The sequence below is a fragment of the Ursus arctos genome, unplaced genomic scaffold, assembly GCF_023065955.2.
Source record: "Ursus arctos isolate Adak ecotype North America unplaced genomic scaffold, UrsArc2.0 scaffold_19, whole genome shotgun sequence".
NCBI lineage: Eukaryota > Metazoa > Chordata > Mammalia > Carnivora > Ursidae > Ursus > Ursus arctos.
In genome coordinates, this window is record NW_026622863.1 from 52,014,584 (window position 1) to 52,156,716 (window position 142,133).

Consider the following 142,133-nt stretch of genomic DNA (forward strand, 5'->3'; position numbering starts at 1 on the left):
GCGTGGACATATCTTGAGACTCAAAGACGCTATGGAATGATGTGTTTATTTGGTTCGTAGCCCTTAGGAATATAAACAATATTATTGGCATTCTGGAGTATGCTTAGCTTCACTGAGTCTGAAATAAGTCTTGGGTGATGAGCTTCAGAGAGCACTAGACAGAAATATGGTAACATTCTCTCAAAAACGAAGCGAAGTCCACCAGCATCGGCCTTTACCCTTCGCCCTTTCCAGCGGAAGATGGACATTACCTGAATGAAGTCCCTAACTCAGGGCTTCATAACTGTGGGGACTACGTTACCCAGAATGCAAAGAGTCGAGGGGCAGCGTTGCTCTCCAATGAAAACTTCAAAAGAGGCTCTTCCGCTTGTGGGCAGTCCCACGCGGGCGGGACTTCCGCCTGACTCCTCACCAAGGCGAAGATACCTGCTCCGGGCTTTGCTCATCCGGGAAGAGGTTTCGGAGTTCTGCGTCCATACCGACTTCACGAGACCTAGAAGAGGCGAGAGGAGGCGCCGACCCTGCTGCACGGTTGCGGACCCGCCGCTCGGCGACGCCGCCCGTGCTGCCCGCGCCGGGCCCGGGACCCGGACCACCGGCCCGGGTGTCCGCTCCGCCCACCAAGTCCGATGGCGGCGGCCGCGCCCAGGGACCCAGCTCAGGTAAACGCTCGTCCCCGGGGCCCTCCTCGCCCTCCCCCCACCCAGACCCGAAAGCCCCGAAAGGCGCGGGGCACCTGCTCGAGTCCCTGCGGCCCGGGCCCCGGTATCCCGGACAGGGAGGCGGGAATGGGCGGGGGCCCGGTGTGTGAGCGCCGGCGTACTGCCTGGGGGAGCGGGCTCCGGGTGGGGGCCGCACCCTAAGGGGCGATACTGAGCACTGAGGCACAGACCTTGAACTGCCAGCCAGCCGAGTTCTGGTCTTCAGGGCCGGGCAAGGGTCCAGAGGGCTTTGAGTCCGTCGCATCCACCGTGGTCTTGTGGGTCTAAGGCTACATTCTCTCCAGTTCCCGAGGCTGCAGAAGCGCTTACAGAACCAACACGAACAAGAGGAAGTTGGCCCAGTCCCTCGCTGGCCCTGACCTGACCCCCACCTGCTTGTCTTATGCATTGTTGTGTCCCGCGACTCTTAGGTGCCACTCCCCCAAGTTTGGGCTCTGGAGACTCTGGGGAAACCCCAGGACCGTGCCAGGAGTTCTATGAAGGGGTTTCCGTTTCTGGCAACCAGTGTGTGCACGGTTATTCCGGGAACTGGTAGCAGGGTGTGCACATGCCTGAGTTAACACTCATCTGGAACTGCTGGGGAAACCACCGTTTTCTTTTCTTGCGGGTAGGAGCAAAGAACAGGGGGACAGCAGTCAGGAGTGGAATGACTGCAAGAGACGTGGGGTGAGTCTTCTGGTGGTGATGGGAGGCTTAGATAGGAGCAGCCACGTGATATTACCACAGTCCTGATAGGGTCCATCCCGCTATAGCATGCAGTACCCGCTATGGGCCGAGGGAGGAGGCAGGAAGATCAGGGTGGAGGCTACCCTCGTAGTCTAGGTGAGGGTTATTGGACGGGAGTGCTGGCCTGGATGTCACTGGATTCTGGATATGTGTTTTTTTAAAAAGTGAGCACTGATTTTCTAATGTGCACCGAGGCAGGGTGAAGGGGAGGATTCAGGGTTATCTCTAGGGTTTTTGTTCTTAGCAGCTTTAGGAATGGAAACTCCATCGACTGAGATGAGGGGGTTGGTAGTATGGGTGATGTTGGTGGGAGATGTGCTGGGGAGCCCTGAGTGGATGCATTAAGTGAGCAGCCAAACACACAGGTCTGGAAATCTGGGGGGGGGGGGGGTTCAAAAGGGAGATATCTAAAGACATCATGGCTACTGTGTGGGCCCAGGTGAGTGAGCTGTGGGTCACAGTCATGAGGAGCAGTCTCCTGGTTATGGTGGTAGAGCTGTTACGGTGCTAGGAAGTTGGGGAGGAGGGGGGACCAGGACTGGATACTTAGGTGATGGTATGACTTCAGAGATGAGGGATGTGAGTGGCCATGACGGGAGAGTGTGTCGGGGACAGGATACTCGGGCAAGTGGCCAAGGTTTCCAGCAGAAGAGTAGACATGAGAGGGATACAGCAGCTTAGGAGTACTTAAGGCGAGACGATGACACTCGGGCCTGTGCTGGTGGTGCTTCTCCACTCTCAACTCCACCAGGGTTTTGTGAGGACTTTGGTAGGGCCTGGGGTGTTTCATCCTGGAGGAATAAGGTCATGTGTGAAGTGCGGATGTGATCACCCGTGAGCGTCACTAGGCCTGGGGTAGGCCACCGAGGAGCCTTGCTCTGAATGAGGGTCAGGTGGACAGAGGAAGATTGTGATTGCTGAGGGGGCAAGTACAGCACAGGGGGAGGGAGGAGGACCTTGTCTGGTACAAGATGGAGGAACTCATGGCTTGAACGTAAGATCTCCTCCCCAATCTTCTGCTGTTGGGAAGGTCTCCTAATCAAACAGCCTTTTCATCAAAGGTGCATTTCCTGCTTCTCCCTCTGTATGGGTTTCAGTGCCCTACCAGCCCACGGAGTTCCTCAGACAAGCCCATCACATCCTCTTACAGGAACCAGGAGGCACCTCACCCTCTTGATCCTACAGCTCCTGGTTGTTCACTCTGTGTCAGAGTGCCATCCGCATGTGGGCCTGTGTGGGGCGTGGTGTCCTCCTCTCCAGGCTGCGAATATCTGTGATTACTAAAGTGCTATCCATCTCCTCTGTCCGTGGTCAGGTGTCATGTGTTTGGCCATCCCCATAACCCTAAGACGGGACTCCTGCCCTCACCAGTGGGGTGAAGAGGAGGTGGTAAAAACAGCAGTGATGTGTGGGGAGGCCAGCGAGATTTCCGTAGTGTGGGACAATGAGGTGTGGTGGCCAGAGGCATGTGGCTGTGGCATCCAGTCTCAAGAATGATGTGTACTTGGAGAGGGAGTATGCCTGACCGATGCCAGGGCCCTGGTTTTCAGTAGAATAACCTGGATGGCCGGGAGGATACCTCTATGCCAGGTCCACAACGTAGATGTATACTTGTCCACCTGCCTCTTCTTCTGTCGGCAGGACCCTGCCATCATGGGCCCACGAGGAGACAGTGGCGCCATGGCACCAAGGCCTGGTTTCTCCTCTGGGATGGGGAGATCAGGGGAGGATGGGCATAGGGTAGATCGATGTGGGTGGGAAAATGGGTATGGTTCTTGGGAGAGGGTGTTTTTGTGATTTCCTCTGTCCCCCTCCTGCCAGGGCAGGGTGACCTTTGAAGACGTGGCCGTGTACTTCTCCTGGGAAGAATGGGGTCTCCTTGATGAGGCTCAGAGATGTCTGTACCAGGATGTGATGCTGGAGAACTTGGCACTTATAAACTCCTTGGGTAAGACCCTCGACCCCACGCCTGTGCCCTGAGCTAGTCTCTGCCCTCCCTTGGTCCCCGAGAGCAGTCTGTCTTTACATAGGGACCGTGAGCACTGCTTCCTTCCCCACTTCCGGGGGTGGGTGCTGTGGTTGGTAAGGCTGAGGTCAGTGTACCGCCCTCCTTCCTGGAGCAACCCCAACACCAGCTTTCCTGCTGACTTTCAGGGAAGGAATGAGGGTCAGGAGCCTTGCAGTGAACGTAATGGATATCCCCTTACATGCCTTCTCCCTGACTGGGTGACTTTGTCTCGATGCAAGATATCTGCCCGCTCCACGTCTGCTTCCTTTCTCTGTGAGGCTTCCTCATGCCTGCCTCTACCAGGACTTCCTGTCTCTGACAAAGTTACCACGTCTGTGGACCATGGGCTGTTTCATGAGACCCTCCTCCAGACTTCTCTGGGGACTGTGTAGTTCTCTTTGCCATGGGCCGTCGTGTGGTGAGTCGTTCTGTGATACTGATGGCTACTCAGCTGTCCTGTCTTTTCCTTAGCACTTGTATCAGGAAGTGGTCATGCACTTGCTGATTGTGGGAGTGGGGTTGGACTGGAGAGCCCCGGGTAGTTCACGGTAGGTATACTGACCCACACAGAACACGACAGCTCATAGGAAGCAAGCCCTGCAGAGTGGTATCTGGAGGAGACGATGTCAGTGCTGTGTTCACATCAGACCAGAAGCCTGTTCTGTTTGACTAGTATTTTGACCCCAGGGGCCACATTTCACTTCTGTCTCTTCTTCCCCTTTCTTGGCACTTTGCCGCGTTATCGACTCTGTTACTTGTCGCCTCTACTCGTCCTTCTGGCCCGGGGTTAACCTCACATTTCTGGGATCCATATCTCACTCTTTTTTCTCACCACTCCATCTACAGCGCTTTGCACGCTAACTGCTGTATGTTACATCATGAGTTGTGCCTACGTTCTTAAGCAGTCCTGGAACACCACCTGCCAGTTTACAGTCCTATTTCCTTGGGTCTTGACACACCCTCCTGCACGGGACAGGTGTGTCAATAGGAGACAGGTTCCTTTGGAAAGTTGTTGGCAGGGGTATGAATCACAGCCCACTTCTCTCCTCCGTGTCACACCAAGTGCTTGCATCCTTCACCTCACGAGGCCTCTCCCATTCTCTGCTCCTTGTAGCCCGCTCCTGCTAAGCAGCCCCATCCTCCACCTGAACCGTCTCCCTGGTCCTGCAGACAATCCCAAGCACTGGTTCCTGGGTTTCTTAGACACACATTTGTAGCTTGTATGGTAGCTGCCCCCTCCCACCAAAGGCAGCATGTGCTTTACCGGCATTTCTTGCTTTCAGGTCGTAGGCATGGAACAGAGGATGAGGAGGCGCCTGAGCACAGGGTTTCTGTACAAGGAGCGTCACAGGTCGGGACTCGCAAGGCAGTTGTGTCTCCCCAGAAGGCCCATCCTCGTGAGGTGTGTGGCCAGGACTTGAGAGACATTTTGCTCTCCACCGAGCACCAGGCGACACTTTGTGGACAGAATCTCTACAAGACGGGGGCATGTGAGAGACAGTTGTATTTCGACGTCAACCTTCCGCATCTGAAGCAGCACACTGGAGAGAAATGCTTCAGAAGCAATATGGACCGAGCCTCTTTTGTGAAGGACTACAAATTCTGTGTGTCAGGGAAACCCTTTTCCTGTGGGGAGGTTGTGAGGGACATCTTGGCCACCTCGAGATTCCTCCAGCATCAGGCCACACACAGCAGGGGGAAGTCGTACAGGAGGACTGGGTATAGGGCATCCTCCCCTGGATGGAGAGCGCAACGCAACTGGGCCGAAGGCACGAACGACTTCACTTGCAAACACACACTTGTTCATCCCCAGAGAGACCTCGCTAGAGAAAGATGCTTCCTGTGCAGTGAATGTGGGAAATCTTTTAGCAAAAGCTACAGCCTCAATGACCACTGGAGAGTGCACACTGGGGAAAAGCCTTATGAGTGTGGGGAATGCGGGAAGTCCTTTAGGCAGAGCTCTAGCCTCATTCAGCACCGGAGAGTTCACACTGGAGCAAGGCCTCACGAGTGTGACGAATGTGGCAAGTTATTCAGCAACAAGTCCAACCTCATTAAACATCGGAGAATTCACACTGGAGAACGGCCGTATGAGTGTCGTGAGTGTGGGAAATCCTTCAGCGAAAGCTCTGCGCTCCTTCAGCACCGCAGTGTTCACACTGGAGAGAGGCCGTATGAGTGCAGTGAATGTGGGAAGTTCTTTACCTACCACTCCAGTCTCATAAAACACCAGAGAGTTCACTCGGGATCGAGGCCCTATGAGTGCAGTGAATGTGGAAAATCCTTTACTCAAAACTCTAGCCTCACTGAACACCGTAGAGTTCATAGTGGAGAAAGGCCTTTTAAGTGCAGTGAATGTGAGAAGTCTTTTAGCCAAAGCTCCGCGCTGCTTCAGCATCGGAGGGTTCACACTGGAGAAAGGCCTTACGAGTGCAGCGAATGTGGGAAATTCTTTACCTACAGTTCCAGTCTCCTCAAACACCAGAGAGTACACACTGGATCAAGGCCTTATGAGTGCAGTGAATGTGGGAAGTCCTTTACTCAAAATTCCAGTCTCATTAAACACAGGAGAATTCACACCGGAGAAAGACCTTACGAGTGCAGTGAATGTGGGAAATCCTTTAGCCACAGTTCTAGCCTCATTAAGCACCGAAAAGTGCACGCTGGAGAAAGGCTTTAAGGAGTAGTGACTTTGGCAAACGTTCACGTGTGGTTTCCATTTCAGTGACCATTGAGATAGTCACACCGAAAACGGCTTTATGAGTATTTATCCGTGGGATATTCTTTACCTAGGAGTCCAAGCTCCTAAAACACCACGGTGTCTCCTAGATGAAGGCCTGTGAATATGGAGAATGTGGGAAATGGCTAACCAAAGGCTAGCCTCGTTGCACTCCAGAGAACTCAAGGTAGTGAAAAGCCTTACAAACGCAGTGAATATGAGAAAGCCTTCATCTGAAGGACTTAACCTCATAGGATTTCACAAATCTCAAATGGGAGAACTGCCTTAAATGTGCAGGCATTTATTCGGTGAATGTTAACAACACTGGAGGAGATCCCTTATGAAGCTGCCATTTACCATCTCCATAAATCCCAGGTATGTAGCAGCTGCATTGCATCTTTTGAACCCGCCCAGGGCCCATACCCCAGTGTCAGGGCAATTGCTGGATGACTAACGAGTCACCTGAGCACTAAATCCTTCCCCATTTTTCCTCTCTGAGGAGAGGGCATGGATCTCACCCAGTTTTGTCCTAGAGGACGTTGGAGATTTGAAAAGGTGGATGACATCTTCAGGGATGTTACTGTCCTCTTGAAACTCTGTGATGGCACTTCCCAGCCTCCAAGTCACCAACCCAGGAACAGTCTGCCTCCCATTGCTCTTGCCGTACGAGAATAAAGATGTTGCTGTTTAAGCCCCCATTAATCTTGGGGATTCCGTTCACTGTGTGTTTGTATGTTGAAATTACCTGTGTTTGCGAGCGTGAAGGGGTGAACAGAGTTGTGTGCCGCAGAAGGGACCGTATGATGGCAGAAGATAGCTCTCCAGTTTCGGCCTGGTTTGCCTGGCTGCTCAAAGCCTTTAAGGAAAGACGGTAGGGCTCCGTGGTCCTAATTTATAGTTGGATGCCGGGATACTTGTGGGGTCAGAGTTTCAACCCGAAGAGGAGGCAGTTGTTGGTTGTTGTTAGACACCGTCCGGTGCTTCTGAGCGACATGGTCTTGTTCTCTTGTTCACAGGGGATGTTGATGGCATGCTGCTCAGTGCTGGTGAACAGCAGCAGCTCCAGGGGCCTCGATGTCCTGAATTCTGTAGGGTGACATCACTGGTTTTAAGAGTGGAAGGGCCAGGGGAATGATCATTGGTACAGAAACACAGGATTAATGGTGCAGGAGACCAATAAACTGGTCGTAATGTACCTCTTTGAAAAGGGCATGCATCGTGTTTAGACACCAGGACTGTGAAGGATGAACCGGTACAGAGAGTCTCAGGACCTCCAGAAGGATGTATCTTGTGTAGCTGTGGGCCTGCCAGAAAAAAACACTCCACAGGTTTTGTGGATTCCTCGGCCCCTCTGGGCTGTTCACCAAAGGCCGTGGTTGTGCGTGGCAGCCAAACAAGGACAGAGACAGGAGAGACCTCTTAGTGCAGCCATGAGGCCTTTGTGACTCAGCTGGTACCCCTGCTGAATGAAATGGCAACACTCATCGCTCATCTGTTTTTGCTGCCACTGAGGCAAGTGCCTTCTGATGAGGAGAGAAGTGGTGGTCAGTATGGTGGCCAAGCTTGATCTAAAGCGTATGGAGTCCAGACTTAATTTGAGCCATATATCTTTAGGTTTCAGTAAGGTATAAATGACGTGTGGTGTCCATCACTCAGTTGTGCCATTTGACTGTTTGACATTCAGAGAAACCCACGAAGCCGTCAATTACGATGATAAACCTTTCCGTCACCCCCACATTTACTTTGTGTCCTAATAATCTCTCCCCAAGGCAGCCATTGACTTGCTTTTCATTATAGATGAGTCAGCACTTTCTAGAATTTATGATCAAAGTCTTCAAGTGTTTTCTCCTCCTTTTCCTTGGGTCCCCTCATGGGACGTATTTAGTTTCAAATTCATCAGTGGTGTTTATATGAACAGACCATTCTTTGTATCTTTGAGAAGTATGTTCTATGGATACAGCACTACTTATTTATGTATTCATCTGTGCATGGCTATTGTAACTGTTTCCAGTTTGGCGGGCTGCAAGTAAAACTGCTGCAGAGAAGGCGCCTGGGTGTCTCAGTCAGTTAAGAGTTCCAGCTTTTGATTCTGGCTCGGGTCATGATCTGATGGTTGTGAGATCCAGCCCGGTGAGCCTCGGCGTTGGGCTCCTCTCTGTGTGTGGAGCCTGCTTAAGATTCTCTCTCCCTCTCTCTACGCCCCAGCCTCCCTCCCCTCCACCAACGGCCCCCCACTGCCCTGCTTTCCCACGCACAGTGGCACTCTTTGGGTCAATAATTAATTAAATTAATTAAAAATATGACAAAATGTTATTAATGCTCCTTTTTCTCAGTTTGACTCAAAAATGTTTCACGAGCCGTGTGTGTTGCAATTAGGATCCTGAATGTATCCTGAGGCCCTACAGTAGCCGTCTCAAATGTCTGTGAACCCACAGGTCTCACTTGCCTTGCTGTTAGTTATTGAAGTTCTGAAGCCTTTGTTCATTAGAGCTTGCCACGTCCTGGGTGCTGCTTATTGCGTCTCTGATACTGTGCATCTGATCACCCTCGCCCATAATCCTGCACACGAGCTAGTGAGGAGACGGGTGATGAGGTTTGTCCCTGCAGACGTGTGTGGCGGTGACTGTTGGGGATGGAAAACAGAATCTTCCTCCATCCACGGAGCCTCTCCACATGCCATTATTTGGTCTGTGTGTTCACCAACACCACCATGCAGTTAATGCTGCCTCTGTCCACCTGGATATAGCACGAGGTCGCACAGGTTAAGGGCTCGGTCCCACAGGATGACTGTCCTCTTCAACGCCCATCACAGATCCAGGTTGTCACCTGTGCTTCATACTGACTGGCTGTAAATCAGAGGCTCCCCTGACCCCTCCTCTCACTCAATTATCTTGCTGGGGTGCCTCACAGAACTCTGGGAAGGACATTTACAGGCAGATGAAGAAGTACATGGGGGTCAGGTGCAGAAGGGTCTGCAGTGCAGGAGCTTGTGTCCTCATGGAACCTCGGTGTACCACCAACCCCCCAGGCATGTTTACAGATCTGGAGGCTCCTCTAGTGTTCTTGTTCAGGAGTTTGTACGGACCTTTAATCTCCAGCTCCAGCCTCCTCCTGGAGGTCAGCGGGTGGGGCTGCAAGTCCCAAGCCTCTGATCCCGATCTTTCTGATGACCACTCCCCATCCTGATTCTATTTAGGACTCCCACCCTAACACAGCTCTTTAGCGTAAATTCAGGTGTGCTCAAAAGGGGGCTCCTTATGAATGACGCAAGATACTCCTATCACTCAGGAAAGAACAAGGGTTGTAGGCGCTCTGTGCCAGGAACAGGGCACGGGGGACCAAGACAAATATATTTTTTCTTGTGCCACATTACTGAATAAATATTAAGCTGGAATGTGATGTGAAATAGATATCAGCTAAGAAATTACAAAGAATTGCAGGACAAAGTCTCACCCTGTTATACAGAAAGCAGATAGAGCCCATTACATACATATTTTGGAGATAAATAGAACCTGTTCTCAAGTAAAGTCACTTGAAAGCATCATTTGGCACAGAGTTTATCCTAACTTACGTTTGTAATTGGGGTGACCATGTGTAGTGTTTTACTGACCTTATCCAGAGGAAAAGGAGACTTACTTGCAGGACAGTAAGTACTTTTTGGAATTAAACAACATAGTCACGAATGCAGGAGAAAGGGAACCCTAGTGGCCAACGGTCTGTGTAGTCTTCACAGGGATTAGGAGGTGCTCACAGATTCTCTAAGCTAAATGTGAAAAAAGGGGAGCGGGAGAGCCTCTCCCCTTTATCAACAGGGAGAATTAAACTTTATTTGTAATCTGTATTTCGCATAACTGAAGAGAGTATAGCTGACATTCTAGCAACTGATGATCTACCTAAGATACCCTACCTAAATAATGTTTCAGGTAGGCAACTTAGAGTCTAAATTCCATTAGGAAGCCTGTTTGTAACAAGAATAGAAAGAGGGCCAATGATTAACCAGAATTTTATTTTCTTTTTGTCCTGTATAAACTGTATTTGCAGGGTCCATTTAGCAACTGTGGCATTAGGTACTTTACCATAAGCTTAAAACTTCCTCCCTGGTATTTCCTATTCAACTCTGTCTCTCTTTACCATATTTGCAGGCCTCCTTTCCTTTAGTTTTTCTTCCATCTGCAGAATTCTGAGCTGGCTAAAATTCTTAAGTGTCACTTCAGTATATACCTTTGTGCAGCAGACACATATGTGGAGAATGGACATTTGGTTTTGTTGAAATCTGTGGCATTGTGAAAGACTTCTTAAATCCCACACTGGAAAAGAAAAATTTATTAAATCATTCATTCTTGTCCTTTGCACACACATACAGGAATCAATCTCTCCGTCTTTGAACCAAGAGATGCAAAAACATGATTGGAATAAGTCTAAACATGTGATCTGAAAAAGATTTGAAAGTTAATGAAAATTTAAGGCTTAGGATGAAATGAAAAATAAAACTCATTTCGAGTCTGCTTATTGATTGATAGTATAACATAAAAAAGAAAGGAGTGTCTTAACATAGCATAAAAGAAAGTTAACTACTAATTTTCTAATGCTTTACAATGGATGAGCTCTTTACACTGCCTAAGAGAATCAGGTTCACAGTTGTTTTACAAGAAAAAATTGTTAGGCTGTGATTCTGAATCGTCGCCTGACTTCTAGATCCTCAGATAAGTACCACCCGTTCTCGAGCACTTTCTCTTTGGAATCCTCTTCCCAACACTCTACACTTAGTGCATTACTGTAAATATTCATTCCAGACATAAGAAAATATATTCTCAAGAATGTTTTCTTCACCCTCAGACTAGTTCTTCTAGTACTTTATCATATTTTCCTAATTAACCATCCAGCATTTATAGTAATTTAAATTTTGTAATAATTTGTATAGATGTAGGCTTATAGACTGTGTACTGGATAGTACACAGATTTAGCTTTTGAAAAAAAATTGTGCCAAAGCTATGAGGCATACAGGAAAGATTTTTAAAAGGTGAGCACATTAAACAGAATCAAGAAATTCAATCAGCCAACTTAGAGGATGTGGCAAGTACTAATGGACAAAATGCTTTTAAAGTTTATCCAATAAATAATGAAAGAGTAAGTGGCTTCCTTATTGCCCATAGTAGCCATGGTGGCCATGAGTTTATTGCAGTGGGCTTCAGGTGTTCTGCACCTGTGGCTTTGTGAAGATGCAGCTCCTGTGTGACACAGTGGAGACCATGACAAAGGCTATTTATCATCACACCTTCTGGATTCTAGGATACATGCTTTTTGAATGTAATGAAATTCTGCATTTTTGTGAGTGGGATTCCAGTAGCAACCAATACAACTTCAGTAACTGTATGACTGGTGAAGCTGAGTTAGCTGGAAATCCAGGCGGCTATATTAGAACACTGGCAATATTTCAATCCATCGAGATGGACTGCCTACTTTCTCTGATGGTCCTGAAAATACCTATGAAAAAACAATGGCTATCCTACAAATTAAAGCCCAAAGGGCTGGATTATAGTTAAAAGAACTGGTAATATTAATGTGTGCCAGATGCTTGGTCCCTGGTAGCAATATCTGACCCTTGATAAGGCACTTACTGATCAATCTTCCAAAGCAAGTCCTAACAAGTAATCTTTTATTTCTCCAAAGACAAAGTGTATTGTCTTCAGAGGAAAATAAATTAATAAACATATTCTGTAGTTTTGCTCTGTGTGATAAATGAAAAGATCCTCTTCCATTGCTATTTCTCAATGTTAGTTCAGATTAAGGCTTTTGCATGATTTCAGTCTTTTATTTTTCCTTTACCTGTATTGAAATATAATTGGCAAATGACACTGTAATATATTTAAAGTGATGATTTCATATATGTATACACTGACGAGGGAAGATTAAGAGTTTTGATTTGGGGATTTCAGCTTCATATTATGAAAGTTCACAGATTTTTAAAATGCAGAGAAATTGGGATTTGTAAACTTCTGAAGCAGTAAGTTTGAAACATTAATGTTTTATTTGACAAATGGAAGGTAGAGAAGTCTAACTGTGTTAAGTATCAGGAGGTATAGTTGATACATATGTTTGTACTGTAGGTAAAACACCTGCATTATTCAGGGTAACTCAGGATTTTAAACTACCGAAGAAATACTAAACCATATAAAAATATTAACACCTTAAGTTTTCAGCCAACAAAATAAAAGAGGTAAGGTGAATACTCAAAAGACACATGTATTAAAAGCCATACAACTGGCATCATGATTGCATTCAATCTGCCTTCAGTAGCTAATTCGATCAATAAAATTTAGCACTAATATTTATATTTAAAAATATTTTTTGTGTATTCAAGTTATCAGAGTTATGAGGGTCCTGACATTTTGGAAATTCTTAAGAGGTTATGCATTGACATATCTAGGGTTACACATAAAATAAGCCACCAGGATGCATGGGGACACAAGAACAACCACGACAATGATAATGATGGAAGATTGTGATAGGGTTAATGGGACTTCTTAACAGTCTTATTCACAGATACATATGTAAATAGCCATTACAAAAGTTAGAATATCTCCTTATATCAGTAATTTTATATGTTGAAAAAGATGAATTGAAAAGGGGAGGAGGAACTTAGCTTCAGGGATGCAAGCATGTATGAAAACATCAAAATGTATATTTAAAATACGTGCAGTTTAAGTCAAGCATACTTAAATCAAACTCTTTTTACAAAACAAATATTTAGGGGCACCTGGATGGCTCAGTCGGTTAAGCATCCAACTCTTGACCTCAGCTCAGGTCTTGATCTCAGGGTCACTGAGTTCAAGCCCTGTGCTGGGCTCCACACTGGGCATGGAGCCTACTTAAATAAAAAACAAAAACAAGACGGGGGGGGGGAGGGGGCCTGGGTAGCTCAGTCTGTTTAGTGTCCAATTCTTGGTTTCGGCTCAGGTTGTGATCTCAGGGTCTTGGGATTGAGCCCGTTGGGTTCCATACTCAGCAAGGAGTCTGCTTCCCCACCCCCTCCGTTAGCCCCTCCCCCTCCCCGCTCGTGCGCACTCTCTAATAAATCTTAAAAAAAAAAATAAAAACTAAACAAAAACACCCACAAATATTTAAAACTTGCCACTTACTGGTCATTTTACAGTTTTATTACCTATGTTCTTAAAGTTATTTGTGGCTACTGTATCAGTACTTTGGGAACAGAATATAATGAGGTACTACTGGAATATTTTACCAACGCCAGGTTCAGTGACATCACCTTGGCAACTTTTTTTTTTAAAGATTTTATTTATTTATTTGACAGAGATAGAGACAGCCAGCGAGAGAGGGAACACAAGCAGGGGGAGTGGGAGAGAAAGAAGCAGGCTCATAGCGGAGGAGCCTGATGTGGGGCTCGATCCCGGAATGCCGGGATCACGCCCTGAGCCGAAGGCAGACGCTTAACCGCTGTGCCACCCAGGCGCCCCCACCTTGGCAATTTGGCATTTACCATGAGGGGAGTGTTTATACCAGGGGTTGCCAAAGATTAAAACCTAGGCTTGATTTAATGTGTTACTGAGTTTAGAAAGCAGAGGAGAATATGTTGATGCAGATTAAATTCATAAGTCTGGTGCATGTAGGCTTTCAATTGTGAGACGGACAAAAAGTTGAGGGAGAAAAATCTTCTAGTACTCAGAAACAGTTGTTCCATATAATAAATATGTAAGTACATAAAAAGAAAATAGGCAAAAGATTACGAGCACACGTTTTACCAAACAAGCTAAATACAGAGCAAATAAATGACAGATGCTCAACATCATGAACACTTTGGGAAATGGAATTAAAACCAAAGTGACTTACCACGACACACTTATTTCAAGGATGTCACGGAACTTGAATTTTCATGTGCTACTGATGGGACGGCAAAAGAGAATAACCATTATAGTTCAGTTTCCCATTTCTTAATGTGAAACATTCACCTCCACTCTAACAGTTTCAGTTATCACAACAAGAGAAATAAAACATATAACCACATAAAGAAGTAAATGTAAATATTCATAGCAGCTTTATTTGTAAATACTCCAAACCTGGAAATAACCTGTATGTCCAGAACAGATGCACAGATAAAGCCATTATCCATAGAATAGAATGCTATTTGGCAATACTACACAGAATTCTTTTTTTTTTTTTTTTAAAGATTTTATTTATTTTATTTGACAGAGATAGAGACAGCCAGCGAGAGAGGGAACACAAGCAGGGGGAGTGGGAGAGGAAGAAGCAGGCTCATAGTGGAGGAGCCTGATGTGGGGCTCGATCCCATAACGCCGGGATCACGCCCTGAGCCGAAGGCAGATGCTTAACCGCTGTGCCACCCAGGCGCCCCACTACACAAAATTCTAACATTCCTCCCATTTAAGGGTTTTCTCCAGTGTGAACTCTCCTATGTCTAAGGAGGTTAGATTTGCGGCTAAAAGATTTCCCACATTTGCTGCATTCATAAGGTCTTTCTCCAGTGTGAACTCTCTGGTGTTGAACGAGGTCAGATTTGTGGGTAAAGGGCTTCCTACATTCGTTGCACTCATAAGGCCTTTCACCAGTGTGACCTCTCTGGTGCTGAATAAGGCTAGAGCTTTGGCTAAAGGTTTTCCCACATTCACTACACTCATAAGGCCTTTCTCCAGTGTGAACTCTCTGGTGTTGAATAAGGCTGGCACTTTGGCTAAAGGATTTCCCACATTCCCCACACTCATATGGCTTTTCTCCAGAATGAACTCTCCGGTGTTGAATAAGACCAGAGCGTTGCCTAAAAGATTTCTCACATTCGCTGCACTCATAAGGTCTTGTGCCAGTATGAATCCTCTGATGTTGAATGAGGTCAGATTTTCGGGTAAAGGATTTTCCACATTCACTGCACTCATAAGGTCTTTCTCCAGTGTGAACTCTCTGATGTTGAATAAGGATAAATTTGCGGCTAAAGGATTTCCCACAAACACTGCACCCATAAGGCCTTTCTCCAGTATGAACACTCCGGTGTCGAATGAGGTTAGAGAACTGTCTAAAGGACTTCCCACATTCACTGCACTCATAAGGCCTTTCTCCACTGTGAATTCTCTGATGTTGAATGAGTTCAGATTTGCAGCTAAAAGATTTCCCACAATCACTACACTCATAAGGCATTTCTCCAGTGTGAATTCTCCCATGTCGAATGAGGTTAAAGATTTGTCTAAAGGATTTCCCACATTCGCTGCAGTTATATGGCCTTTCTCCAGTGTGAACTCTCTGATGCCTGAAAAGGCTAGAGGTTTGTCTGAAGGATTTCCCACATTCAATACACTCATAAGGCCTTTCTCTAGTGTGAACTCTACGGTGTTCATTGAGGTTGGATTTGTAGCTAAAAGATTTCCCACATTCACCACACCCATAATGCATTCCTCTACTGTGTAGTCTCTGGTGGTGAATGAGTTTAGATCTGTGAATAAAGACTTTTCCACATTCACTGCATTCAAAAGTTCTTTCTCTAGTGTGAATTCTCCAGTGTTTTATGAAACTGAAGTTATGGGTAAGAGATTGTCCACATTCTCCACATCCATAAGGCTCTTTATCACTGAGAATTCTCCAGTCTTTAATAAGGCCAGAGATTTGGCTAAAGAATTTCCCACATTCACCACACTCATATGGCCTTTGTCCACTGCGAATTTGTTGGTGCTGCACAAGTCTGTAGTTGCAGCCAAAGGCTTTCCCACATTTGCCACACTCATAAAGCCCTTCTCCAGAGCAGACACTCTGATGTTGATCAAGTGCATGGCTGCGGCTGGCAGCTTTTTCACATTCACCCCCGTTGTACTGACTTTTTCCACTGTGAAAAGCCTCCCCACTCTGGCTGCCACTGTGTGGCTCCTCACTGTTGGGATTGGTCTGGAGCCGAAGATGTCCCGAGGTGGCTAGGAAGTCCTCTCCAACCTTCCTACATGTGAAAGGCTGCCCTGACACACAGAAGTTGCAGCTTGTCACACATGAGACCCTGTCCACATCTCTTTTCCAGGGCTTCTCCCCACTGCCATGCCTCTGTTGCTGATGAAGGTCTGCATGGAAAGAGAAGCATCTCATACATGTGGTACCCAAGTATGGTTTCTGCCAAGGGGATATTGTCTGGTGCTCAGCATGGTGCAAAATATCTTTCAAGGCTGGGATACACGTCTCACAGGGGTGGATCTTCTGTTGGGACAGACCTGCCTGAGAAGCCCTGGCCTGGGACTCTCCTATAGGTACAGTCTGCTCAGAAGGGGCCATCCCATGCCTACAACCTGAAAGCAGAGAAATGCTGAAGAAATGCACATTGACTCTGGTGGGAGGGGGAAGCCCCACTTCAAAGGTGTGTCTGACACAACAAGTTGCGTCCATGTGATTGTTCTGAGCACAAGGCAGCTGGGGGCAGGTTGAGGTAGGGGCTGCTTAACGGTATTGGGCCTCTGAAGAGACCCGATTAGGAGAGACCTCAACAGACAAGACACAAGCATAGGGTGCACCACATGGAGGAGAGGCCCCTGCCTCCTCACTCCTCCTTCAGTAGGACCTTATCTGCTGGCAACATGGGCATGCTGTGTGAGAGGCTGGTTGTGGCCTGTCCAATAAAATTCAACTGGACCTGAGTAGCTGGTTCAAGGACTACATAAGGATATGTGCACACCTCATGACACCACGTGCCGTTCAGTGTTGGAGGATATCATAAAGGGAGCAGTACAGAGGAACTGGTGGCCTGGGAAAGCCACAATGGTGGAAGGAGCCACGAGCCAGAAGTCTTGGATGAAATAACAAGTCAGCAAAGTGTTAAGTATGCAGAAGAAAAGGTAGAAACAATACGTGGCTAGTGGTATCTGCACCAAAACACTACCTAACACATGGCAAGCTCCTGGTACCATCTCAACACAGCCCTGATGTCATGCCCTCCACAGTTGCCACTCATGAGGGCCAGACCTCCTCTGAGACCATCTTTGCCATATCTACCCTGTAAAACCAGTGTTTTCCCTGTACTCTCCACTGTATAACTCCTCGGAACTGAATGATTCAAGTCTTAATGAAAGACACACGGTGAGTGGCCACCACCACTGGCCCTGTGCAACTTGTCATGCAATAACATTCAGGAAAGAAAATATAAAATACAATCAAAGGAGGGTCTTACAAGAACAGCCCATGGTTCATGTGAATAATGACCATGACCTGGCAGAGGCAGTCACAAAGAACTGTGAGCTAGAGGAAGGAGGCAAAACTGGAAGCCAGGGATCCGGACAGAGTCACCCTGCCAGGGAGAAGGCAAGCAAGGAGGGATCCATTAGTTAACTTCAAGACTCCTGACTCCCAGACCCTCCCCTGCACTGTTTGAGGTAACAGGTGTCAGGGATGCTTGGGGAGTCCGTTGCTCAGGGCACTATACACAGTTCAGCACTGGCATCCTCACCACACCTAACAAGAAAGTGGTGGAAATTAGCAGAGCCCATGCTCCAGCTGTGGGAAAGAAAGAGCGAACTCTGGGGGAAAAAGGAAAGGCAGGATGTCACCTCAGGACACGAGGAGCAATGTGACAATCTTACCCAGTGATGCTACAAGTGCAAAGTTCTCCAGCATCACATCGCAGTACAGGAGTCTCTGAGTTTCATCAAGGAGCCCCCATTCCTCCTGGGAGAAGTCAATGGCCACATCTTCAAAGTTCATACCCTGTCATAATGTGGACAGTTCATTCCATGATCAACATCTCTCCTAGGAGTCCAAGTTCATTATACCCCCTACCCTCCACATCCACCCTCAGCTCAGTCTACTCCATACCCCAGAGGAGATACCAGGCCTGGGTGTCCTTGGAGCCACTCTCTCCTCATATTCCTACTGATACTGTGTCATCCCACAACAACAGGCAGATGGGCAGAAAGAGGATATCTGAACTGTAGACCTGGCACGGTAGTCACACTGCCTCTTGTCAGTGTAGTCAGTGTCACAAACACAGATTAGGGAGAGAAGCTGGCTATAGGGAGGGTGTGCACTATCTGATTCTGGTCTTATCAGGCAATACCATCAAAGTCCCCTGGATCATCCCTCCAAGATGCAAAAAAATGTGGCATTATCCTTCATCCTTATGACCCCAATTCTAGGGTCCTGTGGTTATGTGTTCACACTCACTCTCTTTCTGTCACACTTCTCACAACTGCACTCCCACAGCAACAGCCCCCTCCTACCCTACACCACAGTCATCTCCTTGGCCTTTCTACATGTTACGCAGTATCCGTGGCATAGAAAATGCCTGGCAGTTTCAAACAGGATCAAATACTACTCCAGACTGATGGTTCCCACTGACAGAGGCAGCCTTGAGTGCTACTATGAAGGCCTCCCTCCCTGTTCCTTGCTTCAACCTCACTACCAAGAATAAAATCAGATTTCACTTACCCATGGCCTTCCTCCACCTGTGTGCCGCAAGCACTTGATGTCCCCTCTCCAGTCACAGCTGTCCTCTCTCCATCTAACCCTCATTCAACACTCAGCTCCAGTGGTCTTGTACCCGACCCCCAATTAGTCTCATAAATGACCACTTGTGCCCCTAAGCTAATCCACCAGCCTAACTTGAATACTTAGGCCCCACCATGGGACACAATGCAATCCTAGTAAGTCTATAGAACAGAGAATAAGCACCAGCCGATCTCAGCATCATCTCATTTGAATTACTCCTATGTCTCCACATCCATCTCCAAGTCCACTTTTCCCCTGGAGCCCTTGGCCACATACCAAACCATACACTCTCCCCTACCTTCTCTATGATCACTTCTCTCCCTGATCCATGTTGTGACACATCCCACAACCAGGGAGCCAAGCAGGAAACCTAGTCCTTAGATGCACCCTCTTCTTCCTGGGCTACTATTACCATTATCCTGACCAGGATTCCCCATATTAAGTGATCTACAGCTCCTCCCTGGTCTACACACTCTCCACCACCTTTTGGAGAAGTCTACATCCTGAACGCCGCCTCAGAGTTCCAGAGGCACACAAACTGTTCTCTGAAACATCTCCCACCCTTAACAGACCCAAAAGAACTCTTCTGATATCCCTAATAAGAACTACTCTTACTATAAACTTCCCCATCTCAACTGATGGAGCTTCCATCCTTCCAACTGCTAAAGCCAAACCTTCAAGTTATCCCTGACTCCCACCTCTCTCTACCTCAAACTTAGAAAACCAGGAAGCCACACCTAAAACACTAATGCAGAATCCAGCCACTTCTCCATGACCACCACCCTGCTCCAGCTACCATCACACCCACCCAGACTACTGCGGTAGCCTCTTCCCTTCTCTTCCTACCACCAGCTTCACACCTTTACTCTTCTCCATGCTGCAGCCCCAGGGAGCCTTATGAGACCTCGGTCAGATCACCGGCCTTTACTACTCCAAACCTTCCATAACACCCATTACCAGGGTGTCCAAACCTGACTCCTGCCCGACTCTTCCCAGTTCCCATGAAAAGAAAGGAGACCTGCAGGTCCCTGATCCCTCCAAGCCTTTGCACATTCTGTTACCTCTGCCTGGGACCACCTTCCACATTTCATGCGCTAAGTACCTAGCGCAGCCAGGATCTGGTGACCTCAAGAGGGCTGCCTTACTTCTGGGCTTCAGTCCTCAGTGCACTCCCGCTAGTGAGGTGCTCTTTACAGAACTCAACTTTCCTGTGCCTGTTATTACCCCTCTTCCCGTCTGTTCATTCTGTGAGCAGCTTCAGGAAACGTGTGAGAACCCGATTTCAGACACTGTCCCTCTTTTGTTCCCAAATCTCCCTCGCTCCCAGCGTTCTGAGAATGAAGGTAAAATTCCTGAGGCACAACTTTGCCTCACACTCTGTTGCCTGTAGACACAAGAGCCTGGGTTTCCCCAATGCTCCTGGCTCGGCTGCACTCCAAGTCTTTGCACGAACCTGTCCCCTCGGCCCGGAGCCCGCTCCCGTAGCCACCACGCCGGCGCTCACTCACGGGGCCCCCGCCCACCCCCGCCTCCCTGTCCCGGACACCGGAGCCTGGGCCGCAGGGACGTGAACAGACGCCCCGAGCTCGGGCCTTTCGGGTCTGGGTGGGGAGACGGCGGGGAGGACTCGGGGGACGAACGCTTACCTGAGCCGGGTCCCTGGGCGCGGCCGCCGCCATCGGACTCAGTGGACGGAGCAGGGCTGTGGCGCAGGGAAATCTTGATCCCAGCCTGCTGCGGGTCACCCCGGGGTGCGCCGCCTCCAAGCCTTAGAGCCGCCTCTTTGTAACGGGGTGAACGCTTTCGCGTCCTATCCGTCGCCGACCCGGGGCTCCGAAGCCTCAGTGTGACCAAACTCCAGAAAACCCAAAATGACCGCCACGAGGAGGACGCCGGAAGTCCCGCCCTGACTTGGTGCGTCCGCTCGGAAATGCTCTTGTCCTGGGATTTCATTGGGTCAACTCCACCACCGTTAGGCACATTGCCGTCTGGGTAATGTAGTCTCCTCAGCCGCACAGGTGGTTGGAGTGTCCTAGTCCTTGACCACCACGAATAAAGGTTTCGTGGTGCCACGAGTGTCTGAGAAATAAGAGGCATCTAGCCTTCAGGGAAAGGAAGCTGTTTACCTTTTTTTTTTTTTTTTTAAGATTTTATTTATTTATTTATTTGACAGAGAGAAAGACAGCCAGCGAGAGAGGGAACACAAGCAGGGGGAGAAGGAAAGGAAGAAGCAGGCTCCCAGCGGAGGAGCCTGATGCGGGGCTCGATTCCAGGGACCCCAGGGATCCGGGATCACGCCCTGAGCGGAAGGCAGGCGTTAACGACTGAGCCACCCAGGCGCCCCAATGTTTACCCCTTTTCAAAGCGGCAGCTCGCAGACTTCTGGGGAGTGTTGTCTGCAACTGATCTTTGTTAGAGACATTTCAGACTCCTTGAAGCTTAGAATTCTCCCTTAGCCTAAAAATACTTCAATTATTCTAAAACGCTACAAATTTAAATGGACACAGTTTCTTTCAGACTCAAAATGCATCCCCTCTTAGCTAGAATGTAATAAACATTTTCTTGCTATTCAAATGCATGTAGTCAGAGGCTTTAGTCAATTTTGTAACTCTGTATCTTTGGTCAGAGCCATGAATTGGAAGAAACAGTGATGTTCAGGCCACCCTGAAGTAGGAGGACAAGGAGTTATCTCTGCATCTGGTTTCCAAAGAGAAACTCTTTCCTGCCTGTATATTCAGTGATCATGTCCAAATCACAAAGCAACACTATTTATTTATTTAATATTCTTAAGATACATTCAAATCCTTTAGAAATCTGACATCTAAAACAGAGAACAATTTATTAAATTCTATTTTGTTATGTGATAGTGGCTACAGCGTTCTCAGGCAGAGTGCATGTACAAAAGAGTCATCTAAACACCATTGTCTCATCTCCTTGCTGAGGAAGGATTATCGTTCCTTCAAGTGATTGTTGGGACTTTTGTGCATGAAGAATCGATATATCAGGGGAAAAAAAAGTTGTGAAATGCAAATTGCAGAGAGCTATTAATAATGATTATGTAATTATTCAAAGATAGTGGCATAATAGCTCTGGGGAAATGTCAGTGGAGGGTGAAAAAAGTAAGACCTCAGGTAATTTTTATCAGGACACAAGTCTGAGAAGAAACAAGAGTTAAGCTGGAGTGCCTGGATGACTCAGTTAGTAGAGCATGTGGCTCTTGATTTTGAGTTGTGAGTTTGAGCCCCATGTTGGATCTAGAGTTTACTGGAAAAAAAAAAAAAGTTAAGCTGAGCCCAATCTTGGCATTGTGATTCTTTTTAATCAGTTTCATCCTAGTGGATTTGTAGTCCTTCTCATTGTAATTTTAACTTATAATTTCATAATGACAAGTGTTCTATAACTTTTCTAAGCCTAATGACCATTAAAAATGTTCTTTAATGAAGATTTTGCTCAAATATGTTGCCTATTTTACCTTTTGTCTTTTTCTCATTGATTTCTATTTCTTTTTTTTTTTTTTAAGATTTTATTTATTTATTTGATAGAGACAGCCAGCGAGAGAGGGAACACAAGCAGGGGGAGTGGGAGAGGAAGAAGCAGGCTCCTAGTGGAGGAGCCTGATGTGGGGCTCGATCCCGGAACGCCGGGATCACGCCCTGAGCCGAAGGCAGACGCTTAACGACTACGCCACCCAGGCGCCCCTATTTCTTTTTTTTTTTTTAAGATTTTTTTTATTTATTCATTTGAGAGAGAGACGGAGAGAGCACAAGCAGAGGGAGAGGCAGACGGACAGGGAGAAGCAGGCTCAATCCCAGGACCTGGAGATCATGACCTGAGCCTAAGGCAGACGCGTAAACATCTGAGCCACCCAGGCGCCCTATGATTTCTTTTATATACAGTCCTTCAGTTAGATGTTCACAAATTTGTTTCTACCATTCTGTGTTGCAATTTTTAATAAGCATCTTTTGAGTTATTCCAATGTTTTTACAGTCGTCTTTACTTTCACTAGCAATTCTTCAGTATTCCAATACTGAAGTTAATTAATACCCCTTTTATTAAATTTTCCCTATTCAATTTAATGTGGAGGTTCTTTCTCCTGATTGAATCCTAACTAATAACGAATTAGCTCTGGCAGTAGTCCTAGCAGATAAACCTATATGGACGAGATTTGGGAATTGGTTTGACCAAGCCCTTGGGCTTGAATGAAGTGCTGAACACCTAGCCAATAGGAAATGGGATGCTTATGACCCATGATATGCAGTGGCATCATAATGAATCCATTACCTAGTGTCAATTATGATGAAGTGGCAACTGCAGCACATGCCTGAGACCAACTGGGTGCTGCAATGAATATTAAGGCAGTGATGGTGACTACAAGGAGTTCGGTCTGGGAAGGATTCGAATTCACATTATTGCTTACAAAGTGAAAATGGTAAGCTCAAGGTCATTCTCTCTCAGCTGAAGTCCCCATATGAAAAGAGAGATTCTTGATAGCCCTAAAAGAAACTCTGATTTCTGTAGCTGCAGGATTCCTATTGCTGCAAATCAAACCATTAAATCTATAACTTGCTGAGTTATAGATTGCTGAATACACAGTCTCACAATGTTTCTCATGTGAAAGTTGGGGTGTTGGTTGATAAAGTGGGATTCTAAATGCTGGAATGGGGACATCTGGTTGGATGCAAAGAAACTGAGAATCTGGATTCTAAGTTAACCTGAGTCTCTTTTACCAGGTGTCTGAAGAGACTAGTCTTCCTCTGCTAACACTGCCTGGGGCAGATGGTCTGTAAAAGACTGCTAATTCTCTACAAGACTCATCACAACAACCTAAAACTAGTATCAACTCAGCATGACCCAGGGAAATAGGAGGAAATAATGGCTTCATAAAAAGAAACTCCTCACAGACCCCAAACCTGCAACCTTTCTGACCTGGCTGCCCATTATGCTTAGGGACATGAAAAGGGCACCCCCACAAGCTTGGCAAAGCTACCAAGTTCTCCTTAAGATAGGATAAAGCTAAACCTGAGCCCTCTGGTGTCTACCTGCGGGGCGGGGGGGGGGGGGGGTTCTCTGTCCTCAGTCCCTTGCCAGATGCCATGGTGCTGGAGAAGGTCACCTCTCTTCCAGATACCTTGGCCATCCAGAGAGCCCCTTTGGATTAACTGAGCAAAGAATAATGGGAGTTTGTAGATGTAAGAAAGGCACTGCCAGCCATCATATATGGTGGAGCTCAGTGAAATGCTGCTGCTTTCCACCCCTAAGCTAGGATGTTCCCGAGTAAGAACGGGACCAACAAAACAACAAACCTGGCCAAATGTCAGGCAATCATCTTAGGACTGGATACCCTGATCAACAACTGATGCTACCTCACATAGATTGTAAACAACTGGGCCATTACCTAAAAATTGTCCATATCAGGGTAAAGAACTTTGGGACCTTCTTACCTCAAGACACCCAAAATAAAAAAATCACCACATTACAAGGCCCTCCAAGGACACTCCTTATTCCCTTGGGAGCTACAGACATGACTGATAGTAACAAATGCCACAGGTTTTTTGGTTTCTGGGTTTTTTTTTTAAATTATATTATGTTAGTCACCATACAGTACATCCCTGGTTTCTGATGTAAAGTCCGATGATTCATTAGTTGCGTCTAACACCCAGTGCACCATGCAATACGTGCCCTCCTTACTACCCATCACCGGTCTATCCCATTCCCCCACCCCCCCTCCCCTCTGAAGCCCTCAGTTTGTTTCTCAGAGTCCATAGTCTCTCATGCTTCATTCCCCCTTCTGATTACCCTCTCTTTCTTTATCCCTTTCTTCCCCTACTGATCTTCCTAGTTCTTACGTTCCATAGATGAGAGAAATCATATAATTGTCTTTCTCTGCTTGACTTAATTCACTTAGCATTATCTCCTCCAGTGCCGTCCATGTTGCAGCAAATGTTGAGAACTCGTTCTTTCTGATAGCTGAGTAATATTCCACATGGACCACATGGACCACAACTTCTTAATCCAGTCATCTGTCGAAGGGCATCTCTGTTCCTTCCACGATTTAGCTATTGTGGACATTGCTGCTATAAACATTGGGGTACAAATGCCACAGGTTTTAACATAACCAGGTTGAATGTCCATTTCCCAGGAATATGTCTCCTCTACAAAAAGTTACACTCAAGGGACAATGAGGTATTTCAGCCAACTCAGAGTACCAAAGGTATTCTGGAAAAGGAAAAGAAAGGAAAGGAAGGCTACAAATAGGATAATGAGGGACAGGATTTAGCAAGGTTCACTGAGGAAATATTAAGCTTATCATAAATTACCTAATGTCAGAGTTCCTAAGTGGACCCTGCAAATACTGTTTATACACAGGACAAAAGGGAAATAAAATTTTGGTTAACCAATGGCCCTCATTCTATACTTGTTACAAACAGGCTTCCTAATGCAATTTAGACTCCAAGTTGCCTACCTGATAGATTATTTAGGCAGGGTATCTTAGGTAGATCAATCAGTTACTAGCATGTCAGCTATACTCTGTGTTTTCAAGTATGTGAAATACAAATTAAAAATAAGAGGCTTAATTCTCCCTGTTGAAAATGGGGAGAGACACTCCCCCTCCGTTTTGTCACAGCATTTAGCTTAGAGAACTTGCAAACATTTCCTTACCTCTTTAAAGCGTCTCTTTAAAGACTAGACAGGCCTTTTGCCAGTTGGGCTTCTTTTCCCCCCAGATTCAGGACTCAGGATTGTCTTTCATCAACAAATGGGAGCCAATTTCTTTAAGATGGGAAGATCTTGGGGGTGCCTAGCTGGCTCAGTGGGTAGAGTGTACAACACTTGATCTTAAGGTCATGAATTTGTGTCCAACGTTGGGTATGGAGCCTACCTTTAAAAAAATGGAAAGATCCTGAGAGCCATCATTTTGAAATGCAGACATCAAGGGAGACAGCAAGTCTATCTTTCAGTACATGTGGGAGGATAGGAACCTAACTTTGGTGAGTGCCTTGTTTATTTTCAAAAACTACTTCCTGTCACACAGATGAAAGAAGTTTGTTTTTCCCCTGGATAAACTCAATAACTGTCAGACATGATCACCCCAAACAACGTAAAGTTAGGAAAAATTATGTGTGAGAAATGATGCTGTCAAATGACCTTACTTGAAGATTAGTTCTATTGATGTGAAAACATGTATGTCATGGGTTCTATCTGCTTGTCTGTATAACGGTGATTTTTTTCCATGTCTTTGCAATTTCTTAGGTAATTCTCTTAAGATTTTATTTATTTATTTATTTATTTATTTATTTATTTATTTATTTAATTTGCAAGCACTCCAGTGGAGGGAGGTAGAGAATCTCAAACAGACTCCATACTGAGCACTGAGCCCGACTTGTGGATCAATCTAAAACCCTGAGATCATTACCTGACCTGAAATCAAGAGTTGGATGCTTAACTGACTGAGCCACCAGGCTCCCCTCTTTTTTTTTTTTTTTTTTTTTAAGATTTTATTTATTTATTTGACACAGAGAGAGATAACCAACAAGAGAGGGAACACAAGCAGTGGGAGTGGAGGAGGAAGAAGCAGGCTCCCAGCAGAGGAGCCTGATGCGGGGCTCGATGCCAGGGATCTGGGATCACGTCCTGAGCTGAAGGCAGACGCATAATGACTGAGCCATCCAGGCGCCCCTAACAGGCTCCCCTCTTAGCTAATTTCTTGTGGTGCACATCCACAGTCCATCTTAATACTTACTCAATAATGTGGTATAAGAAGAAATATATTTGTCTTGGTCCCCCGTGCCCTATTCCTGGCACAGAGCGCCTACAACCCTTGTTCTTTCCTGAGTGATAGGAGTATCTTGCGTCATTCATAAGGAGCCCCCTTTTGAGCACACCTGAATTTACGCTAAAGAGCTGTGTTAGGGTGGGGGTCCTAAATAGAATCAGGATGGGGAGTGGTCATCAGAAAGATCGGGATCAGAGGCTTGGGACTTGCAGCCCCACCCGCTGACCTCCAGGAGGAGGCTGGAGCTGGAGATTAAAGGTCCGTACAAACTCCTGAACAAGAACACTAGAGGAGCCTCCAGATCTGTAAACATGCCTGGGGGGTTGGTGGTACACCGAGGTTCCATGAGGACACAAGCTCCTGCACTGCAGACCCTTCTGCACCTGACCCCCATGTACTTCTTCATCTGCCTGTAAATGTCCTTCCCAGAGTTCTGTGAGGCACCCCAGCAAGATAATTGAGTGAGAGGAGGGGTCAGGGGAGCCTCTGATTTACAGCCAGTCAGTATGAAGCACAGGTGACAACCTGGATCTGTGATGGGCGTTGAAGAGGACAGTCATCCTGTGGGACCGAGCCCTTAACCTGTGCGACCTCGTGCTATATCCAGGTGGACAGAGGCAGCATTAACTGCATGGTGGTGTTGGTGAACACACAGACCAAATAATGGCATGTGGAGAGGCTCCGTGGGTGGAGGAAGATTCTGTTTTCCATCCCCAACAGTCACCGCCACACACGTCTGCAGGGACAAACCTCATCACCCGTCTCCTCACTAGCTCGTGTGCAGGATTATGGGCGAGGGTGATCAGATGCACAGTATCAGAGACGCAATAAGCAGCACCCAGGACGTGGCAAGCTCTAATGAACAAAGGCTTCAGAACTTCAATAACTAACAGCAAGGCAAGTGAGACCTGTGGGTTCACAGACATTTGAGACGGCTACTGTAGGGCCTCAGGATACATTCAGGATCCTAATTGCAACACACACGGCTCGTGAAACATTTTTGAGTCAAACTGAGAAAAAGGAGCATTAATAACATTTTGTCATATTTTTAATTAATTTAATTAATTATTGACCCAAAGAGTGCCACTGTGCGTGGGAAAGCAGGGCAGTGGGGGGCCGTTGGTGGGGGGGAGGGAGGCTGGGGCGTAGAGAGAGGGAGAGAGAATCTTAAGCAGGCTCCACACACAGAGAGGAGCCCAACGCCGAGGCTCACCGGGCTGGATCTCACAACCATCAGATCATGACCCGAGCCAGAATCAAAAGCTGGAACTCTTAACTGACTGAGACACCCAGGCGCCTTCTCTGCAGCAGTTTTACTTGCAGCCCGCCAAACTGGAAACAGTTACAATAGCCATGCACAGATGAATACATAAATAAGTAGTGCTGTATCCATAGAACATACTTCTCAAAGATACAAAGAATGGTCTGTTCATATAAACACCACTGATGAATTTGAAACTAAATACGTCCCATGAGGGGACCCAAGGAAAAGGAGGAGAAAACACTTGAAGACTTTGATCATAAATTCTAGAAAGTGCTGACTCATCTATAATGAAAAGCAAGTCAATGGCTGCCTTGGGGAGAGATTATTAGGACACAAAGTAAATGTGGGGGTGACGGAAAGGTTTATCATCGTAATTGACGGCTTCGTGGGTTTCTCTGAATGTCAAACAGTCAAATGGCACAACTGAGTGATGGACACCACACGTCATTTATACCTTACTGAAACCTAAAGATATATGGCTCAAATTAAGTCTGGACTCCATACGCTTTAGATCAAGCTTGGCCACCATACTGACCACCACTTCTCTCCTCATCAGAAGGCACTTGCCTCAGTGGCAGCAAAAACAGATGAGCGATGAGTGTTGCCATTTCATTCAGCAGGGGTACCAGCTGAGTCACAAAGGCCTCATGGCTGCACTAAGAGGTCTCTCCTGTCTCTGTCCTTGTTTGGCTGCCACGCACAACCACGGCCTTTGGTGAACAGCCCAGAGGGGCCGAGGAATCCACAAAACCTGTGGAGTGTTTTTTTCTGGCAGGCCCACAGCTACACAAGATACATCCTTCTGGAGGTCCTGAGACTCTCTGTACCGGTTCATCCTTCACAGTCCTGGTGTCTAAACACGATGCATGCCCTTTTCAAAGAGGTACATTACGACCAGTTTATTGGTCTCCTGCACCATTAATCCTGTGTTTCTGTACCAATGATCATTCCCCTGGCCCTTCCACTCTTAAAACCAGTGATGTCACCCTACAGAATTCAGGACATCGAGGCCCCTGGAGCTGCTGCTGTTCACCAGCACTGAGCAGCATGCCATCAACATCCCCTGTGAACAAGAGAACAAGACCATGTCGCTCAGAAGCACCGGACGGTGTCTAACAACAACCAACAACTGCCTCCTCTTCGGGTTGAAACTCTGACCCCACAAGTATCCCGGCATCCAACTATAAATTAGGACCACGGAGCCCTACCGTCTTTCCTTAAAGGCTTTGAGCAGCCAGGCAAACCAGGCCGAAACTGGAGAGCTATCTTCTGCCATCATACGGTCCCTTCTGCGGCACACAACTCTGTTCACCCCTTCACGCTCGCAAACACAGGTAATTTCAACATACAAACACACAGTGAACGGAATCCCCAAGATTAATGGGGGCTTAAACAGCAACATCTTTATTCTCGTACGGCAAGAGCAATGGGAGGCAGACTGTTCCTGGGTTGGTGACTTGGAGGCTGGGAAGTGCCATCACAGAGTTTCAAGAGGACAGTAACATCCCTGAAGATGTCATCCACCTTTTCAAATCTCCAACGTCCTCTAGGACAAAACTGGGTGAGATCCATGCCCTCTCCTCAGAGAGGAAAAATGGGGAAGGATTTAGTGCTCAGGTGACTCGTTAGTCATCCAGCAATTGCCCTGACACTGGGGTATGGGCCCTGGGCGGGTTCAAAAGATGCAATGCAGCTGCTACATACCTGGGATTTATGGAGATGGTAAATGGCAGCTTCATAAGGGATCTCCTCCAGTGTTGTTAACATTCACCGAATAAATGCCTGCACATTTAAGGCAGTTCTCCCATTTGAGATTTGTGAAATCCTATGAGGTTAAGTCCTTCAGATGAAGGCTTTCTCATATTCACTGCGTTTGTAAGGCTTTTCACTACCTTGAGTTCTCTGGAGTGCAACGAGGCTAGCCTTTGGTTAGCCATTTCCCACGTTCTCCATATTCACAGGCCTTCATCTAGGAGACACCGTGGTGTTTTAGGAGCTTGGACTCCTAGGTAAAGAATATCCCACGGATAAATACTCATAAAGCCGTTTTCGGTGTGACTATCTCAATGGTCACTGAAATGGAAGCCACACGTGAACGTTTGCCAAAGTCACTGTACTCCTCAAAGCCTTTCTCCAGCGTGTACTTTTCGGTGCTTAATGAGGCTAGAACTGTGGCTAAAAGATTTCCCACATTCACTGCACTCGTAAGGTCTTTCTCCGGTGTGAATTCTCCTGTGTTTAATGAGACTGGATTTTTGAGTAAAGGACTTCCCACATTCACTGCACTCATAAGGCCTTGATCCAGTGTGTACTCTCTGGTGTTTGAGGAGACTGGAACTGTAGGTAAAGGATTTTCCACATTCATTGCACTCATAGGGCCTCGATCCCGAGTGAACTCTCTGGTGTTTTATGAGACTGGAACTGTAGGTAAAGAACTTCCCACATTCACTGCACTCATACGGCCTCTCTCCAGTGTGAACACTGCGGTGCTGAAAGAGCGCAGAGCTTTCGCTGAAGGATTTCCCACACTCACCACACTCATACGGCCGTTCGCCAGTGTGAATTCTCCGATGTTTAATGAGGTTGGACTTGTTGCTGAATAACTTGCCACATTCGTCACACTTGTGAGGCCTTGCTCCAGTGTGAACTCTCCGGTGCTGAATGAGGCTAGAGCTCTGCCTAAAGGACTTCCCGCATTCCCCACACTCATAAGGCTTTTCCCCAGTGTGCACTCTCCAGTGGTCATTGAGGCTGTAGCTTTTGCTAAAAGATTTCCCACATTCACTGCACAGGAAGCATCTTTCTCTAGCGAGGTCTCTCTGGGGATGAACAAGTGTGTGTTTGTAAGTGAAGTCGTTCGTGCCTTCGGCACAGTTGCGCTGCGCTCTCCATCCAGGGGAGGATGCCCTATACCCAGTCCTCCTGTACGACTTCCCCCTGCTGTGTGTGGCCTGATGCTGGAGGAATCTCGAGGTGGCCAAGATGTCCCTCACAACCTCCCCACAGGAAAAGGGTTTCCCTGACACACAGAATTTGTAGTCCTTCACAAAAGAGGCTCGGTCCATATTGCTTCTGAAGCATTTCTCTCCAGTGTGCTGCTTCAGATGCGGAAGGTTGACGTCGAAATACAACTGTCTCTCACATGCCCCCGTCTTGTGGAGATTCTGTCCACAAAGTGTCGCCTGGTGCTCAGTGGAAAGCAAAATGTCTCTCAAGTCCTGGCCACACACCTCACGAGGATGGGCCCTCTGGGGAGACACAACTGCCTTGCGAGTCCCGACCTGTGACGCTGCTTGTACAGAAACCCTGTGCTCAGGCGCGTCCTCATCCTCTGCTCCATGCCTAAGACCTGAAAGCAAGAAATGCCGGTAAAGCGCATGCTGCCTTTGGTGGGAGGGGGCAGCTACCATACAAGCTACAAATGTGTGTCTAAGAAACCCAGGAACCAGTGCTTGGGATTGTCTGCAGGACCAGGGAGACGGTTCAGGTGGAGGATGGGGCTGCTTAGCAGGAGCGGGCTACAAGGAGCAGAGAATGGGAGAGGCCTCGTGAGGTGAAGGATGCAAGCACTTGGTGTGACACGGAGGAGAGAAGTGGGCTGCGATTCATACCCCTGCCAACAACTTTCCAAAGGAACCGGTCTCCTATTGACACACCTGTCCCGTGCAGGAGGTTGTGTCAAGACCCAAGAAAATAGGACTGTAAACTGGCAGGTGGTGTTCCAGGACTGCTTAAGAACATAGGCACACCCCATGACGTAACATACAGCAGTTAGCGTGCAAAGCGCTGTAGATGGAGTGGTGAGAAAAAAGAGTGAGATATGGATCCCAGAAATGTGAGGTTAACCCCGGGCCAGAAGGAAGAGTAGAGGTGACGAGTAACAGAGTCGATAACGCGGCAAAGTGCCAAGAAAGGGGAAGAAGAGACAGAAGTGAAATGTGGCCCCTGGGGTCAAAATACTAGTCAAACAGAACAGGCTTCTGGTCTGATGTGAACACAGCACTGACATCGTCTCCTCCAGGTACCACTCTGCAGGGCTGGCTTCTTCTGAGCCGTCGTGTTCTGTGTGGGTCAGTATACCTACCGTGAACTACCCGGGGCTCTCCAGTCCAACCCCACTCCCACAATCAGCAAGTGCATGACCACTTCCTGATACAAGTGCTAAGGAAAAGACAGGACAGCTGAGTAGCCATCAGTATCACAGAACGACTCAGCACACGACGGCTCATGGCAAAGAGAACTACACAGTCCCCAGAGAAGTCTGGAGGAGGGTCTCATGAAACAGCCCATGGTCCACAGACGTGGTAACTTTGTCAGAGACAGCAAGTCCTGGTAGAGGCAGGCATGAGGAAGCCTCACAGAGAAAGGAAGCAGACGTGGAGCGGGCAGATATCTTGCATCGAGACAAAGTCACCCAGTCAGGGAGAAGGCATGTAAGGGGATATCCATTACGTTCACTGCAAGGCTCCTGACCCTCATTCCTTCCCTGAAAGTCAGCAGGAAAGCTGGTGTTGGGGTTGCTCCAGGAAGGAGGGCGGTACACTGACCTCAGCCTTACCAACCACAGCACCCACCCCCGGAAGTGGGGAAGGAAGCAGTGCTCACGGTCCCTATGTAAAGACAGACTGCTCTCGGGGACCAAGGGAGGGCAGAGACTAGCTCAGGGCACAGGCGTGGGGTCGAGGGTCTTACCCAAGGAGTTTATAAGTGCCAAGTTCTCCAGCATCACATCCTGGTACAGACATCTCTGAGCCTCATCAAGGAGACCCCATTCTTCCCAGGAGAAGTACACGGCCACGTCTTCAAAGGTCACCCTGCCCTGGCAGGAGGGGGACAGAGGAAATCACAAAAACACCCTCTCCCAAGAACCATACCCATTTTCCCACCCACATCGATCTACCCTATGCCCATCCTCCCCTGATCTCCCCATCCCAGAGGAGAAACCAGGCCTTGGTGCCACGGCGCCACTGTCTCCTCGTGGGCCCATGATGGCAGGGTCCTGCCGACAGAAGAAGAGGCAGGTGGACAAGTATACATCTACGTTGTGGACCTGGCATAGAGGTATCCTCCCGGCCATCCAGGTTATTCTACTGAAAACCAGGGCCCTGGCATCGGTCAGGCATACTCCCTCTCCAAGTACACATCATTCTTGAGACTGGATGCCACAGCCACATGCCTCTGGCCACCACACCTCATTGTCCCACACTACGGAAATCTCGCTGGCCTCCCCACACATCACTGCTGTTTTTACCACCTCCTCTTCACCCCACTGGTGAGGGCAGGAGTCCCGTCTTAGGGTTATGGGGATGGCCAAACACATGACACCTGACCACGGACAGAGGAGATGGATAGCACTTTAGTAATCACAGATATTCGCAGCCTGGAGAGGAGGACACCACGCCCCACACAGGCCCACATGCGGATGGCACTCTGACACAGAGTGAACAACCAGGAGCTGTAGGATCAAGAGGGTGAGGTGCCTCCTGGTTCCTGTAAGAGGATGTGATGGGCTTGTCTGAGGAACTCCGTGGGCTGGTAGGGCACTGAAACCCATACAGAGGGAGAAGCAGGAAATGCACCTTTGATGAAAAGGCTGTTTGATTAGGAGACCTTCCCAACAGCAGAAGATTGGGGAGGAGATCTTACGTTCAAGCCATGAGTTCCTCCATCTTGTACCAGACAAGGTCCTCCTCCCTCCCCCTGTGCTGTACTTGCCCCCTCAGCAATCACAATCTTCCTCTGTCCACCTGACCCTCATTCAGAGCAAGGCTCCTCGGTGGCCTACCCCAGGCCTAGTGACGCTCACGGGTGATCACATCCGCACTTCACACATGACCTTATTCCTCCAGGATGAAACACCCCAGGCCCTACCAAAGTCCTCACAAAACCCTGGTGGAGTTGAGAGTGGAGAAGCACCACCAGCACAGGCCCGAGTGTCATCGTCTCGCCTTAAGTACTCCTAAGCTGCTGTATCCCTCTCATGTCTACTCTTCTGCTGGAAACCTTGGCCACTTGCCCGAGTATCCTGTCCCCGACACACTCTCCCGTCATGGCCACTCACATCCCTCATCTCTGAAGTCATACCATCACCTAAGTATCCAGTCCTGGTCCCCCCTCCTCCCCAACTTCCTAGCACCGTAACAGCTCTACCACCATAACCAGGAGACTGCTCCTCATGACTGTGACCCACAGCTCACTCACCTGGGCCCACACAGTAGCCATGATGTCTTTAGATATCTCCCTTTTGAACCCCCCCCCCCCCCAGATTTCCAGACCTGTGTGTTTGGCTGCTCACTTAATGCATCCACTCAGGGCTCCCCAGCACATCTCCCACCAACATCACTCATACTACCAACCCCCTCATCTCAGTCGATGGAGTTTCCATTCCTAAAGCTGCTAAGAACAAAAACCCTAGAGATAACCCTGAATCCTCCCCTTCACCCTGCCTCGGTGCACATTAGAAAATCAGTGCTCACTTTTTAAAAAAACACATATCCAGAATCCAGTGACATCCAGGCCAGCACTCCCGTCCAATAACCCTCACCTAGACTACGAGGGTAGCCTCCACCCTGATCTTCCTGCCTCCTCCCTCGGCCCATAGCGGGTACTGCATGCTATAGCGGGATGGACCCTATCAGGACTGTGGTAATATCACGTGGCTGCTCCTATCTAAGCCTCCCATCACCACCAGAAGACTCACCCCACGTCTCTTGCAGTCATTCCACTCCTGACTGCTGTCCCCCTGTTCTTTGCTCCTACCCGCAAGAAAAGAAAACGGTGGTTTCCCCAGCAGTTCCAGATGAGTGTTAACTCAGGCATGTGCACACCCTGCTACCAGTTCCCGGAATTACCGTGCACACACTGGTTGCCAGAAACGGAAACCCCTTCATAGAACTCCTGGCACGGTCCTGGGGTTTCCCCAGGGTCTCCAGAGCCCAAACTTGGGGGAATGGCACCTAAGAGTCGCGGGACACAACAATGCATAAGACAAGCGGGTGGGGGTCAGGTCAGGGCCAGCGAGGGACTGGGCCAACTTCCTCTTGTTCGTGTTGGTTCTGTAAGCGCTTCTGCAGCCTCGGGAACTGGAGAGAATGTAGCCTTAGACCCACAAGACCACGGTGGATGCGACGGACTCAAAGCCCTCTGGACCCTTGCCCGGCCCTGAAGACCAGAACTCGGCTGGCTGGCAGTTCAAGGTCTGTGCCTCAGTGCTCAGTATCGCCCCTTAGGTGCGGCCCCCACCCGGAGCCCGCTCCCCCAGGCAGTACGCCGGCGCTCACACACCGGGCCCCCGCCCATTCCCGCCTCCCTGTCCGGGACACCGGGGCCCGGGCCGCAGGGACTCGAGCAGGTGCCCCGCGCCTTTCGGGGCTTTCGGGTCTGGGTGGGGGGAGGGCGAGGAGGGCCCCGGGGACGAGCGTTTACCTGAGCTGGGTCCCTGGGCGCGGCCGCCGCCATCGGACTCGGTGGGCGGAGCGGACACCCGGGCCGGTGGTCCGGGTCCCGGGCCCGGCGCGGGCAGCACCGGCGGCGTCGCCGAGCTGCGGGCCCGCAACCGTGCAGCAGGGTTGGCGCTCCTCTCGCCTCTTCTAGGTCGCGTGAAGTCGGTATGGGCGCAGAACTCCGAAACCTCTTCCGGGATGAACAAAGCCGCGAGCAGGTATCTTGGCCTCGGTGAGGAGACAGGCGGAAGTCCCGCCCGCGTGGGACTGGTCACAAGCGGAAGAGCCTCTTTTGAAGCTTTCCTTGGAGAGCAACGCTGCCCCTCGACTCTTTGCATTCTGGGTAACGTAGTCCCCACAGTTCCAAGGCCGGGAGCCAGGGACTTCTTGCAGAGGTGGTCTAAGGTCTGGTGGGAATGGCGTAGGGAAAAGCAGATGGTGCGGGCGTCGCTTCCACTTCGAGAGTATATAATCGTATTTCTGCGCAGTGCTCTCTGCAGCTGATCACCCAAGTGTTTGGAGACACTTCATACCCAGCAAAGTCAGCATACTCCCGGAGGCTAAAAATATTGTTCTGGATGCTCCCAAAGGCTACAAATCAAATGAACACATCATTCCATAGAGTCTTTCAGACACTGATGTGTCCACGCCTAGTGGAAGCTAATAAACATTATCTTTTTTCAATCTGTGTCTCATCGTGGTCCCATTGACAATAGGCAGGTGGACAAACAGATGGCACTTAACCTCGGCCACTATACCCCCTCTTTCCAGGCAATGCTGCTGGGGTTCCCCAGATCGTCTTTCCCAGACACCGCCATACATGGACTCACCCTCACTGTTACGCCACTATGAGGGCCCTCCGTAGTCATGAGTTCACACTCCCTCTCCATGTGCACATCACTCTTTCTGCCACACCTCTCACAGCTGCACTCCCACAGCCACAGCCCCTTTCTGTCCTACATCATAATCATCTCCTCAGTCTCTTTGTTACTCAGCATAATTGCCCAGAAAATGCATGGTAGATTCAAACCGGATCAAGTACTATCCTAGACTCTGACTTCCCCAATGACAAAAGCAGCTTTGAGTCCTACAGAGGTCACTCTACAGTCACATGCACCCTTCCTCTTTGCTGAGGGTCGCCATTCATCTTCTCATGGGAACCTAATGCTGATGGGCTTTCTTGAGGATTATCTCATTTAACAGCCCAAAAACCATACAGTATGGAGGGACTATTATTCTATTTTTCAAAGGAGGGATCTATCTCTTAGAGAGGGCAAGGGACTTCCACAAAGCTCCTCAGCTGTTACACTGCTGAGCTGGGGTGGGTTAGGTTACACTGCACTGGACCCACTCGCCTTGTTCCCTTCTGTTCTTCTCCGGCAGAAATTGCCCAGGACTCAGGCCAGGACACCCAGACACCTCACCTGACAGACTGTCTGTGGAGCCTGGGACCACCAAGTAACCCCACCTGACATCTCCACCTGAGGCTCTCCACATCATCAGCGTCACCTTAGACCATCCTGCCCCCCACCACTATTAGCAATAATTCATCCCCATGAAGGGAGGAAGCCTGAATATGGCTTCTGGGTGCCCCCTTCACTCTGTGCCCCCATACTAAGCTGTCACCCAGTTATCAGTGTCACTATTACAATGTGAGGCTCTGAAGGACTGAGAGTAGCCACTGAGACCCTTACATATCCCTGCCTGTAGCTCTTGCAGGAGACCTTAGTGCTTACAGCTCTTCCTCACCATTGTTGGTAAATTGCAAATTGTTCAAACAATGGCTGCCAACCTGTTAGAAATTTTCCATCTGTCCTGTAAAGCCCATAAACCTTCCACCTTCCTATTCAAACCAGACTGAGGCTTCTCGGCCCTGGGGGCAAGCATTTCTGTGTAAAGACTTCTAGGCTCCAGCTGGTCTTCCCCCAGCACCTGTCAGTCTTCAAACCTGTGTGAGCCTCCAGGCTGTACCAATGCGTGCGCCCAGTTTTCTGTTCTGACTCCCACCAGTGCATCATCAAATATGCAGAGATGGGATAGGTTGTTTTCTCCAAGACAGACTATCTCCACAACCATCCCCCTCATCACACTTGGTCCTTGGGGACTGTGCAATTCTGTGTGTTGTTTGGGCGTGTGTGTCATAGGGACCTATGACATACCTGTCTCATGAGTCTGTATTTGCGCATTTGTGTTGCCAGGCTGTGGTGAGGTCTGGACGGGTCTCCAGTGCAGAAGCTTCCATCCCCATGGAGTTGCGGGTATGTCATCATCCTGGCATGTGGGTGTTCACCAAGTTCTCCAAATTCATTTGATCATTAACTCAATCTCTACCTCCTTTCCACTTTGTGGAGGATAGGGCTGAAAGTTCCAAACTTGTACTCATGATTTGGTCTTTCTGGCGACCAGTCCCCATCCTGAAGCTATCCAGGAGTTGCTTCATTGTAATGAAATACATTCCTATCACCCAGGAAATTCCAAATGACTTAGGGGTTCTGTATCAGGAACCAGGGTCAAAGGCCAAGTATTAGAACAAAAGATGTTTCTAGTGCTCTCATCACTTAAGAAATTACAAGGGTTTTAGGAGCTCTGTGCCTAGAACTAGGGACAGAGATGAACATATATATTTTCTATTATTTCACAATCCGCCTCACAAAGGTCTTTCCAAACAAAAGCTTTTCCACGTACCAAGAGGTATGTGCAAAAATATTCACAATAGCACACACCTGGAGACAGCCCAGGAAAGAGGACAGATAAATGGGCTTCTGCACACAGTGAAGCGTTATCTGCAGCCCCATAGTCCTCTGTACTATGGATGCGGTGAGAAAAATGTCACAATTTACCCCCCCACACACACACACAGAATAGCCCCTTCCATGATTCAAGCCATTTCCACATGGTACCTTCTAGTTTCTCAATGTAACTGAGCCCTAATTTCCTAGTGGAAACCAGCTCACAAATGTATTCCAAGTAACCAGCATAAATGCTTTTGCCTCAGCTGTGCACAGAATCTTTTCATTTCCTCCAAACTACCCTTTCAAACTAGTTCTGCAAATAAGCTCCTCATCCCCCCATACCTGCCATCTCTAGAAGAAATTAATTGAAAGCTTTTGAACTTTTTTGGCATTTATTTATCAATAGAATAGCATTCTGAAACTTTCAGTCACCAATCATATTAGGTACAGTTTAGCTATTAATATTTCCAGTGAATTACAGAAATATATCATTTGAATATAAAGGTTTTCTTTTATAGGCTAAGGCCTACTTCTGGGTTTCTGCCTCTGCTCTCCACCTTTTTAAGTGCATGTGGCCCAGTAAAGATAAAGTGTGTGGACAGAGGACAGGGGAGCAGGAAGGAAAGCATCACTTGACCACCACGAGCTACTATTTGTGTTCTGGGGTTGAACATTCCTGGATTTTAAGTAATAAGCACCAACATTACATATCTGTTCAACAGATATTCATTGTTTATATGAAATTTGTCAGCCACTTTTCTAGGCACCCGAAGATACTCTAGGGAACAAACTACGAAATTCCTCCTTAAACTTACATTTTAGTGAAGACAATAAATGGAAAATATAATCAGGAAATTATATGTTCTAAATTGGGAAGTACTATGGAAATATACATACTTACAGACATATTCACATATCATTCCAGTGGGGCTGCACCCGAGGAAGCTTCTGGTGTGGAAGAGACACCTCTGAAGGCACTTTTCTGGTGAGTCCTCAGGTGGCGGTGGTAGGTAGATGACTGCCGGTAGCTTCTATGGCAGAGGGAACATTCAAAGGGCTTCTCTCCCGTGTGGATTCTCTCATGTGCCAGAAGGTTGCTTTTGTGGCTGAAGGATTTTTCACACGTGCTGCACGTGAAAGGCTTCTCTTCTGCATGAATCTTCTGATGCACGTGCAGGTCTGATGCTTGGAAGAAGCCTCTGTTACACTCAGCACAAGTAAATGTCCTCTCGTTATTGTGTCTTCTCTGATGGGCTTTTAGCTGAGAGAAATACCTAAAGATCTTGGGACACTTTTCACATCGGTATGAGTTTTGGGCTTCACGGCATCTTTCTTGGTGTCCCCCACGTGTGGAGTTCCCCTCAGCTCTCTGGTGGGTAGGAACAGGCTCAGGGGTGACCTGGATTGACTGAGAGAGAAACGCTGGTCCCCCCTCCACAAGGACATCTTGATATGAGGGTCCTTTCAGGGACCTTTCCTGGGACCCGGACATGCCTAGACCTGCTTTTCTGGAGCTGAGCGGATTCTTCAAAGAAACACTGTCCTCTTCTGGCCTGGGCCAGTCCTCTTCCCGGATAATGAGCAGGGAAGGTATTTCATTGCCTTGACTAGCAATACTGTCATTTACGTGATAAATGTTGTCACCGTTTTCTTTATCTCCTGTGGGGGATGGAGTGACTCAGTGAAGTTGTACCCAAGGAGGAGTCCACACACAGCATCCCTCTGGTACCTCGGCTTACCCCACTCACCTTGTCCTGTTTCCAGGGAAGTATCTTGGGGAGTCCAGGAGGGCATCTCCATATCTGTTCCTGTTGGGGATCCTACTGACAGCTGTTTTGTTAGATGGACAATGACTTCTTTTAAAGGCATATTCTCAGAAAAGAGGGCTTCCTGTCCCTGCATGTGGACATGGACCTGTAAACAAAGCCTCATCACTATTGTATATGGATCTGTTGAGTGACAGAAGCCTCTGTGGAAGACCTGCTCTCGTGAGGCTTTCCCACGATCCTTCTACTGTATGCTACCACACCCACTATTCTGTCCTTATCCCTGCTGGCCTTAAAGTTCATTGTAATTTCTAGTTAGTGTGTCACTCTCAATGAGTAAAGACTAATACTAATGCCTTTTGAGGGAAGAACGAGCTTGTGTTAAGGCATTTCTCCCCATTCTGGAGGTTTCTGCTCCATTGTCAATTTCTTAGTGAGCCCTCCTACCATCTCACTAAAATCAATTAATACGTTGGCTCTTATATGTCCTACTGAATAGATGCCTTTAAAACATTTGCTTTGGTTTTGCTTACTTAGCATGGTAAAGAGTCTCTTTGGTGAGAACTAATAAGTAAGTGGGTCTACAATAACCCTTCTTTCTCTACTTCCAAGCAACTCCAACAGGCTATACTTAATTCTTACACACCTCTGACCCTCACCCCAGGAGTTAAAACCCTCTACTCACTAATCCGGGTGGCTTCATGCTGTCGTCAGTCAGATCTTCCATGAATTTCTCTAGGTTTCTGCCACTTGCATTCCATTTCTCTTTCAACATGGACCTGTCACTGCAGTGGCCATTGATCATAAACTGTTCCAGGACCAAACGAGAAATAATTTCATCCTTGCTGTGTTTTTCTGGTTGCAGCCAAGAGTGAAATAACTTATAGAGATTTTGCAGTTCCTGCTTTGCACATGAGTTATTACTGTTTTGTAATAAACTGAGCTGTGTGCTCGGGAACTCATAGGTCTCCTCTTCTTCCTGAACGGCTGGGCCTTGACTGGGTTTATGCTGTAGGTTTTCTGACCCAGGATCATTCCTAGATGGTTCTCCCTGAAATGAGATTCTGAGATCTGAAGCCATTCTTAACAGGAATTCTCAGAGACATTCAACTTTAGATATTCAATTCCTACTCATTTGTTTCTCTGGACGCCTATTTCACCAGCTCATAAATACCTAAAGGGTGCAAGCTAGAAATAGAAGAGATATATAATTAATTACAGCACTGGCATAATTTAAAAAATTCAGTTTCAGATAAGTTCATGGATGAATTCTACTAGACATTTGAGAAAGAATGCTAATCTTACACAAACTCTCCCACAGCATAAAAAAGTGGGAATGCTCCCCTTTTAGTTAATGAGTTCAGCAACTCCCTGATACCAAAAGTTTACAAGTACATTAAAGAAAGGTACACTACAGGTTGGGATCTCTCACAAATGGTAGGTGTAGAAATGGAAAGCAAAACATTTGCAAATCAAATCCAGTGACATATAAAGAGAATAATAAATCACAAAACAAGTGGGGTTTACTTTCTTTTTTTTAAGTATTTTTTTAAATTTACTTATTTGAGAGAAAGAGAGCACAAGCACAGTGAGTGGGGAGGGAGAAGCAGGCTCCCTGGGAGCCCGATGGGGGCTTGATCCAGGACCCTGGGATCATGACTTGAGTGGAAGGCAGATGCTTAGCCAACTGAGCCACCCAGGTGCCCCAATTGGGGATTACTTTCAAAATGAAAAGTTGGGTTAAAATTAAATAGTCAATTACCACATAAATAGAGTTTAGAAAAACACAATATAATCATCTCCTTGGGTACTTTAAAACTGCTTAATGAAAGTGAGTGCTCATTACCAAAAGACATTTAGTAAACTAGGGATAAAGAGAACTTTCTTGATGTCATAAAGTATACAAAATACAGCAAACTTATCCTTAAATGTTTTCTCTTTAAAATTGAGAGATGGATGGACACTGCCAATTCTATGCAACATTGGACTACTCTTTAATCAGTAAAAAAAAGCAAGAATATATATCAAATATCATTATTTATACATGTTCTGATTTTGTTTCTAAGAAAGTATCAAACATTCTACAAATATTAGACAAGGTGAATTTTTGCAAGATGTCCGATACAAGGCCAATTTACCCAAATCAGCTGGATTGTATTATGCTACTAGCAGCTGAAAATTAAATTTAAAAAATATTCAATTGTATACTTTGCCATTAACATCAAATATCTAAGAAAAAATCCAATGAAAATGTGCAAGCCCTCTACGGAAATACACAATATTATAAATATTATATGTATAAAGGATAGCCATGTTTGTGGATTGCAAGACTCAATTCCAATTGGAAAACGTCAATTATCCCTAAGTTGCTGTATAAATTCAATGCTATGCCATTGGAAATCCAGCAAGTGGTGTGTGTGTGGGTGTGTGTGTGAACATTGACAGCTGATTCTAAAATTACATAGACACAAACAGGCTAAGAATAGCCAAGACAATTCTGAAGAATAATAATATTTCAGGATTTACATAATCACAAAACAAAACTGATTATGGGACTATATTCATTAAGACTGTGATCATGACACAAGGATAGACAAATAAGGCAACGGAACAGAATGTTATGCTGATACAGATCGTTATCTATGCTGTCACTTGCTTTCTGTAGAACACGACACTGAAGTGCATGTGCTGACAGGAAAGCTTTTTTTTTTTTTTCTTCAATAAATAGTGCTAGGTCAACTGAATATTCATAAAGGGGAAAATTCATTCTGACCCCCATCCTACCCTATTTACAAAAATTAGTTCTAGATGGGTTTTAAAAATCTCGGAAATGTAAAATAAAGCTTTTAGAAGACCTGGAAGAATATATTTAAGAACTTGTAGTAGAAAAAGATATCTTTTATGCAATACAGAAAGAACTCAGAAGTAAGTTCCTTTTCCAAGGAAAAGACTGACATACTGAACTACATTAAGATGAGAAGTAGTGTTCATCAAGTAATTTATTCATTTAAAAAATGCAGCACAGTAGAGGAAAAGATATTTTCAATACATATGCAAAACACAGAATGTTTGCAAAAACTCTTTCAAATCAATGAAACAGAAAACTGATTTATAGAAAAATGGTCAAAAGTACTTGTCAAAAGCAGGTATCTTACAATAAAACTACCATAACATGCTATGAACTACCTGCCACAATGACAAAAATCAAATAGACTGAGTGTTGGCACGGATCGGAACACCTATAACTCTGTCACTACTGGTGAGTACTCACTGTGGAAAGGTTTTGACTGGTATCTACTAAACCTGTATTTATGTAATCAGGATGTGACTCATCAGTGTTACTCCAGGGCACTTATTCAACAGAAAAATGTACTCATGTATATCAAAGACATATATGAGTGTTTATAACATCATAATTCATATTCTCACGTCGTAAACAGCCTAAGGGTCCAACAAGAGATGGAATAGATTATCATTAACTCTTAGAGTCATTTTGGATAGCAATGAATGTGAATGAACTGCTTCCTGCAACATGGAATAACCATAAATCATAATGTTGAATGAAATGATGCAGAAAACAAAAAAATACATTTTGTTTATTCCCATTTATGTTACTTCAAAAGCATACAGATATTATCAGTATTATTTAGGATCTTGGGTACTTTGGGAAACAACAGTAGATACTGGGGTAGGTACACATATGGAGGGTTCCACAGGAGGACCCCATCCCAGAATGGAATAGAATTCCTGGGATGCTGTACTTCCAGTTTCAGCTGGCAATATTTCACCTCTTGATCTTGGAGGTGGTTATGCATAAGTGTTTCTCTATAAAAATCCACCAAGCTATCTACTTTCATGTTTTCATTTTCTGTATGAGTATTACACTTCAATAAAGATGTCCAATTTTAAATAGCAAATGAAGTCTAAAATTATTATTGGACATATAATTGAATGAGGGCAATGATCTGGTACAAATATGTTCCACCAGTTATTGTAAGAAAACAAACTATTAGAAAAAGTTGAGAATAAAGTGAATGAGATAGAAGAGACAAATGGGAATCCATACAAATGATCTCACCCTGTGTCAAAACACCTCCTATCTCAGACACAAACATTTGTACAATGCACCCACCCTACCCATTGACCCCCTCCCCAGCTATGCCCACTGTGTCAGTCCAATGATACATTCCTTAGGAAACTTTCCCTTCACTGTTTTTTTTTCCTATCAACAATCACCCTTCCTTGTGAAAAACATTTGTCCTTGCTTCACTGCTTTTATCAAAGTTACAATTTTATGTTGATTCATTTCTAATCCCTGTTCTCTTCCACCTGAGTGTAGGATCCAGTAGAGATGAAATTGAGTTTGCATTGCTCAATATTGATTTCTGACTGCACATCACGTTACCTGGGCTACTGTAGGCACACCACTGGGATGTTGAACGAATGACAGATTTAATTCTACTTCTATATTATTGATCTATTTTAGTGTCCTTCCCCCATTTTGTATATAGTTAACATTTCGAAGATTTGTTTTTTGTCTGTTTTTGTTTTTGTTTTTTGTAAAGCAAAATTCAGGGGCTCCTGGATGGCTCAGTTGGTTAAGCATCTGCCTTTGGCTTAGGTCATGATCCCGGAGTCCTGAAATTGAGCCGAGTTTAGCAAGGAGTCTGTCCCTCCCCGCCATTCATGCTCTCTCTCTCTCAAATAAATAAATAAAATCTTTATTTAAAAAAGCAAATTTCATGCCACGAAAATCAGAAAAAATGTGAGTGGTAGGATTAATACATGGGCACAAAGGCCTAATTAATTTCTGTTAGTCGATGTCATTTCATGCTTGTTGTCAAGCTCTGATCGGACTAGCCACCCTGATCCCATCAGTTAATGAAGCAGTGATGGATTCTGGAAAAAACCCTGTAGTAGAAAGTTGAACACATTCTTGCCTTTTCCTAATCCATTTATCACAAAGCTTCTAGTCAACCTTTCTAAAATCCTCAGCTGCTCAGGTCACACTCCACTTTACTCCCTTTATGCCTCCCTCTAGCCCTCAAGGAAAATACCAAGTCCTTCCTGGTCTTAGCAGGCCTTGCCAGGGCCGTCTCACCCTCTCCAGCCCCACCTTAGGTGTTGTGGCCAGTTCTTTATATTCAGGTACCTCAGCCTCCCTCCCTTTCTCTCCTTTTTTCTGTAAAATCTATGCCCTCTTCTTTGTCTGGGCCTCCCTGCAAGATCTCTTTCTGGATTACCCCAGGCACACAGGGGCCATACCCTCACACTTGTAGACATGCACTCAGTCCCACAAAGACACAGCTGTGGAGCATTATTATGGCTAAGACCCTGGAATTAAAAACCTGTCTGCCATGTTAAAAGTTCTCATCACAGGGGCCGCTGGGTGGCTCAGTCAGTGAAGCGTTTCTTCAGCTCAGGTCGTGATCTCAGGGTCCTAGTATTGGCCCGAGTCAGGCTCCCTGCTCAGCAGGGAACCTGCTTCTCCCTCTGCCCCTCCCCCTGTTCATGGTCTCTCTCCCTCTCGCGCTCATTCTCTCTCAAATAAATAAATAAAATCTTAAAAGAAGAAAGTTTTCATCACAAGAAAAAAATTGAAACTATGTAAGATGATGGATGTTAACTAGACTTACTGTAGTGATCATTTTGCAATATATACAAATATCAAATCATGGGGCGCCTGGGTGGCACAGCGGTTGGGCGTCTGCCTTCGGCTCAGGGCGTGATCCCGGCGTTACAGGATCGAGCCCCACGTCAGGCTCCTCCACTGTGAGCCTGCTTCTTCCTCTCCCACTCCCCCTGATTGTGTTCCCTCTCTCGCTGGCTGTCTCTATCTCTGTCGAATAAATAAATAAAATCTTTAAAAAAAAATATCAAATCATATGTTGTACACCTCTAACATAATGTTATACGTCAATTATATCTCAAAACAAAATAAAACAAAGCCCAGGCTGCTGGGCTTCTTAATCTGGAGTCTGGCATTTACGAGCTATGTGACCTCAGGCACATTATCTTGTCTATGTCATGGTGGCTCTGATCTCTGATGACACCCAGCACCCAGAGTTGCGATGGGAGCTAAAAGTGCTAATACATATGAAGCCTATTGGAGCATTTGCTGGCACACGGTAAGCACTCAGTAAAGTCTGCTAAATACCTGACACCTCACCTTTAAATTTCAGCTCCTTCTCACTCATCCTAATCTGCTGTGGGCCAACATGTTCACAAGATGTAATAGAAGTGAATTACTAGAAACATAAAATTCACAAGATAACAGAGCCATATGAAAAGACTTTCACAAGAAGTCTCCTGCAATCAGGCCAGGTTTTATTTTATTGTTTTAAAGCTTTTTTAAAAAAGATTTTACTTATTTATTTGACAGAGAGAGAGGGAGCACAAGCAGGGGGAACGGCAGGCAGAGGGAGAGGGAGAGGGAGGGGGAGAGGGAGGGGGAGAAGCAGGCGTCCCGCTGAACAAGGAGCCCAACTCAGGACTCCATCCCAGAACCCTGGGATCATGACCTGAGCCCAAAGCAGACGCTTAAGCGACTGAGCCACCCAGGCGCCCCCAGGCCAGGTTTTACAGAAAAGTTGGCACAATAGATCATCCCCCACACTTGAGGGACCCCCATAACTTTGCACTTAGGACTTTTCTCCCCAGAGCTATGCCTGCATACACATGCGTGCACACTCACATACAAAATCAGAAATTTTCCTTTCATCCTGGAAACTCACCTCAGGAAGATTGAACTTCAAACGAGGCAATCCTGGGCTGAAAGCTGAGCTGCTATGTGACTCACTCTCCTAGTTGGATTCATCTGACAGGCCTTCCTAAGGCTCCTCCCTTTTATAGGGTGTGGGGTCAATGATGCATTTACAGACGTGATTGGATAAAAATGCTCACTGATTAAATCCCTGATGGAATCTTCATCTGGCTCCAGCTCCGCCTCTCCAATGTGTTATTACATAACAACCTGGAGTGGCGCCTGGGTATCCCAGTTGGTTAAGTGTCTGACTTTGGCTCAGGTCATGATCTCAGGGTCCTGGGATGGAGCCCCTGCCTACCTCAGGCCCGTGCCCCACCCCCCGGCCCAAGCTAGAACCCCCGTGCTCAGTGGGGAGTCTCTTTGTCCCTCTGCCCCTCCCCCTGCTCCTGCTTTCTCTCTCAAATACGTAAATAAATAAATAATCTTTAAAAACCCCAAACCATCCCTGGGGCTGGGGCAATTGATCACAATCAAACACACTAATATTTCTTTTTTTAAATTTTTGATTTTTTATTTAAATTCAATTAGTTAACATATGATGTCATATTAATTTTCCAGATAGAGGTCTCTATTCTGTTCCATTGATCTATGTGTCTATTTTTGTGCCAGTACCATGCTGTCTTGGTGATCACAGCTTTGTAGTACAGCTTGAAATCAGGCAATGTGATGCCCCCAGCTTTGGTTTTCTTTTTCAACATTCCCTTGGCTATTCGGGGTCTCTTCGGGTTCCATACAAATTTTAGGAGTATTTGCTCCAGCTCTATGAAAAAAGTTGACGATATTTTGAAAGGGATTACATTGAATATACAGATTGCTCTAGGTAGCATAGACATTTTAACAATATTTGTTCTTCCAATCCATGAGCACGGAATGTTTTCCCATCTCTTTGTGTCTTCCTCAATTTCTTTCATGAGTGTTCTATAGTTTTCTGAGTACAGATCCTTTGCCTCTTTGGTTAGGTTTATTCCTAGGTATCTTACGGTTTTGGGTGCATTTGTAAATGGGATCGACTCCTTAATTTCTCTTTCTTCTGTTTCATTGTTAGTGTGTAAAATGCAACTAATTTCTGTCTGTTGATTTTATATCCCGTCACTTTGCTAGATTCCTGTATGAATTCTAGCAATTTTGGACTGGAGACTTTTGGGTTTTCCACATAGAGTATTATGTCATCTGCAAAGAGTGAGAGTTTGACTTCTTCTTTGCAGACTTGGATGCCTTTTATTTCTTTTTGTTGTCTGATTGCTGAGGCTAGGACTTCTAGTACTATTTTGAACAGCAGTGGTGAGTGGGGACATCCCTGCCATGTTCCTGACCTTAGGAACCTAAGGCAAAACTGAGAGCTTTTCCCCATGGAGAATGATATTCACTGTGGGCTCTTCGTATATGGCTTTTATGATATTGAGGTATGTTCCCTCTATCCCTACACTGTAATGAGTTTAATCAAGAAAGGGTCCTTGCTGTATTTTGTCAAATGCTTTTTCTGCATGTATTGAGAGGACCATATGGTTCTCGTCCTTTCTTTTATTAATGTAGTGTATCACATTGATTGATTTGCAGTTGTTGAACCACCCTTGCAGCCCAGGAATAAATCCCAACTTGGCTGTGGAGAATAACCCTTTTAATGTACTGTTGGATCCTATTGGCTAGTATTTTGGTGAGAATTTTTGCATTGATGTTCATCAGGGATATTGGTCTGTAATTCTCCTTTTTGGTAGGGTCTTTGTCTGGTTTGGGGTTCAAGGTAATCCTGGCCTCATAGAAAGAGTTTGGAAGTTTTCTTTCCATTCCTGTTTTGTTTTGTTTTGTTTTTGAAACAGCTTCAGAAGAGTAGGTGTTAAATCTTGAAATTTTGGTAGAATTCCCCTGGGAAGCCATCCAGCCCTGGACTCTTGTTTATTGGGAGATTTTTTATTATACTGCTTCAATTTCCTTGCTGGTTATGGGTCTGTTCAGGTTTCTATTTCTTCCTGTTTCAGCTTTGGTAGTTTATACGGCTCTAGGACTGCATCGTTCCTTCCAGATTGCCTAATTTGTTGGCATATAGCTGCTCATAATATGTTTTTATAATTGTTTGTATTTCTTTGGTGTTGGTTGTGATCTCCCCTCTTTCATTCATGATTTTATTTATTTGGGTCTTTTCTCTTTTCTTTTTGATGAGTTTGGCTAGGGGTTTATCAATCTTATTAATTCTTTCAAAGAACCAGCTCCTAGTTTCATTGATCTGTGCTACTGTTCTTTTGGTTTCTATTTCATTGATTTCTGCTCTAATCTTTATTAATTCTCTTCTCCTGTTGGGGTTGGCTTTATATGCTGTTCTTTCTCCAGCTCCTTTAGGTGTAAGATTAGGTTGTGTATTTGAGACCTTTTCTGTTTCTTGAGAAAGGCTTGTATTGCTATATACTTCCCTCTTAGGACTGCCTTTGCTTCATCCCAAAGATTTTGAACAGTTATGTTTCCATTTTCATTTGTTTCCATGAATTTTTAGAATTCTTTAATTTCTTGGCTGACCCATTCATTCTTTAGTAGGATGCTCTTTAACCTCCATGTATTTGAGTTCTTTCCAAATTTCCTCTTGTGACTGAGTTCAAGTTTCAAAGCACTGTGGTCTGAAAATATGCAGGGAATGATCCCTATATTTTGGTACCAGTGGAGACTTGATTTGTGACCCAGTATGTGATCTATTCTGGAGAATGTTCCATGTGCACTGAAGAAGAATGTGTATTCTGTTGCTTTAGGATGGAATGCTCTGACTATATCTATGAAGTCCATCTGGCCCAGTGTGTCATTCAAAGCCATTGTTTCCCTGTTGATCTTCAGCTTAGATGATCTGTCCACTGCAGCGAGTGGGGTGTTAAAAGTCCCCTACTATTATTGTATTGTTATCAATGTGTTTCTTTAATTTTGTTATGAATTGGTTTATATAATTGGCTTCTCCCATGTTAGGGGCATAAATATTTACAATTGTTAGATCTTCCTGTTGGATAGACACTTTAATTATGATATAGTGTCCTTCCTCATCTTTTATAATAGTCTTTGGTTTAAAATCTAATTTATCTGGTATAAGGATTGCTACTCCAGCTTTCTTTTGATGTCCATTAGCATGATAAATCGCAGTTTATCTTCCCATATATCACCTCGGATTCACTTCTCTGCACCTCGTACCTTGCAGAAAGTGGTCACTTTCCTATTTGTAGAGTTGCAGCTATTCTTTCCTTAGATCTCTGGTTGAGTTCCCATGTGTTCAGAATGATTTGATAGCCATCTAGCTGAATTCTGGGGACCAGACAAAACTAAAGTCTCCTACTCCTCTGCCATATGGACTATCCTCTCTAAACACACTAATATTTCTTTTTTGAAAAAAAATTTAAAAGAACTTTAAAAAATTTATTTATTTGAGAGAGAGAGAGCGAGAGCACGAACCAGGGGGAGAAGCAGAAGGAGAAGTAGACTCTCCCCCCCAAGCAGAGAGCCTGATGTGGGGCTCAATCCCAGGACCCTGGGATCATGACCTGAGCTGAAGGCAGACACAACTGACTGAGCCATGCAGCTGTCCTGGAACACACTATTTCTGCAGTGAAATGTAGCAACACTCACAGAGTGGGAGTACAAAGATTAACATTAGTCTCATATAAACTGTCACCAAGTTTTGTCTTAAGTGAATCTCACACAAACTTGCTAATACTTTCAAATTTTCTGAGATTTGTGGATGGCAAGTTTGGCAGAGAACAAGGTTACTGTTCTCTCTTCCTGTGTCAGTCCCAGGCTGGTGAGTCTGAGGGTGATCTGACCCACCAGAGGAGGGGACCTGGACCTGCAGGAGGGGTTCCTAGTCCAGAAAAAAAGACCACAGGGGCTGAGACTAAGATCATTTCAATGGGAAGGGAGAGATGGGTTCTTATTTTATGTTGAGAAAGTGCATGATGTCTGAAACTCATCTGTCAGAGATGGAGGAGTTACAATGGTGAGAGATCCCTGGTTTGAAATGTGGCTGGAAGGGGTGCCCTGTACTCACTGGGAAGAAGTGGAGTGAATAGATTTTGGGAAACTCAACATTTCTGTTTCCTGACTGTAGTGGAAATGACCACCGAGTACATGATGAGGGAGAGTTGGGGAAGCAGAAGGAATGGCTTTTTTGAGGGAAGGGACCTGTGGGGCAATCCAAACATCATCGGTCTGTCCTTTACTTTCCAGTCATATCCAGAATCAAGCCACTTTCACCTTCAACTATGCAGCCCCCACCATGCCTCACTGGTGGGGTCGGCTCCTGTCTGGCCTCCTCTCCTCCTGCCAGTTTTCTATCCTCAAAGCAGCTGTCACAAGGACTCTGTATAACCATCTGATCATGTCCCTCCTCTGCAGAAGCTCCCCAATGGCTTCCAGAGTCAGTCTGCCAGAGTGCCAACCACCTTTGCCGAAGGACCTCCCTATTCTCCAAAATGTCACAGACTTACGGTTTCACAAAATGCAATAAAAATGAATTAACAGGGGCGCCTGGGTGGCAGAGCAGTTAAGCGTCTGCCTTCGGCTCAGGGCGTGATCCCGGCTTTATGGGATCGAGCCCCACATCAGGCTCCTCCGCTATGAGCCTGTTTCTTCCTCTCCCACTCCCCCTGCTTGTGTTCCCTCTCTCTCTGGCTGTCTCTATCTCTGTTGAATAAATAAATAAATAAAATCTTTTTTTAAAAAAATGAATTAACAGAAATGCAAAGCCAACAAGAAAATAAAGGCATACAAAGTGCAAGGGCTTTTATGTCACCAGATTCAACAGACATAAAATGTCTGTAACTTGTTCCGAGTTTATACACTTACTCTTTGCTTAGGTAATTTCTTCTCCAAAGACAGGAGCAAGTGTGGAGAATGGCAGTGCCCTCGGACCACACCCTGAGTGTCACAGACACAGTGTGAAACCAGCTTCCTGACAGTGGCCTGGAGACCCTATTGATCTGGTTTCAGTGGCCTGTCTGCCTCAGTGGCCCCTCTGCCACAGCCTCACAGGCTCCCACAGTTCCCATCAGCAGCCTCACTCCCACCTTGGGTCTTTATTCCCCCTTCCCTTTGCTCCTGGGAAAGGGACCCACAGCGCTCCTCAACTTCTCTCTGGGACTGCACTAGATGTGTTTCCTCACATCTCAGTGCCCCACTCCCACCAGGCAGTCTTTAGTCATCCTCTTTGCTTTATTTTTCTCCATAGAAATGATCTTCATCAGACAACTATATTCGTCTTACTTGTCTTGTTTATTATCTGTCACTCCCCATAGAATTTAACCAACTCACAGACATTTTTTTTTTCTATACTGTATCTGGAGTGGTTTATATAGAGCTAGGTACTTGGAAGTTCTCATTAATTATGTGTCCATTTGAAATAAATATTCCAGATGTGAGAGGGTGTGGCCTAAACAGAAATGGCAGCTACAGGGAGGGCAACATCAGATGAACCACAGAAGGATGTATAGAGCAGAAACGTCAAGATGGCTTTGGGATCCAGGAGATGTGGTGCTCTTTCAAGGCCTGCTGTCTACAACCCAAAATTAAGGTAGAGAAATTAGAAGTAAGAAGGAAGCACAGAGGAGAGCAACTTCCAGAGTCCTGTTCCAAAATACGGGGAAATCTAGGCCATCTCCGACTTGTCTGGATGAGAGCCCAGAGCTGAGGACAAGCTAAAGAAAGCTATTTCATTTATCATCTACAGGGCCTTAGGACAGCCAATACTTTCGAGTACCACCTCCTATCCGTGGGGCTGGAATAGGCAGCAACAGCAGGGCAAGAGGAAAGGAAGAGCAGTCAGTCAGGCTGATCAGCTGCCCCTGGGCTGTTGTGCCATCCTCTCTCATCCCACAGACCTTTTGGATGACAGTTCAGGTGATGCCTGCACCCTGGCCAAGTTAAGCTGAAAACCAATGACCTGATTGCCTAATATAGTGGGAGCAGGGCTCCTTTCCCTGACCCCCTCTGGTTGTTTCATACTCATTGCATCTACCAGAGCACATGGCCTGACTTTGGCCTTTCCTCCATACACACATGAGACAGAGCAACTCATACATCCAGGGAAAGTAATTAGATATGGAAAAATCACAAAAATCACAAAAAATCATAGTAAATAACATATGACATCTGGAAAACAATGATGGAAGAGAGTACAAAGAAATTCAAATAAGCAGATAAAATAATCAAGGAGGGTCGCCTGGGTGGCTCAGTTGGTTAGCAACTCTTGGTTTCTGCTTGGGTCATGATCTCAGGGTTGTGAGATGGAGCCCTGTGCTGGGTGGGGAGTCTGCTTCAGGATTCTCTCTCTCCGTCTGTGCCTTTCCCTGCTTGCTTGCTCTCTAGAGCAGAAACGTCAAGATGGCTTTGGGATCCATATAAGTAAACAAATCTTAAAAAAAAATAATCAAGGAGATGGAGAAAGACAAAAGCCATAGAAAGAAGAAGATATGCTAAAAAATTAAGAAAAATTGGCCACAGAAAATGTTTATAAAGATAGGACTGGGTAGAAGAAATAGAATGAAATATTTAAAGAATTAGTGAGTCACATGATCAGAATGAAGATGAAGTCTGTAGGCAAAGGATACAAGAATGAAGTAGAAAGCATAAAAGAGCTAACGTTGTGATCCAACTTGTGGGAAGGGAAATTCTTCTGCTTTATGCTTCTGAAACAGTGGCTAGTACATAATGCTACTAAACATCATTGTGGAATAAAGAAATGAAAGTAGAGTTACCAAGATCTGGATGTAAGTATTTCCAAAATGAAGGGGAAAGTATGTGGTGACCCAGCAGAAGACACATGGGTAGGAGATTCAACGGCTTAAGTTGGGCGTGCACACGAGATCCTGAAGTTGCTGGACTCTGAGGCATGTGAGAGGAGGTGGCAGAAGACGTTCAGGGATGAGGCAGGAAGACACACACTATGGGTGACTCAGGGGACAAGAAGGATGTACAAGTGACCATTGTTGTGGGCACCATGACAATGTGACCAGAGGGTATATGTATAGAAGCTGGTAGGAATGGCAAAGAGAGGCCAGAATTTCCTCACTGGGAAATGGTGCAGCTCATTTAAAGTGAAGCAGATGGGGGCACCTGGGTGGCTCAGTCATTAAGCGCCGGCCTTCGGCTCAGGGCCTGATCCCAGGGTCCTGGGATCGAGCCCCACATTGGGCTCCCTCCTCCGCTGGGAGCCTGCTTCTTCCTCTCCCACTCTCCCTGCTTGTGTTCCCTCTCTCACTGGCTGTCTCTCTCTGTCAAATAAATTAATAAATAAATTCTTTAAAAAAAATAAAAATGAAGTGAAGCAGATGCGGTAGGGTCTGGGACAGGACGGGTGGGAAAGGGAGATTGATACGCTGGTGGAGATCATAGTGTGAATTGAAAAGCTCTCTCCCATCTCCCAGTGGCCCTCAATCTTTCTCCATTTAGTATAGCTCAGAGGAGAGGAACAAATTTTTTATTCCTTCACTGCAGGCTGGCCCATCAGAGTTGGGCACCCAGGCCACGTCCCAGGCTTCCTGTGGTTTTGTTAGTTGCTAACATCCCCTCTCAGTAGGAAGTCTTCTGATCTCTCTAAGACAGCTGTTGATAAAGATGATGCACACATCCATACTAATTATAATGCTTTTGATATTGATGGGCTTTTCCTTGTACTAGTAGTTCATTGCTTCATATTCATGAGGAGTATTCCATTTATAAATATAATTTCTTACCATTCATCTGTGGACGGATGTTTGTTTTTGTTATCTAGTGTCTGGCTTTGAGAATAAATTTGATGGGAATGTGCAAATACAGGTTTTCATTTCTCTTGTGGTTATGAAGAAGTTTGCATCAAATAATAAGTGGATTATTAACTTTGTTAACTGCCAGTATTTTCCAAATGTACTGTTATTATTTTGCATTCCCACCAGCAATGTCTGAGAGTTCTGGTTCTTTTAATACCTTCAACTTTCAATGTTTTGTCAGGCTTTTAATGTTTCCCACCGAAATGAGTATGTGAAGTGGTATATCATTGTTGTTTTCATTTGTATTTCCTTAAATATTAATAATGCTGAGTTTATTTTCATATGCTTATTTACCATTCATATATCATCTTCAGTGAAATATGTGTTAAAATATTATGCCTAATATTTAGTAATGTTGTTTATCTTATTACATATTCTGGATCCCCGCCAATTATCAGATACAGGTTTTGCAAATATTTTTTTGTAGGCTGTAGCTAGTTTTCCTTTTCTTGACAGTATCTTTTGAACTGCAAGAAATGTTTAATTTTATTACAGTCTAGTTTATATTTTTCTTTTATGGTTTGTGTTTATTTTTTCCTATGTAAAAAATCTTGGCCTAAAACAAGGATGAAAAGCATTCCTCCTATGTTATTTTTGAGATGGTATATATTTTTGTTTCTTATATTAAGGTCTATGTGCCATTTGGGGTTAATTTGTGAACGTTTTGAGGTAAGAGTTGAGGGTTTTGTGTATGTGTGAATGGGGACATCACACTTTTTTTCAGAATAATGCCACACTCTGTCATTATTATAGCTTTAATAAGTTTTGAAATCAGATCTTTAAGGTCCAAATTTGTTCTATTTTAAAGAAAATGTTTTAACTCGTATAGGTCTTTTGCATTTCCATATTTGTTTTATTTCATTATTTTTTGAAGTAAACATAACCTCAAGATTTTATTGTCTTCATAACAAAACTAGGATGAAGCTGAGAACTGGGTCTCTTGGCTCTTTATCTTTTCTTCCAGTTCACGTGTGAAAAGGGGTAGGGCAGCTAGTAGCTAAGTGCTTGAGTCTGGGGACAGACTGGGATTCTAAATCATCTGAGCTGTGCCCATAACCAACTGGCTGACCTTGGTCATGTCTACTTTCCCCAGGCTTCAGGATTCATGTCTGTAAAAGTGGAAAAAGGGACATAAAACTATACAGCACAGAAAGTGAAGCAAACATTAAATAACAGATGATATTATACAGCTCAGTGAAGACCCCATCCTGGTGCAAAGGTGAGAAAAGATTCTCGGCAAAGAGAAAAGCATGTACCAAGACTCCAAAGCTAGTGAGAGGGTGGCTTGTTTGGAATCAAGTGAAGTCCAGTAGGGCTGGAAGATGAGAGTGATGGTTGGAGGGATGAGGGGAAAGGGGCTGATGAACATGGTTTCATAAGCTATGATGAGAAATTTGGATTTTATTCTGACCGTTCTGGGAAGTTGTGGGAAGGATTTAGCAAGACAGACACATGATTTTTTAAAAATGCGTTATTTTGAAATAATTATAGATTCACAAGAAGTTGCAAATATAGTGCAGAGTAGCTTTCACTTCATTTCCCCTATGGTAACATCCGACATAATCTTACTATGGACACCAGGAATTTAACATTGGTTCAATCTTCAGAACTTTTTCAAAGTTACCATTTTACACGTACTTGTGTGTATGTGTAGTTCTGTGCAATTTTATCATGTGTGTAGATTCATTAACTACCTCCACAATCACGATACAGAACTTTTTTTGGCAGGAGGTCAAAAGGTTATATTTAGCCCCCAAATGGAGAAGGTACAAATCAAATTAAGAGAAGTCTGAGGTGAAGCAATATATACCTGAAGAAAAGAGTGTTATTTATAAAAACAGTCCTTGGGGGCTAAAATCTTGGTCTTAGCATTTGACATGAGCAACCAAGAATTTCTATGTTGTCAGTAAGTATTTTGGTCATCACATTATAGTGACCATCCTGACTAGATGGGAGTTGTTTTTTAAAGGGAAGGCCAGAAGAACAATCAAGGTTTAGAGATGGAAATGTGTCCAGCCAAATAGATCAAAAGGGTGTGGGTAGTGCTATGGCCAAAGTTTAAGATCATCTGAGTAGGCTTCAGCATGGTCAGGCAGTTGAAAGGGAAACTTATGGCATGTCCAACCGTATCAAATTTTGCCAGTGAGATGGGAACAAAATTATGGTGCTAATTAGTGGGTAGCTATGGCTGTGATGTTTAAGAGGGCATGGGTGTCAGTGTGCCAAAATAAAGCCAGATGGCTGTTGCATTGCCCGGTGGGGTCTGCTCATGGCCTGCAGTGTTCCAGGCCCATGCTATTACCAACCCAAAGTAGGTGTAACAAAGCTACGAGAAGCCAGAAGGCTGAGCAATAGTATTTGTTTTGTGTGAGTGCTATAACCTGAAGCACCGAGGGCCCACTGACCACATTGGCTTAGGGTGGGCTGGGTGATGTTCCCATTTCAGGTCTATGTAGTTGGAGGGAACCTGCATTCCTTAGTGGAATATCTTGCTAGGTAAGCCCAGTTTTAGTCTTTCTTGGCCTCTCTGCTATCCACACTGCTGTGGGTGTGCGTTCTGGACATAGATCTCTACTTCCTAAGTGAGATTATTACAGGTGTTTGAAAATTAAGTATCTTTCATAGCCAGGAATATTTGGCAAAGCTGGCGGTGTAGGCTAAAAGAATTAACATTTATCAGGGTGCCAAATAACTCTGGCAGATCGCCAAAGGGACATTTGATAGTGAGATGATCATATCTCACAGTAACTCAAGCCTTGACCTGGTCTCCATCCCACTCAGGACTGGGACAAGACCAAAAAAGACAGATATAAGAGGAGGAAGAACAAGGAGGAATGCCTAATCAATATGATCTTTGTAGATGCTGATATGTGAAGTGTCACTGCAGAAGGGAAGCAAAGGCAACGGATTTCAGTGCATTTTGATATTGAGTAGAGGGACCCAAGGGCTGGGAATTTAGTATAATGAGGTCCAGTGGTAGGAGGGAGACCCATTTATAAGATCATTTGTTGTTTCTAATTTCCAAAAGATTCAAGTAAGGCGTTGAGGCATTCTATCATTCTATAAGACCAGCAGCCTGGGACTGATAGGGAAGGCGAAACATCTGTTGAACGACTTGTTCTAAAGTGAGAGCATCTTCATTCAATGTTGATATTGTCTGGAAATCTAAAGGGAATGAGGAGTGTTTCTGTAAGGTTTTGTATGGTAGCTGCATCAGTGGCATGTTTAGCTGGGTGGACAAATAAGATGTATGGGTAGGTATTCACTACTGTTAAGTCATAATAAGTGGCATTGGCAAAGGCAGGCAGACGTCTGATAAAATTGATCTGCTGGTGACTATAGGAGTGAGATCCCTCTGGGATGGCACCCCTCCCTTGTATTGCCAATGATAGTGTTCCCACAGAATGCATTGACTTGTCACCATGCAGGCCATGACAGGACAGTGGGGGAAGCCCTTTGAGTTTAGCCCAAGCTTCAGCGGCTGAGGTTCCTCTGTGACTGATATCATGGGTCCATTGCGCCAAAGAAAGACGAATGGGATCTGGTGGGTTACCTGACAAAGTTTCCACCTAAGGTTTTGAAAACTGTCCCAAACTATCAGCTTGGGAATTAAACGAGGCCCTAATAGCATGAAATTTGGCATGGACAAAGACATAGGTGACCTTAATTAGTATCTTGGGGTAAAGTTCTTCACCCCAGAGGGGGAAGTCTTGAATGAGAAATTATTATTGCCATTGGTTGCACCAAAGAACTAGAATTGGCAATGGCACAGGTGTCTGTGAAGTGTCATTGGGGTCATCTGTTGGCCAGGCATCCCTCAATGCTAAGATGACTGCCTGGGGTTAGGCCACTTGTATTGACTCTTGGGTCCATTTTCAGGGATATCCTGTTTAGAGGAAGAAAAGCAGCAGCTCTCCAGAGAATTCCATCACATGCACTGGTGGCATCATTATCACTATAGGATGTGATCTCCCTTTGTTGTTCACTTAGATGATCCTAAAGGTATCCCCAGGTAATCAAGGTCCAGGGGAAGGGTGCCCTCCTTCAGCACTGTGGCATCTAGCCAGAGACAGAAGACAGGTAAGGCCCTCTTGCTTCAGGTGGGATAGACCAGAGGGTCCAGGTTTGGCTCCATCCCATATCAAAACCTTGATGGTCATGCCGAGCTTGTGGAATGTTGCCTTCATGACCCAGGAAATAATGAGTAACTGAGTGCAGAGTGTCACAGGTTCAGGTCCTGTGAGAGCCTCCATTTCCAAAAGGGCTCCATGCAGCCAGCAGTTGTTGCTCAAAGGGCTTGTAATGTGGAGTCAAAACAGGCAGCTTTCTGCACCAGAAAAGCTTATAGGTAACTTACTGCCAGCATGAGTGGTCCAGAGACTCTAAGAAACATAGGAGGTGAGGGGCACCTGGGTGGCACAGTCATTAAGCATCTGCCTTTAGCTCAGGGCGTGATCCCAGCATTCTGGGATAGAGCCCATCAGGCTCCTCCGCTGGTAGCCTGCTTCTTCCTCTCCCACTCCCCCTGCTTATGATCCCTCTCTCGCTGGCTGTCTCTGTCAAATAAATAAATAAAATCTTTAAAAAAAAAAAAGAAACATAGGAGGTGAGCACCAGAACGTCCACAACGTGGTTGCCAGAGGCAATAAAAGATGGGCCTGTTGTATAGCCATCTGAACTGAATCCAGGGCTTTTCATTGTAAAGATCCCAAAAGTAGGCTGATTTGTGGGTGAGTGCATAATTAACCTTGGCAGTATTTGTAAATGGAGAATATGTTGCCTTCAGAAGTCAGAAAGACTAACTTAGGTTTGGCCTGCTTGAGACCTATTGCAGCTGACAAAATTAGAAGTTGCCTTTTAACAACATCAGGAGTAGAGTGACCCTTAGGCTAGATGAACCTAAGACTCACTGAGGTAGAATGACCTTGAACTTTACGGGGGGCGGGGGGGGGGGCAAGAGCCCATCTGCTCTCTGTGAGCACAATGATTGTTTGCATATCCTGTGTGTCTAGTAAGTTCCCTCAGAGGAGGATGTCATCAGTGTAGTGCTATACATGGGTGCCTGGGGACAGCTAAAACCAATTAGAGTTTTGCCAGTAGAGGTCATATGTGATGGCTGAACTTCTGACGTATCCCATAGGAAATCGAGTAAAGTAATAAACTGTTGAATTCACCTTTGAGAGTGAATGTGATTGAAAGGTTGCTGAAATAGGCACTGAATAGAACATATCAAACAGCAAACTATTTGCCAGCAGACAACTGAATAGCTTCATTCATTTCAATTATGTGAGCGAATATAGGGACTTTAATGGGTGGGACCATGGCAGCAGTAACTTACCATGAAATGACATTCCTCTGAGGATTCTTAAATATCTACTGTGGTTTCTCAGATGTAAACGAAATTGGTTACTTCCTACAAGTCAATGAACCTTACCTAATTGTATGCTAAATATATTCTTGGTGTACCTTCAAAATGATTCCTAGCCCTTTTCCAGTTTCTTTTCTCTTACTTAATTGATTCAATTGTTTTGCCTATTGACTTTTGCCTACTACTTCCTTTTGTTCTTATTTTTTAACTTAAAAATTTTCATTTAAATAAATGAGGATAAATTTACACAAATGTATTTAACCCCTGCCAGATGTCTGTGGACAGCTGTGATTATAGCTAGTGAGATGTGTTCTCTGAGATCCAGCCCTGGATTTGAGGCAGGGGGACAACAGACAGCTATTATCTTCTCCAAACATGAGTGCTACTTGTATTCTTTTTTTTTTTTTTTAAAGGATTTTCCTCACTATTTTTTTTTTTTTTAAGATTTTATTTATTTATTTGACAGAGAGAGAGAGACAGCCAGTGAGAGAGGGAACACAGGCAGGGGGAGTGGGAGAGGAAGAAGCAGGTTCCCAGCAGAGGAGCCTGACGTGGGGCTCGATCCCAGGACTCTGGGATCACGCCCTGAGCCGAAGGCAGACGCTTAACGACTGAGCCACCCAGGCGCCCCTACTTGTATTCTTGTTATTAAAAAACATACCCAATATGGGCAACTGAATGTAAGCGATTTCAATAAACCTTAATTTATATGCACTGGGAAAAATACTTGAGAAATTAAAGGCCAGGACTTGTTCCTCAGTTAAATATGGGTGATGATATCAAGAATGTGGAGAGCCTAACACTTTAAACTCTAAATATTCCCTCCGAATGTTTTCAAATTTATTGAAATTCGCCAATCATTTTATGGAACTCCAAGCTGAGAATTATGTTGGATTATTCATGGTTTTTCTGTCAACCAAACAAAGATACAAATTTCCAGAGGGTTCATAATAAAAACACAATTTAACCCCAAAATAAAATGTTGGCAAATTGCATCTCAACTGTTAATTTGCATTCTTGCTGATCCTTTATGAGAAAAACATCTTTGAAGTTTGATGTTTTCCCAAGAATTTCCTGTATTTCAAATATCGTGCCTGCTTTGTTTTTGTTTCTTGAACAATTGAAGTATTTAACTGAATTATCATCAGTATTATAGATCTTCTTTTGTTTTCAATGAAATTTTTGGTTTCAGGGGTGTTAAGGATGTATGAAAACATTCAAATGTATATCTTAACTATGTGCAGTTTATAGTTGCTAATTATAGCTCTATTAAATAAATCTTCTCAACCTGTTGCACCTTAATCATTTTAGTATGTTTTATTATCGCCTATGTTCTACAGGCTATTTGCAGCTACTAGATCAGAAGGGTGGAAATCGAATGCTGTGCCTCTGGCAACTCTTTCCAACTGTGCTCAGCGACATCACATTGGTAGCTTGAAATTGGCCACAGTGAGAGTATTTACACCAGAGAACTTAAAAGACACTACAAACCAGGACTTACATGTATTACTTAAAGTCTAGACTTAAGAACATGATGGAAAATACATAGTTAATGCAGATTAAAGTTAAAAGTGTGTGGTGTATGTAGTCTTACCTTGTACATAGTGGTGTACACCTGAGGAACAAAAATAAGCTGTTTCTTTGTTAATAAAAAAGGAAATAGCCTCAATTCATGTAAAAGAAAAAGGCAAAAGATATGAACAAACATTTTATCGAGAAGATATACAGATGACAAACAAACAGAAGAAAAAAATATTCAACAATATAAATCCTTAGGCAAATGCAATTAAAGTTACTGCTTGCTTATTAAAAAGGTAAATTCCAAAGACTGAACCAAGAGACTGATGCCATGTACTGGCAAGGATGTGAAAGAATTGGAATGCTCACGCACTCCTGGGAGGTATGCAGAAGCAAAAAATCATTTTAGATCAGTTTAAGCAGTTTCTTAATAAACATTCACCTATTCTATGACTCAGGCATTTACTCTGAGTTACTAACACAAGAGACTTGAAAAATACATATATACATATTAAGTTATACACAAATGTTCTAGCACCTTTATTTGCAATTGCTAAAATGAGGTACCATAGGCCCCTAACAGATGAACGGATAAACAAATGGTATATCCACAGAAAAGATACTATGCAGCAATAGAGTGAAATACTTATATAAGCATCACTGAAGAATCTCAAAATAATTACAAATCATGAATGAAACCAAAAAATAAACACTTTTTGGCTCAAATCATATAAAATTCTAGAAAATACAAACTAATTCACTATAAATGAAGGTAAATCAAAGGTTGCCTGGAGAGGGGAAAGACAGATTATAAAATGACATGAGGCAAATTAGGGGTGATGGACATGTTCATAATCATGATTATGATGAAGTTTTATGGGTTTATATGTATGTCAAACTTAACAAACTGTACATCTCAAATATGTGCAATAAATTGCATGTCAACTATACCTGAATAAAGTTCTATGAAACAGTTCCCAAAAAAACAAACAAAAAATACAAAACCCAAGATCTCCCACTCTTTTCATAAAATCAGGTTTGGCAGCCCTATACTGACTCTTTCCTGATGACTTTGGAGGAGCAACGTTGCCTTAGTGGTAGCAAATATTTATGAGCAAGTAAATCCATTCCACTCATTGAGCAGGAATGCTGGCTAGGTCACAGTGCCACATTCAGGGACTAAGGGATCTCCTTTCTCTGTATGCTTGTTTCCCTATCTGTGTAGAACTGGCCTTTAGGTGAACATACCAGAAAGGATTTGGGAATCCAGAAAACCAACAGCTTATTTTCTTTGACAAAGACCTCAGACACAAAAGATGCACATACCTGGAGGTCCTGAGAGTTTCTGTGCACACTGATCCTGCACAGTCACAGTCACTGGAGCATTTGTTGATGCAATGTTAGAAGGGGCACATGTCATCTACTTTGCTGCAGTCTTCTCCACTGGAGTGTTACTGTACCAATTATAGTTCCCCCAGGGCCCTGTAGTCTCACCATGACACTAGCCTAGTGAATTGTGAGTATCAGGGCACATGGCTCCTTTGTAGGACCTGGGGTAGAGATTCCCCTCACCACTACTGAGCATTATGTGACATCCACTGTGAAAAAGAAAAACAATTCATGTAGTTCTCAGAAGCACTGGAGGTTGTCACAACTTCCTGACTCCTCAGGGTGTTCTCTGAGCCCACAAAAAAATCCCGATACCCAGTCCACAAATTAGGACAAGGTCCTGCAGTCTTTCCTAGGAGACCTCAGGCAACAATGTAAATTAGGCCAAAGCTGGAAAGAGAGCTATTTTCTTTCATCAGACTGTCATTTCTGAGGCACACAAAGCATTGGGAACCCCAACAAAGCTGTTCACTCCTTAATGCCAGCAAAGCCCAGCCGTTTTCAAATCACCTCACACAGTGAATAGAAACCCCCAAGATCAAATGTGGCTTAACAATAATGTCTTTTATTACTGCAAAATCCAAAGCAATATGAGGCAGGGAGATCCCAGGTTGGTGACTTGGAGGATAGGAAAATCCAAGAGGAGTGTCACACAAAACTAATACATCCTGGGAAATGTGGTCCTTTTTGGCAAGTTACCAGCAGAACGCAGATTGGGTCCACTGGGCCATGCCCTAACTTCTACAAGAGAAGAGAATGAAGACCCTTTAAAGGCTAAGAGTAATCATGATTTCCTCCAGCAAAAGGGGAAGGAAAGAGGTCAGCTTCCCTGAGCACACTGTGGTGGTAACTAATGCACTAACGCACACTGTGTGAACCTGCTGAGTGGTAAAGGTGACAAAACTCTTTCACAGAAAGTGGCAGTGACATAAATCTGGCAAAAGCCCTGGACGGGTTAGGAAGCATAACACAGCTCCTTATAGATTCACACATACTTCAACTAAAAGGAGATCTCCCCACTGTGGATTTTCAGATGTACACGCTTAAATTTAGGTAGATGGCTTCCTCACAACTTTTCTCCTCCACTGTAATTACCTAAAAGGAAACTGCACAGCCCTGTACATCTAAGGCCTTTCTCTAATATGAAGTCTCTGGTGTTGAATGAGGTCAGATTTGGAGCTAAAGGATTTCCCACATTCTCTGCACTCAGTAGGCCTCTTTCCAGTGTGAACTCTCCGGTGTTGAATGAGGCTGGAGCTTTGGCTAAAGGATTTTCCGCATTCCCCACACTCATAAGGCCTTTCTCCAGTGTGAACTCTCAGGTGTTTAACGAGGTTAGATTTGCAGCTAAAGGACTTTCCACACTCATTGCACTCAATAGGCCTTTCTCCAGTGTGAACTCTCCAGTGGTTCTTGAGGTTGGAGCTATGGCTAAAGGATTTTCCACATTCCCCACACTCATAAGGCCTTTCCCCTGTGTGGACTTTCCGATGTGAACTAAAGCTGGAGCTTTGTTTAAAGGATTTCCCACATTTACTGCACTCATAAGGCCTTTCTCCAGTGTGAAGTCTCCTGTGGTGAATGAGGCTGGAGCTTCGGCTGAAGGATTTCCCACATTCATTGCACTGATGAGGTCTTTCTCCAGTGTGAACTCTCTTGTGGTAAATGAGACTAAAGTTTTGGCTAAAGGACTTCCCACATTCACTGCACTCATAAGGCCTTTCTCCTGTGTGAACTCTCTGATGTTGAATGAGGTTGGACCTTTGGCTGAAAGATTTTCCACATTCCCTGCACTCATAAGGCTTCTCTCCAGTGTGAACTTTCCTATGGCTATTGAGGCTATAGCTTTGGCTAAAGGATTTCCCACATTCATTGCACTCGTAGGGCCTTTCTCCAGTGTGAACTCTCCGATGTATAATGAAACTGGAGTAATAGGTGAAGAATTTTCCACATGCACTGCATTCGTAAGGTCTTTCTCCGGTGTGGACTTTCTGGTGCTGAATGAGGTTACATCTTCGGGTACAGGCTTTTCCACATTTGCCACACTCATAAAGCCCTTCTCTAGCGACAACTCTCTGGTCCTGAGCATGTGTGTCTGTGCAGCTGAAGGCCTTCTTGCATTCTCCACAGTTGTGATGACTTTTTCCATTGTGAAAGACAGCCTCACACTTATTGTTCAGCTTCTCCCCAGTTTGAGTGACCTGTTGTTGGAGAAATCCCATGCTGGCTAAGAAGTCCTTCTGTGTCTTCTCACAGGTAAAGGGCTTCCCTGACACGTGGACTGTACAGTTCTTTATAAATGAGGCTCTGTCCACGTAACTTCTGAAGGGTATCTCTCTAGTGTGCTGCCCCTGGTACTGTTGAAGGTTGGCAGCTAAACAGAATTGTTTCCTACATGTATATGGTTTTTCCCCAAGATATGATTCCTGGTGCTCAGCCAAGTACAAAATGTTTCTCAAGATCGGGCCATGCAGTTCAAAAGGCTGAGCCTTCTGAGAAGATGAATCTGCCTTGAGAGTCCCAATCTGTGACACTCCTATAGAAATGCTCTCTTCAGAAGCTGCATCCCCATCCTCCACTCCATGCCAACAATCTGAAAGCAAAGAAGAGATGATGAAATACATGTTGACTTTATTGGGAAGGGGGAAAAACAATCACAAATGTACATCTGACACATTAAAGAACCAGTATATGGACTATTTTGGGGTTAGGTTTTGGAAGCAGCTGCTTTGTACTACTGGGTCCCCAAGGTCACAGAATTGGGAAGGCCTCACTAGGCACAGGATACAAGGAAAGGGTTGGGCCAGGGCAAAACACATCTTCTACAACTCATTTTACTATTAATGGCTTTTATAGCAGGATTACATCTGCTGGTGACATGTGACGCTGTGCAGAAGTCTATGTCCACATGTAGGAAAATCTGACTGGAACAAAGTAACTGGTTTTAAAGAATTAATAAAAGATGGGGCGCCTGGGTGGCTTAGTTAAGTGTCTGACTTGATTTCAGCTCTCATTGCGATCTCAGGGTAGTGAGACTGAGCCCTGTGGCAGCCTCCATGCTGGGCATGGAACCTACTTAAGATTCTTTCTTTCCTTCTCCCTCTGCCCCCAACCCTCTCTTAAAAAAAAAAATTATTAAAAGATATGTCCACACTTTAGAATACAACAATGTTGGAAAGCAATGAGGAGAGAAGAGTGTGAGGAATGAGTGAGAAGAAAGGTCCAGAGAGGTGGGGATTAGTCTGGGGCTGGAGAATATAAATGACAAGTCAGGGAAGTGTCAAGAATGGAGAAGGGAAGGCAGACGTGAGTTGTGGCCACCAGCAATGGTAACAAAACACAAATATGACAGGTTCCTGGTATGATTTGAATAAAACTCTGACATCACATTCTCCCCCAGCTGTCATTCACCTGGGTCAGGCCCTCTCTGGGCCCATCTTGTGGAGACTGGAATTCTATCCATCCTGTGAAGGACAGGGGACTCTTCTCCTAACCCCAGCTGAGCAACTTTATGGGACCTAGAAGATCTGCATCCTAAGGGTAAGACAGGACAGGTCAATGGTTAATATTGGCCTGAAACAACTCAGCACACAGTGGATCATAGGAAAGATACTACAAAAAGTACCTCCATGCCCAGCTAGAGGAAAGATGGTGGGACAGTAAGCACCAGGAGCTTGCCTCTTCACCTGGACCACAAATGCACAGACAGAATCAATCTGATGTAACTGTTTTGCAACATGCTAAATTGCTTTAATTTTGGTCAATATCAGCTCTTAACATTGTGTAAGTTATCCATGTCCCAACTTGTCTAACTCTGAGTCCCAGAGCAGGCAGCCATTTTCCTGGAGCAGCTTGCTGGAGCCAGGGTGGGCAATAAGGACTCTGTCCTCCAAGTACCACAGATCTGTGCTTCTGATGGTGCAAGTGTGACAGACAGGTGGGCAGCCATTGTTGCAAAACCTCTCCCTCCCTGACTCAGGCAATTTTACAGGGGATTTAAAGGGCAGATGTCTATCCCCTCCAGCACCCTCCCTTCATGTTTCTCTTATTCCCCTTTTGGGAGGCAGAAATTCAAGGACTAGGATATTCAAAATCACATATATGGGGGAATAGAGAAAATCATCATACATTCCCAGGGAAAGGCACAATCTCAGAAAAAAACAGAGAAGATCTTAAGTTTACACCTCAGACTGATCTCCAGTAGAGACACCCTAAAACCATTAAACAAACAAACAACAACCTCCAAAAGTCCAGTTTTCAACAACAACAACAAATCACAGGACATACAAAGCAACAGGAAAGTTTAACCCATTCTAAAGAAAAAAAAACAAATCAAGAGAAACTGTCCTTGACAAAGACCACATTGTATACTTATTAGACAAAGACTTTATTCTTTTTAAAGATTTTATTTATTTGACAGAAAGAAGAGAGAGAGCACAAGCAGGGGGAGCAGGAGAGGGAGAAGCAGGCTCCCTGCTGAGCAGTGAGCCTGACGTGGGGCTTGAACCCAGGACCCCAGGATCATGACTTGAGCTGAAGGCAGACGCTTAACCAACTGAGCCACCCAGGTGCCCCTAGACAAAGCCTTTATTTATTTTATTTTATTATTTTTTTAAAAGATTTTATTTATTTATTTGACAGAGAGAGACATAGCCAGTGAGAGAGGAAACACAAGCAGCGGGAGTGGGAGAGGAAGAAGCAGGCTCCCAGAGGGGCAGGGAGCCTGATGCAGGGCTTGATCCCAGGACCCCGGGATCATGACCTGAGCCAAAGGCAGACGCTTAACGGCTGAGCCACCCAGGTGCCCCTAGACAAAGACTTTAAAACATCTGTCTAAAAGATGCTCAAAGAGCTAAAAGAAAATGTGGGCAAAGTCAAGAAAATGTTGCATGACCAAAACATAAATATCAATAGAGACAGGAAATATAAAGAATAATCAAAAAGAAATTTAGGAGCTGAAAAATAAAATAACTGAATGAAAGAACTCACTAGAGGGATACAAAAGCAGCTTTGAGAAGGCAGAAGAAACAATAATCAGTGAACTTGAAGATATCGAATCTGAGGAAAAGAAAGAAAAAGGATTGACCAGAAGTGAATATAACCTAAGAACCTATGGGATACCATCAGTAAACCATTATATGCAATGGATTAGTCTAGAAGAAGAAGAGGGAAACAAAAGGACAGAGAGCTTATTTGAAGAAAGAATGCCTGAAAACTTCCAAATTTGCTGGAAGACACAGACATTAACATCTAAGAAGCTCAGCGAACTCCAACCAGGCTAAAATCTGAGACTCACACTTGGCACATTATAATCCAAGTGTCAAAAGCAAAATGCAAAGAGAGAATCTTGAAATCAGTAAGACAGAAGCGACTCATCGCATACAATGGATCTCCAAAGATTAGCAGATTTCTCATCAGAATCCACAGAGGCCAGAACCAGTGAGTTGACATATCCAAGTGGTGAAGGAAAAAAACCAAGAATCCTATAACAAGCAAAACTGTCCTTCAAAAGTGAGAGAGAAATTAAGATCTTGCAGATAAAAAAAGCCAAGGGAGTTCTCTACCACTAGATGTATCCTGCAAGAAATTCTAACGGGGGTCCTTCAGGTTGAAGTGAAAGGACACTAGATAGTAACTCAAAGTTATTTGACCAAATAAAGATCCCTGTTAAATTAAATACACAGACAATTATAAAAGCTAGTAACTTGGGTTTATTACTCCACTTTTTGTTTTCTAAGTTTTAGAGATTAACACATAAATAACAATTACTGATCTAAATTTTTGGACACACAACACATGCAAGATGTAATTTCATGACATCAATAACTAAAAGGGGTGGAGACAGAGTTGTATAGAAACAGTTTAAAAAAATATGATTGAAGCTAAGCTGGCATCAATTCAAATTAATTGTTATCATTTTATATGTTAAATATAACCCCACGATTAACTAACAAAAACCCCAAAAAACAAAGCCCTCCAGAAAGTATACAAACAAAAACAAAACAAAACCAACAAATCAGAACATTTCACTACAAAAAAAATCAAGTGAATACAAAAGACAGAAATACAGAAAATGAGGGACAAAAAAGCTACAAGGCATATAGAAAACAAATAGCAAAATGACAGAAGTTCCTCCTCATTAGTAGTTACTATAAATGTAAATAGATTAAACTCTCTAAACACAAGACAAAATTGGTAGAATGGATAAAAAAACATGATCCAACTATATGTGGTCCACAAGACACTCACTTTAGACCCCAAGACACAAGTTAATTGAAAGTGACTGCTTGGAAAAACACATTCCAAGAAAACAGTAATCCAAAGAGAGCAGGGGTGGCTACACTAGTATCAGATAACAGAGACTTTACATCAAAAAGGTTATGAGACAAAGAAAGACATTATGTACAATAAAAGGTTCAAGACACAAGAAAAGATAATAACTATGAATATTTAGGTACCTATGACCAAATAAAGATCTCTGTTAAATTATAGACCATCAAAACCTACGAAGCAAAAATTGACAGAACTGAAGGGAGAAACAGACAGTTCTAAAATAATACTTGGAGACATCAATGCCCCATTCTCAATAATATAGAATAAACACAGCAAAGTAAGGAAATAGAGAACTTGAACAACACAATAAACCAAGCAGACCTAACAGAATATACAGAATACTCTGCCCAACAGCAACTACACATGGGACATTTTCCAGAAGAAAGAATATGGTCAGTCACAAATTAAGTGTTATTGGATTTAAAAAGCCAGAAGTCATGCAAAGTATCTTTCCAATCACAATGGGTGAAGTTAGAAATCAAAAACTGAAGGAAAACTGGAAAATTCACAAACCTATGAAAATTGAACAAATCGTTTTTAAACAACCAATGGGTCAAAGAAGGGTCACAAGGAAAACTAGAAAATACTTAGGTTGAGACAAATGAAAAGACAATATCAGCAAAAATTATGTGAAGCAGCAAAAGCAGCACTACGGGGGAAATTTATTGCTATAAACACTTAAATTATAAAGGAGAAAGATCTTGAATCAACAGCTTAACTTTACAACTTAACTACAAAAAATTCCAAGAAACCCAAAGCTAGAAGAAAAAAAAGAAATAATAAAGATTAGAACTGACATAGAGACAAGAAAAACAATGAAGAAAAGTCAACGAAACTGAAAACTGGTTCTTTCAAAAAGCTATCAAAATTTAGACAAACTTTTGGGGTGCCTGTCTGGCTCAGTCAGTGGAGCATGACTCTTGATCGTGGAGTTGAGCTTGAGCCCCATGTTGAGTTTAGAGATTACTTAAAAATAAAAGCTCTAAAAAAAAAAATTGACAAACTTTTACCTAGATTGGCTTAAAAAAATAAAAAGGAAGACTCAAAATAGTAAAATGAAAAATTATAGTGGGAACACGACTACCATTTCTACAGAAATAAAAGAGATTGTAAGAGAGTACTAGTAAGGAGACTGAATCACTAACCAAAAACCTCCTGACAAAGAAAAGCCCTGGGGCGCCTGGGTAGCTCCACTGGTTAGTTAAGTAAGTGCCTGCCTCCAGCTCAGGTCATGTTCCCTGCGTCCTGGGATCCAGTCCAACGTCAGGCTCCCTGCTCAGCATGGAGTCTGCTTCTCCCTCTACCCTTCCCCCCTGCTCATGATATCTCTCTCTCTCAAATAAATAAAATATTAAAAATAAAATAAACTCAGATTCTTTGGGGGGAGAAAAAAAGAAAAGTCCTGGACTTGATGGGTTTCACTGGTGAGTTCTGCCAACCATGTAATGAAGAACACACACCTATTTTTATAAAAAACAGACAAAGCCACTACAAGCAAACTGTAGACCAATATACTTGACGATTCATCAAGGTAAAAAATCATCAACAAAATATTAGCAAACTGAATTCAGCAGCATAGTAAAGGATTAAACACCATGACCGACTGGGATTTACTTCTAGAATGAAAAGGTTGGTTCAACATACAAAATTTAATCAATGTAATACATCCCATTCACAGAATGAGGAAAAAATTACATGATCATTTCAACTGATACACAAAAAACATCTATCAAAATTTAACACCCTTTCATGATGAAAATAGTCAACAAACTAAGAACAGAAGGAAACTACCTTAACATAGTAAAAGTAAAAGATTACAACACATGGCTAATATATTCAATGGTGAAAGACTGAAAGCTTCTTCCAAAATCAGGAAGAAGGATTCCAACATTCACTACTACTATTCAAAATGGTATTGGAAGCTCTAGACAGGGAAACAAAAAAAGAAAAAGAAGAAAGGCATCGAAAGGTAAAGGAATAAGTAAAATTATCTTTGCTTGTGAATATATTATACACAGAAATCTAGGCCTAAAAACTTAAAAACTAAATGAATTCAGCAAAATAACAGGATACAAATAGAACATAAAAAGAGAGGGGAAGATGGCAGAGGAGTAGGGGACCCTATTTCAACCAGTCCCCTGAATCAAGCTGGATATCTACCAGACCATCTTGAACACCCACGAAATCAGCCTGAGATGTAAGAAGATACATCTGGATCTCTACAAACAAAACATCTCTGATGCTTGGTCTAGAGGATTGAAGCGGGGAGCTGAGAATCTGCAGGCAGATATCAGAAGATAAACAGAAGGGGGAGGGAGCCACCGCGCTCATGTGCTGGGAAGGCAGAAGCCTCCTGCGCTGGGGAGCAGGCCGGACTAGCAGACCAGTAGCAGGGGGGAAACCAGACTGAAACCCGGAGCTCGGGAGTGCGCGCGTGAGTGCAAGTGAACCGGGGGTGGCTGGCAGTCTTAGAAGCACAAAGGGCAGAGGGGAGCCTGGGTGGCTCAGTCATTAAGCGCATGCCTTCGGCCCAGGGCGTGATCCCAGGGTCTTGGGATCGAGCCCTGCATCAGGCTCCCTACCCCGCTGGGAGCCTGCTTCTTCCTCTCCCACTCCTGCTGCTTGTGTTCCCTCTCTCACTGGCTGTGTCTCTAATAAATAAATGAATTCTTAAAAAAAAAAAAAAAAGGCACAAAGGGCAGAGACCATCCAGCCCTAGGAGTGAGGACTGAGAGAGCGGTTATGGGGCGCACAAACCAGGACACTGCGGGTTTTTAGCAGCATGGACAGAAACGGAGTCAGTGTGGCCTGGAGAGCTCAGTGAAGAGCAGACTGTGATCTCTCTGTTCTGAGACAGAGGTTTGGATACCATCACTGCTGCTACGACTCTCAGAAGAGACACAGAAAGCCGCCAGGGAAAGCCACTAAAGAACAAAAGCCCCGAAAAACCAAAAAACCAGTTCTCACTGTGCCCATCCCCCCAACCCCATAGGGGGCAGGGAAACCCTGCCCAAACAGGATTGCCTGAGTATCAGCGCAGCAGGCTCCTCCCCCCGAAGACAGGCTGAAAGAACAAGAAGCCCACATCCCTAAGGTCCCTATAAAACAGGTGCATCTTGCTGGGGTCCTGGTCAATTATTTGGACTCTGTACAACCCGGCAACCACACCTCATCAGAATGACAATGAGAAGGAACCGCCAACAAATAAAAGAAACAGAGATTCTGGCCTCTGCCACAGAACTAATGGATATGGATATAACCACGTTGTCAGAAATGGATTTCAGAGTAACAATTATCAAGATGATGTATAGGTTTGAGAAAAATATTAACAAAAATATAGAATCTCTAAGGACTGAAATGAGAACGAATCTGGCAGAAATTAAGAATTTGATGAATGAAATGCAGTCTAAACTGGATGGTCTGACTGCCAGGGTAAACGAGGCAGAAGAATAAATTAGTGAGTTAGAGGATGAGATGATAGAAAAGAAGGAAAGAGAGGTAACATGGGAAAAAAACTCCATTTTCATGAAAAAAAGCTACGGGAGATTACTGACTCAATGAAACGTTCCAATGTCAGAATTATCGGGATCCCTGAGGGGGTGGAGAAAGAGAGAGGTCTAGAAGAGATATTTGAACAAACTGTAGCTGAGAACCTCCCTCATCTGGTGAAGGAAACAAGCATTTGTGTCCAAGAGGCAGAGAGGACCATCCCCAAGATCAATGAGAACACACCAACACCACAACATATAATAGTAAAATTCACAAATCTTAGATCCAAGGAAACAATCTTTTTTTTTTTTTTTAAGATTTTATTTATTTATTCGACAGAGATAGAGACAGCCAGCGAGAGAGGGAACACAAGCAGGGGGAGTGGGAGAGGAAGAAGCAGGCTCATAGTGGAAGAGCCTGATGTGGGGCCTGATCCCATAACGCCGGGATCACACCCTGAGCCGAAGGCAGACGCTCAACCGCTGTGCCACCCAGGCGCCCCTCAAGGAAACAATCTTGAAAGCGGCAAGGGGGAAGACATTCCTTACGTACAGAGGGAGAAACATCAGAATAACGTCAGACCTGTCTACTGAGACCTGGCAATCCAGAAAGGGCTGGCAAGACATATTCAGAGCACTAAATGAGAAGAACATGCAGCCAAGGATACTGTATCCAGCAAGGCTGTCATTCAGAATAGATGCAGAGACAAGGAGCTTCCAAGACCAGCAGAAACTGAAAGAATGTGTGACCACCAAGCCAGCCCTACAAGAAATATTAAGAGGGTTCTATAAAAGTAGAAAGACCCCAAGAGTGATACAGAACAGAAACTTACAGAGACAATCTATAGAAACAAACAAGGACTTCACAGGCAACATGATGCCATTAAAATCATATCTCTCAATAATCACTCTCAAAGTGAATGGCCTAAATGCTCCCATAAAACGACACAGGGTTGCAGATTGGATAAAAAGACATGACCCATCCATATGGTGTCTATAAGAGACTCACTTTGAACCTAAAGATATATCCAGACTGAAAGTGAAGGGATGAAAAACCATTTTTCATGCCAATGGACCTCAAAAGAAAGCTGGGATAGCAATTCTCATATCACACAAATTAGATTGTAAGCTAAAGACTGTAGTTAGAGATACAGAAGGACACTATATTATTCTTAAAGGATGTATCCAACAAGTGGATATGACAATTATAAATATCTATGCCCCCAACAGGGGAGCAGCCAACTACGTAAGTCAACTGTTAACCAGAATAAAGAGACGTGTGGATAATAATACGGTAATAGTAGGGGAACTCAACACTCCACTCTCAGCAACAGACAGATCATTTAAGCAGAAAATCAACAAACACACAAGAGCTTTGAATGACACACTGGACCAGATGGACCTCATAGATACGTACAGAACACTTCACCCTAGAACAACAGAATACTCCTTCTTTTCAAATGCACGTGGAGCTTTCTCCAGAATAGACCATATACTGGGTCACAAAACAGGTCTCAACCAATACCAAAAGACTGAGATTATTCCCTGCATATTGTCAGATCACAGTGCTTGGAAACTGGAACTCAATCACAAGAAAAAATTTGGAAGAAACTCAAACACTTGGAAGCTAAGAACCATCCTGCTTAAGAATGTTTGGGTAAACCAGGAAATTAAAAAAGAACTTAAGCAATTTATGGAAGCCAATGAGAATGAAAACACATCGGTCCAAAATCTATGGGACACTGCAAAGGCGGTCCTAAGGGGGAAATACATAGCCATCCAAGCCTCACATGAAAGAAAAGAAAATTCTAAAATGCAGTCTTTATACTCACACCTTAAACAGTTGGAGATGGAACAAAAGAACAGGCCTAAGCCACGCACAAAAAGACAACTGATTAAGATTAGAGCAGAGATCAATGAATTAGAAACCGGAATTACAGTAGAGCAGATCAACAAAACTAGAAGCTGGTTCTTTGAAAGAATTAATAAGATTGATAAGCCACTGGCCAGACTTATTCAAAAGAATAGAGAAAGGACCCAAATTAATAAAATTATGAATGAAAAGGGAGAGGTCACGATTAACATCAAGGAAATACAAAAATCATTAGAAACTATTATCAACAACTATCTGCCAGTAAATTAAGCAACCTGGAAGAAATGAATGCCTTTCTGGAAACCTATAAACTACCAAGACTGAAACAGGAAGAAACTGATAATCTAAATAGACCGATTAACAGTGAAGAGATTGAAGCAGTGATCAAAACCTCCCAAAAAACAGGAATTCCCCGGGGAATTCTACCAAACATTCAAAGAAGAAATAATACCTATTCTCCTGAAGCTGTTTCAAAAAATAGAAACAGAAGGAAAACTACCAAACTCGTTCTATGAGGCCAGTATTACCTTGATCCCAAAACCAGGCAAAGACCCCATCAAAAAGGAGAATTACAGACCGATATTCCTGATGAATATGGATGCCAAAATTCTCAACAAGATCCTAGCTAATAGATCCAACAGTACATTAAAAGGATTATCCATCACAACCAAGTGGGATTCATCCCTGGGACGCAAGGTGGTTCAATATTCACAAACCAATTAGTGTGACAGAATACATTAATAAGAGAAGAGGCAAGAACCGTATGATCCTCTCAATTGATGCAGAAAAAGCATTTGACAAAATACAGCATCCTTTCCTGATTAAAACCCTTCAGAGTGTAGGGATAGAGGGTACATTCCTCAATTTCATAAAAACCATCTATGAAAAGCCTACAGCGAATATCTTTCTCAATGGGGAAAAGCTGAGAGCCTTTCCCTTAAGATCAGGAATACAAGGACGCCCACTCTCACCATTATTGTTCAACATAGTACTAGAAGTCCTAGCAACAGCAATCAGATAACAAAAAAGAAAAAAAGGTATTCAAACTGGCAAAGAAGAAGTCAAACTCTCTCTCTTTGCAGATACATGATACTTTATGTGGAAAACCCAAAAGACTCCACCCCCAAATTACTAGAACTCATACAATTCAGTAATGTGGCAGGATTCAAAATCAATGCTCAGAAATCAGCTGCATTTCTATACACTAACAATGAGACTGAAGAAAGAGAAATTAGGGAATCAATTCCATTTACAATAGCACCAAAAACCATAAGATATCTTGGAATAAACTTAATCAGAGAAGTAAAGGATCTGTTCTCTAGAAACTACAGAACACTGATGAAAGACATTGAGGAAGACACAAAAAGATGGAAAAACATTCCATGCTCATGGATCGGAGCAATCTACACTTTCAACGCCACCTCGATCAAAATACCAATGACATTTTTCAACGAGCTGGAACAAACAATCCTAAAATTTGTGTGGAATCAGAAAAGACCCCGAATCACCAAGGAAATGTTGAAAAAGAAAAACAAAGCTGGGGGCATCATGCTGTCTGATTTCAAGCTATACTACAAAGCTGTGATCACCAAGACAGCATGGTACTGGCACAGAAAAAGACACATAGACCAATGGAACAGAATAGAGACTCCAGAAATGGACCCTCAACTCTATGGTCAACTAATCTTTGACAAAACAGGAAAAAACATCCAGTGGAAAAAAGGCAGTCTCTTCAATAAATGGTGCTGGGAAAATTGGACAGCTATATACAGAAGAATGAAACTTGACCACTCTCTCACACCATACACAAAGATAAACTCCAAATGGATGAAAGACCTCGATGTAAGACAGGAGCCCATCAAAATCATAGAGAACATACACTGTAACCTCTTCGACATCGGCCACAGCAACTTCTTTCATGACATGTCTCCAAAGGCAAGGGAAACTAAAGCAAAAATGAACTTTTGGGACTTCATCAAGATAAAAGGCTTCTGCACAGCAAAGGGAACAGTCAACAAAACAAAGAGGCAACCCATGGAATGGGAGAAGATATTTGCCAATGACACTACAGATGAAAGACTGGTATCCAAGATCTATAAAGAACTTCTCAAACTCAATACCCAAGAAACAAATAATCAAATAGAAAAAAATGGGCAGAAGATATGAACAGACACTTTTCCAATGAAGACATATGAATGGCTAACAGACACATGAAAAAATGTTCAACATCATTAGCCATCAGGGAAATTCAAATCAAAACCACATTGAGATACCACCTTATACCAGTTAGACTGGCAAACATGGACAAGGCAAGAAACAACAAATGTTGGAGACGATGTGGAGAAAGGGGAACCCTCTTACACTGTTGGTGGGAATGCAAGTTGGTACAGCCACTTTGGAAAACAGTGTGAAGGTTCCTCAAAAAATTAAAAATAGAGCTACCCTACAACCCAGCAATTCCACTACTGGGTATTTACCCCAAAGATACAGATGTAGCGAAGAGAAGGGCCATATGCACCCCAATGTTCATAGCAGCATTGTCCACAATAGTCAAACTGTGGAAGGAGCCAAGATGCCCTTCAACAGATGAATGGATAAAGAAGATGTGGTCCATATATACAACGGAATATAACTCAGCCATCAGAAAGAATGGTTACCCCACATTTGCATCAACATGAAGGGGACTGGAGGAGGCTATGCTAAGTGAAATAAGTCAAGCAGAGAAAGACAATTATCATGTGGTTTCATTCATTTGCGGAACATAAGGAATAGCAGGGAGATCATTAGGAGAAGGAAGGGAAGAATGAAGCGGGGGGGGGGGGGGGCGGTAAACAGAAGGGGGAATGAACCACGAGAGACTATGGACTCCGGGAAACAAACTGAGGGTTTTAGAGGGGAGGGGGTAGGGGGATGGGCTAGCCTGGTGAAGGGTATTAAAGAGGGCACGTATTGCATGGAGCACTGATACGCAAACAATGCATCATGGAACACTACATCAAAAACTAACGATGTACTGTATGGTGACTAATATATCATAATAATAATAACAAAAAAGAACATAAAAAAACCAGTTATATTTCTGTACATTAAAAATGAACAATCTAAAAAGGAAACTATGAAAACAATTCCACTTATAATAGTATCAAAAGAAAAAATATTAGATATTAACCAAGAAAGTAAAAGATACGAACACAAGAAACTACAAAACATTACTAAAAGGAATTAAAGAAATTAATAAGTGGAAAAACATCTATATTCATGGATTGAAAGATTTAATACCGTTAAGATATCAATATTATCCCAAACCATCTACAGATTCAATGAAATACCTACCAAAATCCCATTTTTTTGGTAGTAATAGAAAAATTCACATGGAATCTCAAGGACACCAAATAGCCAGAATAATCTTGAAAAAGACTAAAATTGAAGGAGTCACACTTCTTAATTTAAAATTTGACCCCATAATGACAAATGCAGACCAATGCAATAGAACAAACACTCCAGAAATAAACTCTTGCGTATACGGTCAAATGATTTTCTATAAGGAGGCCAAGACCATCTAGATCATTCAGTGGGGAGGATCCATCAGGCTGACATCAAGGCTACTGATCCTGAATCCTTCCCTATGAGGGTTTGAAGCAGGTGCTGTGGCAATAAAGGAAGAGAAGTAGGAATGCACTCAGTCCAGCTCTAGAAACCACAGCACCTACTCAGGGAATTGAGGAAGGCAGCAGTATCCATCGTTCAGATGTTAGACAGAGCTGCCCCTATGGAAAAGGGAAAGTTGGAGCCTAGCGCAGGGCACAGGGTAACGGCCTTACCTAGTGAGGATGTGAGTGCAAAGTTCTCCAGCATCACATCATGGTACAGGCATCTCTGATCCTCATCTAGGAGATCCCATTCCTCCCAGGAGAAATATAGGGCCACGTCCTCAAAAGTCACACTTCCCTGCCAGGATAGAGAAAGATGAAACCACTAACAGCCTCACTCCTGAAGACCCATAAACCATATCCCCACACATCTATCCCATGTCCCTCCTCCTCCCAAGATGCCCGAATCAGAGGAGATACCAGACTTTGGTGTCACTGGTGTCTGCTCTTTCCTTATACTCCCATTATTAACTGTGTTTATTCTGCTTCCCACTCTGCAACCAGATGGAGTGTGTTAAGACTTAGCTAAGGTCACCTTCTGGGGCGCCTGGGTGGCTCAGGTCAGGATCTCAGGGTTTTGGGATCCAGTCCCACATAGGGCTCTCTGCTCACCAGGGAGTCTGCTTCTCCCTCTCCCTCTGCCCTTCCCCCCTCTTCTTGTGCTCTCTCATTCACTTTCTCAAATAAATTAATAAAATCTAAAAAAAAAAAAAAAAAATTCACCTTCTTCCTCTGATCCAGGCCTTCCCTTGCCTCCAGATGGATGCCTAACTTCAGAGGCAGTCATTCCAAGCTTGACTCTGGTGCACAGTTCCCCAATTTGTTCTCACCAGAAAGAAAGGAGGCCTGCAATTACCTGAATGAGCTTAGCCTCATCTCTGAGCAGTTCCACATACCAACGCCTGTTTTTGTAATAAGCTTCCACATTTTCTTTTGATGGCCCCAAATGCGAATGCCTCCATATAAACCCTGGCCTAGACTCAACCCTGAGCTAGGATTCTTCAGGGTCCCCAAACTCAAGGGCTGGGAGAATGGCAGGTGAAGAGTCTCACGACACCACAAATCTGGACAAAATGTGGGACGGCACCAGTGGAGGGGCTGGTACACCTCCACTCACTTGTGAGGTTCCAAAAGCACTTCTGCAACCATCGAAACCTGTGGGAAGAGGCAGGTCTTCGATGGATGTGACCATGGTGACTTTCCAGGGTCTCAGCCCTTCCCTGTGTCCCTGAGGGGCACCACCAGAGCCACGTAACCTCGGGAAGACAGGCCAGTCTCTGTGCCTTGAGTCCTTGGAAAAAGACTCAACCTCCCCCTATGTCCTCATCACCCCCTACAATCTCCATGGCTCCCAGGGTCCTCAGAATGAAGATACCACACTTCGGCCGGGCAGTCCAGGCGTGACTCCGCCTCACGCTCTGTCACCTGAGGGCAGAATCCTCCCGTCTCAGGCCCCCTCCAGCCTCTGCCCCAGCCGGCCCCTCAGCCCCGAGCCCGCTCCCGCAGCCAGCACGCCGGCGCTCACACACGGGCCCCCGCCCGCCGGCGCCTCCCTGTCCCGGACACCCGGGCCTGGGCCGCAGGGACGCGAGCAGGCGCCCCGCCTCGGGCCTTTCGGGTCTGGGTGGTGGGACGGCGGGGAGGGTGGGGGACGAGGGTTTACCTGAGCCGGGTCCCTGGGCGCGGCCGCCGCCATCGGAGCCTCTGGGCGAAGTGAAGTGATGACAGCTGAGCGACCTGGGCAGTCGCCGACACTGAAGCCTGCAGGCCTCGCAGGCAGCGATGTCCCCAGCAGTAGACCCGCCTCCCTACAGTGTGGACAAAGCCTCCTCTCGTACCTTCTCTGTCCGTCGCGTGGGTCCCAATCCGTGTTCCGGATCCTCTTACCGAGCCCCCAAGCCCCAGAACCGCTAAAATGACCGCCACAGAAACGACGGAAGCCCCGCCTCAAGGCGGTTCGCTCTGCCGGAAATGTTCCTTTTCTGGGTTTTCATTGGGTTATTACCGCTGCCGCTCAACGCAAAGCTTTCTGGGTAATGTAGTTCCTTCGGTAGATCAGGCCTGGAAGAGGGGCGCTCAACACCAGAAACTCTCAGAGAGATGATCAAACAGCAAGGCAAGGCTTAAGGGAAATGACCCTCCTATACTTCTAGGGTGGGAGAAGGACTTCGGTTCATCTTAAAGGGGCAGGAGACCAACTGGCAGTCCCAGAGGATCTGGACATAGGCAACGTCATTTCTCTAAATCTCTCAGAACACCGCCATCCTGCCTCTGTTTATGTGTCCATGTTCCAGCCACAGCAGGCGGAATGGTTTCATCCATACACTGCTTCCTACTGGAAATATGGGATGATGAGATGGATTCTATTCCTTCTAAGAGTCTAACTGTTACTTGAAAAGAAAAACTACTTACCAAATTGACGGTTAATGCCAGAACAGTGACGGCAGGGGCAGCATACACACAGGTGTAGAAAGGGGTCATCTGGACAATAAGATAAAGGTTCGACACTTAGTGAGCTCACCTTCTTGCTGGGAAATAATTATCATTTCACCTGTAAGTGCTGACAGTATCTGCACAGGGATCTGAGATCATTTCTGAAAAACATCTGTGATTTGTGCATAACACTGATAGCTCTTAACGTTTATTAGTAAAGTTATCCAAGAGGGGTGCCTGGGTGACTCAGTCCATTAAGCGTCTGCCTTTGGCTCAGGTCATGATCCCAGGGTCCTGGGATCAAGCCCCGCTTTGGGCTCCCTGCTCAGCCAGGGAGCCTGCTTCTCCCTCTCCCTCTGCCTGCTGCTCCCCCTGCTTGTGCTCTCTCTCTCTGTCAAATAAATAAAATCTTAAAAAACAACAACAACAACAAACTTATCCAAGAGGGTGAGGTGAACAGAAATAACTAGAGGACAGTCTTACTTTAGGTGTCAAAAAAAAATGATAAGGTGTCATGGGAAGGGCAGCAGAAGACACTGAAGTTTTTAATTTTGTAAAAAGATTTATTTATTTATTTGACAGAGAGAGAGAAAAAAAACTCACAAACAGGGGGAGTGGGAGAGGAAGAAGCAGGATCCCCGCTGAGCAGTGAGCCCAACACGGGGCTCAATCCCAGGACCCTGGGATCATGACCTGAGCTGAAGGCAGACACTTAAACGACTGAGCCACCCAGGCGCCCTGACACTGAAGTTTAAGAAGCAAAGGAATGAAGCAGAATACAACTTCATGCTTCATTCCTGCCTATATTGAGTGTCTTTATTCCATTCCCCCAAATTATTATTTTTCACTCCTAAGAAACCCACACAATGGCCTGAAGTAAGCAAGCGAAAGCAGCAAGGAAAAGTTGCCGGAGGGCATAAACCGCTCATGTTTTGCTTTAGTACACACATGGTAAGTAACTACTCTGTGCCAGATAGGTTTCGAAGTGATCAAGATATAAAACGAAACCAACTAGGCTAAAAACCCCTCAAAAAGCTCACATTCTGGTTGAGGATGACAAACAGAAACACAAATCATTTGGTGATCATTCTAAAAAAGTAATGGTGCTGTGAACAATGAATATGGAGTGAGTGGTGAGTGCTATAGGGAGGTGGGCATGTGTGGCCATGGTAACTAGAATAGTAAGGTGAGGGGGTCTCCTGAATTAGAGGGTATCTGACAAGGACCTGAAGAAGATGAGGGTGAGGGGTTGAGCCACATGTGTATCTTGTTTTCAGGCAGAAGAAACAGCCAGCACAAGGCCCAGGGGCCAAGAGCCGCCCTGGGGTGTCCAGGGAAGAGCAAGCAGGGTGATGCATCTAAAGCCACACCATTAGGAGAAGAGGGTTGAGAGAGGAAGTTAGAAGGGCAACAAGGGCTGAATTGTGCACACTGCAGGGGAAGCCAGAGCCTGTACAAGGCCTTGACTGGAAGTGGTATGTAACTGCTCTGTTGAGAATATAATGTGGAAGGGACTGTGGAGAAGCACAGGAACCATTTAGATTGTGAGTGTGAGATGATGATGGTTCTGACTTGCAAAGAGAGGGGCTGATGATGAAAAGTGGTCAAACCCTGGTAAATTCTGAAGGTGAAGCCAACAGGAAGCCTATGGGACAGAGGTGAAAAGGAAGAAAGAGAGGATTCAAGGGTGAGTCTGAGAATTTTGGCCTGGGCAACTTTGAATACGAGTTGCTATCAAAAGGAATAGGGAAGGGTGAAGTTGGAGTAGGTTTTTAGGGAAGATCAGGAATTTGGTCATGAGCCTGTTCAGTCTCAGGTGACTACCAGACATCTAAGGATAATGTCAAGCAGAATTAGCTCTAAGTCTGAAATTTGGGAGTAGAAATCGGGGTGAATACATAAATCTGAGAACTGTTAGTTCACAGATGGTACATCAGTCATAAGCCAGGTGAGATCCCACAGAAATGAAATAAGAGTTCAGGATATAAACACAGGGTGTGCAGAAAATACCCTTGTGAAACCACTGCACACAAGTAAGAGACATGGAAGAAGCAGGACGCATATCTGTCCAAGGAGTCAGTGGGAAGACTATCATTAATGGAGAAGACAGTATTTCAATGCAGGTTGCAAAAGAAAAAATGCAGCTCAGTAGCTCAAATCAAACAAGAGATTCGATCAACTGCAGGGTCAGATTCAGATGGGTTCTTTTCTCCCGGAAGTTCGATCCCCTGAGCACCTTCCGTGTGAGCTGTCTGGGTGCATGCAAGTATTGTATTACCAGGTTTTCACAGCAGAGTGAATCTGTAATCTCTTGAGAGCAATTCTGTCCAACCTGACATGGCTTTTAAAGGATTTTTTAAAAAATATATTACAGCTATATTCTAGTAAATATTTACCTGGTATAGCTATTTCCATCCGTTAGCTTTATGAGTCCCCTGCCTTCATGCTTGATAGTATCTTTCAAAACTCATAGGACAGAATTTTGTTTGATTTGACTGTAACTATATGGAACATACTGATGTGGTTTTTGGTTCTCACTTCACAGGATGTTTTCTCTACGCAGGAGATTTGACCTGTAGATTTAAATTAATAATAAATTAGTTACAGTTCTTAACTGCTCCACATATGCAGACTATAAAGTATAGGTAGATGTAGATCGAGGTGGCCAAAGTCATTGTGAAATTAGGACAGAATCTGGTAAATGCTTTTCCTGGTAATATTTGATGCTTCAGTCCTCAATTTAATCCCATACCAATCACTCACTATTTATTATATAATGTGTACCCTGTGCATTTAATTGTCAGATGATGTGATGTTGTCTGGCAAGTGATTGCTGTCAAATTAAGGATGACTGTCCGGCAGAGCCTTCAACTTCGCCTCTGCCAGAGCTCCGGGGCTACCTCTGGCCGGTGGTCCTGCACGCTCGGTGGCGACACCTCCATAGGGCTTGCGCACGGAGCCTGCGTGCTCTAAGGCAGCAAATTCTGCCAGAACACTTCCACTAGGGGCGCCTGGGTGGCACAGCGGTTGGGTGTCTGCCTTCGGCTCAGGGCGTGATCCCAGCGTTATGGGATCGAGCCCCACATCAGGCTCCTCCGCTGGGAGCCTGCTTCTTCCTCTCCCACTCCCCCTGCTTGTGTTCCCTCTCTCACTGGCTGTCTCTATCTCTGTCAAATAAAAAATAATAAATGAATAAATAAATAAATAAATAAATAAATAAATAAATAAAGTGTGCCCTTTACCTAATGACCCTGGGAGTGACTTACCCTGTAGAAAAAAAAAAGAACACTTCCACTAATGCACCGAGGGCACATACATCTTCAATGGCACTTGGAATTCTGGAGAATTGCCTTTGTGAAAAACTGGCAATAATTTCTTTCAGTTCCATGTCTTAGTTTTCCATGGGAACATCACGAAACCATGAACAACTTTAGTAACACAGTTTGACTGCCATTTCCTCAATGAAGGCTTTACTGCCAAGGACCTTCTGGACCAAAAAATTAATTTGTCTTCTGATGATAAGGATGCCTTCTATGTCGTGGAACTGGGAGACATTCTAAAGAAACATTTGAGGGGCACCTGGGTGGCTCAATTGGTTAAGCATCTGCCTTCAGCTCAGGTCATGATCCCAGGGCCCTGGGATCAAGCCCCTCATTGGGGCTCCCTGCTCAGCCGGGGAGCCTGCCTCTCCCTCTCCCTCTGCCTGCCGCCTCCCGCTCCCACTTGTGCTCTCTCTCTGTCAAATAAATAAAATCTTTACAAAAAGAAGAAGAAACCAAAGCTTTAAAAAAAATAAACATTTGTGGGGCGCCTGGGTGGCTCCATCGTTGGGCGTCTGCCTTTGGCTCAGGGCGTGATCCCAGTGTTCTGGGATCGAGCCCCATATTGGGCTCCTCGGCTGGGAGCCTGCTTCTTCCTCTCCCACTCCCCCTGCTTGTGTTCCCTCTCTCGCTGGCTGTCTCTATCTCTGTCAAATAAATAAAATCTTTAAAAAATAAAAAAAAAATAAAAAAATAAACATTTGAGATGGTTAAAAGATTTTCGTCAGGTCACCCCCTTTGTATGCAGTCAGATGCAATGATAGCAGAACCATAGCGAAGCCCCTAGCTGCCATGGGACAGATTTGACTATGCCAGCAAGACTGAAATACAATTGGTACAGAGTCTCAGGGTGCCTCCAGAGACGATTATCTATGCAAATCCTTGTAAGCGAGTGTCTCAGATTAATATGCTGCCAAAAATGGAGTCCAGATGATGACTTTTGATAGTGAAGTTGAATTGATGAAAGGGGCCAAGGCACATGCAAAGGCAAAGTTGGTTTTGCAGATTGCACTGATGATTCCAAAACAGTCTGTCGCCTCGGTGTTAAATTTGGTGCCACATTCGAAACCAGCAGGCTTCTTTTGGAACGGGTGAGAGAGCTAAAATATTGATGTCCTCAGTGTCAGCTTGCATGTGGGCAGTGGCTGTACTGATCTTGAGAACTCCATACAGGCCATCTGTGTGTCTGTGATATGGGAGCTGAGGTTGGTTTCAACATGTGTCTGCTTGATAAGGTGGTGGTTTTCCTGGATCTGAGGATGTAAAGCTTAAATATCACCAGGGTTATCAACCCAGCACCGGACAAGTACTTCCCATCAGACTCCGGAGTGAGAATCATAACTGAGCCTGGCAGATATCATGTTGTGTCAGCTTTCATGCTCGCAGGCAATAGTTAATACCATTGCCAAAAAACTCATATTAAAGGAACAGACATGCTCTGATGATGATGAGTCAAGTGAACAAATCTTTGTGTTATTTCATGAATGATGGAGTACATGGAACATTTAATTGCACCCTTTATGATCACACACATGCGGAGCCCTTTCTGCAGAAGAGACCCAAACCAGATGAAAAGTGTTATTCAACCAGCATATGGGGACTGAATGTGACAGGCTCGATCGCATTGTTGAGTGCTGTGACTTGCCTGAGATGCATGTAGGCAACCGGAGGCTCTTTGAAAACATGGGTGCTTATGCTGTTGCTGTTGCTGCTGCTGCTACTTTCGATGGGTTCCAGAGGCCAACTATCCACTATGTGATATCGGGGCCAACATGGCGACGGATGCAGCAAATCCAGAACCACGACTTCTCACCTGAAGTGGAGGAGCAGCGTGTCAGCACTCTGCCTGTGTCCTGTGCTTGGAAGAGGAGGATGAACTGTCCCTCTGCTATCCGTGCTTCAGCTAGCATTAACATGTAGGTGCCAGTCCTGTAGCTGTTAACTTCGAGTTTATCTTGAATTATGGAATTTGGGGAGACTGTTTAACATAATTACTGCTAACTGTCTCTTAATAACTGCTAAATGTCTTCAAAAGTAGGGTTGGCATGGACGAAACAATATGGAAGACTAGGAGATGGGGTCACTTATCTGTGTTCCTATGGAAACTCTTTGAATATCTGTTTGATACGGATTTTTATTCACTTTTCAAACATACTACTAAAGAGTGCCCCTCAGCTGCTGAGCAAGCATTTGTAGCTTGTACATTGAATGGGGAGAAAGCTTAGTGTTGTGACCTAAAGATAAAGTATTTTGAAATAATTAAAAAAAAAAAAAAAAGAATGATTGCCTTGTTGTAAAAAGGCCAAGGATTACATGGGTAGACCATTCTGTGAGTTCACTCCAGCTGGTCTGAACTAGCCTGAGCTGTTTTGCTAAAAACAGGACACAACAGTGACTCATAGTCAAAGCGTGCCACATATTGACAATTGGTATTGCTTTGTACTTATAAATTCAAGGTGAGTGTTGGGGCCGTTTATACAAGTTTATTGATAATGTTTATTGAGTATTTAAATCTATACATTTTCTTCTAATCTCAGCTATAGCAAATCTTGATATACTGGGTTTCATTTCACTCAGTTCAAAATATTATCTACTTTTTCTTGTGATTTCTTTTTTGACTCAAACATTATTTGTCAATGTTTTCTTTAATTTCCAAATATGTGGGGATTTTTTTTCCAGAGTATTCTTTTATGAAGTCTAGTTTTATTCCCTTATGGTCAGAGTATATAGTTTCCTGGTTTTAATCATCACGTTGATGATTTTCACCAGGGGTCTATGTGCCCGAGACTCTCTGCTGTTGAGGCTGACTATACAGAGGGAATATGCCCACAGGACCAGAAGAGTATAAATTTCATTTTGGGTTCCCTGCTTCCCAGGTGTTCTGTCTACATGTTAGTGGTTCCTGATTTGAGGGCAAAGTCACACAGAGCTACTTACAGAGGAGAAGACAACCTGAGCTACATCTGACTTCTCTAGCCTTTGCTGTGAGACTGGCCTTGCTTGGAATACATAGTCTTACTTAAATGTTTTTGTTATATTTTATTCTTTTCCCTGCAATAAACTGTAGTTTGGTGTCAGTCATTTTGAATCATGTGAGGCTTCTTTTGCAATTAAACCCCATCTGACCACCACTATCCATACAAGTCTAACAGGCTTTTAAAATACGAAGTCAATCCACTTAAATTTTTAAATGTTTTTTTAAGGGTTGGATTTTTAACTTTTATTATTTTTCCATAATCATAAATTTATGTACCTCTCTGCCCTTTCTTTCTACCTTTTGAGTTGTTTAAAATCAACTTAATCCCCACCTGTATAGAAAACCCTTTTTCTACTTTCCTTGGAGGTTACCTTGTGGAGTTTAACTTTCATTGTTGTTGTGCCAATATCTAAAACTAGTAATTATTTTAATCCCTTTTCCCAAACTCTTCAAAGCTTTAGAATGCTTTTATTTCAAATGCTTTTGTTTTATTCATATGTATATCCTATTTTACCCAGCATAACTTTTCTACCTTAAGTATAAAATTAGATATTAAGACATTGAGTGTTTATCTGCATATATTTTCATGATGGTCCCATTGTTGTAGGATCATTTAAGATTATATGCAACCCTGAGTGGACAGTAATTTTATTTCTACATCTTCAAAACATTATGTGATTCTCCTCTATTTTCCACTACTTTAAAAAATTCACTCTCAGTTTAAGGACATCGCTTTTTGGGTAATCAATCTTTCCTTCCCGGCTATTCTGCAATCTTCCTTTTTCTCTTGACTGGGGTGCGGTGTGATAAGGGTGTCAGTGTACTTTGTTTTGTTGATTTTTATTAGAATTGTTTTGCTTTCATAATTGAGTATTTAATTCTTCATCAACTCTAGGAAACGCTTAATCATAGTAAGTAATGTAAGTAATAAACAACTATAGTAACAATCATAGTAAATAATAACAGTGAATAAAACAATGCCTGAATATCTTGTTCTGTGTTTTTTTTTTTTTTTTAATTTCTAGGACAAATCTATTTATCTGTCTATATATCTAAAGTGAGATGAGGGGTGCCTGGGTGGCTTAGTTGGTTAAGCATCTGCCTTCAGCTCAGGTCATGATCCTAGGGTCCGGGGATCAAGCCTGTGTTGGGCCCCCTGCTCAGCAGGGAGTCTGCTTCTCCCTTTCCCTCTCCTTCTGCCCCCCCAACTTGTTCTCTCTCTCTCTGTCTCAAATAAATAAATAATCTTTAAAAAAATAAAGTGAGATGAGAAATAAATGTAATCAATGATAGTCGATTTCATTCTGGACTTGAAAACAGAATAATTGATATTTTAATATAATCTTTGAATACATAATATTATTGGATCAGCATTAAATTTTCTCATTTTGATCACTGTATGGATGTTATGATAGTTTCCATTTATTTAGGAAATATATTTTTATACATATGTATATGCATGTATACGTGTGTGTGTGTATCATCTCATGAGTTATAATGTAATTTCTACCTATGTATCATCATTGTATTCTATTTCCTAAATTTTTATTAAGGATGTTTTGCATCTGTGTTCATATGGGTATTGGTCTGCAGTTTTCTATTAATAGTATTACCTGTGTTTGGTATCAAATTAAAGCTAAAATCATAAAACTAGTTGGGAAGACTTCCATCTTCTTTTAAAAAAAAATAATTTTAGTGGAATTGGAATTATTTCTTCCTTAAATGTTTAAAAGAACTCACTAGTGAAGCTATCTTGGCATGAAATTATGGTGGGAAAATTTAAAACTACCAATTCAATGCCTATATGTATAATAGAGGGCATTTCAGATTATTCGTTTCTTCAGTGAACCTGAGTAGTTGAAGTATTTCAAGGAAATTTTTTTGTCAGTTTCTAGTTTCTAGTTTTTGTCAGTTTCTAGTTTCTAGTTTCTAGTTGGCTGCACCAATTTACACTCCCACCAACAATGCAAGGGAGTTCCTTTTTCTCCACATGCTTGCCAACACCTGTTGCTTCTCGTGTTTTGTAACCAGCAGTAATAAAGAAAAAAACTTAAAAGAAAAGAAAATAGTTACATACAAGGGAAAACCCATAAAGCCATCAGAAGATTTTTTTCAGCAGAAACTGCAGGCCAGAAGAGAGTGGCATGATATATCCAAAGTGCTGAAAGGGAAAAATCTACAGCCAAAAACACTCTATCCAGCAAGACTATCATTCAGAATAGAAGGAGAGATAAAAGAGTTTCTCAGACAAACAAGAACTAAAGGAGTTCATGACCACTAAACCAGCCTACAAGAAATATTAAAGGGTTCTCTCTGAGTGGAAAGGAAGATTGTGAGAGTATGAAAAGTAAAAAACACAGAAGCAGCAAAAATAAATATTTCTGTAAAAATCAGTCTAGGGATCCATAAAATAAAAATATGTAAAATGTGAAACAATATACCCAAAACGTGAGGGGGAGAGAAGAATGGGTTTAAACTTAAGCACCCATCAACTTAATATAGACTGATAAATGCAGAAGATCTTATACACAAACCTAATGGTAACTGCAAATCAAAAACCAGTAATAGATATGCAAAGAATAAAAAGAATTCCAAGGGTATCACTAAAGAAAGCCGGCAAACCATGAAAGGGAGCAGAAGAAAGGATCAGAGAAAATCTATAGGAACAACCACAAAACAAGTAACAAAATGGAAATAAATACACACCTATCAATAATTACTTGAAATGTAAATGGACTAAATGTTCCAATCAAAAGACACAGAGTGACAGAGTGGATAAAAAAACAAGACCCATCTATATGCTGCCTACAAGAGATGGCTTCACAGATGAATTCTACCAAACATTTAAAGGCGTTAATATCCATTTTTCTCAAACTATTCCAAAATATACAAGAGGAAGAAAAACTTCCAAATTCATTCTATGAAGCCAGTATCACCCTGACACCAAAACCAGATAGAGGGGCGCCTGGGTGGCACAGTGTAGCGTCTGCCTTCGGCTCAGGGTGTGATCCCAGCATTATGGGATTGAGCCCCACATCAGGCTCCTCCACTGTGAGCCTGCTTCTTCCTCTCCCACTCCCTCTGCTTGTGTTCCCTCTCTCGCTGGCTGTCTCTATCTCTGTCAAATAAATAAATAAAATCTTAAAAACAAAAAACAAAAACAAAAAACCCAGAAACGCCACCAAAAAAGAGAACTACAGGCCATTCTCTCTCATGAATAAAGATGCAAACTTCTCGACAAAATATCAGTAAACCAAATCCAACAATACATTTAAAAAATCTTACACCACAATCAAGTTGGACTTATTCCTGGGATGCAAGGGTGGATCAGTATTTGCAAAACAATCAACATGATACATCACATCAATAAGAGAAAGGATAATAACCATATGATCATTTCAATAGATGAGGAAAAAGCATTTGACAAAGTACAACATCCATTCACGATAAAAACCCTCTGCAAATTAGGTCTACAGGGAACATATCTCAACATAGCAAAGGCTTATATGAAAAATCCACAGCCAACATTATACTCGATAGTGAAAATAGAGCTTTCCCTCTAAGGCCAGGAATAAGACATGGATGCCCACTCTCACCACTTTGATTCAACACAGTACTAGAAGTCCTAGCCACAGCAATTAGACAACGTAAAGAAATAAAAGGCATCAAAATTGGTAAGGAAGAAGCAAAATTCTCACTCTTTGGAGATGACATGCTACAATATATAGAAAACCCTAAAGACTCCACCATACATCTGTTTTTACATCTATTTCTCTTTTATTCAAGTTCTTATTTTTCCCATCCTTCCAAGAACAAATGCAGGATATATTTTTTTTAAGATTTTATTTATTTGAGAGAGAGAGAGAGAGAGAGAGCACAACCAGGGGGAGGGGCAGAGGGAGAAGCAGACTCCCTGCTGAGCAGGGAGCCCAATCTGGGCTCCATCCTGGGACTCCACTCTCATGACCTGAGCCAAAGGCAGATGCTTAACTGTCTGACCCACCCAGGTGCCCCAACTGCAGGATATTTATAAACGCTCTTTAGCATACTTGTCTAGTTTTTTCATTTCAGTCACTTTTTGTGCATGTTTTTTTTTTTTTATCCTGATACCCTATATGTCTTATATTCCCTGCTCCTTTGTGTGCCCAGTAAATTACATATTGGGTGCCAGACGAGATAAACTTTACATTGTTGAGTGCGGCATTTGCTTGTATCCCTTTAGTGTCAGATTTTGTCATGGCTTTCAGGCAAAGGTATGTGGTAGCAGTTCTTCCTTTGAATATTTGCTTTTAATTCTTTTCAGGGTGAGTCTGGAGCAAATCTTAGTCGGTGTTTAATTAAGTCCCACTATCTAGGTGATATATTTCTGAGGATTCTACCTGTTGTTCTGTATACTGTATAATAGGTGTTTCCACATTGGCAGATAAGAACAAAATGATTCCCAGCCCCATAGAAGCTGCAGGAATTACTTGGTCTACTGTCTTCTAGTGGTACTTTTCTAAACCTCAGATAGTTCACTCTCGCACTTGTATGGATCTGGACACAGTCAACAATTTAGTGGATCCTTCTTCAGTTCTTTGCCTCTCCTCTTTCCCTGTGCCCCCCATATCTAGCTCCCTACCCTTTCACACCTAAATTCTAGTCACATTAGTTTTATACCCTGATTTTGATCTCCGGGCTCTAAGGGCAGGAAATCATTGGGCTCCTTTTGGGAAACAGTGTCCCAGTGGCTACTTCTGAATTTCTGGAAGAATTCCTTAAGATGCATTGAACAGCAGGAAACAAAGACCAAAAAAACTGACCAGAAAACAGGAAAGGAAATGAGAGTTTTTGCCAGGCAGAAAAAAATCCCTGAAAACTTGAGAATGAAACTGTCACCATCAGAGAGCAGTCTTTCTGATGGAAAGACTTGAGCATCTGCGCAGAGGGTGACCTTCACTCGTTCCTAGGGAACAAGCACTTAAAGTGCCCGGTAAAATACTTCCTCCCCTAGAATTCACCCTGAACTAGGTACACCTAGGATGGAAAAAGCCCCCACCTACTATCCTTGAGCGAGAAGCAGCCCTCTTGTTCACTGCACTGCACACCCTAGGGTTTCCCTCAAACTCCAGTGTGATCTCACCACCCAGAGGAGGTCCACAGCTTCCTGGGCCCTTTGGAACACCTCCTCTCACCCAGACTACACTTCTTATTTCAGTCTGTGTCATAGGGTGAAGGAGAGGGAGTGATTTTTTAAAAAGATTTTATTTAGAGAGAGAGAAAGAGCACGAGCAGGGGGAGGGGGCAGAGGGAGCAGAGTCCCTGCTGAGCAGGGAGCCCAATGTAGGGCTCAAATCCCGGGACCCTGAGATCATGACCTGAGCTGAAGGCAGACGCTTAACTGACTGAGCCACCCGGGCGCCCCAGAGGGAGTGATTTTGCAGCAGGCTCAGCAGGCAGAGAGAAGCTAAAACCTCAAGGTGCCTGGGATAGGGGCCTGCAGCTTGAGTTTGAGACCAGATGGGTTATAGGGGCTGGGGCAGAGTAGGCAGCAGTGCAGAAGCCGGTAAGAGAAGCAGCCTTGAGGACGCAGGGGGTGGGCAGGAGAACATGGGAATTGGGGGTTCAGAAGTCAGCATCGAGGCTGGGCCATGGAGGGAACAGGATGCCAAAGGTGCAGAACAGGGCCTGGGCAGCCACCAAGGCTGGATGTCTTGATAGTGCAAGATGTCCGGGGAGTCAATGCTGCCGCCAAGGAGCCATTAGGTGAGGAGGGAATTCCTAGGGCCCATAGGGCACAAGGAGAGCCCCAAAGCTGGACTGCTAGGGATTGCAGAGGTGGGAGGCAGCAGAACCTGGTGCTCGGAGGTCAGAGAGCCCGAGAGGTACAGCCAGTTAGACCAGAGCTCTCTCTGGACTCTGCCTGGGTACTCACCTGACACCCCACCTCTGAGACAGAAGTTCAGGATTTAAGGCTCTGGCTTCCTTTCCCTCTGGACCAAAGTCTCTCTGCAGGCAAGTCCTACCCTGGCAGGCCCCAGCTCCTTCATACCTTTGATGCAGTGCACCAGCCACTGGAGTTCTCCCCCAGCCCCTGGGGTTCTAGCTGTGCCTGAAGTTGGCAGGCTGTTTCTTTCTGGAAGCTCTGGGAAATTAGATTCCTACTTGCATGCATCGTTGGCAGAATTCAGTTCCATGTGGTTGTAGGACTCGGGTTTCTAAGCTTCCGGGGTGCTTTCTGGTTGTATTGAAATGATCTACAAAGTCACACAATTTCTTCAAAGGGCTCTTTGTATAACTCAATACTGTGACTTCTGATCTTGCTGAGCCAGGACTAAAGACGCTGGCTATCAGATGTGTGGCGCTCAACTTAACTCCTAGCTTTATCTCAGAACCAGCAATGGGGTATCAAAGGGCCTAATACAGCCATGTCTGACTCTTCTGCCTGCCTCTTTCTCCCTACAGCTGGAAAAGGTTCTCTATTTTTAAAGACTCATGTGAGGGGTGCCTGGGTGGCTCAGTCGGATAAGCTTTTGCTTTCAGCTCAGGTGGGATCGAGCTCTGCATCAGGCTCCTTGCTCAGCGGGGAGCCTGCTTCTCCCTCTCCCATTGCCTGCTGTTCCCCCTGCTTGTGCTCTGTCAAATAAAAAAATAAAATCTTAAAAAAAAATAAAAATAGAGACTTGTGTGATTATATTGATCCCACCTGGGTAAGTCTCATCACAAAGTGCATTATACACTCAAAGCCCCACTGGCCATCTACAGGAACGTTCATAGGTTCTGGGGATTAGGGCATGGACATCTTTGGGAGCAATGATTCGATTTACTACAGTTTGCTGTCTGGTCCTCAGATTCCTATCTGTCCTGCTTATAAAATATATTCCCCACACCCCAAGATCACAAAATGTCTCATTCCATTACAGTATCTACTCAATACTCAAATCTCATCAGCTCAAAAATCACAAATTTCATCATCTACATTGTCTAAATCAGATCTGGCTGAGTCTCTGTATATAATCCACCCCGCACACAATGCTCTCCATCGGAGGATCTGTAAAACTAGAGAACAAAGTATCTGCTCCCAAAATACAATGGTGGAATAAGACCTGGGATAAGTTATATACATTGTTTCAAAGGGAGAAAATGAAAAAATAAACAAATAGCCGCAAGTTCCAAGCAATTCTGAAATCAAGTTTAGCAAACTACATTAGGTATCAAGACCTGGTAATACCTTCTATGGTTCAGGGCTCTGGCCACTGGGCTCTCAGCCCCCCCGTCCCCCATTCTACTCCGTCCTCCACCTCCTTTTCTATGACAGGTAGCAAAGGTCTGCAGCTTAGGAATCTTCTCAGCCGGTTTCATGTGTGCAGAATATTGGAAGTCCTAATTTCATATTCTGTCCCTCGAAGATCCAAGGTGTTTCTATTAGAAAGGAAGTTTCAAGAACTTTGTGGTTCTTCTGTATACACTACAGAGATTCACTCCGTTAGACAAGAGGTGGGTTCACACATTTTTCCCCCCTGGATAATCCTGTACCAATTTTTTGGCTTTTGCTGAGATGGCCAAAGGGATGCCTTTAAACTTCCTAGATGGTCTTTGGTTGTACTGAGGAGACCTGCCTAGCCACAATCTCTTCAAAGAAATTTTGTGTGACTAAACACTCTGGGCTTTTGATCTTACTGAGATATTACAAAAGGCTGTACAGCTACAACCTTGGCTATTTCTCCAGAACATACTTTCCTGACCATGAATCACTTCATTTCTTTTGAAATTAAGATGGAATAAGAATTTTCCAAATCATAAAGTCTTGGGGTCTTTTCTGTTTAATAGTTCTTCCCTACGTTTATCTCTTACCTATCACATTTTACCATAAAAAAACAAGGCCACATTTTCAACACTTCGTTTACAAATTTCCTCAGCTAAATGTCCATATAAGGACTTGTACATCAATATTCGCAGCAGTATTGTTTTTAATATTTAGAATTTGGGGGAAAAACATGTCAATTCAGATAAAGGGGCAGCTCTTTCTGCCCACAGGTCCTGTCCCTGTGCTTTAATAGAACAACCATTTTGTACACACACACAAATAAGATAAAGGAATAAACTGCAGTATATCCATAGAGTGTAACTCAGCAATAAAGAGAATGAGCTATTTATACACACAATTCTGAAAATAATGTTGCATGAAAGGCAATGGACAGCAATAACTTCTAAGGTTCCACTTAAGATTCTAGAAAAGACAAATTTATCTATACTGAAAGTAAATCAATGGTTGCCTATGGAAGAGATGGGAAGTATTAAGAAAGGCACTGAGAGGGATTAGGAAGGGCCATGAGGTAACTTTAGGGGTGGCTATTTCCAATACAACGGCTGGGTGCTTTCTTATGTTTATACATATATTAAGGATTACAAATTGCACATTTTATATATGTGCAGTATATGGCCTGTTGACTACACCTCAATGAAACTATAAAATATGATTCCACTGCAACATCTGAGCCTCCCACTTCTACTGGAAAACCAGATGAGCATCAATATAGTGACTCTACCTTCTCCCTCCAAATGCCTTGTAAAAAGAACCTCTTCCCCAGCAGCAAGAAAAACTGGCAAGCAGTGAAAGCTATTTCCAAGTTGAGTCACCAGAAGCTCTGCTTGGTCACAAGATCTACATCCTTGGACCACAATGTCTATCCCAGCGTTCTTGCCCATGCAGCAAAGACACTAGGTATAGAGCCCAGGGAGGTACAGAAATTGATAAACTTTACATTCTTTGCTCTGCCACTGACCTTGGTCATAGAGTGACACAGCCCTGGAGAAGCTAAGAATTCCCATGCATCCCCATTTCATACAGCCATAGTGACAGGAACGTTTGTGGAGGTCTTTTTAAAAAGGGCACATCCACTCTCATTTGCTGCAGTCTCCCCAAACCCAATTACTCACACCCAGTGTTTCTGTACTAATTTTGTTTCCTCCCTGGGATGGTAAGTCTTGCAGCCAGACTTGGGTACCAGATCTGATTCTGGCCTTCGGGGCATATGCACTTGGTAGGCCCTCAGAAACAGCTTCCCCTCAACAGAGCTGTAAAATATGGTACATATGCTGGAAATAAGATACTCAATCCATGCTGCTCCCACACATATCGAAGGCTGTCACAATCTTCCTCAATACCATCCTCAGGGGGATGTCTGGGCCCTCAAATAACTCTGAAATCCAGATGAAATCAGGCCCATAAACCCCTGCACTCTCACCTAAGCAGCTGTTGTCAGCAACACCAGAACTGGACTAAGAATGGTTCTCTGCCAACCTCCTCTTCCATCTGAGGCACATGAAACTGGAGCCCCCCCACACACACTGTTTATTGCTTCAGTTTGGCAGGGCCTAAGAGTTTTCAAATCATTTCAAACAGTAAAAAGAAAGTCCAAGATTAACGATGGCTTAAATAATAAGAAGGTCTTTATTATCACAGACACCAGAGCAACATAAGTAGTAGTCCAGGTAGGGTGACTGGAGGCTGGAAAATCTGTCACAAGTACCACATGAGACCAATAATGTCCATGAAGAAAGTAAACCTTTTCTGTAAGCCAGAACACAGCTCAGATCCTCTTGGATGTACAGTAAGGTCCACACCTTTAATCAGTCAGTGGGGGAGGAAATGAGAAATCCCATTTAATTCAGGATTCTGGTAATTCCCTCCAGGGACTGGAGAGTACAAAGTTCTACCTTCCCTGAGGATATTATGGTAACTAAACTGGTAGAGATAAGATGGTTTCAGTCACAAGCACTGAGTGACAAATCTGTCAAGGACCTGTCTGAAAGTGCAACACAACCCACGAACACGTCCCTGTACCTGACATTCATAAGCTATCTCCCTGGCGTTAATGCTGATATACGAGGATCAACATCTGTTTGATGTCTTCCTCCCAAAGGATAATCACAGAGCTCCTCTCCCTATGAGTCCCGTTGCTACGTTGAAAGCCATCCTAAAGCCTTCCTGCAGTGTGAACTTTCTGGTGCCGAATGAGGTGGGAGCTTAAACTATAGGCTTTCCCACATTCATTGCACTCATATGGCCTTTCTCCAGTGTGAACTTTTTGGTGCCTAACAAGGTGGGATGTTCTGATGAAATCTTTCCCACATTTGCTGCACACAAATGGCCTTTCCCCCGTGTGAACTCTCTGGTGTGCAATAAAGTCAGAGCTTCGACTAAAGAATTTGCCACATTCGACGCACTCAAAAGGCCTTGCCTCAGTGTGAATTCTCTGGTGTTTAATGAGGGTGTATTTGTGGCCAAAGGATTTCCCACAATCACTGCAAACATACGGATTTTCTCCAGTATGGATACTCTCATGCTGAACAAGTGTGGATTTGTGTCTGAAGACTTTCCCACAATTGTTGCACTTGTAAGGCCTCGCTCCATTGTGAACTCTCTGGTGTACAATTAGGTTGGAGTGATGGCTAAAGTATTTTCCACATTCACTACACTTGTAAGGCATTTCTCCAGTGTGAATTCTTTTGTGCTGAGTAAGGTTGTCTTTGCGGCTAAAGGCTTTCCCACATTCTTTGCATTCATAAGGCCTTTCTCCGGTATGGATTCTCTGGTGCTGGATAAGGGTTGCTTTGCGGCTGAAGGCTTTCCCACATTCACTGCACTCGTAAGGCCTTTCTCCGGTATGGATTCTCTGGTGCTGGACGAGGGTGTCTTTGCGATTGAAGGCCTTACCACATTCGCTGCACCTGTAATGCATATGTCCACTGTGAGAGGCCTCCCCACTCTCGGTGCTCCTTGTCTTCTTCTTGCTGTGACTGGCCTTTTGCTGGTGACTGCCCAAACTGGCCTGGAAGTTCTGCTCCTCCTCACATGGAAAAGGCTTTTCTGACAGGTGAGGTTCTTCACAAACTCTATAGTTCTTCACAAACAAGGTCTTGCCTTTGTCTCTTCTTAAGGGTTTCTCTACATTGTACTGCTTCTGGTGCTGAAGAAAGTTTGCACTGAACCAGAATTGTCTCCCACATGCCCCACATTTGTAAGGTTTCAGTCCTTGGCGTGTTTCCTGGTGTTCATCCAGGTGCAAGATATCTTTCAAGATGGGGCCACATATGTCACAAGGGTGAGCCATCTGGGCTGATGAACCTGCCTTGGAAATACTATCATGTGACACTTCTACAGAAATGCTCTGCTCTGAAGGCGCCTCTTCATCCTCCACTGCACACCAACAACCTGAAGGCAGAAAAATGGTGTTGAAGTGCATGATGACTTTGGTGCGAAGGGGCAACCCCATCACAAACGTGTCTAGTATACCCAGGATTTAGTCCATGGGGGTGTTGGCAGGATGCAGATTTGGCATCAGGTTAAAGAAAAAGCTGCTGTGCAATACTGGGCCTCAAAGGGTGACAGAATGAGGAAGCCTTCACAGGGGACAAAGACACAAGGATGGGGTGTAGCTCAAGAGAGAACCTGCAGGCAGAATGTCCAATTTATTCCTCTGCAAATGATTTTTAGAAGGGCCTTGGCTACTGGTGAGGACTGTACAGAAATGTATGTCTAGGCCCAGAAAAATCTGATCTAAAATGAGCAAGTGGTATTCAAGAATCATTTAAGGATATATGTACATCTCAAGACACATTAGCATTGTCCAACACAGGAGAGCACTGCAGAAGGAGCAGTCGAGAGCACTGGTGAGTGGGCATGGACAGCCCTGGGTCGGAGGTCAGAACAGAAATGACAAGTGTGTAGAGTGTCCAGAACGAGGAGAAAAAGACAGAAATAGGTACGGTCTATAACCTAGGCACCAAACAGGAGTGGGACCAGGACAGGCTTCTGGTATTATTTGAACCCAGCCCTGACACTGTCACACCGCCCCAATCTCCCACTCACCAGGGCCTGTCCACGTCCCTCCTGCCATGGCTAGAGTCATGACCTCTCAGTCAGGCACTCAGAGTTCTTCCCCCTGCTAAGTTCAGGAACCATAAAGGATCTGGAAAAAACAAGTCACAGAGGAAAGACAGTGCAAGTAGGAAAGCAGTGGCCCAGAGCAGCCCACCCACAGGAGATTAAGACAACTAAATACTACAAAATGAACATCCGAAATGTCTTGCAGGATCAGCACACTGGACCCCACAGCAGTGACCATGATGGCAATTCATAACACAGGTAGGTCCAAGGAAATGCCAATTATAGGAAAGGGGCAGAGTCCAGAGTACAGAGGTATCATGAATGTAGGCATAGCCATACAGCCAGGGAAAGGGCAAGCAGGGTAGTCCACTGGGCTGACCACTAGACTCCTGACCCTCAAACCCTTCCTGGCAACACTTTGGGGCAACAGGGGCTGGGGAGCATAGGAGTAAAGGAGGCAATACAGAGCAGAGCCCCAACACCCAGAAAACCTATCTTAGTGAGGGGAAAAAAGCAGTGCCCATGGGCAGCTACAAGAGAATGGCAACCTCTGAGAGAAGAAAGAGTAGAGCACAGCCCAGAAAACTGGGGTATGTGGGGTCTTACCTGGGAAGACCGTAAGCACAAAGCATAGACAACACTGCGTTGTGACACACCTCTCTGGGCCTTATTAAGCAGCCCTCACTCCTCCCAAGTGAAATTCACAAACACATCCCTGAAAGTCACATGACCCTGTACAAAGTCAACAACTGAGCACAGGGGTAGCAGCTCTCCCCAGGACTCCTGGTCTACCCACCACACATACACTTTCCTCCCCAGCTCCCCAACTCAGACCAGATACCAGGCCCTTGTAACTGATGCCTACTCACTTTCCCCATTTCCTAGTGATCATTTTGTCCAGCCTAGAACAACAGGCAGGGGACAGAGAGACACTTCTGCCAGCTAGTTCCCCTGGCGTCTAGAGATCATGCCTCTCATACAAATTTGAGCTCAGAATTCTCCCTAAAGCCCCCAGGCTATGAATTCAGATTCCGTCTTCAAGACCATAGCTCCCTCCTGTCTATGGATACCCACAACACAGGTGTCTCCCACATGCAAATCTGCACATTGCATCCAGAGAATTCTTGGTTAATGCATCCAAGATCACATCTGGCTCCAGTCGATGGTCCCCACTGCCATCTAACTCTGAACCCACCTTTTAAATCCTCCCTTCCTGTCCCTAGTCCTTAATTCAACTTTAGCAATCCAGAATGAAATACAGATAACAGACAAACCCAACCCCTTCCCACTTTACTGTCATATACTAAGGATGCTATACTCTCAACAATCACGGGCTTAACATGTAATACTAAATTCTCATTCAAAGCCCACACCCACCATCCTTCTACCTCAAGCACAGTTACTCTGCCAGCTGACCCAATTTGTCCCTGAGCTCATCTACCAGCTTGACTGAAACTCCCCACATCCCACCAAAGGCCACCATGAACACCTGGGAAGCACACAGAGGATGGAAAGCACCTGCTTTGGCCTCACTTTCATCTCATCTCTAATACTACTCTACCCCAGCATCCATCTCGAGTCCAAACTCTCTGGAAGACTTCCCCACCTGCCAGGTCCTACTCTCTCCCTCCACCATGGACACTAACCTCCCTTTTTCTATCTCTTAGGTAACTCCTATCCCACTCTGCTGTGTTCAGACCCTAAATGGCACTGCCACTATGACATAAAGGTTCTCTCTATGAATCTAAGTAAGTAGTTCTACTCTAATCCATATACTGACTGCCACCTTGTGGACTTGAATCCCGCCTCTGAAATCCAAATCTGTGTGCACAGCTGTCTACCTGTACCTCCACTCAGATTCAACATGGTCAAAGCCTAAGTCTTGATATTACTTCTGAAAGTTACTCCCACCACCAACTTCACCATCTCAATTGAGGATTTCTTCCATCCTTATACTTTCTCAGGCCAAAAACTTTGAGAGCTATAGTCATCCCTGACTCTTCCTGTTCTTTCTCTCACCATCCACATCAGAAAATCTGGTTACCCCTACTTAAAGAAAAACAAAAAAAAGGACCAAAATCCAAGCATTCATCCCTCACTTCCAGAGCAACCAGTCTAGTCCAGCCATCACCTACAGTGCTCCTTCCTCACCCCAAAGTCCTTTTTTCACTATGCAGCCAGAGAAAGCCTGTTAAGACCACAGTCAGAGAAAGCCTGTTAAGACCACTCCCTCCTCTACTCCAAATCTTCCCTGGCTCCCACCACTTTCAAAACAGAAGCCCAGTTCCACAAGCTGCCATTCCAGAATTGAATCCTGTCCCCTTCTCTCTGATCACGCTAGACATAATGGAGACCTGAGGCTCCCTAAACACTCCTGCTTCAGCCTCAAGTGATGTTTTTGCACATGCTGGTTCTTGTGCCTGGGGCACTGTTCCACACTTCATCCCAGTGCACTCAATTCAAGGCAAAAGACCGTTAGTAACACCAGCATCCCCAAGCTCAATGGCAAGTAGAAGGGTACGTAAAGACTCCTAAGACACCACCATTTGCCCTACTGGGTTGCCAAATCATGGGCAAGTGGAGCGTGATGAATGAGGCCCTGCATACTCTGCACTCACCTATGCAGAGATCCTAAGTGCTTCTACCATCAAAGCAACCTGGCAGAAAGGAGGATCTGAGAGTGGCAGGTTACCAGAGTGGGGTATCATGGACTGAACTATTCCCTTAACTCCTGCCCTGCCCCTTGGTGAGGATGATTTCTTAATGTCTAATCTCAGATACTAAGACCTTAGTGTTGTCTCCTATCAGATGTGTGTCCATGAACAAAGATGTGTTGCAGTGTCCTCATCTGTAAAGCAGGGATAATAGTGGTACCCACCTAAAAGGGCTACTGTGTGTATCAGACTGGTAAGTACATGTCAAGGATCCTTGAATTAGCTTTTACTTCCCACAACCTTCACGTTTTTCCAAATGTTTTTGGAGCAAACGAAGGGATATGTTTTTATTTCAAATATGTTTTTAAGCTTTTAAGAAAATGTGATATTTTGGGGTGCCTGGGTAGCGCAGTCGTTAGGCGTCCGCCTTCGGCTCAGGGCGTGATCCCGGCATTTCGGGATCGAGTCCCACATCGGGCTCCTCCACTGGGAGCCTGCTTCTTCCTCTCCCACTCCCCCTGCTTGTGTTCCCTCTCTCACTGGCTGTCTATCTCTGTCAAATATATAAATTAAAAAAAAAATCTTAAAGAAAAAAAGAAAATGTGATATTTAAGACTCATCATAATCAAACCCTTAGAGGCAAGCACTTCAATGAATTACTAAGCATTATTAATATAAACTTATCATATCTATACATTTCAAATGTTTAACTGCTTGTGTGTATCTGCCAAGTGTGCATTAATCCTTTCACCAAACCAGCCAACCTGGCACATACTCATCTGAAGGCGAGCCTGCTGGCAGCCTTTCATTAGAGATGTTCATATTCTCTCTTTACCTAAGAGTTGGGGAACTGATGTACCAGGACCCTAGAATGGGCTGAGGCTGACTTTTCCTGTGTTCCACAGGCAGTGCCTTTGCTGAATCCACAGAGTGGCAAATCTATAGCACCTCACACCTGCTTCTGCATCTCAGGCCAGGTCCTTATACCCTACAGCCCCCTCCTCCTGCTGAGACCATGCTTCCTTCTGGAGGGAATGAAGGATGTCCACCCCTTCTTCCCTGCCCTCCAATCTCTCACCTTAAGGACTACATAAGATAAACACTTCCTTCATATTCTTCCCCCAAATCTGATCTCCAGGCTTCAACCTGAGGCCTCATCCCTCAGTGGTCTCCAACACAGCTCCCTCCCCAGAACTCCAGACCTGCATGGCCAGATGCCCGTGGGACACTTCCTCTGTGCAACAGCTTGGCTTTACCATGTCCAAAATGCAATTCCTGATTCCTTCAAAGGAGCTACCTGCTCCAACAGACCCATTCTCACTGAAGTTCATGGGGGAAAAAAGGAAACAAAACTGTTTACGCCCTTCACTCTCTACTTTACATACAGACATTATCTGACACAGCAAGAAATCCTTTAAAATCCCACTTCTTCACCTCCCACCTCCCCGCCACAGCTCTGGTCCAGACACAGCACTGCTGGAATCTGTTGCCTCCTCACCGGCCTCCTTGCCTCCACGCTCATCATCCCACCCTGCTGTAATCTATTCCCCCGAGCCACATCACACCACGTCATAGTCCTCCACGGCTCCCAGCCTCCTCGCCTCGAAGGTACGCAACTCACCCAGCCCTCCCATGCAGGGCTACCACTCGCCCTCTAGACTCACTGCCAATACGAGGACCCCGGTTTCCTGAATCCTCCCCGCTCAGTCGCACCTCCAAGCCTTTGCTCGTGCTAGTCGATCGGCCAGGAACACTCCGACGGCTCATCACACCGGCTGTTAGAAATTAAGATTCACCCCACAAACACCCCCGCGGCCCACAACACCGGACTGCAACGACTTCAACAGGCGCCCCTCATTCGGGGTTTCGTGATGCAGAGTGGAAGACCGAAACGCTTCAAAGTCTGGCAAACAAAGTACCCACCTACGCAGGATCCATCACCGCGATCGCCGCCATCACAATCTGGACCACACGGAGCCGTGGAGTCCCAGGTGGGGATCCACGCACCACCGTCGCTTGGCCCTGGCCAGGGAGCCTTCGCGGGCGCTGCGACCGCCAAGCCTCTCTGCAATGGGCACAGGGTCTCCTCCCGTGCCTTCCCGCTTTCGTCACTCTGAACCAAACCAGTGTTCCCAAAGCTCCGCTCCGAGGGTTCCACCAGGAGCGGACAAAATGTCCGCCGCGAGGAAGACGCCGGAAGTCCCGCCCAGACGTCTTCCCCGGGCTTTTAATAGCGCCGCCACCGCGCGGCGCAGAGATTTCTGGGTAATGTAGTGTCCCTGAGCAATCTGCCCTAGTGACTGGGGACTTGTCCCCGGCAGGGGTTAGGCAGCGTGGTCCCGCAAGGGACGCTGGGAAATGGTGCCTCAAGGCTCAAAGGACGGGGCGACGCTTCGGTCCTCTTAAAGAGCCCGCGCCCAGGTTCCGTGCGGTGTAGTCCGTTGGGGGTGGGTCCAAGAAGTGTTTGGAAACATTCTTGTAGAATGAGCACATCATGTGAAATATCATTTTGAGTCTACTCACAGTCCGCTCGTATTTCCTTGCTGGTTTTTAAATCCATGTAGATGGAAGCTTTAAATCGGTTTGGGGCGCTTTGGCTGGGACGGGGACCGGGGATCAGGGGTCAGGTCAGCGGACGGGGCCTAAGGAGGATGCCTTGGAGGGTTATGCAGCCGACGAAGGCACTTTCCTGTCGGTGGGGGCGCTGATGGAGGCCAATCCAGGTGCAGCGCCCTGTAATTCAAGTGATCCTTCTTAGCCCAAAGCTGAGATATATTGATTTCCCTCTAGGAATATGCCGCCTATCTGAAAAGGACCATTATAAATGCTTTTTGATGTGCCAGGACTGGTGGCAGTAAATGTGCAAAGGTGACCATATGAACCTGATGAGGGAACGGAAGGCAAGCTGAAGACAAAGCAGAAGCTGACACCCTGCAACACCCCCCCCCCCCCATGGGATGTATGTGACATTCCTCAGGCACTCCTGGCTGCCCTAAAGGACAAAGAAACAGTCCTTACTACCTATAGCCCATTGACAAGTCCTTGAAACAGGCCCGGTGACATTCCTCTAGGAACTCCGCTGCCTCGATGTTAATACTTTGCTAAGGGCAAAAGGCAGTCCTAGCCTGACCCCCTCCCCTCCCCCAAGATCCTGTAAGTCTACTTTAACGTATAAAAATTCCTTTGGAAACTTCCTTTATGTCTAACCCCCCAAGATATGTATTGGCAATCATCCCCCAAGCATATGGCCCACTGATATACATCTGAAGGGTCTCATGACTCAGGTTTTATTAGACAGTAATAAATGACCTTTTCCCAACAACAGTTAGCCCCCCTCAAGGTCCTGGAAACCTTGCTTCCAAAATTCCTTTGAGACTTATGCTATCCCTAACCCCCTCCCAGCTTGAGGGTATATAATGGGCCATCCCTCACAACCCTGGGGCAGCAGCTCTTTCTGCCCACGGGTCCTGTCCCCGTGCTTTAATAAACCACCATTTTGCACCAAAGACGCCTCAAGAATTCTTTCTTGGTCGTCGGCTCCGGACTCAACCCCACTGAACCTCACGTATATTCACCCGTACCTCATCAAACCCGGAAATAAAGACTTAGAGCATCAGGATCTCATTTCTTTGCTAAGAAGTGATTTTCACTTCACTTGCAATTACAGGGACAGTGTCTGAATTGGAAGTTGAGATTATTTTTGGTAAATGATGAAGAAGAGGAGAGGGAGAGTGAAGGGAGGGGAAAGAGGAGGAGGGAAGGAAAGGAAGCAAGGAAGGAGGGAGGAAAGAAAGGAAGGAGGGAAGGAAAGACGAAGGAAGGAAAGCAAAGAAGGAAGGAAAGAAAAAGAAAGGGAGGAAGGCAAGGAAGGAAAGGAAGAAAGAAACATTTATGAATTGTTTAAATTACTGAAAGCTATTAATAGAATTCTGTGGTTACGCACAGATATACTCAAATATGGCTCCGGGGGACATATGACAAGTGAAAAAGGTTAAGTGGTCAGCAAAAATTGAATTGGAGACATCAAAGTCTGAGAAGTGAGAGAATGAGGCTGAGCGTACGTGGGGGCTGAAACACTGACTATAGCAGGGTTCAGTCTCCAAAACGTAATTTCTTTCCACTCTTGAAAATGCTGAATATCTACTTTGAGGGAGAATTAAAACATTTAGACCCTCTCGGGTCCCCTCCCTCCTTGGGAGCTTTGTACTATCACTTAATAAACCTTGCTTTGCTGCCCACCAAAACCAAAACGAACAAAACAAAAAAGTGTTGCCGGAATGATGAAGATGAACAAGAATACTGTAATACCATGCCTATTCATGGCCCTAATAAACATTCATTGAACACCTACTGAATTTCAGGCAGTATCTTAAGTGCATGGAACAAATTTGAAAATAAGAGACAAAGACCCCAGCCATCAAGAAGCTTACACTCTACCGTATTCAACAAAGAGAGAGAAAGAAATACGAAATATATACTGAATTATGTGCAATATAAGAATGTGGTAGGTACAATAGAAAAGAGAAAAGATGAGGGCGCCAAGAAATGGGGTATGAGACGTAGTATTATATAACCAAGGGAGGCTGATTTGAGCCCATGTCTTAGTTTCTAAAGGTGACTTAGTGACAACATGGATAGGTCAATGCCAGTGAGAGAAAAGTTTAATGTCACCGTTTCCCTAGAAATGAAAGGCTTAGCATTACCACAAAAGGCCACAGAGGGAACACCAGGTTTTGTTTAGCCCGCAAAAGCAGGAGCCAAGGGAAGGCCTAGCCCTGAGACTTTATTGTGTTTTCTACAGGAAAGGCAAGGCAGGGCAGAGCAAACAGCTGAGAACTGGCTAATTTGATTAACTCCGGTGTGGGTTTTGGGTTATAGAGGTGGTCCCTAGTTGCCTGTATATGGCCCTCGGATGATTTAAGGCAGGCGATTTTCTTCAGGAAACACTTAAATGATTCAACATTCCTAGGTAATGGAACTCCCCATTTAAGGTAAGCCACTGGGTGCTTATATAAAACCTTGAGCCCATGAAAACTATTAATACAAGTTAGACTCCCTAAAGAAAACGTGCAGATTTTCAATTGGAGGACAATGGGCTAACGAAGAAAAAGAACAGCTCTTTCTATGAGACACAATGTTTCTCGAGTTTACTAGAAGCCGGAAATTTATCTCATTATGATTTATCTTTCATAACAAACAGGTTGCTTAAATATATTGGATTAAAATGATATTTAGATAATTTAGATACATGTTTTATTTTTATATACATTAAACTGTATTTTACATGAGATACTTTCAAAAATATGATAGAGGTGCCTGGGTGGCTTAGTCAGTTAAACGTCCAGCTTTTTATTTCAACTCAGGTCATGATCTCAGGGTCACGAGCTCAAGCCTCATATTGGGCTCTGCTCTGGGTGTGGAACCTGCTTAAGATTCTTTCTCTCTCTCCCAACCCCTCTCTCTAAAATAGAAAAAATATACATATAACAAGTAAAAATAATTTTAATACAATTTTAGTTATAGCATAATAGAAATACAGAATTGTACATTTAGCCACATATATATTTTTAATAATCAAACATTATATTTATGAAGTTAGTGATAATAAAAGTAAAGTGATTTTTTAAAAAGATTTTTATTTATTTGTCACAGAGAAAGTGAGCACAGCAGGGGGAGCAGCAAGCAGAGGAAGAAGCAGGCTCCCTGCTGAGCAAGGGGGGGGGGGATGTGGGACTTGATCCTAGGACCCTGGGATATCATGACCTGAGCTGAAGGCAGATACTTAACCACCTGAGCCACCCAGGCATCCCAAGTGATTATTTAAAGAAGGAAAATAAAAGTGAAATAAAAACGGAACTCTTTGAGAGTTTCCTTTAAGTAAAAACAACTGACAAAATTTTCTAAAAATTAATTTTATTTCATAAAGAATAACATTCAAGATCTATTAAAGAAAACCAGAGCTGAACAGCAGTTAAAGCAGTAAAACAGGTTTTAATCAGAAACTGTTGTAATAGTGGAAAAGAGATCTCAGTATAGAACTTGGCTCAATTCCAAATATAGCATGAACAACTAGGGGTTCATAGCCAAGAAGCAGTGTGGGGGTCAGTGGATGGAAAAGTACTAAGAGGAAACCTCAGGGGTGTGGGGGATTCTTGCTGAAAGCAGGCAAGTGTGATCAGTACCAACTGGGGGATAGTAGGATGAGCAATTTGATCAGATATCAAGGGTTGTCAGCTATTAAGCGGGGATGGATTCTGGCTAAACCAACTTAATAGGATTCTTGCTAAAACTGGGCAGTGCAAAGATGGGCACAGAAGTCCAAATGTTGAGGTCTAGTTGGGAATAGGATTCTGAGGAACCTGACTAAAGTTTGGTCAAGGAGAGACTCTCAGCTTTGACCCCTAAATATTACTAAATTGGAAGTGCATTATTTTACCACTTAGTTTTTAAATGAAAAGATACTGTAGACTAAGGTAAAAGAGTGCTAAACTATAACGCGTACTAAATTTTAATTATTTTTTATTTGTTTATCATAATTTTGATTATTTCACTGGACAAAGATTCTCAGAGATCCATGATCTTTCCTATGAAAGGTTTTGATCATTGACATGACCGCTAGAACCTGCCAGAAGATATCACCTACTTTCCGGCCTCGCCACCTTGTATACCACATACTCTTAGCTAAACATCATGAACTTCTTTTCATTCTTTGAAGTCCTCCTGTGTTGTACCAACTTAGGGTATCCCCAGTCATTTTCTTCTCCTTTGCAACACTTTTCACTCAATAGGCTTTAACAATGCAATAAATCTTTTGGATGTCACTTCAGAGTTTGAATCAACAGTGAGTTTCTGCTCCAGAACTCCTGAATACTGAAAATCTCCCCTGTGTCATTATCATTACTGCTGGATATTCTCCAATGAATAACTTATGCAATTTTAGAAATTCATTGTCATATTTACTCCATGTTCATTTTTGGCAATCATATAAGCGGTATGAGGCCAGGGTTATTTTTGCTGTTATTCCATACTGATCCCTATGTGATAATAGATCACCTGGCATAAAGTATGAGTGTTTTATGTGTAAACACACAAAAAAGTGATTAAATAATTAATTAATTAAATTACAGGATGCTCTATAGGGAACTTATTGTCCAGAGACCCTACTTGGAAAAATCATTTTCTTCCCAGAAAGCAGAGAAGAACGGAGAGGCACAGGTGTCACTGCCAAGGAGCACAAAGGGGCTGAATGTTGGGAAGCCAGAAGATGCCAGTGCACAGATATTCACCAACCAGTGGCTTGGGTTCACAATAAGTGTTACCCACAAAGACAAAGTGGAGGAGAGAAAATAAAATGAGATGAATATGCTCACCAGGACCTAATTCAGGATTAATCCAAAGAAAAGGAGTTACTTCTCTATTTTAAACACCATAATCTGAACATATAGTCTATATTAATACATACGTAAACAAGATAAGAACGAATTACTGCACTTATTGTAAGCAAAAAAAAAATAGTAATTTTTTTAGATTTGTTATTTATTTATTTTTGCGGGGGGGGGGGGACAGCGCACACAAGTGGAGAGGGGGGCAAAGGGAGAGGCAGACTCCCCACTGAGGAGGGAGCCTGATAGGGGACTGGATCCCAGGACCCTGGTATCATAGCTTGAGCCGAAGGCAGATGCTTAACCAACTGAGCCACCCAGGCACCCCCCAAAAATAGTATTTTGATACTGTAATTATATATGTTCATATACATAAGCACATACATATATAGTGTATTCACACCATTTTATTAAGAGGTATCAGATCTTCCTGAAGAAATGAATGAATCCACATCTGGGATAGAAGTTACAGAAAACTATCTCAGAACTCTCTACTGTATAAGAAAACAAAACAGCCCCCCCCACTACTAAGATTATGTAAACAGGATGCTAGCGTTGGAGTGCCTGGGTGGCTCAGTTGATTAAGCGTCTGCCTTCAGCTCGCTCAGGTCATGATCCCGGGATCTTGGGATGGAGCCCTGCATTGGGTTCCTGCTCAGCAGGAAATCTGCTTCTCCCCCTCCTCCTGCCCCTCCCCCTGCTCCTTCTCTCTCTCACTCACTCACTCTCTCTCTCTCAAACAAACAAATAAATAAATAAAATCTTTAAAAAGAAAAAAAAGAAGAATGCAAGAGTCGACAGGAAGGATGTCCAATGACAAAGTGTGGGACGCTTTCAGCATCAAATAGTAATTGTGACAAATTAAAACAAATAAACATGTTTTAAAGATGCATTTTTATCACTTTAAAAAAATGACTACATTTGGAGGACGATAGAAGACCAAATCAACACATTCTAGAAGTCCATTGAGCTATCCATTGTGCCACAGAGCCTGCCAAAATCAACACATTCTAAAAGGGAAAATAAAGAGAAAGGATTCAGATCTTTTCTGCTATCTAAACTTTCTCTTTTTGTAGAAGTTTCAACCTGATAACAAAAAGGGAAACAGAAGTGAAACAGCACCTAAATGGAGGAAATATTCATTAATGACTGTGGAATCCCATAGATGACAGGACCAGGATGAATGCCATAATGGATGGGTCCAGAGAGCAATACAAGGACCTATGCATTTTTGCTGGAGGGAAGATGGGGTAGGTTCACAGATGAAATGAGTGTGGTCTTGGGTGGTTTCTGTTGTAACCATGTGATGGGTTCATGTGGTTCATATCATTACCGACTTCTCTTTTGTAGATGTTTGAAAAGGTCTAGATTAAAGTTGGAAAGTATTTGTTGCAATAACTAACAAATACTGTTTGTTCTGTTTGCCGTAATTTTGTTCTTTTATTGTCTACAGCACCATACTTTATTTTGCATATTTACCCTGTCATTTTCAGATATGAGTTCATTGAAATCTATTTATATTACTCTTTTTCTTAGTGTTTTTCCTAAGTCAGCACCAACAATTTAAACGCCTTCATTAGGAGGAGAGGAAAGTGATAAAAGGAAAGCCAGCCATAGAGGTAGAGTTTGCAAAGTGAAACATACAAGACCCAACCAGGTGGGTGGGTGCTTCCCAGCTCTGACCAATTTTTAACTTGTATGGCCATATCAACAAACCCAGGTTGGTTTCTGCAATATTCTCAATTTTCATAAAAACACATTTCCAATTAAAACGCTACACGGGTAAGCAAAATATATCTATTGTTTACGAGTATCATCTGAGCTTCCAGTCATGGGCCTTGGCAATAAATACAGATGCAGTATATTAAGGAGATCCTACCTCGAGCACAACTTTTAAGTTTCCCAAAATTACTGGGTATTGGGTTTTTTTTTTTTGCCTTTCTTTTTTATTTTTGTTTTATAGTGGTTAAATATTATTACAATTTTTTCTGAAATAAGATCACAATGCTGTACACCACCATTTTTTGCTTAATATATTTCAGGCATAGTCTGTCAATAAGACAAAATATAATCCTGGATGTATTTCTGGAAATCACAAAATCACATGTATAACATTCAGAGAGGATGCAGGACCATAATGGCTAAATACAATTAATAAAATAAATTATTATTAATACTAGTAAGTGTTTAGAATATACACAAATGCTACATTTAAAAAAGTAATCATTTTCATTTTTCTCTCTCGAGACAGTGTTGTATTTAAAAATGTAAGCACATGGGGCGCCTGGGTGGCACAGTCGTTAAGCGTCTGCCTTCGGCTCAGGGTGTGATCCCAGCGTTCTGGGATCGAGTTCCACATCAGGCTCCTCTGCTGGGAGCCTGCTTCTTCCTCTCCCACTCCCCCTGCTTGTGTTCCCTCTCTCGCTGGCTGTTTCTCTCTGTCAAATTAATAAATAAAATCTTAAAAAAAAATAAAAAAATAAAAATGTAAGCACAAAATGTTATGAAAGATATGCTTATTTATATAATTTGATAATAAAATTATAGAAATGTGGAAGAAACACTGAAAGAAAATGCATGAATTTTTTAAAAAGATCTAAATAAAGCAGAGATAAGCCATGGTCCCAAATGGGGCACTTTAACATTAACAAATGAATCCATAAAATGAATAAATGTATGCTTAAACAACCTAACTTATAACCAAATAATAATGTACACAAGTTTCCTGTGCTAGTGAAAAAGAAGAAAAACAAATTAAATTGTTTATTTTTTAAAGGATTTTATTTTAAAGATTTTATTTTTTTAAATTTATTATGTTATGTTAGTCACCATACAGTACATCATTGGTTTTTGATGTAGTGTTCCATGATTCATTGTTTGCATATAACACCCAGTGCTCCATGCAATACGTGCCCTCCTTAATACCCATCACCGGGCTAGCCTGTCCCCCCACCTCCCCAAAGATTTTATATTTATTTTTTATTTTTTTTATTTTTATTTTTTTTAAGATTTTTATTTATTTATTTATTCGACAGAGACAGAGACAGCCAGCGAGAAAGGGAACACAAGCAGGGGGAGCGGGAGAGGAAGAAGCAGGCTCATAGCAGAGGAGCCTGACGTGGGGCTCGATCCCATAACGCCAGGATCACGCCCTGAGCCGAAGGCAGACGCTTAACCGCTGTGCCACCCAGGCACCCCAAAGATTTTATTTTTAAGTAATTTCCACCCAACATGGGGCTCAAACTCACAACTCTGAGATCAATAGTAGCATGCTCTTTCAACTCAGCCAGCCAGGCATCCCAAATGAAATTGTTTAATGAGAGGGTTAATTCTCTTGGTTATTGAAAAAAATGCAATTACAGCTTGGTTTTAGTCAATAGCCAGAGAGTAAAATCAAGGTTATGAACAGATTGTAAACAGAGCTATAAAATGTTGCAAAGTATTTGACACGTAGGGAGGTAGGCAGACAAATATAGATAAAATTGGATAAGTCTTTTTGTATATAAAATAGATGAAGATTTACAGGTATGAAAAATAGGAGAAACTTAGTGTGAGTAAAAATGAATTTAAAGATCAGTTGGAAAAGAAAAGTTTGATACATATAATTAAAATATTTCCATACTTATTTGAAAAAATAAAGTTAAATTTCTTTTTTTTTTTTTTTAAGATTTTATTTATTTAGTTGACAGAGACAGCCAGCGAGAGAGGGAACACAAGCAGGGGGAGTGGGAGAGGAAGAAGCAGGCTCACAGCAGAGGAGCCTGATGTGGGGCTCGATCTCGCAACGCCAGGATCACGCCCTGAGCCGAAGGCAGACGCTTAACGACTGTGCCACCCAGGCGCCCCAATAAAGTTAAATTTCTTAAAAATAAAAACATGTATAAATACAAAAATCTAGATCTAACAGGCAAACTATATAGGAGTGTGTACATATATTTTAAAAATAATGCCTTCTGATAAATACTTAGTAAGCAATCCATAAAATAGAATCCTACAACAATTTAAACTTTTGGAACATGTGAGAATGTACAATTTATATAAGATGAAAGGCATGAGGGGCGCCTGGGTGGCTCAGTCTGTTGAGCGTCTGCCTTTGCCTCAGGTTATACTCTCAGGGTCCTGGGATCGAGCCCTGCATCAGGCTCCTTGCTTAGCAGGGAGCCTGCTTCTCCCTCTCCCTCTGCCTACCGTTCCCCCTGCTTGTGCTCTCTCTCTCTCAGATAAATAAATAAAATCTTTTAAAAAAAGATGAAAGGCATGACAAAATTAAATATAAAGATGAAGCACAAAATAATAGAAAATATTTTACATAAGAACAATGGAAAGGAGAGGCAGTCAATCATATTCTAGATGCCCACTCTAATCAATGAGATAAATGATCATGTATTTTCTAACATTGAAAGTTATATAAATAAGCATTTCTTAAAAATTTTTAAAATGTTTTTTCTTAGAAATCATCCAAATGCATAGTAAATATAAAAGGATATAACATTTATATGTAAAAATACACTCATTTGCCAAATATTTAATTTACGTTCACATCTTCACTTTACATAATCATATTATAATCTCCTATAACCTCACCTAGATAAATATAAATATAAAATGAATTAATTATGGTTTCTCAGTTTGAAAATTTTTATAATGGTATAAGAATAGGATCTTTCTATATTTATAAAATATTATTATTAGGTAGAAATGTTCAGTTCCATTATCCACATTTAATTAAATAGCAATTCTTTGTAACCTTCTAAATTTTAGATGTTTTCCAGAGAATTAAATTAGGATTCATCAAACAAGAGCTGTCTTCATTTTTGCAATAGTATTTCAGTTGTTTACATTAATAGGCAATAAGTTATCAAATTAAAATAAATTATGTAACTGACATTAAAGTTTGGGAAACATTGGAATCTTTGTGAAGTACAGATTAGTTAAAAGTAAATGCTAATGAATCAAAACATTTCTGGAAAGATACGCAATAACTGATAAATCATAAACCCAGTGACTATGAGCTTAGGGAAGCGGGAGAGTGAAGAAGAAAAGAACATTTGTTTTATGCATATAAGTTTGTTAAAATATTTCTTGGGAAAAAGGTAGAAGGTTTACAACACCAATTGAAAAATTTAGGAACCCACAGGTGAAGTTAAATAAAATACATATTAGAAGTTGATTAACAAGTCCAAATAAGAGAAAGAGATAGGAGGATTGCCCTTGAATCATAATTATAATAAAGATTAATTTATAATAAATCATAAAAATGAATTTTAATAATTACATATTTTAATTGAGCAGGAGTGAGAAGAACAATGTTTGGGTAAATAATGTAGTACAAACGTTGTGAATACTGGTCCCACATGTTCTTTAAGAAACACAGAGATTCGTGTACAAATAAAGCCCCATCTTATGTCTTTTTTTTAAAAAAGATTTTATTTATTTATTTGTCAGAGAGAGTGCACAAGCAGGGGGACTTACTCCCCCATTTACAACACACACACACACACACACACACACACACACACGCGCGCAGTGAATCACTCACCTGTCATCAGACAATAGGTCTATACTTAGAAGTTAGGAGCTAAGCATGCTCTTACACGTCTAGAGGATGAAGATTTGAGTTCAGTGTATTTACTTAGGAAGAAGACTCCAGATGCAGCATAGTAGTGAAGACAGAGGTTAAATATCAGGCACCCCTGGGACAGGAAGATGAGGACTGGACATTTCAGGAACCCCTGGAAAATATGCCTCCTACCTGTATTTATCAGGGCTCATAATGCAACCTCAGGAGAAACAAGATCATAAAATTTCCACACAGTATTTATTAGGTTTTCTTTTTTTCTTTTTCTTTTTTAATTCCAGTATAATTAGCATACAGTGCTATATTAGTGCCAGGTGTATTGGGTTTTCTAGTAAATATTCTATTCTGTGTCTTGCCTAGAGAGAAAGTCTATATACCAAATTACATTTCTTTGGGGGGACAGTGGCTGTCATGGTCACAGAGCACAAATGAAAAGGGGGCATTTTATCCTCAGGATAAAGGTTTGGGCCACCATGAGGTCAGCCCCTTGATGGGAAGTAATTATCATCTCATCTGTAACTCTACTGACCAAGCCTGTATACAGACTTGAGATGATCTCAGAAGAACGTTTGAGAAGGGTTTAAACTGCTGTATGCTGTAATAAGTACTAATTACTTTATCCAGAGAGAACTGAAGACGGGAGCAGCTAGGGCAAGGCATAAATGTAGTGCCTGAAAGGGCCAGATGAAATCGGCAGGGAAGGTGAGGGCAGCGAGGTCTACGCAGGGGGAGAAGGAAGCCGAGAACAAGGCAGGCCTGTGTTTGTGGCCAACCTGAGGGTTGCATCTCCCAACTAGGACTACTTCTCATTTCTGAGAACCAGGAGCAATAACCACCTTGAAGACGAGAGTAATGAGGGGGAAATGAGAAGGAACTGCCCGAGTGTTAGAGATGAACCTGGAGACAAGTGGAGAAACCTTTAGGCACTGTTTCAGTCAACTCTATAAAGCACCTAACGTATCACCCATTATTCTCAATGTATGAGAAGGATCACGGAAGCAAGCCAGAAAACCAGCACCAGGGGCGCCTGGGTGGCTCAGTCGTTAAGCGTCTGCCTTCGGCTCAGGGCGTGATCCCCGCGTTCTGGGATCGAGCCCCACATCAGGCTCCTTTGCTGAGAGCCTGCTTCTTCCTCTCCCACTCCCCCTGCCTGTGTTCCCTCTCTCGCTGGCTGTCTCTCTCTCTCTGTCAAATAAATAAATAAAATCTTTAAAAAAGAAAAAGAAAACCAGCACCAAACCAGTTAGGGGCGGGGCACCTGAGTGGCTCAGTCAGTTAAGAGTCTGCGTTTTGCTCAGGTCACCACCCCAGGGTTATTGGATCAAGCCCCGCATAGGGCTCCCTGCTCAGCGGGGAGCATGATTCTCCCTCTGCCTGCTGCTCCCCCTTCTTGTGCTTTCTGTCAAATAAATAAAATCTCTAAAAGAAAAAACAAAACAAAACAGGGAAAGAGTAGGGCACGGTGGGGCTAGGATGAGATACTAAGTAGGGTGGTAAGGGGAGGCCTTTCTGTGAAGCAAGAGTTGAAAAGAGATGAGGGGGGAGGCTCCAGTGGGTAGTTGGGGAGGTGAGATCAAAGAAGAAGAAACAGACAGCAGTTGTGTTTCAGCAAAGCCGGCAGCCAGTGCACAGGGAACCAGAAGAGTTGAAGGAGCTTGTCAGAGAAAAGGTTAGAGAGGCAATATGCGGCTGAGTCCAGTGAGGCTCCCAGGACTATGCAAGGATTTTGCCTTTTCTCAGAAAAGCTGGGAAACGTTGCAAGGTTTTAACCGAAAGATCGACATTTTCTGACTCCTATATTGACAAAATAACGTTGACTGGTGAGTTGAAGAGTTAACCATTTTTTTCTGTCTTCACTTCTGCACGTCAATTAGTTGTATGGTAGGATTTCAGGGAAAGGAGATTTTCAAGTCTTTTCCTTTTATGTTTTTTTAAAGATTTTATTTATTTGAGAGCGAGCACAAGCAGGGGGAGCAGCAGGCAAAGGGAGGGGGAGAAGCAAGCTCCCTGGGAGCCCAATGTAGGGCTCCATCCCAGGACCCTGGGATCATGACCTGAGTTGAAGGCAGACGCTTAACCAAGTGAGCCACCCAGGCACCCCATGTCTGTTCCTTTCAGAGCTAAAAGGAGATATCTGCACTCTGTCCCTGTTTCATGGCAGGCTGCCCCCTACTGCACGCGGGCTTCCACCTACACGTCCTACAGGACTGCTGTCCCCATGGTCAGCAAAAGTTTATGGTCACTAAATGCAATGGTCACTTCCAGGTCTTTGAAAAGTAGCCACTCTAGTAACTTTGGATGCTTTTAGGCTCTTTCGTTTCTTGAAATCAAATCTATACTCTCCCAGTCTTTCTTTTCCTTCCTATCTATCCACAGCTTGTTTTCTGGTTCTTTTGTAAGATGTTATTTCTCTGCCTGCATCATGAATAAGGATGCTTCTCTGAGGTCTGAAGAATCGTTAATATTAATAATACATTCGGAAGAAACCTTATCATGGAAGCACACAGTTCACTTATACTATCTCCTTGGGTTGCACTATCTTCTGACCCAGATCTCACTATTTACTGCCCCCCTCCGGGGAGACTGTCAGTCTCCACAGATCACAGGAAAGTCTCTCTCACTAATGTTTTCCCCCTGCTTCTTGGGAGAACGTTATTAATCACTATTATGTCTGCTAATTGATACAGGAGACAGAAGGCTTTTCATAGTTATACTCAACTGCCCAAGCAGGCACTGTCATTACTGCACCAGGTGACTGGATAATTTGAGGTGAGATCAGATAATTTTAGATTATGTCTTAGGGTTCTGCTGATTCCCCACCACGCATCCTCTGATTGTGGTGACTGTCACCACAGGTCCGGCCTCCTGCAAAAAGACATTTTGGATGATTCTCTGTACACCAGTCTGAGCACATGAGCCCCAAAGAACAGGGCTCTGTATTGGAATAACAAATGAAGTGTAACGTCTGCAAAGGAACTCTGCTTGTCAGGGTTGGGACCCGTATTGACCGAAGCTTCCACATAAAGAGGAGAGACATTTTCTAAGTCATGAGCTAGACTTCTGAAGATAGCCTGCAGCCAGAAAACCCCACGCCCATCTCTGATTCGGCTTTAATTTCAGTTGGTGTGATCAGTGCTGCAGTTGTTAGTGCAGAACATGGCAACGAAGGGATCTGATTTTCGAGTTACTTCTAGTTACTAGATGGTAATTCTGTAGTTAGCTTCAGACTGTACTTTTAGGATCAGCAGGAGTCATACTATTGTTATCTCCATGTGTGGGATGAGGGATGATACAAGATTTGATAAGTTCTCAGATCATGGGCACCCGCTATGGACTTGAGTGACAACTGTCGGAATGTGGACACTTTATTGCTTTAACTTTGAACCCTGGTTGTGATTAAAGAACACAGTGATAGACAACAACCGTGGTCCTTAAAAAAAGTTCTCCTGGAGAATGGAAAGCAGTCTGAAACAGAAAGGTGATTTCGTGAGGACATGTTTCAGAGACCAAAAACATCCAGTGTCTTCAGCAAGTACACGGTCCTATTACTTGTGATCTGTTTTTCTGGTTCTCACAACTTTTTTTTTTTTTTTTTTAGATTTCATCCATTTATTTGACAGAGAGAGAACACAACCAGGGGGAGGAGCAGAGGGAGCAGCAGACCCCCTGCTGAGCAGGGAGCCTGATGTGGGGCCCGATCCCAGGACCCCGATATCATGACCTGAGCTGAAGGCAGATGCTTAACCCACTGAGTCATCCAGGTGCCCCTGATTATATCATTTAAATTCACAAGTTCCCTTTCCAGGTTCCTGCTTTCACTTTCCACGTTTTTAGATGCATGTGGCCTAGGAGAGATTAAAAGTGTGGACAGAGGGGCGCCTGCGTGGCTCAGTCGTTAAGCGTCTGCCTTCGGCTCAGGGCGTGATCCCAGGGTCCTGGGATCGAGTCCTACATCAGGCTCCTCCCCTGGGAGCCTGCTTCTTCCTCTGCCACTCCCCCTGCTTGTGTTCCCTCTCTCGCTGGCTGTCTCTGTCAAATAAATAAATAAAATCTTAAAAAAAAAAAATTGTGGACAGAGGACAGCGGAGCAGGAAGGAAAGCATCACTTGACCACCACGAGCTACTATTTGTGTTCTGGGGTTGAACATTCCTGGATTTTAAGTAATAAGCACCAACATTACACATCTGTTCAACAGATATTCATTGCTTATTTGAAATTTGTCAGCCACTTTTCTAGGCACCCGAGATACTCTAGGGAACAAACTACGAAATTCCTCCTTAAACTTACATTTTAGTGAAGACAATAAATGGAAAATATAATCAGGAAATTATATGTTCTAAATTGGGAAGTACTATAGAAATATACATACTTACAGACATATTCACATATCATTCCAGTGGGGCTGCACCCGAGGAAGCTTCTGGTGTGGAAGAGACACCTCTGAAGGCACTTTTCTGGTGAGTCCTCAGGTGGCGGTGGTAGGTAGATGACTGCCGGTAGCTTCTATGGCAGAGGGAACATTCATACGGCTTCTCTCCCGTGTGGATTCTCTCATGTGCCAGAAGGTTGCTTTTGTGGCTGAAGGATTTTTCACACGTGCTGCACGTGAAAGGCTTCTCTTCTGCATGAATCTTCTGATGCACGTGCAGGTCTGATGCTTGGAAGAAGCCTCTGTTACACTCAGCACAAGTAAATGTCCTCTCGTTATTGTGTCTTCTCTGATGGGCTTTTAGCTGAGAGAAATACCTAAAGATCTTGGGACACTTTTCACATTGGTATGAGTTTTGGGCTTCACAGCATCTTTCTTGGTGTCCCCCACGTGTGGAGTTCCCCTCAGCTCTCTGGTGGGTAGGAACAGGCTCAGGGGTGACCTGGATTGACTGAGAGAGAAACGCTGGTCCCCCCTCCACAAGGACATCTTGATACGAGGGTCCTTTCAGGGACCTTTCCTGGGACCCGGACATGCCTAGACCTGCTTTTCTGGAGCTGAGCGGATTCTTCAAAGAAACACTGTCCTCTTCTGGCCTGGGCCAGTCCTCTTCCCGGATAATGAGCAGGGAAGGTATTTCATTGCCTTGACTAGTAATACTGTCATTTACGTGATAAATGTTGTCACCGTTTTCTTTATCTCCTGTGGGGGATGGAGTGACTCAGTGAAGTTGTACCCAAGGAGGAGTCCACACACAACATCCCTCTGGTACCTCGGCTTACCCCACTCACCTTGTCCTGTTTCCAGGGAAGTATCTTGGGGAGTCCAGGAGGGCATCTCCATATCTGTTCCTGTTGGGGATCCTACTGACAGCTGTTTTGTTAGATGGACAATGACTTCTTTTAAGGGCATATTCTCAGAAAAGAGGGCTTCCCGTCCCTGCATGCGGACATGGACCTGTTATAAAAAAACAAACAATGATCACTGTTAATATATTCTTCATTAATGTGTCTTTCCTAATGGAAAAAGATGAACAGGGCCTGGGTGGCTCAGCTAGTTAAGCTTCTGCCTTTTGCTCAGGTCATGAACCCAGGGTCCTGGCATCAAGTCCCACATCAGGCTCCTTGCTCGGAGGGGAGTCTGCTTCTCTCTCTCCCTCTCCATCTCCCTCTCCCCCTCCCTCCTGCTCAGGCTGTCTCTCCCCCTCAAATACATAAAATCTTGTTTTATTTTTTTTTAGTTTTATTTTTTTTAAAAGATTTTATTTATTTATTTGACAGAGAGACAGCCAGTGACAGAGGGAACACAAGCAGGGGGAGTAGGAGAGGAAGAAGCAGGCTCCCAGCAGAGGAGCCTGATGTGGGGCTCGATCCCAGAACGCTGGGATCACGCCCTGAACCGAAGGCCGACGCTTAAGGACTGCGCTACCCAGGCGCCCCTAAAATCTTGTTTAAAAAAAAAAAAAGATGAATACTGAAGTTTTCTGAGGGAAGATCCAGGCACTTCTCTTCATCCTTGAGGTTTTGCCCAACCGACAACTTTTCAGTGACTTCTTCCACCATCTCTCCAATGAAACTCAATGAAATAAATTAATATGTTGGTTCCTATATTATGTCCCACTGAAAGAATGACTGTTAACACTTTTTATTTTTGCTCACTTAGGTAGCTAAAGATTCCCCTTGGTGAGGAAGAGTGTGATCTCACAAATAACTATGTCTACAATAACTTCGTTCTCTACTTCCAGCTATCTCCTACTGACTACTTATTCCTTACTCTTTTTGGCCCCTCTCTCCAGGGATAAAAGAACCTTCTACTCACTAAATCAGGTGGCTTCAGAGAACTATCACTCAGATCTTCCATGAATTTCTCCAGGTTTCTGCCACTGGATTCCCATTTCTTCTTCAAAGTCGACCGACCACTGCAGTGCCTGTTGATCATAAACTGTTCCAGGACGACTTGAAAAATAATTTCATCCTTGCTGTGTTTTTCTGGCTGTAGCCACGAGTAAAATGATTTACAGAGTCTCTGCAGTTCCTGCTTTGCACGTGAGTTGTTGCCATTTTGAAATAAGCTGTGCTGAGCATCCTGGAACTCAGAAATCTCCTCTGCCTTTTGGAGAGCAGGTCCTTGGCTGGGTTTAAAGTCTTTATTTTTTGACCCAGGGTCATCCATGGATAGTTCACACAGAAATGAATCTATTCTTAGTAATAATAATCAGAGACTCAACCTCCTGAATTCAGTTTGTGAAGTCCTGTGTTTCTGAAGATCTGTTTCAAAACAAAATCAGGACATCTATAAATAATACTGGATGTGTTTTCTGATCTTATTTTACTAGTCAGTTAACAGTCAAATGTTGCATAGTGTTGATAGTGGTGGGTGCTTAAAAACTACAAGCTACGGGCACCTGGGTGGCTCTGGTGGTTAAGCGTCTGCCTTTGGCTCAGGTCATGATTCAGGGTCCTGGGATCGAGTCCCACGTTGGGGCTCTCTGCTCAGCGGGGAGTCTGCTTCTCCCTCTCACTCACCCTCTGTGCTTCCCCCTCAATCTCTCTCTCTCTCAACTAAATAAATAAAATCTTAAAAAAAAAACCCTGTAAGCTATAAGTACAAAAGATACATATTTAATTATATCACTGGAGTAATTTAAAAAACAAAAAGAAACTATAAATTTCAGGCCCCTATTACTCCATTGGTGAATTTTATGAGACATTTAAGAAAGAAATAATGTTAGTCTTACACAAGAACATTAAAAAGACACTTCTCTTTTAGTTAATGAGGCCAATTAATCAACCTTACTGATAATAAACCTTACTAGTAACATTAAAGAAACACTACTAGGCAGTAATTCTCATGAGCATAGATGCAAAAATCCTTAATATCTGAAAACAAAACTCAGTCATATATAAGGAAAATAACAGATCACAAATAGGTGGATTTTATCTTCTACATACAATTTGGGTTAAATCTCAAAAAGCAATGTAATTTACCACATTATTGAATTTCAAGAATATGCTATCATCTTAGTAGTAGATACATTAAATAAGCTTAATAAAAGTCAGTACTCAATCCCGAGAAAGATATTTAGTAAACTAGGAGTAGAAAGGAGCTTCCATTGTGTGATAAGGCATTTACAAAATGACTATAGAAAAAATTCTTAATAGTTTTGCCCTTGACATTTGGGCTTTTCCCATACCTTGGCTATAATACTGCTATAAACATCAGGGTGCATGTATCCCTTCGAATCAGTATTTTTTAGTATTTTGGGTGAATACCTAGTAGTGCATTTGCTGGGCCGTAGGGTAGCTCTATTTTTAATTTTTTGAGGCACCTCCATACTGTTTTCCAGAGTGGCTGCACCAGTTTGCATTCCCACCACCAGTGTGAGCGGGTTCCCCTTTCTCCACATCCCCGTCAACACCTGTTGTTTCCTGTGTTGTGAATTTTAGCCAGTCTGACAGGTGTCAGGTGATACCTCATTGTAGTTGTGATTGGTATTTCCCCGATCATGAGTGATGTTGAGCACCTTTCCAAGTGTCTGTTGGCCATCTGTAAGTCTTCTTTGTAAAAATGTCTATTCAGGCACCAGTACAGATGAAGTTGAGTTTGCATCACTTAATATTTATTTCTATTTGCAAACCACACTGTATGGGCAACTACAGGCACAACACTTGGAAGATCGAGCTGGTAACATTAGGAGGAAGATCGAGTTGGTAAGATTAGGAGAAAAGGTACACCGTGGATGGGAATGTAAATTGGTGTGGCCACTATGGAAGACGGTATGGTGGTCCCTAAAAAAATTAGGGTAAATGAAATAAATCAGACAGAGACAGAAAGATAAATACCATATGATCTCACTTAAATGTGAAATCTTAAAACAAAAACCCAAACACGTAAATAGAGATGAGATTGGTGGCTGCCAGAAGCAGGGGGTGAAGGTGGCAAAATGGGTGAAGGGGATCAAAAGTCATGAACTTTCGTGGAGATGTAATACACAGCATGGTGACCATAGTTAATAATATTATATTGCATATTTGGAAGTTGCCAAGAGACCAAATCTTAAAAGTTCTCATCAGAGGGGCTCCTGGCTGGCTCAGTCTGAAGAGCATGCGACTCTTGATCTTGGGGTCATGAGGTCAAGCCCCATGTTGGATGTAGAGATTACTTAAAAATAAAATCTCTTAGGGATGCCTGGGTGGCTCAGTGGGTTAAGTGTCTGCCTTCGGCTCAGGTCAGCATCCCAGGGTCTTGGTATCCAGCCCCGCCTCAGGCTCCCTGCTCAGCGGGGAGTTTGCTTCTCCCTCTCCCTCTGCTCCCCGCTCCTTGCTTGTGGTGGCATGCTCTCTATCAAATGAATAAATAAAATCTTTAAAAAAAACAAGTCTTACTAGAAACAAAATTAACAGGACAACAGAGCCATATAAAATGCTTTCGAGGGGGAGAACTCGTTCAATCCGGCCAGGATTTTACGAAGTCCACCACATCAATCCTTATTGAGCCAGAGCATCTGTCGAAATATACCATCCCCAATACAGCAGAGGCCGCTTTTGGGCAACAGGCTTGAGCAATGAAATGTAGAAATTGACCACAGCGATCCCCTGGCTGAATATGGACAGGCCCTAGGTGACCCACCTCAAATTATCCAGAGGCCCTAACTCATCAATGAGCTACTTACAACCAGGTACAGTTACCAAAAAAACTGGAAAATTCCATAGTCACCATAACGCCTCACCTTCCTTCTTGAAAAAACAGCCCCCACCCATTGCCTCATTGCAAGCGGTCTCTCCACTGCTGAGCTGCCCTCCAGTCCCTTGCACTGTATTCAATAAACTTCTATCACCTTTGTTCTGCTTCAGGTGAATCTTTTCACCTTCCAGGCCACCGGATTTCCACCCGATCTTGTCACCGTACGTGTGGGGGCCCCCATCCAATTGGGAGAGACGCCACACCTAACACCTGAATAAGCCCCATATTTTTGTACCTAGGAGTTTTCCCCCCATGATTACACCCACATACACATGCACAAAACTGGAAATCTCTCTTTCTTCTGGAAACTCACCTACTCAGGAAGATTGAACTTTAAACTGGGTAATCCTCGGCCATAAGCTGAGCTGCTGCAAGACTCACTCTGCACAGGCTCTTTCCGGCCACGTTAAGGCTCCTCCCTCTTATAGGGTGTGGGGTTTTATAGGGTGTGGAATCAATGATGCATTTAACAGACGTGATTGGATAAAGTCTTCCTGTTGATGGAATCCCCGATGGAATCTCCATCTTGCTTAGCTCCAGCTTTCCGATACATTATGAGATAACATCGCTGGGGCTGGAGCAATCGGCCACAATCAAACGCACTAATATTTCTGCAGTGAAATGTGACAACACTCACACTGAAGGAGAATACGAAGATTAGCGTTAGTCTCACATAAATTCTGGCCAAGTTTTGTCGTAAGCGAGTCTCACACAAACTTGCTAGTACTTCCTAATTTCCTGAGATTTGTGGATTGCAAGTGTGGCGGAGAACCAGGCTAATGTTCTCTCCTCCTGTGTCAATCCCAGCCTGGTGAATCAGAGGATATCCCAGGACCCCGGAGGAGAGGTTCCTAGTTCAGCAAAGAGCCCACAGGGATTGGAACAAAGATCATTTCAATGGGAAGAGAGAAATCGGTGCTTATCTTTATGTTGAGAAAGTACATCACATCTGAGAGACTTAATGTAAGGACAGTGTGAAGGTGAAGTTACAATGGTGTGAGGCTCCTGGTTTGAAAATCTGGCTGGTGGGGGACTGTCCTGTACTGAGCAGGAAGAAAGGCAACAGGAAAAGATTCTATGAAATCCAGCACTTCTGTTTCCAGACTCATGGGGAGTGAAACCATCCCATAGAAGATGAGGGAGAATTTGGGGAACAAAGGGGTTATGTTTGCAAGGGACTGGTGTGGCAACATAATCATCGTCCGTCCTCCCTCTACTTTCAAGTTGTGTCTAGACTCAAACCTTTTTCACCGCTCTACAGCCAAGACCTTCAGCCCAGTCCCCACTCTCTCAAGCTTGGATTATTGAGGTCAACTCCTGATGGGCCTCTCCTTCAGGCAGCCTTCAGCCTATTCTCAAAAAGAGCCGCTAGAGGGACCATGTTTTAGCCAAGTCTGACTCATTCCCCTTGTCATTGTGGAACTCCCTGAGGACCCTACAGTCACTGAGGGCAGAGCTTCCCAGCTGCCTCTGGTGAAGGACCTAACCAACTCCACCTTCCTCATTCCTTCCCAGCTGTCATGGAAGCTGAGGGAACAGAAGTCTGGCTGAACACAAGGCACAAGCTCGTACCCTGAAACCTCCCCCCATCTCCACTCCTGGGTGGGACATGTGACATTCTCCCAGGGTTCTCCCAACTATCTTAGTGTTAATAATTGCTAGAGGGGAAAACCACCTCACCTTGACAATGGCAAGGCCTCCGGTATCTTGTAGGTATCTTGCAGGTCGGTCCTCTTTAGCATATGAAAGTTCTTTTGAAAGCTCCTTCTTCCTTACTTCCCCCAACTCCTGAGTATGTAATCACCACTCCTCAAGACCCTGGTGCAGCAGCTCTTTCTGCCCAGGGTTTCTGTCCCTGTGCTTTAATAAAACCACCATTTTGCACCAAAGACATCTCAAGAATTTTTTCTTGGTGGTCGGCTCTGGACCTCACCCTGCCGAACCTCACCTGTATTCCAAAACCACATCAATAGACACACTTTCACAAAATGACTAACTAGAAATATAAAATTAACAAGAAAGCCATGACACAAAATGGAAGACCTTTGATGTCATTAGATTTAACAAACTGTCAGCTTGCTCTAATGATCTAAATGATCGTTCACCACTTCTGTACTAGCTGCAGACAGAAGAGAGAGTGGAGATGGGCAGTGTCCTCTGACCACATTCTGACTTAGAGTAGAAGCCAGATTCCTAACAGTAGCCTGGAGACCCTGTTGACCCGGCCCCACGTCCCGTCCACCTCGGCTCCTCCTCTCACCCCTTTACTCTGCTTGAGCCTCACTGGTATCTGGAATCCGGCAGCTTCTTTCCCATCTCGGACCTTTATTAGCTCTTCCTTTTATGGAGTACACCCTCCCCACCCAGCTCTCCTGCATTCTTGCCAGGTCTTTGTTCAAACATCTCCATCGTGAGAGCTCTGCCAGACACGCTTTCTAAAATTTGAAGCTACGCCCTGAAATTCCCCAATCACTCATCGCCTGATTTTTCTCCTTATCCCTTATCACCATTGGGCACGCTCAACATTCTACCTATTTATCTTGGTTTTTATCACTCCCCTGCCTCCATCATGGAATTTAATCAAACGGAGGGCAGGGATTTTCATCTGTACGTTGCCTACAGCAGTTTACGTGGAACCTGGCACTTGGTACGTCTTCTTCAGTATGTGTCAAGTTGAAATGCATATTCCAGCAAGAGAAGGTGAAATCCTCCCCAAAATGGCGCGGCAGCAATAGGGAGGGGACCATCAGACTGGACTAGAGGGAATTATGGAGTAGCCATTCCTAGACAGTCTCAGGGAACTGACAGACGGGCAACTGGCTATGTCCCAAAATCACCACAGAGAAATTAAAAATTAGAGGAAACTCAGATTCTAGGAACTAGCCAAGCGGGGTGAGAAAACCCTGGGGGAAATCAAGGCCCATCTTAGATTTGGCCAGATGCAAGTTAAAGGCTGCAGGGAAGGGAGGAGCTGAGAAAATCCCTTTAATTGCTCACTTAAATCCCCTGGCAGGCAGCGGCGACCTCGTTTACTGCTGGAGTAGATGGTGATGTCCGGAGACTTTGAGGATGTCAGCAAGTCGAACTCATCAGTGGCCCCTGGGCTATCACCCCATCTCCTCTCATCTTGCAGACCTGGGGGACTACCACTTGGGTTAGACAGACACAACTCCGCCCAGTGGGGCTTCTCTGTGGCCACGTAAAGATAAAAACTGACCAGCAGGGCCACCTAGTGTGGAGGGAGCTGGATTGTCCTTCCTGATCCACTCATCACCAAACATTCACCAGATCTGACAGAGCACATGGCCGAACTGTATCCCTTCCTCTAAGCACACAGGAGACAGGATTTCATTCATCCAAGGTAAGTAACTAGAGAGGGAGGAAGTACACAATCAAAAAAAAAAAAAAGTCCATATTAAACAACAAAGGGAGGAAACAAAGGGAGGAAAGGAATAATGAAGAAATTAAGTGTAGAAAAATAATTAAGGAGATAAGGAAAGAAAAAAAGCCACCAGAAACAAGAAGATAGGTTTTAGGGGCGCCTGGGTGGCTCAGTCATTAAGCGTCTGCCTTTGGCTCAGGTCATGATCCCAGAGCCCTGGGATCGCGTTCCCGCATCAGGCTCCCTGCTCAGCACAAAGCCTGCTTCTCCCTCTCCCACTCCCCCTGCTGGTGTTCCCTCTCTCGCTGTGTCTCTCTCTGTCCAATAAATGAATAAAATCTTAAAAAAAAAAAAAAAAAAAAAAAGATAGGTTTTAAAAAAATGCAGAGGATGTTAGTGGAAAAGGTACGTCTAAAAACAATAGAAAAGAGAGGAAGAAAATATTTTTTTAAATTAGTAGTAAGATAGATAATCAAATTGAGAACACCTAAAAATCAAAGGAAACAAAGAAGAAATAGAAACCACAAAATAGTGGGACGCCTGGGTGGCTCAGCTGTTAAGCGTCTTCCTTTGGCTCAGGTCGTGATCCCAGGGTCCTGAGATGGAGTCCCGCGTTGGGCTCCCTGCTCAGCAAGGAGTCCGCTTCCCTCTCTCCCTCTGCCCTTCCCCCCACTCGTGTTCGCTCAGGCTGTCTCTTTCTCAAATAAATAAAATCTTTTAAAAAGAACTATGTTTAAAAAAAGAAAGCACAAAGTAGCTAAAAATATCAACTGGCATAGGAAGACATATGTTTAAAATCTTTACGTCGCCAAAACTTTACGTACACCTCAACTGTAATCGGCACTGAATAATGATGTAATAAGTGATGTAGTTTTGGAATGTTGGCGAGGCCCGGGGCTGATGGCCAAGAAGAATTCTCGAGATGTCTTTGGTGCAAAAAAGGTGGTTTTATTAAAGCACAGGGAACAGGATCTGTGGGCAGAAAGAGCAGCTACACTGGAGTTGGTGAGGAATGGCTGATTATATAGTTGGGAGTTGGGGGAGGTAAGGAAAAAGGGAGGTGTCCAAAAGGACTTTCATATGCTAAAGAAGACCCTCAGGGTCCCGGAGATGGAAACTGTCAAGCTGAGGTTGTTTTTCACTCCGGCAAAGCAGTAAGACAGTGGGGAGTTTCCCCGGAGGAATCTCACACATGTCCCGCCCAGGAGTGGGGTGAGGAGGTTGCTCAGCTTGCCTCCTACGCCCTCATCAGTAAAGAAAGAAGATGGTGATGGAGGTAGCACAGTATGGTTAAAAGGAGTCCCAAAAGGAAGGAAGAAAAAATGGGATGACCTAACGAAGGCGCATCTGTGGAGGGAGCAGAAACCCCGTGACGGGAAAGGCCATGATGTTCTCAGGCTGCAGAGCCCTCAAGTGTGAGGTAGAAGGTACTGGAAGATGTTCAGAGACCCAGCAGGAAGACACATGGTGGGTGAGGCAGGGGTTGAGGTGGGAGCACAAGACTAAAAAAAAGTTGGGGAGTTGGCATCACAGAAGCATTCATCATTCCTTTTCTTTCCCCTTTAATTTCCAACCAACAGGACATCCGTAACTCAAGATTCCTCTCCACAGCACACCAGCACGCTAGAGAGATTCATACATCTATACATCTGAAGGAGGGGGGATTGGAGGCAGCAGAACTGGAGGAGCAGTGCTGCTGGTGCCGGTGACCCCATCCGGATCCAGGAGCAGTGCCTCTGGCACAGTGAATGGAGGGCGGGAAGTGCACACCCACACAACTAAACCTGGAACGACATGGATGGATTCAAATGCATGGACCCGTTTACATGGAGAATTTTTTAAAGGGTTTATTTATTTATTAGAGAGAGAGAGAGAGAGCTCAAGCAGGGAGATCTGCAGGCAGAGAAAGGGAGAGGCAGGCTTCCTGCTGAGCAAGGAGCCCAATCTGGGGCTTGATCCGAGGACCCTGGGATCATGACCTGAGCGGAAGACAGACACTTTTTTTTTTTTTTAAGATTTTATTTATTTATTTGTCAGAAAGAGAGACAAAGAGAACACAAGCAGGGAGAGCTGCAGACAGAGGGAGAAGCTGACTCCCCACTGAGCAAGAGCCAGAGGCGGGGCTGGATCCAAGACTCTGGTATCATGACCTGAGCCGAAGGCAGCGGCTTAACCCACTGAACGACCCAGGCATCCCTGAAGGCAGGCACTTAACTGACTGAGCTACCCAGGTGCTCTATATACGTGGAATTTTTTTTTATAAAGACCATACAGTACTGTAAATATATTTCCTTTTCCTCATGATTTTCTTAATGACATCTTTGCTCTAGCTTACTTTGTTATAAGAATACCGTATATAATACTTAGGGGCGCCTGGGTGGCACAGCGGTTAAGCGTCTGCCTTCGGCTCAGGGCGTGATCCTGGCGATCTGGGATCGAGCCCCACATCAGGCTCTTCTGCTATGGGCCTGCTTCTTCCTCTCCCACTCCCCCTGCTTGTGTTCCCTCTCTCGCTGGCTGTCTCTATCTCTGTCAAATAAATAAAATCTTTAAAAAAAAAAAAAGAATACCGTATATAATACTTAAAACATACAAAATATACGTGTTAATTGGCTGTTTATGTTATCCGTAAGTCTGCTAACAGTAGGCTATTAGTAGTAAGTTTTGGGGGAGTCAAAAGTTTAAAGTGGATCTTTGAGTGGGGGTCAGGACTCCTTACACCTCCTCCTCCCCTGCCCTCCGCATTGTTCAAGGGTCTACTGTATAGACCTGAGACGGCTCAGGCAAGAGAAACCAAAAACTTGTGCTATAGCACCACCTGCTGGAAAACAAAAGAAAGGCCTTTAATTCCCAACCTGTTGAACAGTAAAATCAAAGTAAACAAAACTTTATATAAATAAGAGTGTTTGCTATTTCAAATGAGCTAGCAGAGGCACATCATATCACACACTATGAAAAATCACAGTATTATGGTATAACAAAAAGAAAATGATGATTCTCCAGCAACCAAATTCAAAGTCGCAGCGATTGGGATCTAACTGATAGAGAATGCAAAATAGCCATTATGAAGAAATTCAGTGAGCTACAACAAAACTCAAAGGAAATTCAGTGAACTTGGGAAAAAATTAATGAACAAAAGGAGTACTTTACCAAAGAGACTGAAGTTCTAAAAAAACAAACAAACAAATTCTGGAGCTGAAGAACTCAATAAATGAGATGAAGAACGCATTGGAAAGTGTCGGAAATAGATCATATCAGCGGGAAGAGAGAATAAGCAATCTAGAAGATAGACTCGTAGACATTATTTAGGTGGAAGAGGAGCAATAACTAAGACTTTTTTTTTAAGATTTTATTTATTTATGTGACAGAGATAGAGACAGCCAGCGAGAGAGGGAACACAAGCAGGGGGAGTGGGAGAGGAAGAAGCAGGCTCATAGCGAAGGAGCCTCATGTGGGCCTCGATCCCATAACGCCGGGATCACGCCCTGAGCCGAAGGCAGACGCTTAACCGCTGTGCCACCCAGGCGCCCCGAACTAAGATTTTTTTAAAAGGTGAAGAAACCCTATGAGAGCTATCAGGTTCCATTAGGAGAACCAACATAAGAATAACGGGTATACCAGAAGAGAAGAAGGGGCAGAGAGGTTATTTAAAGTCATTAAGCGCCTGCCTTCGGCTCAGGGCGTGATCCTGGCGATCCAGATGGAGCCCCACATCGGGCTTCTCCGCTGGGAGCCTGCTTCTTCCTCTCCCACTCCCTCTGCCTGTGTTTCCTGTCTCGCTGGCTGTCTCTCTGTCAAATAAAATTTTAAAAAAATCTTAAAAAAAAATCACATCAACTATCCTCTGACTAAAATGGCATGAAGTTAGAAATCGACAACAGGAGGAAAGTGAAATCTTCAAATACATGGACACTAAACAACACACTTCTAAGCAACCATTGGGTCAAAGAAGAAATCAAAAGGGAAATAAAAAATTGTCTTGAAATGAAAATGAAAATACAATATATCAAATTTGGGGGAACTGCAGCAAAAGCAGTTGAAATGAAAGTTTACAGCAATAAATGCACATATTGAGAAATTAGAAAGGTATCAAATAAACAACCTAACTTTACACCTAAAGGAATTAGAATAAGAGAAACAAATTAAACCCAAAGTTACAGAGGAAGGAAATAATAAAAACCAGAGTGGAAATAAGTGAAATGGAGACCATAAAAACAATAGAAAGGATCAATAAAACTAAAAACCTGGTTCTTTGAAAAGATAAACAAAAGTGACAAATTTTTAGCTAGACTAAGAAAAAAGAAGACTCAAATAAATAAAAATACAGGGGCACCTGGGTGGCTCATTTGGTTAAGCATCTAACTCTTGATCTCAGCTCAGGTCTTGATCTCAGGGTTGTGAGTTCAAACCACATGTTGGTCTCCAAGCCTACTTAAAAAAATAATAAAATTGTAAATGAAAGAAGAGACATTGCAACTGATACTACAGAAATACAGAAAATTAAGAGAGACCACTATGAACAACTGTATGTTAAAAATTACAAAACCTAGAGGAAAGGGATACATTTCTAGAAACACACAACCTACCAAGATTGAATCAGGAAGAAATAGAAAATTTGAACATACCCATAACAAGTCAAGAGACTGAGTCAGTAATTAAAAAAACAAAACAAAACAAAAAAACCCTCCCCACACAGAAAATTTCAGGGCCAGATAGGTTCACTGGTGAATTCTACCAAACATTTAAGGAAGAATTAATGCCAATCCTCCTCAAACTCTTTCAAAATATTGAGGAAGAGGAAATATTTCCAAACTCATCCTATGAATCCTACATTACCTTGATACCAAAACCAGATAAGGACACCATTAAAAAAAGAAAACAATAGACTGGTATCACTGATAAATATAGATGCAAAAAATTCTCAATTAAATACTACCAAACCAAATTTGAGAATGCATTAAAAGGATTGCACACCATGACCAAATGGGATTTATCCCTGGGATGCAAGGCCATTTCAGTATACACGAATCAATAAATGTGATTCATCACATCATAAAATGAAAGATAAAAATCACATGAGCATCGCAGTAGATGCAGAAACAGCATTTGACAAAATACAACATCCTTTCATGATAAAAACTCTTAACAAATGGATGTAGAAGGAACATACTTCAATATAATAAAGGCCATATATGACAAACTCACAGCTAAGATTATACTCCATGGAGAAAAATTGAAAGTGTCTCCTCTGAGATCAGGAACAAGATAAAAAACAAGGTTGCCCACTCTCACCACTCCTATTCAATATAATACTGGAACTGCTATCTACAGCAATTGGGTAAGACAAAGAAACAAAAGCCATCCAAATTGTGAGGAAGAAGTAAAACTGTCTGTTTGCTGATGATATATATGATCTTATATACAGAAAATTCCAAAGAGTAGATTAAAAAATTGGTGGAATTCTCACTGATTTCAGTAAAGTGGTAGGTTACAAAATCAACATGCAGAAATCAGTGGCATTTCTTTACACTAATGATGAAGCGTCAGAAAAAGAAATAAAGAAAACTATCCCAATCACAATAGCAAATCAAAATAAATATTGTTAAAAAGGCCATACCACTCAAAGCTATCTATCGATGCAACACAATCCCCACTAAACATCACAGACATTCTTCACAGAAATAGAAGAAACAATCTTAAGATTTGTGTGGAACCACAAAAGCTCCCAAATAGCCAAAGCAATCCTGAGAAAAAGAACATAGCCAGGGGTATAACACTTCCTGATTTCAAACTATACTACAAAGCCATAGTATGGTACTGGCACAAAAATAGACCAACTGAACAGAACAGAGAGCACAGAATTAAATTTCGGCATATACAGCCAACTAATATTCAACAGGGACCCAAGAACACTCAATGAGGGAAGGATAATCTCTTCAACACATGGTCCTGGGAAAACTGGAGAAACACAAGCATAACAATGTAATTGTATCCTTACACACAACTCATAAACATTAACTCAAAATGGATCAACGACTTAAACATAAGAACTGATACTATGTGAAAACACAAAAAAGAAGCTTATTGACATTAGTCTTGACAATGATTTTTTTTTTTAAAGATTTTATTTATTTATTTGACAGAGATAGAGACAGCCAGCGAGAGAGGGAACACAAGCAGGGGGAGTGGGAGAGGAAGAAGCAGGCTCATAGCAGAGGAGCCTGATGTGGGGCTCGATCCCATAACACCGGGATCACGCCCTGAGCCGAAGGCAGACGCTTAACCGCTGTGCCACCCAGGCGCCCCTTGACAATGATTTTTTGGACATGATGCCAAAAGCACAAACAAAAGCAAAAATCGACGAGTGGAACTACATCTGCACAGCAAAAGAACCAATTAACAAAATAAAATGGCAGCTTACAGAATAGGAAAAAAATGTTTGCAAAATATTGGCAAAAAATCAGATAAGAAATTAACATCCGAAATATATAAAGAACTAACACATCTTAACGACAACAACAAAATCTGATTTTAAAATAGGCAGAAGAACTAAATAGACATTTTCCCAAAGAGGACATCAAAATGGCCAACAGGCACACGAAAAGATACCCAACATGACTGACTATCAGGAAGATGCAAATAAGAACCACAGTGAGCTATCACCTCACACCTGTGAGAATGGCAATCATCAAGAAGACGAGACAAGTGCTTGTAAAAAAGGAATGCTTATACACTGTTGGTGGAGACGTAAATTAGTCCAACCACTATGGAAATTAAAAAATTAAAAATAGATCTAATATATGACCCTGCAATTCCACTTCTGGGTCTATACCTAAACAAAATGAAAATTGGATTTCAACAAGATACATGCACATGCATGTTTATCCCAGCATTATTCACAATAGCCAAGATACGGAAACAACCCAAATACCCATCAATAGACGAATGGATAAAAAAAGATGTGGTATAGGGGCACCTGGGTGGCTCAGTCGTTAAGCATCTGCCTTCGGCTCAGGGCGTGATCCCGGCGTTCTGGGATCGAGCCCCACATCAGGCTCCTATGCTGGGAGCCTGCTTCTTCCTCTCCCACTCCCCCTGCCTGTGTTCCCTCTCTCGCTGGCTGTCTCCCTCTCTGTCAAATAAATAAATAAAATCTTAAAAAAAAAAAAAGATGTGGTATATATACACAATGGTATATTATTCAACCATAAGAAAGGAGACTTTTCTGCCATGTGTGACAACATGGATGAACTTTGAGTATATTATGTGAGATAAGATAAAGACAAGTACTATAAGACATCACTTACATGTGGAATCTAAAAAAGTCAAACCTATAAAAAAACAGAAAGTAAAACGGTGATTATCATTAGCTGGGTGCTGGAGGATGAGACATGATATTTAAGGATGCAAACTTGTAAATAAGCCACAGCAGTCTAATATACAGTATAATGAATACAGACAATAATATTGTACTACGATGATGTAATGTTATAAAGTTTGCTTCAATGGCAATCATATTACAATATATGAATGCATCATAGTAACATACTGTATACCTTAAACTGACAAAATGTAACATGTCAAATTTATTAATTAAAAAGGAGAAAACTATGACTGTCATTACACCTGGAAAATTTCTATGCCCACAAAAGACATTATTCCAACTCAATATGAAAACTAAGAGCAGGTATCTCATGAGTACAAGATGATTTCTGGCAGAATTATTTGTAATAACAATGATTGGAATCAATCCACTGTTGATCCATGGGAGATTGATTGAATTAATGATGGCACATCCTCACAATAGGGCACTAGGCAGCCATGGACATGATGATAGAGTTCTCTTTACTGCTGTATGTCCAGGACATACTGTTTAGTAAAGAGAAAAAGTGCCAGAAGGTCACATACTCTTAGCCTTATTTTTCTAAGAGTGAGCAGGGGAACAGAGACCCTATGAAAGTTAGACTGCTCTAAATGTGTTTTTCTTATAATTTTTAGAATTATTAAATATTTTGGCTAAATTTGTGTTCAAAAGATATTTTATAATTTATAAAAATAAAGAAATAACCTAACAAAGAGGAAATATTTACACTGACTTTTAAATACAATAATTTGACGACATTTTTTTTAAAGATTTTATTTATCTGTTTGTCAGAGAGAGTTCACAAGCAGGGAGAGCAGCAGGCAGAGGGAGAAGCAAGCTCCCCACTGAGCAGGAAGCCCGATGAAGGGGCTCGATCCCAGGACCCTTGAATCATGACCTGAGGCAAAGGCAGATGCTTAAGTGACTGAGCCATCCAGGTGCCCCATATCCAGACCAATTTTTAAAGTTTGTAGTTATAGTCATATTTTCTACAATGGATCTCATATGCTTTGGCCTCATGGTCTGGGATAGTGGCTCCATGATTATTTTCCTGCACAAGCACAGGCAATGAGTCCAATACATTCACAGCAACAGCCATTCTCCCAGACCTTCCCCCAAGGTCACAGCCACGTGTACTATCTTGATCCCTGCGAGCTCCTTTTTCTCCTTTTACTCACTGTTTTCTCTTTCGTCTGTTTGGATTCTTCTATTTGTTATTCCAGGCCAGTGGCTGGTGGATACCACTACTTTTTGTCTATGTTTCCCGACATTCAGCCCCTTTGTGCTCATTTTCAGTGGATACTCAGGTCACTGATAAAACTGGTAAAACAGTTCTATCCGGTAGGCAAGGAAAACAGCTTTTGCTAATTTGGTTAGGACCATAAGACTCAATTCTCTACAGGAAATTCAATCGTTCTTTCCTTCGTCTGCTAATATTCAGGGGACTAATAATTTTCCGATTCTTGATAAAAGAAAGTATTATTCTGTGTAGAGTAGAACAATTAAGTTCTGGAACCCCTAAAGCCTATAATAGGAGAACATGAATACTATGTATGTTGTTTATACAAAAATTACTCAAACTGTTTTAGCTTCATCAGTAGAAAACTCCATGAAATTCTGAAATAGTATAATAGAGGAAAAGATTTGAGTTTTGGAATTTGGACAAAATCTCTCACTCTGCAGGTTTTTTGGTGTATATATATAGTGGTAAAATGTATGTAACACAAAATTTGCCATTTTAATAATTTTCAGGTATGCAATTCAGTGGTGTTGAGTAAATTTGCAATGTTTTGTATTTCCTGCCATTTATCTATTTATAAAATATTTTCATTGATGTATAGTTCACATACAATGTTATATTAGTTTCAAGTATACAACACGGTGATTTGACAATTCTGTACATTACACAATGCTCACCACGATAAGTGTAGCTACCATCTATCACTGTGCAGTTTTTGCAATATTTTTAAAAAGATTTTATTTATTCATTTGAGAGAGAGCACAGAGGGAGAAGCAGACTGCCTGCCAAACAGAGAGCCCGATGCGGGGCCCGATCCCAGGACCCTAAGATCATGACCTGACCCGAAGGCAGATGCTTAACCAACTGAGCCACCCAGGTGCCCCAGTTTTTACAATACTTTCAACTATTCCCTATGCTGTACTTTTCGTCCCTGTGACTTATTTCTGGTTGGGCATATAAAACTTAAAAAAAATCAAACCAAACAGAAAATATATACCCATTAAGCAATATTTTCCCATTTCCCCCTCCACCAGCCCCTGGCAACCTCTAATCTATTTTCCATCTCTATGAGCTTGCATATTCTAGATATTTCCTACAAGTGGAATAATAATATTTATCTCTTTGTGTCTGGCTTTAATCACTCAGCATAATGTTTTCAAGTTTCACCCATCTTGTGGTATGTATCAGAACTTCATTCCTTTTTATGGTTGAATAATATTCCATCACATGACTGTGTCACATTTTATTTATTTGTTTTTAGAGAGAGAGCATGCGAGTGGTGGGAGAGGGACAGAGGGAGAGGGTTAGAAAATCTTAAGTAGGCTCAGCACCCAGCGCGAGGCCCCACACAGAGCTTGATCTCACCACCCTGAGAGCATGACCTGAGCTGAAAACAAGAGCCAGATGCTTAACCAACTGAGCCACCCAGGCACCCTGAATGTACCACATTTTTAAGAAATCCATTCATGTGTTAACAGATACTTGGGTTATTTTTACCTTTTGGTTATTGTGAATAATACTGTTAGGAACATTGGTGTACAAATGTGTGTTTCAGTCCTGTTTTCAATTCTTTTGGGTATATACCCAGGAGTGTAATTGCTGGGCCCAATGGCATTTTTATATTTAAGTTTTTGAGGAGCTTCTAAACTGGTTTTCACATCGTTTAACTATTTTTACATTGCACCATTTTACATTCCCATCAGCAGTTTATGAGGGTTCCCATCTCTCCATAGCTTTGTCAATACTATTTTTTTCCCAGAGCCATCCTGGTAGATGTGGAGTGATACCTCATTGTGGCTTGGTTAGAATTTCCTAATGACCCATATTGTAAACATCTCAAGTAATTTACACCTGCTGTTTTCCATGATCCCTTTCCTTATCTATTTTCCCTTCACTGACCTCCCATTGGTGTATAAACAGGGACTGACACCTAGCCTCCTAAAAGGAAAACTCTTGCTTCCATTACTTTAAGTTCTATTCCATTTCCTGAGGCTCCCTGGATCCTCTTCTCCATTGCCCATCCCAGTCAGTTTTGCAGCCCACACGTTAAATTCCCTCCTCCAATACCTCTCTTCCATTCCCCAAATGAAGTCAGGGAAATCCATCTTTCTTCCAGTAAGTAAACTGCACATAGCAGAAAGATCTCCAATAGGATGGAGACACATCCTATTAGAAATAGAGGTAATACATAACTTGAGGCTGTCATTTTGTGATTCTCTTCCCCCTTTATTCAACTCAAAAGATAATTTTCCTAATTCAAGTAAATCTGCTTCTAGAAGCAGCTCCTCCTTCAAATAAGATTTCTTCCAACCTTTAAACAAGTTAACAGGTTTTGTGCTGTACTCTGTGGATTTCCATGTAGTCAGAGCTCAGGGCTGAGGTGGCTGGAATTCCTATGTATGCCTGACAGAAAATGCGATATGGGCACTGAAGAAGCTCAGAAATCTGCGTGAGGTCCCCAGGGTGTCTGGAAGAAAACTAACCTGTGCAGGTGCTGGGTGAGACTTCACAGGCTGGGCGAAGAGCTGCTGCTGGGCCTGGGAACCCTGCAGGTTTCACAGACCACAAAGGAGGGTACTATTAAAACCCTGCAGGAAACAAAAGCAGCAATGATTCCCCCTGCTGCTTGCACTCAGGCTGTCACCCCATCCTACTACCCCATAAAGCGTTTCTCACCCTTTGAATTACCAAGTATTTTTCAATTTTGTTTTAAAAGAATTCACCATTGCTTTAGGTTGCTTTTCTGGACACCCCTGCAGGAAGAGACGCCGGGGGCGCTTGTCTGGAGCCGGGGGCCGGAGCGGCGGTTGTCTCAAGTGGAGCCTTCCTTGCATGGACTCGGACTCAGGGGCAGGTGGGTCTTGGATGCACTAGAGACCCACGGGTAGGCTCCGCATGGGGCTCTGACTGCTCCTGTTTTCCTGAGGAAACCTGGTGAATTCTTTCCCTCCGCCAACAGACATGCTTCAAGTCAGCAGGCCAGGTGTGATCTGCGGTCGCATGTGACAGGGGACAGCGTGGGCTGGGCACAGTGGGGGTGGAACCTCAGACCCCAAGATGCCAGTGGGCCCCAGGGAAGCTCGGTGTAGGGCAAGGGAACGCGGGGGCCAGGGGACACATCTAGCGGGCATAGGCACCTCCTCGGGTGCCTCAGAGTCTCCACCCCAGACCCCTGAGCCTGAGCTCCTCTTCTTACCCAAAGGGCCGAATCCGACTTTCACCTGCTGCTCTGAGGGCCCCCGGGTAGGAGCCGGGAGGTGTGGGGGCTCGCGGAAGTTCCTGTGTGTTGGGCTCCTCCCAGCAGGGCTCCTCCGCCGCCCCCCCCCCCCCCAACACGGCCTCCAGGTGCTGCGTCTCCACTGCTGGTCCCGGGGACGAAAGTCCTCGCTACGGCCGCACATCTGAGCCGCCAGCGACGCGTCCACGCGGCCCTCAGGGGGCCGAGTTTGCACCTGTCGCCCCCCAGTCCAATTCCCGACCTCTGCGGGCGACCCCAGGAGGCGCACAAAAACCCGCCGGCCCTGATCCGGTAAGGTCCTGAGCCCGTGGGGAGCGGCTCCAACACTGGGGAGGGGGCTCCGCACATTTTGCAAAAGGTGCTTCCGGGGAGGCCTCCCACCTGGCCCGTGACCACCCCGCTCAGCTGAGGGGTGCCTGTGTAGGGTTGAGCTTCCGCGAGGGGACCGTCGCCGGGCCCTCTCCCTCACACCTCCTGAGACAATGTCAGTACCTGTAGAATAAACGCGGCCTCGGGACTCTGAGAACCTCGTGCCGAGCGCCCCCGGCTGCGGCCCGGGAAACCGTGAGAACTACATTACCCATAATGCCCGGTGATGCGTGCTGAGGATGCTGCCAATGAATGCGCAGAAACAGGGCGTTTCCTCTTGTGGACCAGAGCATCGGGGCAGGACTTCCGGCACGTTGTGGCGGCAGTCGCTTTGCTCTTGCGCGCAGCGGCGATCTGAGTTTTTTAGGAGAGCGAAGGCTATAGGGGAGGGGTTGTCTCCAGTGCACGGCAGCTGGTGTGAGGGTAGGCGGCGGTAGTTGACAACCGTGCACGGGTCCCGTCTCTGTCGCCGGTTTCTTAGGACCCCCGCTCCGCCCACGCAGTCCGATGGCGGGGGCTCAGGTAAACGCTCGTCCTCCGGGCCCTCCCAACCCTCCCCTCACCCAGACCCGAAAGGCCCGAGCGCGGGGCGCCTGCTCGCGTCCCTGCGGCCCAGGCCCCGGTGTCTGGGACAGTGGGGAGATCGCGGGTGGCGTCCCCATATCTGAAAGCCAGTGTGATGAAGTGTGAGAGTGTTGTAGGCAGAGGGACCCTTTTGCAGGGGCGATTGATCCAGGAGCAAATGCTCCCGGAGAGTGCCAAGATGAAGAGTTTTAACTTAGCTCTCAGGATGCTGGGAGCCATGGAAGGTTGTGAACAGAAGAGGCACAGGATCTGAGTTAGGCTTTTCAAAGTTTTCAAAAAGTTGCTAGGAGTTAGAACAGACTGGAAAAGGGATGATAACCTTGAGGCACAGGGAAGTTGAGTCCTTGTCCAAGGTCACACAGCTGTAAGAGTCAGCACTGGGGACCGGGGCTCAGAGATAATGCAGTCATCCCAGGTCACCTGTCTCCAGGGTTGGGCAAGGGGTGCAGGGAGGCCTGAGCCTGTGGAGCCCTGCAATGATTACATCCCTCTTATGACCTTCGTCTTCCCACAGATTCCCATGACCACAGAATCACTTACAGACTGTAGGAAGGTGAGTGAAGGATATTTCAGGCCCTCAATGGTCCTGATCCCACCCTTTGTCTCTGGGATTGTGTCCTGGGACTCTTTGCCTGCCACTCTTCCACTCTTCTTGGGGCCAGAGACCCTGAAGAAACTCCAAGCCCAGGGTCATAAATCCAGGCTGGAAGTTATATGGAGAGTTTCCTTTTGCTGGTAACCAATATAATGAGGTATAAAAGATTGTTCCAGACATAGGTATCAGACTATGTTCATTCTAGGAGGTGAGGGTGAGTTTGTTCAGGGAACTGCAGTTCTCGCTTCTCCTTATCATGAGAGAGAAAGGAGAACTGAAAACAGGTGGGAAGGGGTCAGACGTGGAATGGCTCCATGAAAAGTTGGGCGTCTCTTCTGGAGGTGATGGGAAACGCAAGAGGTTTGGAACAGAGGGAGGTGATCTGACCCAGGTCTCATCAGGCTCCCTGTGGCTGCAGCCTGGAGAGGGAGAGCAGATGATGATGGAGTGGGGAGGTGATGGGAAGAACAGGGAAGAGGCAACTGCGGTACTTCAGGCGAGTATTGGTGGTTGTACCAGGGTGGTGGCTGTAGACGTGGGAGAACCGGTTGGATTCTGGATCAGTTTTTTAGTTGCTGCTCAGAATTTCACATTTTATGAATGAGAGAAAGGAAGAGAGTTTTAGGGCTCAGCAGCTGGAAGGATGGAAATTCAATTAACCAGGATATTAAAGTTGATAGTAAGATTAATTTTCACTGGGGATATCAGTTTTGTTTTTGGCTATCTTAAGACTCGGAGATGTTTCAAAGAAAAATCTGTGGGGAACAATTAGTAGATGGTCACATAGGTCTGGAACTCTGAGGAGGGGTTCAGTAGGGAGACATGCAGGAGGTGGTAGACAATAAAGGTATTGGCTGCCCAGGAAGGGGGAGGTAGGAGCTGTGACTGGTGTCATGCCTGGGCATCTGGGTGGGGTGCTGGGCCTCATAAACACAGCTGAGGGAGAGAAATGGCTGTGGGAAGGTTGTGGGAGAGAGGACAGTCTGTCAGGTGGTCAGGGTGTCCGTAGGAAGCATAGACATAAGAGGAATATGTCACAAGAATAATTGAGACAAGATGACACTGAGGCCCAGACTATAGTGCTTATTCATGCTGTGGACTTACCAGGAATTTATTGTGTCCCTTGGTGTATCTTAGATGTTTCAGTCAGGCTGGCAAATTAGCTCAGGGTCACAAGTGACCATCTAGGAGCGTCACTGGAACTGGGGTGGAAGACCTCCAGGGCTGGGCTGAAGGATGATTTGATGGAGGGGCAGGCAGTGGCTGATGAGGGAACATCAACTGCACCACAAGTGGAAGAGAGCCATGGGGTCCTGAGATCTACAGGTGGTTCTTGGTGGCTGGGATTGAAGCAAGGAGCAGAACTGGGCAGGGAGACCTTCAAGTGGGTTTTGTCCCCTCTGGCAGTGGGGACCATTGGAAGTCTGGGGTAGTACTGGATCCTGTTTGAATTTGCCAACCACCACCTGGATGCCATATGTGGGTAACATGTGGGGAGGACGGGGTGATGCTTCTGGGTAGGAGAGTAGAAGTGGTATCCAGAGTGAGACCATGTGAGAGAGGTGTGATAGAAATAGTTACATGAAGATAGAACATGAACCAAAGGACCTAGAGCCATGACATTGAGGTCATCAAGGGTGAGCCCACATTTGGTTGTGCCTCAGAGGCACAATCTGGGGACCCCCAGTTGCCTGACATGAGGACATATGCCCCAATGCCAGGGTCAGTGTTTAGATGGCATCTCCCTGCCCATATGCCTGTTGTTGTGGGCAGTCACAACGATCGTGATACCTTGAGAAGAGAGCAGGTATCTCTGGCTCCAGGGCCTGATATTTCCTTCATAGTGGAGATGTTGGAAGGAGGGTGAGCAGGGGATGTGTGTCTGGGTGAAGAAACTTGAAGTCCTAGAAAAGAAGCTGATCAAGGAATGATCTATCCCCATTGTGGCAGGGCTGTGTGACCTTTGAGGACGTGGCCATTTACTTCTCACAGGAGGAGTGGGTGCTCCTTGATGAGGCTCAGAGACACCTGTACCATGATGCGATGCTGGAGAACTTTGCACTTATAGCTTCACTGGGTAAGGCCTTCACACTCACCCCAGTGTCCTGGTTTTTGTCTGTCCTCTTTTACCTCACAGGAAGCTGCCCTTTCCACAGCCAGACAGTGGGTTCTGCGCACTTCCCCATTT

The 142,133-nt window shown here is 44.1% G+C and overlaps 8 protein-coding genes, 1 long non-coding RNA gene and 1 pseudogene across 16 annotated transcripts in view; 4 read left to right on the forward strand and 6 right to left on the reverse strand.

Moving 5' to 3' along the window:
- Positions 1-392: 392 nt before the first annotated feature.
- LOC113247977 (zinc finger protein 154-like) lies at positions 393-11,900 on the forward strand. 2 transcript variants are annotated; one of them, XM_026489358.4, is made up of 3 exons: positions 393-662; positions 3,270-3,396; positions 4,740-11,900. In XM_026489358.4, the coding sequence occupies exons 1-3, from the start codon at positions 630-632 to the stop codon at positions 6,134-6,136; spliced, it is 1,557 nt and encodes a 518-aa protein (XP_026345143.3). In that variant the 5' UTR covers positions 393-629; the 3' UTR covers positions 6,137-11,900. The 2 variants fall into 2 exon arrangements, with proteins under 2 accessions (XP_026345143.3, XP_057169924.1); XM_057313941.1 differs by lacking the exons at positions 393-662; positions 3,270-3,396 and adding an exon at positions 3,409-3,874.
- A 2,305-nt stretch (positions 11,901-14,205) lies between these two features.
- Positions 14,206-20,725, reverse strand: LOC130544083 (zinc finger protein 551-like). The gene is made up of 3 exons (XM_057313933.1): positions 20,302-20,725; positions 17,752-17,875; positions 14,206-16,245 (listed from the first exon to the last, which is right to left on the reverse strand). Exons 1-3 carry the CDS (start codon positions 20,332-20,334, stop codon positions 14,576-14,578), a joined length of 1,827 nt encoding a protein of 608 aa, XP_057169916.1. The 5' UTR covers positions 20,335-20,725; the 3' UTR covers positions 14,206-14,575.
- An 8,345-nt stretch (positions 20,726-29,070) lies between these two features.
- Positions 29,071-35,507, reverse strand: LOC113249965 (zinc finger protein 256-like). Of its 2 annotated transcripts, none has more exons than XM_026491394.4 (3): positions 35,119-35,507; positions 32,386-32,512; positions 29,071-31,042 (listed from the first exon to the last, which is right to left on the reverse strand). In XM_026491394.4, the coding sequence occupies exons 1-3, from the start codon at positions 35,149-35,151 to the stop codon at positions 29,814-29,816; spliced, it is 1,389 nt and encodes a 462-aa protein (XP_026347179.3). In that variant the 5' UTR covers positions 35,152-35,507; the 3' UTR covers positions 29,071-29,813. The 2 variants fall into 2 exon arrangements, with proteins under 2 accessions (XP_026347179.3, XP_048080079.2); XM_048224122.2 differs by lacking the exon at positions 35,119-35,507 and adding an exon at positions 34,394-34,901.
- A 2,796-nt stretch (positions 35,508-38,303) lies between these two features.
- Positions 38,304-62,885, reverse strand: ZSCAN4 (zinc finger and SCAN domain containing 4). Its single transcript, XM_057313947.1, has 4 exons — positions 62,378-62,885; positions 40,319-40,821; positions 39,616-39,781; positions 38,304-39,526 (listed from the first exon to the last, which is right to left on the reverse strand). The coding sequence occupies exons 2-4, from the start codon at positions 40,712-40,714 to the stop codon at positions 38,784-38,786; spliced, it is 1,305 nt and encodes a 434-aa protein (XP_057169930.1). The 5' UTR covers positions 40,715-40,821; positions 62,378-62,885; the 3' UTR covers positions 38,304-38,783.
- A 98-nt stretch (positions 62,886-62,983) lies between these two features.
- On the reverse strand, positions 62,984-103,051 carry LOC113247980 (zinc finger protein 211). Of its 5 annotated transcripts, XM_057313934.1 has the most exons (7): positions 102,964-103,051; positions 82,614-82,790; positions 80,197-80,265; positions 79,448-79,592; positions 77,956-78,082; positions 65,852-65,974; positions 62,984-65,033 (listed from the first exon to the last, which is right to left on the reverse strand). In XM_057313934.1, the coding sequence occupies exons 4-7, from the start codon at positions 79,478-79,480 to the stop codon at positions 63,565-63,567; spliced, it is 1,752 nt and encodes a 583-aa protein (XP_057169917.1). In that variant the 5' UTR covers positions 79,481-79,592; positions 80,197-80,265; positions 82,614-82,790; positions 102,964-103,051; the 3' UTR covers positions 62,984-63,564. The 5 variants fall into 5 exon arrangements, with proteins under 5 accessions (XP_057169917.1, XP_057169921.1, XP_057169919.1 ...); XM_057313938.1 differs by lacking the exons at positions 80,197-80,265; positions 82,614-82,790; positions 102,964-103,051 and adding an exon at positions 78,508-78,609 and having other exon boundaries at positions 79,448-80,163; XM_057313936.1 differs by lacking the exons at positions 80,197-80,265; positions 82,614-82,790; positions 102,964-103,051 and adding an exon at positions 78,508-78,630 and having other exon boundaries at positions 79,448-80,163.
- LOC130544085 (ornithine decarboxylase-like) lies at positions 84,315-87,694 on the forward strand (annotated as a pseudogene).
- On the reverse strand, positions 95,929-103,069 carry ZNF134 (zinc finger protein 134). The gene is made up of 3 exons (XM_057313949.1): positions 102,964-103,069; positions 98,369-98,468; positions 95,929-97,711 (listed from the first exon to the last, which is right to left on the reverse strand). Exons 2-3 carry the CDS (start codon positions 98,406-98,408, stop codon positions 96,474-96,476), a joined length of 1,278 nt encoding a protein of 425 aa, XP_057169932.1. The 5' UTR covers positions 98,409-98,468; positions 102,964-103,069; the 3' UTR covers positions 95,929-96,473.
- Positions 103,070-103,216: 147 nt separating this feature from the next.
- Positions 103,217-104,546, forward strand: LOC130544090 (uncharacterized). The gene is made up of 2 exons (XR_008960053.1): positions 103,217-103,305; positions 103,831-104,546. It is a non-coding gene; the product is annotated as an uncharacterized LOC130544090 (long non-coding RNA).
- Positions 104,547-114,248: 9,702 nt separating this feature from the next.
- On the reverse strand, positions 114,249-120,697 carry LOC113247990 (zinc finger and SCAN domain-containing protein 4-like). Its single transcript, XM_048224123.2, has 3 exons — positions 120,249-120,697; positions 119,222-119,387; positions 114,249-119,132 (listed from the first exon to the last, which is right to left on the reverse strand). The coding sequence occupies exons 1-3, from the start codon at positions 120,600-120,602 to the stop codon at positions 118,390-118,392; spliced, it is 1,263 nt and encodes a 420-aa protein (XP_048080080.2). The 5' UTR covers positions 120,603-120,697; the 3' UTR covers positions 114,249-118,389.
- An 18,362-nt stretch (positions 120,698-139,059) lies between these two features.
- LOC113247979 (zinc finger protein 416-like) overlaps positions 139,060-142,133 on the forward strand; it is an 11,375-nt gene continuing 8,301 nt past the window's right edge. The window contains exons 1-3 of one of the 2 annotated variants that reach the window (XM_048224117.2): positions 139,060-139,287; positions 139,865-139,903; positions 141,896-142,022. In XM_048224117.2, the coding sequence (XP_048080074.2) occupies positions 139,273-139,287; positions 139,865-139,903; positions 141,896-142,022 (181 nt within the window). In that variant the 5' untranslated portion in view covers positions 139,060-139,272. The remainder of the gene's footprint in view (positions 139,288-139,864; positions 139,904-141,895; positions 142,023-142,133) is intronic. The other variant, XM_048224118.2, reaches the window with a different exon arrangement.

Coding starts and splice junctions, on each gene's coding strand:
- LOC113247977 (XM_026489358.4), top strand. CDS start 630: ATGGCGGCGGCCGCGCCCAGGGACCCAGCTCAG. Junction 663..3,269: donor CGCCCAGGGACCCAGCTCAG/GTAAACGCTCGT, acceptor CCCTCCTGCCAG/GGCAGGGTGACCTTTGAAGA. Junction 3,397..4,739: donor GGCACTTATAAACTCCTTGG/GTAAGACCCTCG, acceptor TCTTGCTTTCAG/GTCGTAGGCATGGAACAGAG.
- LOC130544083 (XM_057313933.1), bottom strand. CDS start 20,334: ATGGCGGCGGCCGCGCCCAGGGACCCGGCTCAG. Junction 17,876..20,301: donor CGCCCAGGGACCCGGCTCAG/GTAAGCGTTCGT, acceptor ACATTATGACAG/GGTATGAACTTTGAAGATGT. Junction 16,246..17,751: donor TGCACTTGTAGCATCACTGG/GTAAGATTGTCA, acceptor CTTTCCATGCAG/ACCTTCATCAGCAACAGAGG.
- LOC113249965 (XM_026491394.4), bottom strand. CDS start 35,151: ATGGCGGCGGCCGCGCCCAGGGACCCAGCTCAG. Junction 32,513..35,118: donor CGCCCAGGGACCCAGCTCAG/GTAAACGCTCGT, acceptor CCCTCCTGCCAG/GGCAGGGTGACCTTTGAAGA. Junction 31,043..32,385: donor GGCACTTATAAACTCCTTGG/GTAAGACCCTCG, acceptor TCTTGCTTTCAG/GTCTTAGGCATGGAGCAGAG.
- ZSCAN4 (XM_057313947.1), bottom strand. CDS start 40,714: ATGGCTTCAGATCTCAGAATCTCATTTCAGGGAGAACCATCTAGGAAT. Junction 39,782..40,318: donor GCATGAAGCCACCCGGATTA/GTGAGTAGAGGG, acceptor CTTTGTTTACAG/GTCCATGTCCACATGCAGGG. Junction 39,527..39,615: donor TTCCCTGGAAACAGGACAAG/GTGAGTGGGGTA, acceptor CATCCCCCACAG/GAGATAAAGAAAACGGTGAC.
- LOC113247980 (XM_057313934.1), bottom strand. CDS start 79,480: ATGGCGGCGGCCGCGCCCAGGGACCCGGCTCAG. Junction 78,083..79,447: donor CGCCCAGGGACCCGGCTCAG/GTAAACCCTCGT, acceptor CTATCCTGGCAG/GGAAGTGTGACTTTTGAGGA. Junction 65,975..77,955: donor TGCACTCACATCCTCACTAG/GTAAGGCCGTTA, acceptor TCTTACCCTTAG/GATGCAGATCTTCTAGGTCC.
- ZNF134 (XM_057313949.1), bottom strand. CDS start 98,408: ATGACTCTAGCCATGGCAGGAGGGACGTGGACAGGCCCTG. Junction 97,712..98,368: donor AGGGACGTGGACAGGCCCTG/GTGAGTGGGAGA, acceptor TTCTGCCTTCAG/GTTGTTGGTGTGCAGTGGAG.
- LOC113247990 (XM_048224123.2), bottom strand. CDS start 120,602: ATGGATGACCCTGGGTCAAAAAATAAAGACTTTAAACCCAGCCAAGGA. Junction 119,388..120,248: donor CTCTGAAGCCACCTGATTTA/GTGAGTAGAAGG, acceptor TTTTTATAACAG/GTCCATGTCCGCATGCAGGG. Junction 119,133..119,221: donor TTCCCTGGAAACAGGACAAG/GTGAGTGGGGTA, acceptor CATCCCCCACAG/GAGATAAAGAAAACGGTGAC.